Consider the following 112,666-nt stretch of genomic DNA (forward strand, 5'->3'; position numbering starts at 1 on the left):
CGGCTTTCGAAGCCCAGCAAATACTGGATTGAGAGCTCGCAGAAGAGGGTGAGCACTCCTGTTTGCTCTCATATATAACAGTGGAAATTTTAGTTCATCCTTAGCTCACATATCTGAAGTTTGCCTGCTTGGGAAGAATATAGGATCTCACTAGTCAGGACCACTATAGTGACTAACGAGAATGTTAATTGATTAAAATGCTCACTGTGTATAGTGTTATGCATGGGATGCTGCTTTATGCCTGTTTCATGTTGCACTAAAGGATAGTTATGTTGCTATTCCCACTATTTTATCATTGACACGGTATGGAAAATTGTCAGGTAAACAAAATATGTGTGGGCCATCCCGAGTAAATTTAAATTTGATGTTATGAGTTGCTGCTATGTGGACTGGGTTATGATTGCAATGATATTTCTCCCCTTTATACCTCCTCAATTGTAGAAATGGGAGATTTAACATAATTCTTGATTCACCCTCTTTGTATTATTGTGCTTCAGCACTAGCTCATTCACTAGTTTTTACTTTTATTCATTTGTAGAATGGGAGATTTCACATAGTTCTTGATCCACTCTCTTTGTATTGAAGCACAAGCTCATTCACTAGTTTTTACTTTTATTTCTTTGGCAGTATATACCTTCTGTAGAAGATACAGTTCTTGGCGTAGTGGTTGACACCAAACCAGATGTAAGTGTACATTTACATGTACTTATGTAAATTAATTCTTCTACATGGTATAATTTTTTGCATGTTTCTAATTATGTTGAGACAGCCACTGTTCTATATAATTTAAATATATCCAATGAATTGGACGAACTTCCACTAACTGTCTAAAATCTTGCTTCTAGTTTTATCATTAAATGCATGCACCTTATTTGATATATTATTTCTCCTTTTTGCTGAGGTGGTTTTGGTTATTACAGAACTTCTTGGTAGACATAAAAGGTCCTAATCTGGCCTTTTTACCTGTTCTTGCATTTGAAGGTGGTACCAGGAGAAACATTCCAAAGTTCGAGGTATGCCAATGACTAATGGTTCATCAGTCATCGATGGTTGATCTTTTCTTCCAGAGCTCATTCTTTCATATGTTTTTAGCATGAAGATCACTGTCATGCTTTTATTAGTTACCAGCTGAGTTTTTTTTTTCTAACTTTAGTTGTCTTAGATGGCTTTATGGTAGTATATAAACTTAGAAAACTACCATAGTTTGAATAGCTGTTGTTTTGGTTTCAGAAAATAATGGTGAACTCATGCTTTTCTGATATATCAGAGCAAACTGTTTATTTTATTGGATAGTTTTGTTCTTGTACGATGCAAATTTCAGCCCCCCCCCCTCGTCTTACACCGGCTGGAATTATATAGTTGATAGTTCTCATTTATGCAGCAATATAGGCTTAGATCCAAAACCTCAGCAAAGTGATACGTTGTTTTGTAAAGGACCTATTTTTCATTTTGATCTGTCAATTCACTAATTTATTGCTTTGCATCATTATACTAAATACTAAAAAGGATGTATACACCAGCAAGCCAAATTATTTAGTTTTCAACATTTATTTAGTGTATACAACTGTTCATTGAGGTAGTTTATGAAGAATGAGTCTAATGGTGTATCAGCTCAAGTAAAAAAGTGATGCACAAAGGTGTTGACAGGGTGGTAGGCACTACTATTATGTTTGCTACTCTTCACGTTGATGCACTGGCATTGTATCTTTTCCTTACCCCATGGCATTCTCTCCTGCAGATTGGTACACTAATATATGCACGAGTGGTGAAAGCAAATAGCATCATGAATCCAGAGCTCTCGTGCATGGATGGTAAAGCTATTAACTTACAATAATCATTAAGATTGTCTGTTGTAGACTAATCCATTAGAGTTACATCTTGTCTTAGAAATCTAAATGATAGAATTTCAAGCTATGCCTATGTCCAGAACTCCAGATTCATACTAGCATGTGTCACATCCAGTACTAGGTTTCTAAATTTTGGATCATTGATAGTAATTACTCTCTCCGTATTTTAATAGATGACATTATTGACTTTTTGGTATATGTTTGACTATTCGTCTTATTCAAAATTTCTGTGCAAATATGTAAAAATGTGAGTCATGGTTAAAATATATTTAGTAACAAATCCACTTATGACAAAATAAATGATAATTACAAAAGTTTTTTGAATAAGACATGGTCAAACGTATGCTAAAAGGTCAAAGTCATCATCTATTAAAATACGAGGGAGTATTATGTTTATTCTATTACTTCAATCTGAATATGTTACCGTGGCTTTTATTTTGCAGCTACTGGGAAAGCAGCTGAATTTGGTCAGCTAAAAGATGGCTATATGTTCGAAACGTCTACTGGCCTGTCACGAATGTGAGGACAATACATACCAGTATACTTCAGTAATGCAGTTGCCTTACTTTCACTTATATTTTGTAATATTGTTGCTTGTAGGTTGTTAAGTTCTCCAACATGCCCAGTCCTAGAGGCCCTTGGCAAAAAACTGTCCTTTGAGATTGCTGTCGGCCTGAATGGTCGAGTCTGGGTATGTCTGGATTAGACCACCAATTATGTATGCTGTTATCCTTTTTCTTTGTAAAATTAATCGCTAATGTTCTTGTAGGTTAATGCTCCTTCTCCAAGCAATGTCATTGTTGTATCAAATGCGATTATTAAATCGGAATCTTTGAGTGGCATAGGACAGCGAAGTATGGTGGAAAGTCTCTTGGAGAGACTGTCCTGAACTCCTGATGGTAAGCAAAAGCATTTATCTGTTTTGAGTAACAGCTTGAATTTGTGGCTCCCATTCTGTATTTAACATTAATAAGTATAACTCAGGATCTTACCATTCCTTGTTACTTCATGTTAAATATTTATCCCCATTTATGTTTCTATATGTGGGGTTTATTTCCTTATACAAAAACTTCAGCCGCAGTCAGTTTTACTTTGAGCTTTCTGCAGCTACTGTGAGGCCCCTAGCCCACCCTACTGGATGAATGAATTGTTTGTTCTGTTTTTTTTTAATTTCCCATTTATTTGATATATTATGCAGCCACCAACTATGCGGTTGATATGACAGCTTCCTTTGTCATACTATTTGCTAGATCTGGACTCCTAGGTCCCTTGTGTTATTGTCTCACTTGATTATTAGTCACAAATTACATGTTTCTTCCTTCACATCGTGATACAATAATATATTCTCCAGTATAATGCAGGGTTACTTCTAACTACATCTAAATGTTCATTTCTCCTTTCATTATTATTGTTTTAATGTAGATCAATCCTTTCATTATGATTCTTTTGCGGGTATACTGTTCTGAAGTGAGACTAACGAGAACCGATTGCCCTGTTCATGTACGATAACAGGGTATGCTCAGGCATTATTAATGGATCTTCAAGGAGTTACTGGTTAGACACCACTAACGATTCTGCACACCGGAGAGACTGACATGATTATCGTGTTGTCAACCGGCAGCGATGGATGGATGCTGCACATAAACAGTCACATCAAAGAAGCTGGTGCCTTTTGATGGATGAAGATAACCCGGTGATTGGTAAAGCTTATGATACTTGGGTGCGAGTTTCTCTTTGTTGCGCGCGTGGTATCTTGGTTTGTAAGATGTCGCCTTGAGATTTGCACAAGATTATTACTTGCGTATCCGTTCAAAGATGATTGGTGGATGACATTGCGCGTTTGCGAACGCGGACGCTAGTTTGGCTAATTACCGCACTCAAAATGAGAAGCGCATGATTATTTAATTATTAGCTAATGCAATTTAAAAATTGATTAATCTAATTTTTAATATATATATATACATACATAATTGCATATATACCCACTGTTTATCGGTTCGAAAAGTCCGAAAAGCATGCAAACGAAAAAAAAGAAAATTATCCCCATCGATGATTGCGAACGTGCCCATTGAATCTTATTCGGATATATGGCGTGTGAAATTCCCCATCTGTATAAATTAACATATCAGCTGAACTCACAAACTTCTCGATGAAGGCATGAAGCGACCGCTGAAATCGTGCTTAAGGCTCCGTTCCGTAGGAAGACATTGTATCAAATCTACTCTAGTTTCTATCATTAGCAAGCTTTCCAAACTGTGTTCTTTATAAAAATTTTCTATTTAAAAATTGTTTTTAAGAATTAGAATACAATAATCCAATTTTTAAGTTTGAAGTAGTTAATTATTAAACTTATCATGCACCGATGAGATACCTCTCATTTTGCATGATTTTTCCCCCTCGCCTTCAATCCCCCCCCCCCCCTCTCGGCTTGGAACTCAACCTGTGGAAACCAAAATTGGCTTTTTCCTGACTGATCCATAAATTTAAATTTTTGTGTGAACGTTGAGAGAATTTAGCCCCATGCCACGCCAATTCGCTGACTATCACCTTCCCTATGCGTGATGACAAGTGCAAAAGGTGTAGAAAAGGTTTGAGCTTAAACATCCGTATCTGGATTCAAAGAGAAAAAGAAACAAACAACTACTAGTAATATATTATTCATGCTGCAGCTTACCCTGGTGGAGTACAGAAAATTAATAAGAAAAAAAATAAGGGTTAGACACTTAGACCTTGCTTTCTTGTACGGCTAGGACGGCCGACATGCGTTTGCTTGCCCCCATTTTCGCATCTCTTCTTTCATCCGCCCCCTCGGCCATCCATCCGTCCATCCCGTGCTCCGCGCAACCGTGACGCCTCCCCCGAGACGAATCCAATCCGCCGCTCTTTCCGCCGCACACGGCAAAACCCCCCACCGCCCCGCGTCTCTCCCACGCACGCACCCCCACGCCGGCCGGCCCGCCTGACGGACGGCCGCCCGCCCGCTTTCTCGTGCTTTTCGTCCCCATCTTGAACTCCCCCGTCGCCTCGCCCACCCGGTCTGTCTGTCCGTGATGTGCCCCGGTGTCCGGCATGCACCAGCGTGACGCGTGGTGTGTGAGTGGTGGCGTTGCGAGGCGTAAAATTCTAAAACCGTCTGTGGATTCGGGTTCGCGTCCCTGCACTGCAGTTAACAACAGCGCCACGCTCGACTGCTCGACGCTCCGCCTTTCCCCTCTCTCTCCCTCGGTCTCTCCCGCCGCCCCCTTCGCCCGAGCGAATTCCAGCTGCTCGGATACTGCTCCTGCTCCGGATTTCTCAAGGTGAGCCCCCCCCCCCCTCTCTCCCTCTCGAAGCGCCTCGATCGCTGTAACTGGCCTTGAGAGTTTCTCAGGCGGGACTCGGGAGAGCTCCGGTGGTACTCCTCGCCGACTTGCTCATGTCGGGGGTAGGGAGTAGTCGTCGGGTATCCTCGCTCTATGTTGCTGCCGGCGCTGTGGTTTACTGCTGTTTTGGTGGTTAGGTGGTAAGGAGCAGTCGTATGGATGATTAGTCTAGTCCGGGATAGTTGTGTACTGCTTGAGTTTTAGTTTTGTTTTTAAGCATTGGGTCTATTTGCAAGGCTGGTGATGCTTGTAGTGGTATTATATGCCTTAGTTTGCATAGGTTGTGGCTGAAACTAAGTCGTTCTGGAGTTGTTGAGCAGCTCCTTTAATTCCCGCCATTGATGTTCCGCGTCAGCTTTCAGTTTATGGTCTCCATGGGTAGCATGCCTTTTGGCAATAAGTCCTGATTCAACGTTTTGGAAAGAAAGCCCTGTTGTGTTTATTTTTGTGGGTTTTAAATTTGTTTGAGATGTTACGTTTTGCAGGTCGAAGTCTGGTGCCCTGACCTAGCGCCATGGGCGGCAGGAGGTATGCAATACTGGCCTCATGTGCAATTTAACTGTGCGATCGCATTTGTATTGCACCGCCCTGATTTATTCAGCGCAAAATGACAGATTTGAAATAAATACAAATAAATGCGGGACACATCCAACGCCAAGTAAAGCGTATTATGTCGATACCACCAGTACCGATGCACATCAAGTTGTCCACTGTCAAGTTAATTGTAGACCAGCAAGAGATCGCAATATTGATTCCTACTCTGTGAAGCACCATTACCCATCTCCTATTGTTTCTTGGATAGAAGATCTTTCGAGCTTCGGCAATGTTCCTTTTTGCCCGGATCCTGAATACGCTGATGAGCAATCAAGATCTTCAGCGGGTCAGTCTTCAGCATCTGTCAATTTGCAGGACATGCAGATAGTACGTTCTGATTCCATTGTCATATCTTTTGTCTTGATAGATGATTGCACTAGGACTATATGAACTGTTAAGAGACTGGAGTTTAAGATGAAATAACTGGTTTATGCATTTCTTCAGTCGGTTAGATTGACAGATGAATTCATCGAACTTGCGAAGGAGAATACAAGCAACAACGTAGAGACTTGTGGAATTTTAGGTGCTTCATTTGTAAGTCCTTCTTAGATGAGTTTGTAGGTTCACTTCACAAAATGATCCGCCAATATGATAATCATACCTATTTTTGGATTTGCATTCTGATTTTCAATGCCTATTTGCAGAGGGATGGAACTTACTACGTGAATATGCTGATCATACCAAAGCAAGAGGCAACTCCTCATTCTGTATGTCAAAAATTGAACTGTTTTGAAACATAGATACGTTATTATTATATCACAGCCATTATTACATATTTTGCCCACGTTGATTGTCACACTCTGGACCATGGTTTATCTTCATGAATGCAGTGCCAGGCTGTCAATGAGGAAGAGATACATGCTATTTTATCGGAGCAATCACTTTACCCTGCAGGATGGATACATGTATACACTTGCAAACCATCGTTTACCCTTTTGTCTTGATACCCTTGGAACTTTCAGATTATCAGATCCAATTTAAAACTTAACCCATGCATGCCCTCCTTAGTATATTCACATATAATGGTTGTTTTGGCTAGCTATTCCTGAATATTTGATTTTTCATTGTCTTTTGCAGACGCACCCTTCGCAAACATGTTTCCTATCATCAATCGATCTGCACACTCAATACTCCTACCAGGTAATCAAATGGGCAGTGATAAGTTTTTCTGAAAATAAATGGTGTATAAATAGAAAATTCAGGTCTTATGAATTTATAAGAGATGGTATGATGTACCTCTGCATCAATCGTTGCCTATTATGGGTCTTGTGATTTTCCATTAAAAAAATTAGATCTGTGCATATTTCTCTTGTAGAATGGAAGCTGCAAACTCTAAATATAGTGCTGATGAATATGCCTTGTGTAAGAACATTCAAACAAATCTTTTGAAGTGCTCCTTTTATCAGTGTCGTGTGCCTCATATGGTCAAAGGATCTCTGTTGGTGTGACGTTAATTGGGCAAGCTATCATAAGTTCTCCAAGACTAGCTAGCTACTTAGAAAGACATCTGAATACATTATCTATGGTGCCATCCTAAGTTGAGCAGTTGTGGTTAAGCTTATAGAACAAATAGTTGAAGGCTATATGTGTTATCATTTCAAACTCTTAGATTACCTATTTGCATTTTCCCTTACAAATGAAAAACTTTGCCTGGAGTAGGACTCATAAACAAAGTTATTTCAGTTGGTGAAAGCATGGGTTGATCAAATCTTGTGTGCTTTGGCTGTATTCTAGTTTAGCTGTGGATTGCTAGCCGCTGCTGCAATTCTTAATCTAGCTCAGACACTTTATCAGCAAACTCTTTTACTTCCTTTGCAATTCCTCTATTTTTGGTAGTTATAAAGTGCTGGATTTCTGCAGGTTATGTTACCAGAGGCTGTTGCAATTGTGATTGCTCCCACTGATCCTAGTAGGCAAGTGTCTTGTGCACAAAATTTACCTACGCATACACATAAGCATAACCTTGGAAATTATACATTCGCAATTTATTATCCTGAATTGCTTTTTGTTGTATCCCCTACCTATCATCTTCTATAATGAAATGCATGTTGCCAAATCCTTTAGGAGCTGTGGAATATTCAGGCTGACAGACCCAGGAGGAATGGGTGTGCTTAGGGAGTGCAGGGAAAGTGGGTTCCACTCCCACCCGGAGACTACGGATGGCAGTCCAATATATGAAACCTGCTCCAAGGTTATATTCAATCCAAATTTGAGGTTTGAGATTGTTGATCTGCGTTCTGCTCCCTGAACAGTGTAATTCAGCCTGCAGCTCTCTATATACTGCCGTGTCTTGCCAAAATATGCAAGTAAAAATGCATATACCATAATAGATAGATCATCCAGGACACCAGGCAATACCTGCTAGCTGCGTACCTTATCATCTGGATGACTTGGGTAGAAAATGTTGGTATTACTAATCCATGATATCAACTAAGCTTTGATGATGTTACAGTAATGTGGGGGTATTTGTAAAAATGAAGTGTAACTTGGAAAAAAAATAGTGGTGAATTGTCTAAGAACTCTGCCTTTTGTATCGATACTTCTCCGAAGGCATTCGCAGTGCAGGCGAGTGAGGCGACTCATCTGAGTGGTCTCATGTAGGCTAAGTCCACACTAGCTTGGAAACTGTAGCTTCGAGTGCAGCCTCAAGTTTCCTTGTCAATCCTTAGATTGTTATAGTACAAGACCTTGCGTTTTATTACCTCTTGAGAAACTTTCTCAATAGAGGTCTTCTGGCTCTCTCCACGAGACGTGGGCTAGTTGGTCTGGGTTTGAAGCCTCACTTCTACCTATTTAATTGATATTAGGTCCTTTCCTAATATCTTATTTTTTTCGTTTTATTACCTCTTACATATTATAATTTTTTCTCCCTAAATATTAATATTAATGAATTTGAACCCATATATATAAAACATGGAAATTGATCTATGGGTGGAGTGAAACTCATCTCTCCTCACCAAATCTCTCTCCGCCACTACTCCCTCTGTGGTGAGGATATCAGGGCGACACGGGTCGAGGAGGCAGTACCAGCAAGCACAAGAGTGTCAAAGTCCATGGCTATCATATTAGGATAGCATAACTATAATCATTCCTTAACTCCTTATGTACCTTCGCTGTTAACATGCCAACATTTCTTCGTACCTACCAAAAGTCATAGTATTTCTCTCATCTACTTAGGCGTGGACAGAAAGCTCGAGGCTCGTTAGCTCGCTCGATTCGTGACAAACTCGGCTCGGCTCGTTTTATTTTTCTAACGAACCGAGCTAGCATTTTAGCTCGTTAGAGATAATGAGCCAGCTCGAGCTAGCTCGTGAGCCTAACGAGCTAGACCAAAGATACACGATTCGTCGGCATTCATTGATTCCACACCAGAAAGCATGTGTTCAATACTTTATAGGTTCACCATGTGATTTGTTGGTTCAAACTTTAATATTTAGATACAATTTCATATGATTTGCATGTTTGAACTGAAAATTTGCTTATATAATCTATTAAAAAATTATTTAAATTAACTTTTCATGCATGGCTCGCGAGCCTAATGAGCCAGCTCGAGCTTTGTAACGAGCCGAGCCGAGCTGGGTTTTTAGCTCGTTACGATAACGAGCCGAGCCGAGCTAGCTCGTTATCTTAACGAGCCAGACCGAGTCGAGCCGAGCTGGCTCGTTATCCACCCCTACATCTACTCACGTTTTCACCATTGTCGCCCCAGGGAGCGATCGTATCTCCAGGGGTACCATCGTTTTATTTCCTTTTTGTGTCGTTCTTCCTTGCCGAGATGGATCGATCTTCATCCACTCATGTGGCCCTCATTTGTCACCGTCCTTCGTCATGTCGGCAAGCAATTGCACTGCCGCCACTCCATCATCGTTAGGTGTTGCCACCTCATCCTTGTCGAGCACTGCCGCCTCCTCGCCCGCTCAACCACCCATGCTTTGTCCTCATGACATTCCACCTTCTAGATCCAGATCCAGGCCTCGACCCTGACTATTGTTGTTGTATCTTTTTCCTTTTTGGTGTTTTTCTAGATCAGAGGTTGGGTTTGCATCACCTACCGTCTCTTCGACATGTGTGCATCAATTGACATCGGCGTCGACTCTGGTTCCTTCTTCATCATCTTGCCCTGCACATCGACAGACTAATCGCTCATTCAAGCGCCCGACTATGGCGATTTGTAAGGCCGATTGTCTTCAACTACACGTCGACTAATCCATCAAGCTTCAAGCTGCTAGTGTCGCCCACCTTGGGTCGTTGTGCCGCTACCTGCAGTCCACACCTCCACTAGATATTGTAGTGCTAAGAGGCACCCTCCTTAGCATGACTTCTTCGCTGTTGCATCGACATCGAGCTGCACCCATGTTGCCCCTTTGGGTCACAGTTTTGCTCTTCTCATCGTCTTCACCGTTGTTTGCGCATTGACTACCTCGTTCTCCACACTGATCACATCATCCCTCAAGGTCTTCTTCGTCTACTTTGAGTATCATCACCTCTCCAAGCTGCCACCATTGCCTCTCTAGGCCTGTGGTTCAGCAGCCCCTACTCTATTTACCAATGTCACTATTCCAATTTGTTGGTCCTGCTATTTCACCTTCTTCATCCAACATGACTCATCGTCGGCGTTGGCGTATCTTTTTTGACTATAGTTGACTCTTCTCCCGGTATTGCATGATGCTCTAGCAATTCTTCGTCTGAGCTGTTCTTGTGCCACGACCGTCTTGGAGGTCTTATTTCCTAGTCTCCTCCGACATTGATGAAGTTTCATGGCGGTCTCCTACCTCGCCCGTGTGGTATTGGCAACACCGTTGCACGCATTTGTCCTGAGTTGTCCCTGAATTTGGCAAACTCTGTGGACATCTCGTCCTCCACGGTTCGACAACATCTACTCTTCGGCGACATCTTCCTCAATGATGTTTCATTGCATCACGATCATCGCTTTAGCATACCCTCGCGCACCTTGGTCTACTGCACCATCCCGCATGCCTACGACCGCTTTGTGGCTCAGCTATCTCGACATCAGCTTCCCGACTTTGGCTCCATCGATCGCTGCTACTTTACACACACCTTCGTCGACCATAAGTCCCTCGCATAAAGGGCTATCATCCGTGTTGAGCCCTCTTGCTGGTTACTTCCCCCGCCCAAGTATCTGCGCTGCTCATGCTTGGACTATAGGAGGATGTTAGTATATAGCAGTTAAAGAGTCATATTACAATAGGATTGATTTGTGTAGACTCCTTCCATATCTATAATACTTCCATATCTCTTTTTTATGTACTGCTGTATATACCGCCTCTAGGCTTGATACAACATGCCAATATTCGCAGTATTTCTCCCTCATCTACTATTCAACAAGGAGGCATTGCTAGGGTGGATTGTAGTGTCACAATGATGGGTAGCAAGGTATGGGAAAACATGTGAAGAGCAAGGATGAGGAGAGCTCACTGGCATCATCGTCCATGGTTGTAGGTCTTGTCGACGGGTGTGGTGGCAACACGTGCGCCCTAGAGCTCCCATTGTTGTCGGTCTCTCGAGCTCCCATCCTTGCTTGTTTTGAGCGATCTCGTGCTCCCAAAGTTGTTGGCGGGCTCGAGCTCTCCTCTTCACCAACTTCAACGATAGATCTAGTTGCAACGTGGGTCTCTGTGGCATATCTATTTGTTGATCAGTTGTTGTGGACTGTCGTTGGTGATGGAAACATTGATGAGCATTGAGCATCCTAGGAGGTGGTTAATTGTTGCAACGCGTGGCGATCCCAACATGTCTCCCCATGGAGTGCTGGCTGCCTTCGCAGGCTGAATTAATAATTTTGGCTTTTCCAAGAGAAAAAAAGTCAAACATCATATTTGCAAATAGAAAATAATTTGAATAAAACTTTTATATATGTATTTATAACGATCTAAAAGTCAATGTCATAAAATAAACAATGATGAAAAACTCAAAATCAACTTAAAATTTAAGGTTGAAAATTTAAATTTGACATATAAGCATAAACAAAACCAAAAGATAGGATGCATGTCTTCTACAAGACACCAGGTTCCTCCTAAAGTCAAGATGAGATCCTCTATTGTACTACCTATGTAGTAGGTGTCACTGACATGTGAATCATAGATGAGGCTTATATATCAATGACACATACTGCATGGAGCCCCCTAAAGTCACTTGCTCTATTCTCCATGATAGCAGACGTCTTATGTGAGTGAGTGCCTCGAAAGACCGGAAACAGTCTTTAGCACACGGGTGGACATCCACCCGTGTACTCGCATGCTATGTAAATAGTTATTAAAAATATAAAAAAAAATTGACAAGATAGATTAATATAAGTTATATTACTCCACGAACATGCAAGATTAAATTCAACTTCTACAAGTTATAGAAAAAACAAACAAAACTGAAACTAAGTATACGCATATTCATAATTGTTTTTGTTATTTTTGCTACAACTTATAGAAGCTGAATTTAAACTTGCATGTTTGTGGAATGATATAACTCATATTTATCTATCTTGTCAAAAATTTTTATATTTTTTATAACTATTTAGATGACATGCCAGCAACAGATAGAACATTCACCTATGTGCTAAAAAACTGCTCCCCGGAAGACCGAAAGAGAAGATTTGCACTCTCAATGGGTTAGAGCCACCGCGTCACCGCGTGCCGTCGGCGTCGGACACGACGTCGGCGCTTCCCCGGCTCCCCGCTTGTCGCCGCCTTGTTCCCCTGCTCGGCCGACGGAAAGACCGGACCAGCTCTGGGTAGTAGCTGGCGCGTGACGGCGTGAGCCCACCGCACTAGCGCGTCGATCTCTCTTGCCGCACCCACGCGTGCCGTGGTGGCACTTTCGCGCGCTCTAGCTAGCTAGACAGCAAGACGCTAATGGCTCACTCACTCACTGCACTCACTCACGCTAATGATAGGTGGACAACACTGCATTCGCCGACCTATATTAAGCTACAATGGCAAAAGCTGCCCCCCCCCCCCCCCCCCCCCCCCCCGCTCACGGCTGTGGCAAAACCTTTTAACCCAGAAACGCAAACTCAAAATTAACGATCGTGGGCTCGTGGCAACTGCTCTCGGCTGAAGAAAACAAAAGATCTGGAAAACAGAAAGCTACTGAACGGGTGAACTCACAATTAAACAGGCGAAAAGGAACATCCTAGTAGTAGCAGCAGTGTGTCAGCGTGTGCGTGGTTGGGTTGGGTTGGGTTTGGTAGTAGCCGGGCAGCAGCTGTCGCGTTCGGGGAGCCCTTTCCTCCTCGTCGCAATCTCTCGTCCCCCGCGGCCAACTTGACGGATGGTGCCACACCGTGGGGTGGTGGATGGTTGGATGGATGGGCGCTGGGTGCGAGCGACAACGAAACGGAGATAGACACCAAATCCACCGGTTCCACACAAAGCTTGGGGGGAAAAGCTGCGAGACCAATCGAGATTGGGTGCGTTAACACGTACGGATTAATACGAGGCTTTTGCTAGCTGTAGTTAACCTTCTAGCTAGTTCGCTGCACGATTTTGCACCGGTAAAGTTTCCACCCAAGAAGCCAAAGGGAGAGATACGAGTAGATAGGAAGTGGCAAGACGGGGGGAAAAAATAAAGATAAAGGCAGAGAGGCATGCGTCAGGGAGATGCTCGTGTTGGCAAGCAGATTCTTGCTTATCGAAATGGTACGGTTTCTCTAGCATGGAAAAGTTTAAAAGAAAAACGGTACAGTAATTTACTAGCAGTGGTAACTAGAAAAGAGAATGTGTCACCAACACGACGAACTATTCTCCCAGTATTTATCGTAGAATATTCCTGCAATAAAATATACTTTTTTTTCATAGCAAAGCTCAACTCAAGCATAGAGAGTTTTGGGGGGGGAGGCGGCATTGAAATGATCAATAGCGTCCACGTAGTAAACAGATAAGCAGAGAGATTTCGCTAAATTCACATGAAGCAAGCATTAATGCCACACGAAATCGCTCAATGCCCATTCGGGGAATCATTGTATTAAAATCACTTGTCACTGTCGATCTTCCTCGCACACAATCTCTTGATTAAAGAACAAAAGTTGACACGTTGACACTGAACCAAAATCTATTGCTAATTCAAGCAGCTACGAAACAAAATCTTTCTGAGAGAATAATTAACCGGGTCGGTTTAGTTATGTGTATAGAAATCCTGTCTGAGTTACAGATGAACGGAAAAGATTTATTAAGCAGCCACAGCCGACAGAACAGAACACCAAACTCTGAAATTTTCTTCTTTTTTTTTCAGATAGCACCAATTCTGAAGAACAAACGAATTACAACCCTGCTTCATCAATTGCTCTTCCTTTTATAGATACATTTCAATCTCTCCATTGTTGAGAGAGATGCATACTCACATAGGCCCATTCTTGTGTTTACTTTACACAAGCTAATTACAATTTACAATTTGGTATCAACACACCGATCAACTTATTCTATCGCTACGAAGCACTGGAGAGTATCTAGCTGCCACTATGCACAGAAGAGGACGAACAAGAGGGAGATTGAAGGACAGAGGAGATCGAATCAAAACGGGTGATAGCTCCGCCGCAACCCACTGACGTTGGCGAACAACCCGACGAGCTCTTGCTTGTAGGGGAGGTACGACTTCCTCCGGCCGCCGCTGCCGCCGCCGCCCTTGCGGTAGTAGCTCCAGCCGTGGCGGCCGTCGTTGTCTTTGCTGCCACCGCCGCCGCCGCCGCCTATATCCTCGCTGTCCTTGGGCGGGTGAGGCGATGGGCCGGCGTTGAGGAACACGAACTTCTCCTTGCCGTCGCTTTGGCTCCGCCGGACGAGGCGCTCGCTGATGCGGCGCCACCGGAGCACCGACCCCGTGGAGCCGCTCTTTCGGCACCGCCGCGGGGAACCGGGCGTCGACTGGCCGGGAGCCCAGAGGCAGTAGCTCTCCGGCGGTACCCCCTCCAGCTCGCCGTCCCCGCCGCCTTCGTCGTCCGGCCGTTGCTGCAGCTGCTGTGGCACCGGCGTCTGAGGGCGCTCCCGCTGCCTCGCCCGGAACTCCCGCTCTTCCAGCAGGAGCCGCCCCAGCGGCACTCGCACGGTGGCCGTCTCCGTCTCCTCCTCCTCCTCCACCACCGGCTCCCGCGGTGGCGGGGACATCGGCCGGCCAAACACGGGGTACACGGGCACGATGAACGCGTCCGCGGCGAGCGACGGGACGGGGAAGGAGAACCCCGCACCATCATCGCCCTCGTCCTCCCCGTCCACCGCGCCGGCGGCAGGTCCCGGGACGTTCTCCTCGGCGCCGTGGTCCCTACCCTCCATGGCCGACGTCTCCAGCTCCTCGCCTCGCTTACTCCGGGTTGGGTTGGGTTTCCTCGGATTTATTAACGGATTCCTTCCATTTTTTGCGAGGCTCGGGCTGTTTCCGCGCGAGAGGAGAGACACTACTGGCGGCGCGCGAAGCTAACCGATTAACCGAAGGCGGTTTTATGGCAGAGAGGCCGGAACGCGAGGCAGATAAGGGCGGCTTCATGTGTCCCTGACCAGCGTGAGCACGGCCGATAAGCGGGACACGTGTCGGGCCCGTGCAGACGGGGGGAGGTGGGAGGTGGTGCTTCTAGAACTCATCACAGGATTCGCGGGGAGCTCGCGGCGCGATCCCGTGTCCACCGTGTGGCACTGGCAGCAACGTGTACGTGCGTCCGTACCTGTCTCATCTGTACCTTCTTCCTCTCCTCCCTTTCGCTATATTTTGTCGGCTTTTTTTCTTCTTCCCGTTTTCTAACGCGCGACGATATGCAGCTTACCTACTCTTCTGTTCCGCTGCAGATTCGACGGGGTTCGTTCGTTAGAAGGGAGGTTGGCTAGCGCCTAGCGGTTGCGCGGGGGGCATTCGCGTCGGTGAAAGCCAAACAACCGAGAGAAAATTTGCTGCGAGCCCTTGGCGGCCGCGCCGTGGTTTCCATGTACCGTCGTATGGCTGGTGGCGGCAAGGCCGTTGGGAAGAGAACGCGACAGACACTGGTGGCTCTGTGCACTGGCTTTGTTTAGTTACTAAAATCATTTTTCAAAAACATTACATTGAATATTTAAATATTTAAATAGAGTGTTAAATATTGATGAAAATTAAAACTAATTACACAGTTATATGAAAAATTGTGAGACGATTCTTTTGAGCCTAATTAACACATGATTAGCCATAAGTACTACCGTAACCAATTTGTGCTAATGATAGATTAATTAGACTCAAAAGATTCGTCTCGCAGTTTCAAACAGAATCTAAAATTTATCTTATAATTAGACTACGTTTAATACTTCAAATATATAATCGAACGTGCCCGATACAACACTTCTTCTAATTTTTTTTTAACTAAACGCACCCTAATTATTGGCGAAATTTGAGGCAGAGGGTGTGGTTCAGTCTACCGGTCTACTAGAACCTAGCGAATCTCAGCACGACCGACCGATTTCAATGGACGGAGGAATTCCCTTGAAGAATCAGGACGGTTAGGTGAGCCGTGCCGATCGAGAGGAAAGGAATGGGTAGTACGGGACCAAACTACGCTTGGCTGCAGCAGTCCCGGCCGTCGTCATCCTTCCTTTTGAGTAGGCTTCCCAGGAAGCATTTTTTTCACCCAGGTGTAATGGCAACTAGGTAGATCCATATGCATGTTACTAAGATGGTTATGAATTTTTTTTTATAAAATTCTGCAATAGAATATGATGCTACATGGCACTATGCAAATATAGAAGTCTAAATTTAATTTACACATTAAAATAAAAAATAATTTACACTGAACAGGTGCTATTCGCTGTTTATTTTTATTATTTTGATTTCATTGCTTTAGATTAAATCTAGTCTTGCATGTTTGTGCTTACATCATAATCAATGCTACTCCTTTTTTAACTAAAATTGATACAATTGCACCTAGGTAGGGGAAAAAATATTTGTCCGCTCCCCGCCCTGGACCGATGAGGCAATGTGACACGACGATCATCATCATCATAAAGGTCTTGCTGGTCCTCAGGCCTCGCTCTACTTGCTGAACCAACGTGATAATTTACTCATTCTCATTTGTCATCATCATAGTGTTGTTTTTTAATGCACAAGAGACCTGGCAATATTGTGCGTTTTGCATGGCAATGTGTCTTTTTTGACTTTAAAACCTCCCCTCCATATAATGAACATATTTTTGGTAATTGGCTAGGGGGTGCCTAAATTTATCCAAAAAAAAAAGATTATGTTTGGTGCTAGCGCTTTGTGATGATCAATTTGGCTTGCAAAAATAACATAGTTTTTAACAATAAAATGTCTGACATTATGCGGGTTATTTATATGTGTTCCAATTCGCTCCACTCTTAGTGCATGATACTATCCCACGAACAACATGATACTATGCGCAATGGAGCTACATGCGCGGAATTGATAGACAAGGATCTGTTATCTCACTTTGTATGGCGTAGGAACTCCAGAGTTACATGATAGAATATATGTGATTTTATAAATACCATTTAGTATATTTTTATTGGAAGGAGCTGGATGTTTGTCCCATCAACTTATAGGGGTGGTCTTTTGGCTTTTTCAGGAAAAATTCAAACGATATATTTGCAACCAAAAATAATTTGTAAATAGAACTTCTATATACGTGTTTTTAGCAATCTAAAAGCTAAAGTTGAAAAATAAATTACGATGGAAAACTCAAATTTAATTTTAAATTAAGATTAAAAATTTAAATTTTGGCTTATAATCATAATCAGTGGCGAAAAAATGAGTATGCTTATTTACAATTTTAGCTCTGAATTTTATTGGTTGTGTGCCTAACAGGTAAAGGTAGCAAATATTATGCATTTCCATTATAAAAAAAAATCTTCAGAACGCAGGACATGCCATACTTCCGTTTTTGCAGATTAAAAACAAATCCGAATAATGTAAGTGTCCTTGCGTCGGCAAGCATGATACGCAGCCCCACGTAAATAAAATGTAGATTGGGCTTTCAAGATTAATATACAGGAGTTATTAGTTTTTCACAGGCCGCGGTAGTTCTGTACGGCCCGGCCCGTATGGTTTTCAGATTCAGGTCCAGTTTCTGTTTGGTCTTCCGTATTATGGGCCGTTATGGGCCTACTGTACAGTCAGGATCGGATTTAGCCATTCAGGAACGTTAACACCGAGTGGTAAACCCTGCTATTTTGAGACGAACGAGCTGTAAACTTACTACGATTTTTACAGAAAATTAATGAAACTGGAACCATATATGACTTTTTTCCAAATACTGCCTCCATTCCAACCAAAGTATAAACATTTATAGATTGTTTAGCATAAACTAATGAGATGTCAAAAAATTTTCTTTTAGTCACTTTAGTGATAAATTTTTAATTGATTACATCACTCTTATAAGTATCTAGTTGGTTCTGCAATCATTGTAATAATTGAAATCATAAAAATTAGTAGAGAAACATTTATATTTAAATCCTAGAATATATTTTGGAATGGAGAGGAAGTACATTCATATTCGATGGATGCGGTACTTCTACTAGTATTTGACATCTGCAAATACCTGCAATGCGCAGTGCAGGCGCAGACAGGAGCCGCAGGACGCAGGACGCGTCGGTGCCGAGCAGTGCAGGCGCTGACACGCAGAGCAAAACAACATACAGAACTGACATCCATTAGTTGGAGCACAATGCCATCACGCAGATAAATTTATCTAAGAAATGGTATGTACAGAGCGATCACCGAATACGACATTACGCTTTGCAGGAACTCGACGGCACAAAGTATGTACACTTGTGAGTACACTTCGAGCTCCCTGAATACCAAAATGGAATAAGGATTCCTTCAAAAAAAAGAAATGAAGAAGAAGGATCGAGAAGAGAGAAACAGTCTGACGAACGCCAGTTTTGCGATGAAACTGTTGTAGTTGAAGCCGAAGGAGAGAACGGCACATGAGTGTTTCTTCTTGAACGTGCCGTTCTCCCAAACGTCGCCGACCAATTTCCTCCTTGGAGGCTTGGACCATGGCACCGTGACATGGCATACAGACCACAGGTTGTACTTGTGTTGCCGCCGAGCGGCGACAAATCGCACGGGAAGATCGAGCAAATGCGTCGAATGGACGGTACGGCCCCGGCAATGGTGTCGACTCTGGACGGTCACGAGCCGTCAACGTCGGCGCTGTGGCCGGTGGCCACGTAGGCCAGCCTGACGGGCGGGTTCGCCGACGAGACCGACAGGCGGCCGAAGCCCCAGCGCCCCACCTGGTACAGCTCCAGCCACACCTTCTCAGCGTCGGCGTCGCTCTCCGACACGTCGCTGCCGGGGGACGCAGCGGCGGCGGCCACCACGTCGGCGTCGAGCTCGCCTTTCGACGTGGCCGCCGCGCCAGGGAGCTGTTCCTGGTGAACTCCACCCGCCGCCGCCGCCGCCGCTGCCGCGGCGCGCTTGGTGGCGCCCGGAGCGGGGTCCAGGTCACGCACCCGCTTCTTCTGCCGCAGCCTCCCCTGCCGCCGCCGCAGTCGGCGCACGCAGCGGCGGGCCACCGCCAGGGGGAGCTTGACGAACGCCAGACCCAGCAGGCTCACCACCGCGCAGGGGCAGCACCCGAGCGCGATGCAGTCCGCCAGCGACACCGCCACGCACGACCGGCACGACTGCGCCGTGCAGGCCGCCTGGTCCACCACCGCCGCGGCCGCCGGGCATTCCTCCTCGCTGCCGCCGGCGAGCCGGAACCGCCCGTCCCGCCGCGACGACATCCCTCCGCCACCACGCCGCCGCCCGGTCAGCGCCTCATGCCGCCGCTGCTGAAGCCTGTCCAATTGAGGGACAATAACAACAAGAGCCCTTGTTAACAATCCGGTCAAGAAGTGGTCATGGCATGCACCGGCGCCATCACTGCTTCCCGGTAAGGCGAAACGGAGAAAAGGTGACGTTTTTGGCCCAAGTGGCGAACTAGGACGCAGGTGGCCACATGTTGCAAAACCACAAAGGACTGGACATGGACACATGCAAGTAATATTGTACACGGACACCTTAAATAGAAGGTTTGGCGGATTTCGAGTCATCAAACAGTGACCTAAACCCTCCGAATAGACCAAGCACCACCATCGCGTCCATGACCAAACAACAGGCAACGTGAGCTACCATCACAGTTTTTACAGATGTAATTAAATCAAACGAAGCCAACTACACTGCACAGTAAAATAAAGAAAAGTTCACAGTGGCTTCTCTGTGCTACTGCTTTGCGTTGTGGTTCAGCTACTGTGCGGACACGTAGGACGGGTACGACCGGAAACTGTAGCAGCCATCACAGCCGGATGAGCCATGCATCGGTTGCCTGATCCGTGCCTGAGCCTGGCGCGGCGTCGGCCCCGCGCGGCCTGGCGTTGCTGCGGGGCGTTTTTGGCTCCGTTTACTTGGGAGCTTGGCAGAGATGCGTGTCGCTCGAAAGGCAAGAGGGCCCTGCCCCCGTGGTGTGTTGGATTAGATAGATTTTGGGAGTTATCGGTTGGCCAAACGAGAAAAATACTTCAAATGACGCATTAGCTGTGTTAGTAGAAAAAAAAAAGATGTGGTTCAGATTTTATATTTATGTTCTTGAGATTTTTTTCACCGTAGTTTAGTATTCTCGTAGTTTAGTGTTCACTTTAAAATTTAAATTTTGAAATCAACATACGCATTTTAGACCAACCGAAAAGGCCCCTGAGCTTCTTCACATGATTGCAAGTGGGAATAATGCACTAGGTTTCTTTTGCGTTCCTTTGTTCTATCTTATTCTCCTTTTGGTTTTGTTTCTGCTGGCTGATTCATTATTGGATAATGAATTAGCTTGAGGGTGTCAACATGTATATATAAATGGGGAGATATCTAGCAGTAGTATTTTCTTGTATTCTAATCAATCGATTGAATATTAAATGTTGAGGGGAAGATAGCTGGAGAAGGTGCTGAGTGGTGGTATGGATAGAACATGTCAGAGAAGGAGGAGCCTGAATATCTGATCGGTTGCGAGTTGTCTGGACTGTAGGCTCCACAAAAATGTAGAAGATTCATAGGGGACCAATCCAGAATAAAAACTTACCAGTCCCAATTCGTAACGCTGAAGTATTCCACATTATTTACGAATATCGAACTACTGACTGCACCTCCATCTAAAATCAAGGATTCCTGATTATATATGCACATCTAAACTTTAGTATATTTGTGGACTTTCCGAAAAGGAATTCTATGTTTCAAAGGAGGCATAATTTTCACCAGGTATATAGAGGTAGTGAAACCATTACGGTTTTGACATTGGAACAGGGGGCCAAGGCACGCGTGACCAAAGTACACCTAAGGCCTCGTTTAGTTTTCAAATTTTTTTTTCAAAAACATCACATCAAATTTTTGAACATATAAGTAAAGCATTAAATATAGATGAACCAAAAAACTAATTGCATGGTTACGGAAGAAATCTTGAGACGAATCTTTTGAGCCTAATTAGTCCATAATTAGTCATAAGTGCTACAGTAACTAACATGTGCTAATGACGGAGTAATTAGGCTTAAAAGATTCGTCTCGCGGTTTCCAGGCTAGCCGTGAAATTCGTTTTTTTCATTCGTGTCCGAAACCCCCTTCTAACATCCGGGCAAACATTTAACGTGACATTTCTCCTAAAAATTTTCTCAATCTAAACAGCCCTTAAGGTTAAACAAAATTGGGACTAAACAAACTGGGACGCCATCAATCCCACTCTGTTGCACATCGGACAAGAATTAAATACGCAGCAGCGCAAAAACCTGCCGAGCCCTTGTCCCCAAAATAATTGCAGGTATCTATAGATCCTAGCTTGGACGACATGGCGATGATTGAATAGTTGCACGCTTCATTGATGTTTAATGTGCATTCGGTGGTTAAGCAAAAGCGAACTAGGGCCTAGTTTCAATGGCATTAGTTAAGGGGAGATACTATTATTGGTTTGGTCCACACGGGTGATTGTTTGATGAACTCCTATTTTTAGTGGGAAATCAGTAGCTTTCCATGTGGAAAGAAGCCGTGCTAATCATCAAAATGCTACTAGAACAATTTTACTATACCGTTACATGAAGGGGGCAAAAGCCGCGATCTCGGCTTCTTGTGTTCTAATCAATGGACTGAAAATTAGTTTACACACGTAAATGAGCTAGTATTTGGAACTGCATGAACCGTAGACGGACAGGAATGACACTCCTTATAGTATAATACTCCTGTTTGGGGTTTTGATTGAAATTTATTAGTGCAAGTACGCAACTACACCTACTCGTAAACATTTCGAAGCCGTTTTTAACCTTTTTAATGTGTAGAAATGATGGCTTTTGTTGTGACGAAAGGGCCAGAGATAGAGCTACCAACTACTGGCGTAAACAAAGGGTAAGATTCCATTGGGCTCCGGAGGCATTAGAAAACAGACGAGATTACGCGAGCAAAGCTGACCATCGAGATTTCAACCAACCTTGCTGCTACCTAGATTTCATTAATGACAAGTAAACGCTGCTGATGCTCTTCGTGTCAGCAAGAAGGAGCCGGGATTCATATAGCAGTGCAGCTGCGCCGCTGCCCTGCCTTGCACTGCCCTGCCCTGCCGACGACCTGCCATTGTTCAGGGCAGTGGCTAGATCTCCTAGGATATCACACACGTCGAGGTACACTACGCCGGCGATAAGGCCAGCCGTCGCTGCTCGGCTACCGGCGTGCAATAATACGACGAGCACTGCTGCTACGCTTTAGTAGTTGGTACTGTGTATTTAAGAAGTTGCATGTGCCTATCGTCTTCCTCCCACTGTGAAAGTGAAACTGCGGCAGAGTTACATTGTCTTTCTTGTAGAGCTATGGTGGTGGTGGTGCATGGGGCCACGTTTCTCAAATCATCTGCTTTTATGGAAGCTAGCTATGTGTACAGTGTTCCAGGCCTAGTTCTGAACGTTTTGGAAATTTTGCTGTGGTCTCAATGAAAGTTGGATCGTTTCTTCGTCATTTGAGACAAAAACGTCGCAGTCGGAACCGTAAAAGAAATTTTTTCTAGGACTAAACGAAACATCGGCAGTAAGAATTCCACAAGGATCGGTACAGGTCGCAGACTAGAGAGTACAGAGCAGGCGAACAAATAAAAACATTCTGAATTTTAGCCGGAGCAGAAACATGCAGGAACAACGAGCGAGCGAGCTTACCTGCGGAGCTGCCGGTTGCCGACGTATGCAGGGATGCCGCCGAGTCGCCGACCGCGCGCTCGTCAGAAGCCGCGGCGCAACGCCTTGGTTGCCGCCGGCTCCGCGGGGAGCACGCGAGGCATGGAGTGGGCGGCGCGGCGGCGAGCTCCGCCGGCTTTGAGGCAGCCGGGGGAAGTCGGGATGGAGATTTTGAGCGGTGGAGACGGGGAAGGGCGAGGACGAGAACCCCTTGCCTCGGTAGCAGCTTCTGTTTTCTCGGGACTGGTTTATATAGGAAACGCACGGCTAGTAGTGTGGTGTTATTGTGCATCGAAAATGTGTGCGTTAGCATGCCGGGGTGACGGAGATGGACTTTCATTTCATTTTTGTTAAAACAAAAGAAAAAATATCATATTTTTGTTTCCTATAAAATGCTCGGTTTAGGCTTGAAGGGCCTATTCATTTTTGTAGAAATTTCACAAAAACTGATCAAAGAAATTCTTTTCTTTGGAAATCGTATATAAATTTTCTTTACTCCGATTGAGCTATGATTCTTTCACTTATTTGGTAATGGTAGTTTATCATCCCATTCTTTCGTGTGTGTTTTTGCCTCCGCAGGCCGAAAAATTTAGTAGGAATATGTAATTTAAAAACCTCCGGATTGTCCATTTAAACAATAAAAACATATACCCTAGCCACATATATATTTTTAATTTTAAATTAAAAGGTCTGAATGTATTGGTATGGATGGCGTCATTGGGAATCAGAGGTAGCGAATAAATGAAAATGGAGATAGCATTAAAGCATGATTCATGGTGTGTAAATTACAACAAACCATGTGTATCATAAATTGCGATAAATCATGGACAGTCTATCACAATAAGTAGTGCGAGGATCATATATTTCTTATAAATGTAAATTTTACGCCTTTGGAACAATTAATAGAGAACGGCAATATGAAATAAATGTATCCTAGTATTTTTTAAATGAATAAATATTATATAACAAGTACTCTTATTAATGAATGATGATCGAAAATTGAAATAAATATATGCTTTTAAATGGATAGATACTATATAACGAGTATTCTTAATGGAGAACGACGATCCAAAAAAAACTACAATAAATGTACGTATCCTAGCGTTTTGAAATGAGTAGATACAGTAGAATTAGTATTCTCTGCACTTATTGTGAAACAAAAGAAGTATTATGTTATTTAGATTCCAAGCTAAAAAGAAACCTTGGTTAAAATTCAAACCTCAAAATCACGTGAAGCACACATCGGGCTCAAAGTACTCCAACCATTGTGGTAAGAGAGTAGAAATAAGCGGTAGAGGGCTAGGGCACGAGCAACAGTAAAATAACACAAATTAATTTATGATTAATACATGTCGATTGAAAAATAAACCTTATACAATGCATTACAATAAAATTGACATAAAATCAACTCTAAAATTAATCTTTAAAATTTAAATATTACTACTATGTATTTAATCAACTCTAAAATTAATCTTTAAAATTTAAATATTACTACTATGTATTTTATAGATGAAGTCATTGACTTTTTAATACATATTTACTATTTCTCTTTTTATTTTGTTGTGATGAGATTTATTACAATGTATGTATATTTTAATTATAACGTTTTTCTTATTTGCATATATTATTTAAATAAATAAATAAATAAATAAATAATCAAATATATGTTGAAAGTTAACGTCATTATTTATTAAAATATGGAGGGATAACTTATAAACACAAGGGAAAGATTATAGATCCAATCTACGATCGTTGAACACACTTGTTCATTTGGTTAATTCAACATGAGCTAAGAAGAACTGTAAGTCAATGATACGTGAATACGTGATCGATGCAATGAAAATTTTCAGGTAAAAAATTTATACTTATACTCTTACAAACAAAAAAAAAATATGAACCACGAAATCGATGAAAATGACTCTAATTACTTTCCACATTAACACCTAAACTAAAAATCGCAGTCATGGCTTATCCTGTCGTGGAAACAAAAAAATTATCTCGTGTAGTCCCGTAGTCCAGGCTCGTCGATACAAACAAAATGCTCAGTCAGGGTGAGCCTACTGCGCGTAGTACAGTACTACCTCCGTTTCGAGGACTTAATATATGTTTAACTTTTTTAATGTTTATCATTTATCTTATTTAGAAAATTATAAAAATATTACTTATTTTGCTTGTGACTTAATTTATTATAAAAAATTTTAATCACGACTAATCATTTTATATTTATACTAAATTTTTAAATAAGACAAATAATCAAACACTCTTGAAAAATCAAACACTTAGGTTATAAAACGGTGGGATATTTCTTTTCCTTCTCCATTCGCGTCTGTGCAGTGCACAACTGCACATCTTACCAAAGATCGCAGCACGTTGGCTCGTTTGTCATACCAGTCTCTTGTCGCATGCATGTTCTCGACTTCCGGTATTGCATGTACACTCGTATCTTTTTCCTTCTCAACTTTCGGGTCTGTTTATATGAGATAAAATTTAACATTTAGTTAAATTTAAAGTTAATTTTAGAATTATTAAATTTTATTTTTTAGCCTTGTTGGTAGATCGTTAAGAATATATATGTTAATTTTTTACTCACAAGTTACTTTTTATTTCTAAATATGTTTTTAGTTTTTAAGAAAAAAAAGTCAATCAATCACCCTGCAGTGACGCCGTCATAAAACATAAAGCATAATTTCTTTTAGATTTTTTAGCAATATGAGTGGGAGCACAGTAAAGTTAAAATTGAAAGAGTTTTAAATAGATCACGATCAATTAAATAAATAGTACTACTCATTGTAATATAAAAATATTTACGTTTTGGGCTAATATTCAAATACGGAGCAGTAGTTGGCCACATGTGCCGATGTGCGATCGCCTGCACACGTGTAACTTGTGCGTACGTGTCCGCGATGACAAGAGATGACAACACTGACGGTTTTTTTTTTCTCCGTTGCGCCTTCCCAACAAACTTGACCGACCTCCCACTCCGAGCAAGTATAATAGCAGGTTATAAGCTGACTAAATACTTACGTGAAGAAGAAGAGAGAGAGTAAGTAGGCTGTAAGCTTATAGTCAGCTTGGGTATAAGAACCAAGAAACTATGTGAGAGTGACATGTAGGTCCTGCATTAATAATAAAGAGCTAACTAGTATATGGGTGTGCTAAGAGCTGACTATAAAAAACCTTATAGCAAGCTTGTTGGCTATTTTATTAGTCTTGCTCTCACAGCTCCATGGTTAACCTTTCACGTGGAATCTATACTTGGTTATAATTAGGACATTTATAACGTATGTCTTTAAGCCGTTTGTATGTATATTACGAAATTTGCAAAAAAATCTCTCTCCATCTAACAGACGATCCCAACGTATCTTTGCGAAAAGATGGCAGGGGTGTGTGCTCCAATGCCAAACCGACATCGCTAATATTGTTGTACGTTGCGTCTCGTCTATTCACTGGTACTATTGATTACCTTGATTTATTTGTCAAAAAATAAATTAAATATTTTGCAGATAAACAAATAGCAAGTCACTGTAGCTGCCTGTGTGTGTTAAATAGACAACAACCGTTCACACTGTTACACTGGTGTACTTACCCTTAAGAGCAAGTTTAATAAGACAGCTAACTACTAGCTCCAATTCATCTATAATTAATCTAATAGCTAACTTATCGATAGTTACCAATAAAACATCAATACATGGTTCTACATGTCATATACATATTTTGTCTTGGAGCTCATGTGTAGCTGGCTATAAATTAGTAGCACACCTCTCTTCTCTCTTTCTTATTATCTCTTTAAAATATGTTTATAGCTGGCTTATAGCTTGCTATTGTATCTGCTCTCAGAAGGCCACCAAAGTAGGTCATCTACTAGCTGGCACATTACATGACGGAAGGGTATGGTTTGCGTGTATTTCTTCTTTATATTTTTTGTTTTTTGGCGGTGAAATTTGAGGAGGGGCAGTTCATGTGCTAAGATCCAGATCCAGGTGCCGGTTTACGTTTGTGCCAGGTCGATGCGGCATCTGCAGAGACCGCAGTCATATGACTCACATCTGTTCATGTGCACAGTGGTGTTTAAGCTCCGGTCAAACGCTGCTGGGCTGGGCTGGGCTGGGCTACCCGGAAGCCGCACACGTACAGCACTGTGAACTACAGCGCAGCTGATGTGCACCGCGCTTCACACTAGCGCGCGGCTCTCCTGCATCGCCATGTGACTTCGGCTATCTAGGGGGGCTGGGTTGCCTGTGATTTTGTGAGCTGTGACGTGCATGCTGGTGCATTACTGCATAGTTAGTTTGTTAAGCGTGTGAGTTCGGCAGTGGGGGTTAAGCTAACACTTTTCCATGAGCATGTTTCTTAAACGGCTAAATTATATATTTTCTAAAAAGTTGATCTAAGAATTTCTTCAAAATCATATTAATTTATCTTTTAAAGTTTGCAATAGTCAATATTTAATTACTCATTCACTGGTGATGCATCCTGTGATGGGTGATTTTCCTTTTCATATCACTCGCCCTTAAACTCACCATACTCTATTTGTTCAGATTCTGCATTACTACCCTATGGTATATATAGCAGTATCGCCGATGCGACTGAGGGTCTGTTTAGGAGAGCTTCTTCTAGCTACAGCTTTTAAGGCTGCTTCTGTCAGAAGCTGCTCTCAAACGGTCCACAACTTTTAAGAATCTGTAGTTATAAATTTTAGAAAATAAACTAAGAAGCCAGAAGCTGAAGAAGCTAGGTTTTAGAGCTTTTTCAGGTTCTCAGAAGTTGCCTATCAAACAATTGCTTCTCATAATCTAAAGTTCCCTCAAACATGCCCCTAGTTATGTGCTCCTTTAGTTTCTGTTGGTTGTATTTGTAACCTGCAATATCTTTGTTTCATATGTAGTAGCAATGACATGTTTTATTTGGCTACATACACACCGTTACTGATTTACAATTTAATGCCCCTTTTAAAACAAAGGAAAACATAAAAAATAAAGGATTTATGCCTTATGGAAAATAATTTTATGAAAACATTTAAAACAAAGACTTTGCCCCCCCCCCCTCTTTTGAAATAGTGTTTCACTTATCACGATTGTTGTCACGATAAACATGATTATTGGTTAAGTTGCCGGGGTATGACAACCCTTTGTAATCCAAAAAAATTCATGGTGATATATCACGACATATCATGTGGCTTTCATACCAAAAGTGTGATGATGGATATTACGAAAACCGTCGTGATTATCATCCCATATACCGCAGTTATCGCCATTGCCAGTGAAGTTGTGATAATCGCACACTATCGTGCGGTTTGAGCACCCAGACAGCGACAATACCATTAATTTTTCTAATTCAAATTTGTCCAGTTTTCCCACGATCATCAGCGATAATCACCATACCTCTGGCCTGCGTTTTTGGTAGACAAAACGATAAGGGAAACCTACTCCATACTAATTTTAGAGCGAAATAGTTATGTTTTCTTCTTCCTGTATCTTGGTTTCCATTTTTTTAATAGTGTGCCGATAAATTTTGAAACTTTTATGTGTTTTGAAATCATATAAAAATTCAATGAGAATGACATTTTATTTTTATATTTTTTCTATTCTGTTATTTTTGTAATACTATACTTTATACTTTGAAAGGCTACTTTTAGGTAGGGATGAAAACGATCGGAAATGGACGGAAACCATCTTTACCGTTTCCGTTTCCATATCTTTTTCGGAATTGGAATCGAAATCGGAAACCTCAAATATGAAAACAGAATCGAATATTATCGAATACGAAACTAGGATGAATTCGAATCGGTGTGGATACGGTAACGGAAATTTATCGCAATATAAAACTCTCAAACCGAGGTTCCTTTTTTTCCTAAAAGAGTAGATCAAAATTTTTAAATATTAACAACTAACCATACCACTTTTTATCATTACAACTAAGTTCATAGGTCACTTTGTTAATGATGGTCTAAATACCAAATAAAGACTATAATTTACAGAATATTATAGTAAAGTGTAAATCATACGGATTATTATAAAAGTTCACTATCATATTATAAAATAAATTATACATCATATAAATTGTTACAAAGTAAAGTGTTTGTATATATGTTTTGATTAAGGATTTAAGGCTAACTTGTTGAAGTGGGCTGAGTCATTTGGGTTGATATTTTGAATTTAGGTCATATAGGCTTGCAGAAAAATTCTGAAAAAATTCTGGAATGTTTTTTCGAAAAATTCCAGAAAGTTTCTGACCGGTTCCGATCTCCGGCGGATATTACCCTTATCGTTTCCATTTCCGTTTCCGATAAATTCCGAAAAAATTCCGACCGACGATTTTCGTTTCCAAAAACTGGTCTGGAATCCGAAAAGATTCCGAACCATTTTCTGTTGGAATTATTAATTAGGCAAATGCCCATGTGTAGAATAATTCCTAGAAAAATCACAAAAACTCACCTCATAGAAGCATGCATGAGAACATTTAGTACCACCACCTTACTAGTTTACTAGTTCTATGAGAGTGAGACCTCCTTAAATAGGAGAGTGCTCTCTAGGCTCTCGAGCAAGAAGGAAATAGAGCAACACACGTGCGCGCTCGCTTGCCTCGCCTCGCCTGGCCTGGCCTGGCCCGAGCTCGGGCCAGGCCGGGTCAGGTGGCGCGCGCACGACATGCGCGTCAATGGTCCGCTAAAATTGGCTCCTCGTGCTTGCGCAGATGCGACTTTCTTTTGCAGTTTTGTTTTGCTGCGTGAAACGGAAATTCCGGTGATCAGTTTTTGAAAACTTATCGTATCGGATTCTTTCTTGCGCGAGATATCATAGAGTCCGGATAAGTTACGCGCGGCCTATCCGGTTCGGTTACGACGTGGTAGGCGTGCTGATCACACGTCCCCTTCGCCAACGTGCACCAGCGATCAGGAAAGCAGGTCTCCGGAACCGTCGTTCTCGTGAAGTCCTGCACCGGGAGAGGGCGAATAAAGTTTTTGGGAAGCGCTCTGCGCGACTGCTTGTTGTTCGTCAACGACGGCTCGTCTTCCCCGTCGATCGGTCGCGGCTCGCCGTCGTCAATATCCTACGCCGCGAGTCGTTCGTGCTGCTTCCAATCCTCTTCAAAACAACCTTCGGTACAGGTCAATTATGTTTAATCTAGTTCTGCGTCTATTTAATCTATTCGTGTGTAGCTATTTTCCATACATGTTTAGATTAGATCTGTACATGTTGGTTGATCTATGTGCTGCCATGCTTTCGCTTTACAATGTCATGATTTATTTACGCGATAGTTTAAATCATTATGTGCTTATATTTTCAACATTTTCATCCCTACTTCCAGGGCTTAATAGTACGTATCACGTTCTTTGAAGCTAGAATGAATCCGGTATTTCTCAGTTGTCTAGAGTTGAAAATTTCATGTTTCTATTTTATAATTGAACTATCTTGCTCACAATATTTTCTTTTTTGTTTGGAACAATCTTATCCTTTGTATTCCGTGGAGTAACTTAACCTTCATTTTTAAATTAAACGGCAAGCTGACATTTGTAGATTATTCTCCCACTAATATACTGAAGTAAACGATTACATGACAAATATATAGATGTCCATTGGGTAATCGTTTGCATTACTGCAGACGTGCGTTGTTGGGCAACGGTAAAAAAACGACGTAACAGTGCCGGGTTAATGTAGCTACAGTATGACTTAGGCGCTGTTTGCTCGTGTATTGGTTACTGTAGCAGCCAGAGTCTTTCGGTTTGATCCAATGGTAAAATAGTGCTACACTGTAATTCATGCAATAGCTATATGCTAGAGCAGAGGTTCCCAGTCCATGTCCAAAAATGAGTTGCGTTATATAATGTATTTTCAATTGTTATTTTCAATTGGAAGACATGAAGAGTTGCGTTATATAATGTATTTCATCCATGGATCCCCAAAAATGAGTTCATCTCTCTTTTCTGGTTGGTCTCACAAAGACTTAATTTTTTTTAACAATTACTGCGTTGCAGTTTGGTAAACTAGGACATAGGACATAGATGTATCGTGGTTATAAAAAGTAAGGGACAAATGTATATGTGAGGTAAAATAAAAATACTTTTTTAATGGAGAAAGTATTCGTTGCCTGAAAAATATTAAAGGAAACACATAGTTTTTTAAAGCATTTTTTTTCAGGTCCGTGTAGCATATTGCGTTCAATTGTAAAAAAAAAACAGGGTGCAAATAAACTATTCCGCTTGCGTGTTTCTAAAACCAGATAAGAATATCTATTGTAAGAATTAGTTCATTGCTCTTTCTCTCGCAAGTTATTTATTAGTTATTGGTCAGTTAGATCATCAATCAGCGTCGAGCTTATTATTCAGAACATAACAACATTACACGATAGACATACGTGGATGACGAAAAAAAAAAGAGGAAAATGACTCGACAAAGAGAATCAAAAGGATGACTTTCAATAATAGTTTCAGAGCGAAATATAGATTACAAGTGGGATATACCTTATCTAAATAGAAAGGACCAAAGGCAGGTAGCTAAACTATAAGGGCACTCACGATACAGATTCTACTTAATTTCTAAATCCATTTATTACTCATCTATTTGTTATATTTTACTGATGTGACAGTATAGTTGTTAAAGAGAGGGGAAAAGAAACCAAGAAATCGTTTCTTATCAAGAAACGAAGTCCATGTTCCATTCGAGACAGAAGAAATCACCACAGCCGCGTTGGAGAGGACAGCGTGGTTTCTATGCCACGACTAACCAGTTAGCTTGGTGCTACACTTTATCTATAGAAACTTATCAAAAACTTTGTATTGGGGAGGATGATTTCTTGATGTGAAGTCTTTGAGATACAGAATGGACAGAGGCTGCATTGGGACTGCTCCGATAGGCGGCGTAGTCCCCTCGTCCTTCATTAGCAACCAGCTAACCAACTGGCAGGCTAGACCTAGAATGAATAAACTGTGACTAATCCGTATCAGTGGCCATGATGATGAACGATGGTCATGCCAAAGTAAATGATGAGGAGACACCGGAAGTACAGAACAGAAGACAGTACGTGCACCGACTCCACTTGGATGGTGTTGTCCGTTTAGACTTTAGAGTGTACCGGCTGAACCAAATTGTGTAATGGTGGCCGGCGGATGGATCCGGTGCTTTCTGTCGCGTACGTGATTAATTTTGGCCCGAAAGCGACATCGCGGCGAGCTACTCCTCTTGAATGGAGCTGTATTTTTTTTTTCTTTCTTTCTCTCTCTTTGAGAGAGAACCTGCAACAGACCAACAGTTTGTAATCAATTAACACAGGATTGCGTTGGTGTGTAGCAGTAAATCCAGTAATACTCGTGCGCACCATGAACCCTCGTGGACACTGGCTTTGGGATTCGACTGCGAAAGACAGCCAGTTAATTTTCTTGTAGTAAAAATTCGCCGTTGCGGACTTGCCGTCCGCCTTCGTCGTACCGAGCGTGGAGGTTGCACCAGATGCCGACGTGCCGTGCTGGCCGTGCTGGCATTGCGCCGCGGATAGCCATCGTTCGCGTCACAGCGACATCTCTCGCTGGGATCGGACGGCAACGTAAACAGAAGCGCTCGTCCGCACCGCAGTGATCCCCCTCGCGATCCGCGGAGCGACGCCGAGACGCAAACGCAAACCACCGGAGCAAACCGAGGCCGCGGGATGCACGATCCAGCGCCCCACCCACGGGCCGAACACCGCACAATGGAGCCTCGATCTGGACCGCGCGCACCGCTCGCGTGCGGCCTCGTTGCCGCTCCCGTGCGGCTCGAGCAACTAACCGGGCCAGATCACGTCTGGCACGCAGCCGCGACCGCACAGGGCCGGCAGAGCTGTCGCCAACCCGCGGCCCACAGTCCGTAAGCTCTCGATTCGCCGAATCGATCATCCATCGGCAACAAATCTGCTTCACCCGGATCCTCGCTGCCCGCGCTTCACCCAGACGAGATGGAAGAGATCCGCAGGTTTTGTGACGGGATCGTATCGGTATCGCATGGGCAAGTAACTGCCCTGTATTGCACTCCCGGGCTCTCCCATAAGGAAAAAAAAATGCCTTTGCATTTGGAAAACGCTCTTGAGACGCCCCCATATATGAGGCAGAGTGGATACGCAAATTCCCTCCGATCCCTCGCGCAGCGCTCCAAGCCCCGCTCGTCTCTTCTCGTCTCTCCAGGTATACGACGAACTCTTTTCGAGTGTGTTTTTTTCGCAGCCAAATGCACGTCGTTTCAGTTCACTTCTCAAACTCGATGTTTTACTGATCGTGCCGTGCCTACCACATCATGATCTTTTTCCTTTTTCTATCTGTGTACTTACATACGTTAGTCAAACTCGCGCTCTAATATTCATTTTTATTTATGTTTATAAGTTATAGTTTAAATTTTAACATTAAATTTGAAATTTTATTTTTTTATAGTTTTAGCTTTTAGACCGCTGAAAATATGTTTCTAAAATTTCTATTCACGAATTATTTTTTTTTAAATACGTCGTTTGATTTTTTTTTTAAGGAAAAGACAAACAACGAGGGCTTGTATCACTTATACAATTGTTGTTATTGCAAATTTGCAACAGCCTCTTTATATACACGCAGCTGCTGGATCTGGAATTAAAGGGGGTAAAGGAAATGAGCCACGATCATGAGGTCATGCTGCTGATCACCCTGATGGCTGTGGGCCTATTAGTGATATGTTTGGTTCTTAATTGCAAGGGCCGCTTCAAGGACAAGGACAGTCAGGGAACTAGTGACGCTCACGATGACGGCCACATTTCCATTAGTAGCACTGACAGCTCTATGCTACATGCTCATGATGGCGGTCACATTTCCATTAGTAGCACCAACGTCTCTACGTTTCAAGAGGATAAGCACGATCACGATGGCGGCCACATTTCTATTAGCAGCACAGATGACTCTACACAGCAAGAGAATGATTTAGATCCGGTGCATCAGCCTGCTCGCATTCCTCCCGTATGAGCAGCATTGCGAATCTAGTTCTTGGGTTCTTGCATCTAGCGTACAATGCTTGTCGATGTGATTATTGTTTTACACTGAGTTCACTCATCATATCATATGAACTTTTTTAGAAACAATTTTTGATACATATACAAGCAGTTCCATCTATTACGTGATTAAGCACGTGTGCTAAAACCACAAAGCCGCGATTATTGCTCAATCTGCTAGGGCACACTGATGGCCACGGTAGAAAATTTCACAAGATTTTATATTTTTTGAAAAGATAAAAAAATCATGATGATGTATTGCAATATATTGCGATGTTTTCACATGTAAACCATGATTATTGATAATGCGAAAACCATGAGATTATTGGCAAAAAAAACTTCATGGTAATCGTGACATATCTCTGGTATTGCCTTCAAAACCATGACGAATCGGTTCAAATTTACCTAAATTTTACGCGATAATCAGCGGGTTTTGCCGTGGACACAGTTTCAACCTGCGAAGCAGTTTCGCAAAACCTGCTCGTCACACACAATTTTATTAGGCAAGCGTAGGTGTTAGCCACTCGCAGCGCACTATATAGCGCGGCGTCTTATCCCAACGCCGCCTCATCTTATCCCCCTCCTTGCCTTCGTCCTCCCGCCGCGCGGCTCAGCTCACACCGGAAGCGAGGTCTCTCCCAGAGCTCACCTCACTCCCCCTTCCCCAATGGCTTCCACCACGCTCTCCTCCGCCTTCTCCCTCCTCTCCCTCCCCTCCTCCTCCTCCGCCTCCCCCGCCGCCGCCGCCGTGCCCAGGTCCGTCTCCGTGCCCGGCCGCCGCCGCGGTCGCCGCGGCGTCGCCGTGGCGTCCACCGCCACCGAGTCCCCCAAAGTCCTGGAGCTCGGGGACGCCATCGCCGGTCTCACCCTCGAGGAGGCCCGCTCCCTCGTGGACCACCTCCAGGAGCGCCTCGGCGTCTCCGCCGCGGCCTTCGCGCCCGCCGCCGTCGTCGCGGCGCCCGGCGCGGGCGGTGCGGGCGCCGCCGCCGAGGAGGCCCCCGCCGAGAAGACGGAGTTCGACGTGGTCATCGAGGAGGTGCCCAGCAGCGCGCGTATCGCGACCATCAAGGTGGTGCGCGCGCTCACCAACCTGGCGCTCAAGGAGGCCAAGGACCTCATCGAGGGCCTCCCCAAGAAGGTCAAGGAGGCCGTCACCAAGGATGAGGCAGAGGATGCCAAGAAGCAGCTCGAGGAGGTCGGCGCCAAGGTGTCCATTGCGTGACACTAGGTATTTTAGGACTCCTTTTTTCACCCCTAATCTTTTTTACCACCTTTGATATTTACAATGGTTTGTTGTTTCATATGAGATTTCTGTATGTGGATCTGTTAGTTTATATTCCATCCTGTATTGATACCGATGTCGCACGCACTAAATTGCCAATGTAGATTTTGTATATTGGCACAATTATAATGGTGAAAATTGTGCAATGATGCGCCGAATTGAAATTATGCTGTATGTTAACTATAGGAATAGAGGAAGCTATTGCCAGGTCAATTACACTTAATTTGAAATGAAATTCTGAACATGCTAAGCCACAGCTCTGGATTGAACCCTCCCATATTGGAGACTCCTTCCTACCATTTTCTAGGCTAGCTTCAACTATTTGTTGTTTCCTCATGGCAAGTAGTATATCTCTATAATTTCTGAACATTGAAATTCATCCTACAAACGGTGCCAATACATTTAGAGTTTGATTTAGATCTCTTTCTGTGATGATGATGTCATCTCGTTGTGTGTAAGTGACAAACAGTTTTCCATAGTATCATTGGCCGCCCACGATGAGTGGATGAATGGTGTTAACTACCATATACGTACCGTAAATTATTGGTTCCTACAATGGTGTGACATTTCCATGTCTTGGAGTTGTACAATAATTTATTTGATCAATAGATGAGTTGATCTCATAAGTTCCTGCAGATCGTCTCTTTGTTCAGTTCGTATAGTTCTTCTCTACATTCTTCTTTTTCATGTCATAGATGTTCAAATGCTGATGTCACCTTCTTGCGAGCTTGCTTCAAGGACTGTTAAGATCACTGCCCACTGATTTCCAATTTATAATAATGTGTCATCCATTTTTGTTTGTTAACTTTTTTTTTGTTGGTGTGGTTATCGCCTTTATTCTTGAATTAACTCAGTTCATTTCCTAAGTTATCACGCCTTTTCAGCTTCCACATTTCTTTGTTGTTCATGACGAATTTTGTATGTTAGTGATTCCCTTCACCAGGAACCCATGCTATATCATATTGACAGTAACTATAACACTTAACAGTAATGTTATTCATTGGTCCTAGAAATAATTTCAGTGTTACGCTGCTACCAGTCTTCTCCGGTGTTCATATTCCATTGTGTTGAAAATAGTTGCTGCGATTAATGCGATTGCTTCCTTTGCATGCTTGTGTACATCACCCTGCTGATATTTCAAATTATCTTTTAGATGGCATTAGACATGTCAAGCAAATTGATGCATCATATGAAAACAATAAATATGAAAGTTTCAGAATGTGCACCACTGAGTGGTGAACAGTGAGTCACCGTGCAAGTTTACCAGAAAATTTTAAGCACTTATGCAGTGTTCCCTTGATTGCATTGAATTTACAGAAACAATCCTTTCTGGTTGTCATTTTGAACGCATGACTCTTTTCTCCCAGTTCATGATACCCGTGACATGTGAACGAGTGAAGAATACTCCTTTTTCAGATGCATGGAAATGAAGGTAGAAACTGTTGCAGGTTACCAAGGGGATGTTCTTTATATCTTTTCTTTTGGTGTAGTGGAAGTGTTTTTTAATTCTCTAGCATCTTTGTTCCAAGATGTAAATTGCTGCTGATGCTACCGGCATCCAGGTTTTTATATCCATCAAGGTTTTTATACCTTTGAGGGAGGGGTTACCATACTCCGATGGTAAAAGCTAGGTGTACCGCAGTGAACAATGGGAAAGCCTTACGATATTTACTAAAAAAAATAATATCAAGTCTATAATTTAATATTTTTAAGAGGAAATTCTGCTAGCGGTACACGAACTTACTTGCGAGGTGGGTGCAAAACTTGTGAAATATTTATTTCTTTAAAAAAAATTTGCAAGATGGGTGGAATTCAGTATATGAACTTAATAAATAATTATTTCAGTACACAAGCTTACGTAATACGTACGAACTAAGTCCGATGATACACTATGGTTAACCTTCCAAACTGGGGCACTGATTAGAACGTTACATAGACATGCATATGAGAAGACATGCGTACGAGGAGCTTGTATTGGTCCCGTGTTAAATATAAGCTTAACCAAATCTTGCATTAATAACCTAACGTCACCTCTTAAGTGCCAAATTGCTTTTCGCATTCGGGCCTATCAAATAACTCTTGTGCATTCCTATTGGATGGAGCCATGAAGAATTGGACAGTCAGTACTACCAAACAAAAACTTTTTAATTAGTTTGATGCAAATGACCAGACAAATGAAGCTCAGGAGCAACTACCAACTCAACCTCGAATGGTAAATTGAAAAGCAATGAGCCTTATCACGCGGCCGTACTTCCTTATCATATGTTCTTCCAGATAGGCCAGACAAGAGCAGAAAATTTCTTTCTTTTTTCGAGATGACAGCACATTTATTCAAAAATGTTTGCCTTCATCCTTATGATACATGCTGCAAGAGTTCGTTGTTACACACTATTTTGCAGCCTTCTTCATGACAAGATCATTACTACGAATATGCAGCGCACTTCAACATTCTTCACGACAGAAACTCTAGTGCTCATGCCTCTGCAGCTTTGTCTTCACCCTTTTGTCCCAGTTTCGCCTTCTTTGCTTCATAGTTTTTCACGGCAGCTTTAATTGCATCCTCAGCAAGCATGCTACAATGGAGCTTTACTGGTGGAAGTGACAAGTGCTTGGCAATCTCCCTGCAAAGCAGAGCAAAAAAACTCTCTGTTACTGCGTAACATAACTTGCTTGGAAGTGTTTGACACATCCTTAATACACAAACTTACTGATTACCAAAATACAGAAATAGCAAAATTAGAAGAAAGTATATTTATCTTCCATGGAAGCAAATGAACAGAAACTAAACTATATGCTACATGGTTGTCCTGATGGGATTACCACCTATATTCACAAGCAAGTATGAGCAGCCAAACAACTATATAGCAACAACCAAATCAGGTCTATGAATGGAAATGCATACTTTTGTCTGCATAAACAAGCTCATGAATCAATACAAACAAATCATAAGCTGACTACCAAGTAACTAAAGAAAAACAATCTGATCTATATCCAAAACAGTTTTGAAAACATAATGCTAATCAAAATCATATGAAACAACTTTTATCAAATGCGTTAACTGATGGTCATCATTACAACAAAGGACAGGATAAATCTCACAGATGGAATCCTCATTACTGGGATATTAGTAATACACCACAAATACACTGGTGGATGTACTGATGGACACGACGAGTGCTTCTTCTGGGGAGCCTTCCGTGAATCAGCCGGCGCCTGAATTCCATTGCTCGGTGAATGTGAAGAAGTAGGCCGTTGTCGCGGCAATAATGAGCCAAACTAGTATTTGCGGTGAATCCCCCGGTTAAGTAGTCATGCATTACAATAGGAACCCCTAACCCAATGACGCGTTGATCTAGTTTCCACCGGAGCCACAAGGGAGCCCACATATATAGAGTCAAAAGAGAGATTGAGTCCGAGGGAGAGGGGGGTTTTCTTGGGGCTCGAGAGATTGAATAGATAGGGCCCCACAAGTTGTTAATTCGCCGCTGGGGAATTCACACAAAAGGGAAGGACTTATTCTCAACGAAAAAAGTGCTCTCTGAACCGAACATGAAAGTTGTTTTCCATCAGACGGCTGTTCACAGAATTTTGCCAATTCGGCAGTTCGATCTATGATTTCACATTCATGGACGTTGATAAGATCCTTCCATTTAGTAGCACCTTAGGATGGCATAGCCTTAACGGGGAACGGATTCACCACCATATGGCTGACCGGCGATTACTAGCGATTCCTGCTTCATGCAGGCGAGTTGCCTAAAAATAAAAAACAGCCTTCAATGGAAGAGTATACGTTTTTTTTTTTTTTTTGCAAAATTTCTGTAAGTTCTAAATTGAACTTTATTGAACAAGTTAAGCAATTCTATTTGGTCACAAAAAATTTGTTCCCCGCCATATTTTCTTTCCCTCTGTTTGTCCACTACCTCGCCTGAACCTAAGCAAAAGAGGTTCAATTCAAGAGACAGACCCGAATAGGAAGAAAAAAGATTCTTATTCGATACTATTAGCATTTTTATGGCAAAGTATGATCTGAAAAGCAAACTGCACATACAGGTCAGAAGCTGTTTGTGTGCAAAATGAACAAGAGTATTTTGATGACATAAAAACGGTCATATAAGCATGTTAATGCAATCGCCAATAGTATTGCACTGTAAGCAACCAAAAGGGGGAATAGCTTACGTGTTTTTGATAGTCAGTACTTCATCCATTTGCTTGCCCTTTACCCACTCAGTAGCTGCAAGGACAAAGGTGGGATCAGGAATTGAATTTGTAGGACTTAGTAGTTACTACTTCTCACTGCAAATAATATACAGCAGTAAATTCTGTTGGCCCCCAAACTTTCTCAGCATAAACAATATTCCAGAGTAAAGGGATTCTAGAGAACCAACACGAGAGTTAATTTACCAGCTGGGCAACCGATGTTCATTTTATTTGTTGAGAAGAGGGGTGATCCCCGGGCATGTGAACATAATTAGTTTTCATATGGAAAATTTGCAAACTCATGAAAATAAAGTTAATATTAACTTCAAGCTGCAAGCTCTTCTAGCGTTTGGCATATAAACGCAAACATACTGCATTTATCATGTCATGGCGACGTTTACCATGCTATAACATGAGTTAAGTTACATACAGACATTTGTGTTACAACAGAACAATGCACAAGAACTGGCACGGCCCATTCGCATACTATCTATCAACAGCAATTCTTTGAAGACTATTCGGTTTTCTTGTTACAAATCAGAGCCATATCAAGAACAGTTAGAGCTGCTGACTATCAGAAGTATTTCACCAAGAATACTCCAACCTTTCTTAAATTGTTTGTTTAGTGGTGGGGCCAATCATTCAAATTTCGTTTATTGGGAAAACTAAAAATATCCATGCTACTAGATCAATCTCATATGTATAAGCTCACCAAAACAGAAAACAACAGGGCAAAAGAGTATCTCAAAGGCAAAAGTCACATATACCAAACACTCGGCACCAAATTAAACATAAAAGAACAATTTTTTTTCTAAGTGAAAAATACAAAAAAGGGGAAGCTATTGGTCACTAGAAACGAAAAATAACATCAATCAAGTCAGCTTTCCTAACAAGGAAGCATCTCATGTAGAGATATTTCACTCTCATAACTGCCCCCAGGAATTGGCCTATCATATTAGGCCAAAAAATGTAAGAAATCACAATCCATCCTCATACGTTCTGACAATTTCTCATCAATGGCAAATGCCCCCAAGCAATTCATACCATAGATACCTCAAAAAGAAAAATAGGAAATCTAAAGCCAGATGTAACCATATTCCACTCTCAGAATTGGCCCCTGGAATTGGCCTATCACACTGATACAAACAGTAACACTCCTCAGAATTGCCCCCCGGAATTGGTCTATCACACTAATAGAATTATACAAGGTAAGAAATCACAATCCATCCTTATATGTGGAAAAACCCCCTACCAATTGAAAACATGGATACCCCCACAAGAGAAGTAAGATAAAGTCCAATTGAAATCGTCCAACGCAAGGGTGAGGGGGAAGTTGAGGTAAGAAATCACAATCCATCCTCATATGTTCTGATCATTGGAAAATACCCCCACAATTCAAAACACGAGAAATAGGAAACCTAAACTCTAAGTCAAATCGTCGAACGGAAGGTGAGAAGGGAGAGGAGGAATCGGTAAGGGGGGGAGTAGTTGGGGGCTCACCGACGGAGGAGGACGCGATGGCGGATCCGCACCCAAAGGTCTTGAAGCAGGCATCGACGATCTTGCCGGAGCTCTCGTCGACGCGGATCTGCAGCTTCATGACGTCGCCGCAGGCCGGTGCCCCCACCAGCCCCGTCCCGACGCTGGGGTCGTCGTTCTCGAACGACCCCACGTTCCGCGGGTTCTCGTAGTGGTCCACCACCCGCTCGTGGTACGCCCTCGCCCCGCCCACGACGGCCGACGCCGCCGGAGCGTCCCCCACGCCGCCGCCGCCGAGCACGCGCCGGAGCACCGGCCCGGCCAGGAGCCGCCTCCCTCCCGCGCGCAGCATCCTCTCGCCCACAAACTGGGAGCCGCTTCTAGATTCCTCTGATATTTCCCCCCGATTAGGTTAAGTTTCCTCGTTGTTTAACCCGCAGAGGGAGGAGGCGGTGGTGGTGGAGGATTGTGGCTGTGCTTTCTGTTACTTTATTACTATTATCGTCTTATTATTTTATTTTATTATTATTAATTGTGCGGCGCGGGGGAGACGGAGATCTAATGCGCCACTGCCCGGTCGGTGCGTGGTGTGTGTGGGGTACGTGGCAAAGCACGGTGTGGCGCTCGGTTGAGGAGAGGCGAGGTGGGCGCTGGGTTGGCTGGCGCAGGGGATCCGGGCCGCGGAGAGGGAGAGATCGGGGACGCGACGTCAAACAAAGGGATAATAAATAAACGTCGGGAGGTGCTGGGCCTTTTGGTTTTCTCTACTGGGCCTCAGACGCAGTTAACGTCAGCTCGCGCCGCTATCGTTTTCATTTCCATGGGCTCATCTTATCCCAGAGTCCCAAGGGACACGAAGGAATCTTTGCATACTTGAATACTCTTATCCCTCAGCAAGACACGTCACATCCAAATTCTTAAAAGATGATAGTACTGCAATTTAGGTCCTCTTTCGTTACCAAAATTTTATTGTATGTATTAGACTGTTCCTATTTTACTTTGAACGGGATAGTTTGTCATTACTGTGGACCACCCTGAGCAGTATCTTCGATACACATGAATGACCTCATGAAGTTCATAAATTTGAATTCAATTTTTGGAATACGAATTTGCACAGGTAGAGTATATATACCCTGCAAACACATTGGCTCTGACACGTCGATAAACTTCCACCTCTACTTACCAGCGGAATCTTTGCTGTAGGGAAGGCCCATGGTTAGAAAGACACAGGTGGCAGTCAAAACTAAAATTGACAAAATTATCAAAGTGGAAAGATTGATTTGAGAGTGGTTCAACGTAAAACATTGATAATGAAAGTGCTCATAAAAACAATCAAGAGCCCAAAGGACAAATGGGAAAACCGGCGAATTGCAATAGGAGATGTATAAAAAGAAACTGATGCACCAGCCATTATTCGCAGAAGCAATATTATTTACACGTACGCAAGCATCGCATTTTATACCCCTGTAAAATGCCAACTGAAGATGACATGTACTCCAGGATAACGATCTTGCTGCCCCCAATGCCTCATCCGTCCACCAGGGCTGGCAATCATTGGGACGTGCAGCTAATGCTTCCGGCAGAGTTGACGACGAAACGATATTTGAGTAGCAGTTCTGTCCGCATCATGAAAGATTGAAAGTTGAGTATAGTTGACAGCACGTAGAGAAATCTACAACTCCGAAGTTAGCTTACCGCTAAGGTTTCCGAGGGAACTTTGAGAAATCAGGGCGCCGTCGCTCCATGTATGCATTCTTGCCTTCTTTTGCCTCTTCAGTGCCATAGAAGATCAGTGTCGCGTTACCACCGAGCTCCTGCAGAAGCGCCCATCGCATCAGTGATTACAGAAATCTTACCCAGGGGCAAGTATGTTTAGGAAGTAGCAATGCCCACTGGAGATCCTCGATTGTTTCTGAACTCCAGCTGTTATGAATAGACGAAGAAGAGAGGTGTATTTTTCTCCTATGGCTTTCGCTGAATGGTACCTGAAGGCCAGCATGACCGTCATCAGCTGCATTGAGTGCAGACTTCAGCACCCGGATGGCTGTTGGGCTGTTTCTTAAGATCTGTCGGCACCATTTCACCGTTTCTCGCTCCAAATCCGCGAGCTATATGCACAAGGAATATTTATGGTTAGTGCATAAACACACCTGGCGTGATTCGTCAAGACCGTCATTAGTTTAGATACGGGAAATGTAAACGTCTCATGCACTCACTGGCACTACTACATTGACGAGACCCATTCTGTCTGCCTCATCGGCCGTATAGAACCGTGACAGAAACCACATCTCGCGGGCTTTCTTTGGTCCTACCTGCCCACGACAGATAAAAAGAACATGAGACTGGAACATCAACAGCTCAGAGGGGTGTAATCAGGTTCGTGTTATCGCGGTAACCGTGCCCTCCGCCGAGGCATGGCTTCGGTAAGCCGCGGTAACCGAGTTTAAATTTAAGAAAAATTTAGAAAATTTGAGAAAATTTAATTAAAAAAATATATGTTGTATATGTTGATATATAGTGTAGTTTTGTCAAAAAAAATTAATGAAAAAAATGTATTCCCAGCGTAATTAAAAATCATAAACGAGTATTTCAGAAAACAAAATTAAAAAATAGCCTATTGCAAGTAATATTTTACAGGAAGATGATCAAGAATATATTGTGTCGAGTCATTATTAATTTACACTTGGATACATTATGTTGAAATACAAATATACAACGATGGATATATGAAAAATATATATAGAGAAAAATTATATGTGCATCTTAGTACATACATAATAGTTTTATTTGTAATAATGAGTAGTAGGTATAGTTGTGACGCAGTAATTAAAATGAAGTTGTCGTTACTTATTATTGGAGTGAATTATTTGGTAAAGAGTGATATGCTGGTGTATGTTTGTATGTTGCAATATTAAGAATTTAGAAAATATCATGTGAAATTTTTTTCCCTATAACATTTAAAGGTTTTTTTTGGATTTGACATCACATCCGCGGTCTTCTCGTGGTAACCGCGGTTTCCTTGCGGTAACCGCGGTTTTGGCTATAAAAACCGCGCGGTAAGTCGCGGTAACCGCTGTTCTCATGTGTTGTTCCAGCAAGTAGTTACCGCGGTTTTCGCGGCTTACCGTGCGGTAACCGCGGTAAGCCGTGAAAACCACACGAGTTTAAATTCAATTTTTTTGGATTCAAATTCATCACAGTTTTTGCGGGTTTTGCGGTTACCGTGCGGGATCCGCGGAAACGCGGTACCGCGATTTTGTCGACTTGCGCGGTAAGGAGAACCCTGGGTGTAATTGCTCTATAGGCGATGCACTACATTGACTTACCAACCGAGACATAATGGAAGAGCCATAGCCAGCATCAAAGCTTCCAACCTGAATAAATAACAGAGAGAAGCTTTGTGTTTCACCGATAAAATTTACTAGTAACAAAATGAAAACACAATTTTTCTTTCAGGGATAAAAAAGAATAGAAGTACAAAGAAAAACAAAGCAACTCAGATTTGAACATTCAGATAATAAAGGCCTAAAAAGTACTGTAGCACAAGTAATCAAACACTCAAACTACATAGAAACTAAATGTACCATATATCCTAAACACCAAGCTCTTCAACCTACTTTCACTAATATTTTATTGCACTAGTAGTTCAGTTATTAAAAAACCATTTATATGAATCCTGAATAACCAAATACTAGAAGTTTGGATCAAGAATTTTCAGATGTGCTATATATTGGGTGGCTTAGCTAAATTCATCAGTGCTACTGAAGTAGGGATGGCCATGAGTCGACCCGTAGATATTTTAGGATCGACTTTAGTTCAACTAAATAAACTAAATTTTATTTTGAGATAAAACTTAGTTCATTTTGTTGAACTAGAGTTGGTCCTAAATTATCCGCGGGTCGACCCATGCCCATCTTCAGTACCTGAGGACAAGAACAACTATACAAGGCCCTCGACATGCTAGAGCTAGTATGTCAAAACAAATTAGATTGTTGCAGCGGAGTTGCACTGGAACTTTTGAGTCATAGCAGTGGAGTAATGCTATTCATACACAGGAAGTAATAAGAATAGCCCAGAAAATCACCTTGGGACCTGTCTGCCCAAAAATTGCGTTGTCAGCTGCAACAGTTAGATCACACACCATGTGCAAAACATGGCCTCCTCCAACAGCATAACCAGCAACCTGATATAGTATGAGCAAGCAAAATCAACATCTAGAAATGTAGAATGGTGAAAGGAGATCAACAAAAAAAAAACAGTGATGATAATACCATTGCTATAACAGGCTTGGGAAGGCGCCGTATTTGTACCTGAAGAAACAAAATGTACATTGTGCTTAGAACAACAAAAATATTCTGTACGGGCTTCGGTGAGTGAACAGTAGAACATCAACAATGTGAACAGGTACTTTTTATGTAGGACTGATGTTAAAAAAACTCTTAGTACCAACAACATAAGAATAGTTTATGGAAGCTCATATAAGAATACCATGAGCTTACTCAATTGAATTTCAGTCATCTAAGAGTGAGTTCCTTTTAATCCTCAAAAGAGGCTATCTAAAATTAAGCACAGCTTCTGAAGATCAGAAAAACTAAAACGGCATTTGTACAGGATGCCTCAGTTACAAAATTGAACCTCAATACTGGGACGCAATGCTTTTGAAAAACAGCATGTAGCACAAGAAAGGTCACTGTGAGGCATCCGAAATGCATTTTCCCCCCATATATTCAATCAGTGTATGCAAATGTCAGAGTAATGCGTATGACCTGGAGGTCTAGCACGTTGAGCCGACCAAAGCTATCAAAATCAACATATCCATCAGAGTCCCTTAACGCTTGGTCACCGCCGCTACAGAAGGCCTTGGTCCCCTGTCCATCCAAAAATATCAAAGTGATTTTTCGTTCACATCGCCTACCAGCTGCAACCTGATGATTTCCTATAGCACAATTACCTTCCCCGTTAATATGATAACTCCGATTGAACTATCATCTCGAGCATCCTCGAAAGCGCGCATAAGCTCTTTCACGGTCAATGGTCGGAATGCGTTCCTTCTATCAGGCCGGTTTATGGTGATCTGCAGCAGGAATTGCGATCAGTCAATCGTGAAATGCAAGACGAACACGCTATAATACAGTCAACAAAAAGATTTTAGCTTTAGCAATTTCAACAGAAAATAGACTGTGCAGTGTTTAAATTTGCACAGCATCAGCATGGATTAGATTGTTAAAACAGTGAGAGACACAGCGTTTCGGTTTACCTTGGCGATGCCCTCGCCGACGGACTTCTCGTAGAGGATGTCGACGAAGCCCTTCCCGGACTCGTCCGTCGCTGCGCGCCACTCCGGCGGCTCAGACGGCACGTCACCGTGGACCCGTCGGTAGCTGTCTGACGCTGGCGACGACGACGGCGACGAAGACGCGGTGGGGGAAGGCGCGAGAGGAGGGGCGGAGGCGAGCGGGAGCGGGAGGGAGGGCAGGAGGTGGGCCGTGACGCGGGCGAGCCTCCTCTCCGCCGCGTCCATGGCGAGAGGCGGGTGCCGGAGTAGCGTGCGTGGGGGCGACGGAGCGTGGCGCGCGGGGTGTGGTTCGGTTGACGGTGGTTTGGATCAGATTTGAGATCATGGAGAAGGGGCCCGCCGTCCCGCATGTCACGTTGCCGTGTAGATGGTAAAATGGGTCGCACGGCCCGGCCCAAGAACACTTAGGCACACATCGGAAAGGCAAGGGCCATTAGGATTAGGAATAAGTCCACTTGAGGTTCCTCAACTTGTTGCTTAGTTTGATTTTCGTCCCTGCATCGCAAAACTAGATATAACATGTCCCTTAACTTGTAAAACCAGTACAAACAAGGTTACTCGGCAGTATTGTCGCTGGTTTTGGGTGACATGGCGTATACATGGCCTCTTTGACCATGTCGCATTGATGTGGCGCATCATTGGCTAGGCTAGGCTAGGCTAGGCTAGGGAGTGCCGGATGTACGAGACGCCGCTCCCAGAGGTGGAGACGGTGGTGATGATCCAGGTGAAGCACCTCACCGACCTGAGCGTCTACGTCTCGCAGCTCGAGTACAACAACATTGAGGGCATGATCCTCTACTCCGAGCTCTCCCGTCGTCGTATCTGCTCCATCCCCTCCCTTCTCAAGGTCGGCACAAGGCCTACGTCGACCTCTCCAAAAGCAAGGTCTCCCCGGTCGACACATGCGCCTACGAGGCCCGCTACAACAAGTCCAAGCTCGTCCACTCCATGCTCCACAACGCCACGTCGCCGACATGCTCCACACCAACCTCGAGCCCCTCTACCAGCGCATTGCCTGGCCGCTCTACCGCACCTTCAGCCACACCTTCAAGCTTATCATCGTCGACCCAGATGCTATCCTCAATGGCCTTACCTACCACCTCACGGAGCCTGGACCCGATGGCTAAGCTAGGGCATGCCGCTTCCGCCACCGCAACCAGCAGCAGCATTAGCACCAACAATGATGACCTGTCTCCGGCGCCACCACCCCTTTGCTGGCGAGCACCACCACCACGCTCACCACCTTCGCCGCCGCCACCACCCCTTGCCAAAGCTTTTGGTGGAGGGCGAAGCACGGCGGTAGCCAACGCGGGCAGGGGCGGTAGCGGCTGGGCCGGCGTGGCCGAAGACGACGTGCAACGACCGGTGCGAAGCACCTCAAGGCTGGCGTTGCCACCGCGGAGCACCTCAAAGCTGGCGTTGCCACCGCGGAACACCTCAAGGCTGGCCATCTGCCCGATGGATGCCGCGGAACACCTCGAGGCTAGCCATCTGCTCGTCGACCTGTTCTCCTAGGCCATCGCCATGGCGGTGCGTTAGCATGTCCTGTCCATCTCCATGTCTACCAAGAGGAGGGGAAAAGATAGAGGAGATAGTTTTTATCTTTTTTTTCTCTATTTAACTAATAAGTGATTCCCCACAAAGCTTACTAGGATGCCACGTAAGCAAAACCACCCTCCATACTGCCTAGGGGCCTCTATTAGACGGGATTCACGAGTTCGAGGTCCAATATTTCTGGTATTAGGGTTTAGAGATTTTAAAACTCAATGTCAATATAAAGGACATAGAGTGGACTTATTCCTTAGGATTATTATACCCCCAGGAACACGACCATAGCCGTTGGTTAGTAGGGTGCATGCTCATGCAGTCATGCTTAACGTTCTGAAATTGAAGGCTAGCACCCCTCCATACACTCGCAATTATTTTTGTCACCTCTTAGAGCAGGTACAATAGTAGACTATGGGCTCGTTCGCGATGCACTATTGACTTCAAATTCTCTCTTTTTTCGTGCGCACACTTCTCGAACTACTAAACGGTATATTTTTTGCTAAAAAAATTTATATGTAAGTTGTTTTAAAAAAATCATACTAATCCATTTTTTAAGTTTACAATAGCTAATACTTAATTAATCATATGCTAATGACTATTCTTGTTTTGCGTGCGCTGACTAGACCGCTTGGAACCCCATCTTGCGAACGAGCCCTATAAAACAACTATAAACATATTTTAAGGAGATAAGGGATCAGAGAGAGAAAAGCAGTGAGCTACAGATTTGTAGTCAATTGCAACATGCTCCAAGACACAATGTTATGACAGGTGAGACATGATAGTATATGTTTTGTAGGTAACTATTATATAAATTGGCTATTAGATGGATTATAGATGAATTGAAGCTAGTAGTTGACTATACTGTTGAACTTGCTCTTAGCATGATCTGATGGTCCACAAATCGAAAGCTTTCAAGCAAAAACATGTAAAGAGTGTTACTCACTCCATTTTACAATATGAGACTTTTTAGTTTTGTTTAGATTTATATGGATGCTAATGAATCTAGACATATATATAAATTATACATATTCATCAATTGATGAATTTACACCAGCCTAGAAACGGAGTTAGTATTTTATATATGACACATGTATAGAGTGGTATATCATGAATTTTCTCAGCAGTAAATGGGATAGAGGGAGCATACGCGTCAATAAAGTAAAACGAAATTGCTAAAAACCGTCGCAAGATTTTTTTTTCTAATTATTTCAGATGTGATCCCTCTATCCCTTCATCTTTAGTTCATATCAGTTGTCCCACTTAATTTTATTTTCCCTTTCTTACCTACCATCGGTCTGCAAATCAGGAATTTTTTTTTCCACTTCAATACATGTCACATGCCACTCCACGATACTACTTTCTATTAATCGGGGTACTTTAGTCTTTTAGCATCTCACTATTTTATCAACATTATTCTAAAAATGGAATTTTTTTAGAGCGGAGAGTGTAATTATAGTACTCCATTTTAACATATAAGACATATTTTTATTAGGACAATGATTTGATCATAGGTTAATTTATTAATATATCACTTATGTGATATAAAAGTATAATCATATACAAATATTTTTCAATATATCTATAATAACATCAATTTTTAAGTCATAATAATTATATTACAATACAGTAATTATTGATCACACATTTTTCCTAATAAAAATACATACTATATTTTTAAATAGATAGAGTATAATTTTAATATAATTATATATTGTAACTTTTTATTTTTTGGGTTGTTAGAGCGCATCGAGATCTATGTGAGGGAAGGAAAAAAAATCTAAATCACGTTGAGATTTGAGCAGGGAGAAATACAAAGGTTGTGCGCCACTCATTTTTCTTATACTTATATTATCGTTTATGTATATAAGTTACGACGTAGGTAAAATGGGTCCGAATTGCCTGCGGTAACATAGATGGTCACTGTTCATATGAGGAAACAATGAAAATAACACGACTCGGAATATAGCAATTACTTATAGTCCGATTGTAGCACTCGGGCTAAGCAGTTTGTTTTGATCCAATGGTACAAAAATATCACAAATGGCTGTACTAGATGCTACTGTAGAGTATCCTGATTCATGTAAAAATATACTTCTTTCGTTCCTCTGTATGCATTTGGTACAATATTACGTGTCACGGCAATCATTTCCATTCATAATTTTCTTATTTTATCCATACAAACCCTTGCACCTATCTATTTCTCATTTCTTAAGGAACAACATAATGTTTTCTTCTCAATCTTAATATATGCTAATCAACCTAGAACCGTTTATATTTAGGAACAAAGTTAGTGGTTGCTATGTAATTATACAATATATATAGTTATATTTAAAATTTAAAAGTTCTATATTCAAATATCTTGTAACAATTTTTTAGGTAATCGCAGAATAAAATTTATAGAGACCAAGTTGCATGTCTATAGATCCTTTATCATTTCCGGATGAGCATGGATGACCTTGGTTTCTTGAGCCGTCGCACTAGTATGCTAATGCAGTAATGCTGCGTTGTTTTGAGCGAGATATTAGTGTTGCCGTTGTCATTGGTTTTGGGCTGTACCGCTGTAGTTTGGGAGCTCCTACTCGTCAAGCAGAAGCTTAGACAGAATCACGCAATAGAAAGTAGAGCAGTCTCGCTAGCTATACGTATGATCTAATTATACTTCCTGCGTACGACTGAAACACTGCGACCATTGATTAGGTAAAGGAGATTAGGTAAGTAACACTGCAGCCATTGATCAATCAAGTCATACGTAAGTCGGATGGTTGAGTCGTACGCATAACAATTTCCAAAGTAGAGACAACTGTTACAACTATAGAAACTATGGAAAGGTGGGCCCGTACGTTGGCAGGTCCCAGAATATACTCCCTCCGGTTCTGGAATTCTAGTCGTTTAGGACATGGTTTAGCATATCAAGATGTGGTTAATTTGGGTCTAGTCTTCCATGTCTACCCGTATTAAATACTTCTCGAGGTTGTTTTCATTCATCAATTGTTCTTCATTGGACTGGCTAGCGTAGTGGGCCTAGTTTTTTGAGGTCACATGTTTGATTCTTGTGTTGTATATTTTTTTTTGTATGCTTAGGGAGCAAGCGTGTCAAGCCAGAAGCCAATGCATCCACCACTGCACTACACGTATGCAGGGATATAGAAGTCTAAAATGGACGTAAAATAACAGGAGAAATTTAGTTTTGAAATTCATGATTTCGCCAGGACGAGTAGAATTACGTAACCGGAGGGAGCATGAAGCTATCCATGATTGACCGTTGGGGGCAGCAGGCATCCTCCCATGCCCCCAGCAGAAAGGTGCAAATTTCCGGTGGAAGCCAATCATGATTACCAACAGGAACATGCACTGTTACCGCTAGTAATCCAGCATCATGCACATACCATTTGCTCTTGGACAGAAAGAGTACGTATGGCATGCATCCACTGTACTAGCTACTTCAAATCGTCGTGCAACAAAGAGACTGGGAAACATCGAAAGGAACTGGAGAGTTTAGCTGAGATGTTGCAACAAAACAACTAACACGCAATATTTTGGAGTACTACTATATATATAGAAAGCACTAGCAGGTTGGCTATGGCATAATGCGTGGCAAACTTGCCTTTAAAAATCTGTTACTCAAATGCTTAAAGAGTTAAAAGAACCTCTACGTTGGCAAGTTTGAATTTTAAGATAGTATCACAGATATTACAAATGACCATGGACGTTTATAACAAAATGCAACCTAGAAGAACTTGATGATCATATCAGCTTCAACTTTCATGCAGCCCGGTCGTTGGTCAAGTACAGCAACTCATGCCCTCAAAAAGAAGTACAGCATCTTGTATTCTTGTTCTTACTAAAAAGGGGAGAAAAGAGATAGAGAGAGAAGAGCACACATACGTTCCTCCAGAACGGCGTGGAGCCGTGGAGGTCGTGTCGCCGTTGGCGCACCGGCGAGGAGCCGACGCGGAGCCAGCGCTCATCTCCTGCCGCCGGTTGCAGCTGGGTTACAAAGACGGATCCCACGGCAGCCCGGCCACCGCGCGGCCTCGGCGCGCCTGGTCGACGGCGTGCAGTCCACCGAGCCGCCGCCGCCGTACGGCCCGTCCAAGGCCCCCATCGCCGCCGCAGTACTGCTTGTAGTAGTGGTGGTCCCCGGGCAGGTGCCCCCGCCGCGAACAGCAGCGAGCAGCCGCCACCGCAGCTGCCGTAGAGCAACCCGCACATGCAGGGCGCCGCAGTAGTGTATCCGGGACGATCGATGGATCACAACGATGTTACAGCACAATGCTACTCCTACGTATACTCTGTGCACTCTCAGATCGAACGACCCAAACAAAAGCAACCCCATTCCTCGGTCTAAAAGCAACCAACAGCTTAGCTAAGCTATCGGCCATAAGCATCACGTTTGGGCACATGATTAGTAGGCAAGGCAAAGCGCTACGAGCTTCCAAACGCGCAAAGGAGGCGAAGAAGAAAGGCCAAAGGAGCCGTAGCGAAAGAAGCAAGAACGAATGGAAGAAGAAGGATAAAAAAAACAAAAGAGAAGGGGGGAGACCAAATCAAAAGAATCAAAAGGGAAAGGGAGGCCAGGAAGACGAGAGGGGAGAGGAGACCGGGGGAAGAGCGGAGGAGGAGGAGGAAACACAGGAAAAGAAGGGCGGGGCAGGGGCGACGTCGTGATGAACCGATGATAATCGGGCGCGGCCATGATGGCTCCCCCAAGTTCCATAAAGTGCCCCGTCGAATCGAATCCGATCATCGGTCCAAGGAACAGTCGCGGTCAGGCATAGATGGCACCAACCTCCACGCATGCCAACCCAGGATAGCCAACACCATGGCGATCCGGCCTCGCACTGTAGCTGGTTAAATTCTCCGCCCTCCTAGGCCGGGTTCGGTTGGGGAGGAATAATGTTTAGTTATTCGGTATAGAAAAATGTACTCCCTCTGTTTCACAATATAAAATTTTCTATTCTGGTCTATATTCATATATATACTAATAAATTTAGATATATATAAAAATTGTATACATTCATCAATTGATGAATTTAGACGAGATTAGAAAGTCTTACAATATAAAACGGAGGCAGTAGTAGATTAGTATACGATAAATTAATTATTAATTGTAATATAATTGTAAAATAGATTAATATGATTCTTAAACCAACTTTTATATAGAAAATTTTTGCAAAAAATACACCATTTAGCCGTTCGGGAAGCGTGCGCATAAAAAACGAAGGGGTTTAGATAACTTGCCCGGGGTGCCGAACGCAGCCTTACTACTACTAGTAGTGGCAACGACATTAGGGCAAGCATAGTGCGAGGACATGGCGAGTGGTTCCACGCCGTCAAGTCAGATTCACTCCTCCAGCTCGCCTTGGTGCGTAGCTCCGTAGAACCATTCAGACCCTTTGCGAGATCTGGGAGCCTCGTCAGAGCGAGGAGCCCCGAGCATGGTCACATCCTTCCTTGCATAGAGTTTTTGGGAGTGGGCGATGGAGGAGCTCGTCGGCCCGAGGAAGTACCAGGAGAATCGGGATGACCCTACGGTCGTCGGCTGCTGCCACATCGTGTCGCACCGCCCCTACCGTCGCCGATCGCCGCCTCGTTGATTCGTGCCTCCGCGACCGGCACCTGCCTTGGCACAAACTGGCGCCGGCCGCTGCCTCTCGATCCGTGCCTCGCTGATCTGCTTTGCCCCGACCAGCACCGCCCACCGCCTCGTCGATCCGTGCCTCCCTGACCGTCGACGGTCGCCGCCTCGTTGCACCACATCATCGGCTGCTGGGAGGAGAGGGTGAGAGCACAGAGAGGGATAGGGGAAAGGGGGCACACAGAAGATGGGCTGAAAGATTAAAATAACGATGGCCACTTAGAGTAGCCTCCACCGTCTAGGTGATGTCTTTAGAGTAGTTTTTCTAGGTGGCATGCTGAAACCACTTGTTCGATTGGTCTCCATTGTACATGCCTTTAGGCTATTCACGGTGCTATAGCCTGTCAAGTAGGGGTGAAAACGAGGCGGATATTTCCCGACCGCCTGCCCGCCCATATTAATTCGGGACAAATTCGGCTTAGATATTCGGGTACCCGGTATTTTACATGGATCCGGATCCAAATCCAGGTATTTTTTGACGGATATGAGATCGGGTTCGGGAGGGCAATACCCGACGGATACGGATTATCCGGGATATATTACGAATACTATCCGGATAATACTTGGATTAATATCCGGTTAAATGGGTGACATTTGCTTTTGGCCCATCAAGTTGAAGGCCCAACATAGAAACACACACAGTTATACTTACACAACCACCAACTCACACACGCAGGAACGCGGGCCTCACGGGAATGGGACGCACGCACGCACCCAGCTCTCGCACTACCGCACCTCGCACACAACCCACCGGCTGCCGCCACCAGCCTCCGTCCGGCCTTCGCCTCCTGCCGGCCGCCTCAAGCCTCCGTCCTCCGGTCCGGCATCCGCGTCTCCCCGCCGAGGCAGCGTCCGGCGGCCGCGTCTTCCCGCCGAGGCGGCATCCGGTGGCTGCATCTCGCCAACGAGGCGCTGTCTGGCGTCCGCCTCCCCCGTCCAGGCAATGTCCGAGCCAGAGTCCGCCTCCTACCACCGAGGCGCCGTCCAGCGTGCACCTCCTGCCGTCCGATCTCTTCCCCCCGCCGGCCGCCTCGAACCTCCGCCCTTCGGTCCGGCGTCCGCATCTCCCCGTCTGATTCTCTGCCATGTCCTAGTGTGTACTACTAAAGGACCATTACTTTTGCTACTATTTTGGTACCATTAGACATTAATATGCTGCTAGCCCCCAATACCATCGCATTTTGGGTATATGCAAATATTCAATAGCTATTGTCTATGTGGTATATATGGTCATTGTTTTGACTTGATATCCACATAAATATTCGTACCCGTAAGTGTTTGTATCCGTTTTGGTACGTATTTGTACCTGGTATTATCCGTGATTGTATCCGTATTCGATAATATCCGTATTAGATCCGAACCCGATCGTAAAATGTGGGTTAGTATATGGGAAAGGTGAAATCCGACCGAACCCGATCCGTTTTCACCCCTACTGTCAAGTGGTTTCAACGCTCTATATCAGATTGAAGCAGAGTGGGAGGAGAGAGAGAGAGTAGAAGAAGTGGTTCTAGCATGGAGTCGTGCGTCTTCTGCAAGAACCGAATGGCTTTTTCAGATCTAGGGTGAAACTACACTGAGGCACTATGTTGGGATGGGAGGGGACATGACCGTTGCGTGCTCAACCAGCATGGCTGCGCTCGGGCCTAACTGTCATCGCTCGGCATGGCTACAACCTTCACCACCACTCAACGGTCATCGCATGACCGACACCCGTGGAGCTTGACCACTACCGCCATCATCTGCAGAGCCTGACCGACATCGCCTGAGCTGCATGCGAGCTTCGCAGCCGTGGCCCGAGTCCTGCCGGTCGCCACCGTCACATTTGCCTCAGTCACCGTTGCCTGAGTGCTAGGGTTTGCCGTCGTCATTGCCTCTGTTGCCCGCTGCCGCCAACCGTAGCATCCCTTCCTCCCCGTCGATGTCTCTCCCATCCTTCTCCGGTCTCCACCACCGCAAGAAACTGAAGAAAGGGGAAGTTTTTCTGTCTAGGATTGATTTTGTATTATTTTTTTGGATTTTTGATATTTAGTGTGAAAATTAGGACTATGTGCGAAAAATTTGTAATAGATGATACTGCACAGTACCCCGGTTCATATAAAATATACTTCATTCGTTCCACTATGTGTGCATTTTGGTACAATATTACATGTCACATCTATCATTTTCCATTCATAATTTTACCTATTTTACCCATACAAACCTTGGCACCCTATCTATTTCTCATTTATTAAGAGACAACATGATCTTTTCTTCCCAATCTTAATATCTGCTAATTAATATAGAAATATTTATATTTAGCAACAAAGTTAGTGGTTACTGTATAATTATACAATAACTGTAGTTATGTTTAAAATTTAAAAGCTATACATTCAAATATCTTGTAACATTTTTTTTAGGTAATCATAGAGTAAAATTTCTAGAGACCACGTTGCATATCTATATATCCTTTGTCATTTTCCGGATGAACATGGATGACCCTGTGTTCTTGAGTCATTATGCTAGTATGCTACATTGTTTCTAGCGAAGTGTTACCATTGTCATTGGTTATGGGCTGTACCATGCTGTATTACTGTAGTTTGGGTGCTCTTACTACAACTTTAGGCAGAAGCTTAGGCCTCTCATAATCGGCCTACGTGGCCCGTCCTTTGAGCCCACCACGTAGGAAAGAGAAGCCAAAAAACATTGTGAACCACACTGTCTGCGAGCTCACTCGAGTCTTGCAGGGGAGGTCAGTTTCTTCGTCAGTTTTGCACAGTGGAGAGAGACTTGATGAGTAGAACACTCTATTAAGAACACGGATGCATTGTAGGTCTAGTTACCCTACATGTTCTTAAGTCCACCTTTTCTTTCTAGGTCTATTAGACCTAGTTAGTTGGACCGTAAGAAGCATTCGAGAGAATCACTTAATAGAAATAAAAAGTAGAGACTACTGTTATAACCGTACAAACTATAGAAAGGCGGGCCGTACATTGGCGGGTCCCAGAATATATGAAGCTACCGATGATTGACCGTTGGGGGCAGCAGGCATCCTCCCATGCCCCCAGCAAAAAGGTGCAAATCTCTCTAGCTGTGATACCTGTGCACGGTGTTTCCAGTGGAAGCCAATCATGATTACCAACAGGAACAGGCACTGTTACTGCTAGTAATGCAGCATCATGCACATACCATTTGCTATTGGACAGAAAGAGTACGTCTGGCATGCATCCACTGTAATAGCTACTTTAGTAGCAGTAACCCCTTGGAATCGTCGTGCAACAAAGACACTGGGAAACATCGAAAGGAACTGGAGAGTTTAGCTGAGATGTTGCAACAAAACAACTAACACGCAATATTATGGAGTACTACTATATAAAAAGCACTAGCAGGTTGGCTATTGCATAATGTGTGGCAAACTTGCCTTTAGTAATCCTTGTTACTCAAATGCTTAAGAGAACCACTACGTGGGCAAGTTTGAATTTTAAGATAGTATCTCAGATATTACAATTAACCATGGACGTTTATAACAAAATGCAACCTAGAAAACTTGATGACCATATCAGCTTCAACTTTCATGCAGCTGGGTCGTTGGTCAAGTACAGCATCTCATGCCCTCAAAAAGAAGTACAGCATCTTGTTCTTACTAAAAAAGGGAGAAAAGAGATCTAGTGATAGCGAGTGTGAGTGAGTGAGTGAGAGAGAGACAGATGAGACTGGTGGCCTAGCTAGTAGTACTGGAACAGGCTGGGCACCTCCCGGACGGCGCTGAACGCCGGCGACGAGGGCATGACGCCGAGCCCCCAGGGCAGGCACGGTCCGTCCTCGCTCACCGCGTCGCCGAACGCGCCGAAGGACGCCGCCTTTGCCACTGCCGGTCCGTAGCATCCCCACTGCTGCTGCTGCCGCGGGTAGCCGTACGCGTAATCCACCCCGCTGTCCGATGCCAGCGCCGTCGGCGCCACCGCTGCAGCGGCAGCGCGCCTCTCCTCTTTCTTGTACCGGATGCCACACGCATTGCACAGCGACTGCGAGAAGAGCACACACACGTTTATTATCGATCTTTTTTTACAAGTTATAACTATTTAGTATCGATCGAATCGATCACATGCAACAGAGGATGTGCATTCATATATGCGAGTGCGCGAGCACATTGCATTCATACGTGTATGTAATTATGTATGTTATGATCAGTGTGCTACGTAGGCAACTGCGCAGTACCTTTGGTCCGCGTGGGCCGTTCCTCCAGAGCGGCGTGGAGGTCGTGTCGCAGTTGGCGCACCGGCGAGGAGCCGACGCGGCGCCACCGCTCATCTCCTGCCGCCCGTTGCAGCTGGGTTGCAAAGACGGATCCCACGGCAGCCCGGCCACCGCGGCCTCGGCGCGCCTGGTCGACGGCGTGCCGAGCGACAGCGTGCAGTCCACCGAGCCGCCGCCGCCGTACGGCCCCTCGAAGCCCCCCGCCGCGGCATGCTCCCCGTCGCCACCGCAGTACTGCCTGTAATAGTGGTGGTCGACCCCCGGAGCCCCCGCCGCGAACAGCAGCGAGCAGCCGCCGCCGCAGCTGCCGTAGAGCAACCCGCACGTGCAGGGCGCCGCTTCGTGCAGCATGCTGCTGGTTAAACAGCTCTACTCCTCCGATCTGTCGAGTTTGCGGTGGCGGAGGTGGTGGGGGTGGCAGCTGCAATGATCAACGCGCAGGGCCGGCCGGCTTCTCGACTCGGTCGACGCACGTACTATGCGCTAACTCAACCGCCGCGGTGGTTAGCCGAGCCGGTCGGCGAAACGTGGAGGTTTGCGGCCGGAGACTGATCGGTGGTGTAGCACACGCGGATGGATGCGTGGTGGATGTGGGTGGACGGGGTACGGGTGTTGGGGGGTTCTTTTTATAGCGACGACGTGTGAGTACGGTGGTGGCGGCTCCGCTTTTTACGTGGCCTGTGGCCCCGCGCGGCTAGATTTCGGATTCCGGCCGGGCACGAGACGCGATGCAGCGCCCGTCCGCCGCAGGGGAAAAGATAGAGTAGATGCGCCGGGCAGGGGGCCGAGGAGGAGGGATGTCTGCCTGCCGCAGCTGAGCTGAGCTAGCTGATCGATCGGCTGTGGTCAAAGACGGGTCAAAAGAGAGGCCACGTGAAACCGGGAACAGTCTCCGACGCGCATATGGGGACGTGGAGGGAGGCCCGGCTGGCTGGCTGGCTGGCTCGCTCACATCAAGGGAGGGAGCTGGCTCACTGGCTGCTAGCGCCTGTGGCTTCCGCGGCTCACCTCTGGTTGCCACTCGTACTCTTCCAGTCTCCATTGGGTTTCGCCGATCACGAGGGGCACAGTTCGATCTGTCCCTGAATCCTCCTACCCTCTCTGCTGGGCTTTGTGGGATCCCCAGGCCACCGGGGCAACAACGACGAGGTGTGGCATGCATCGCATGCATGCGCATGCGCCCGTCTCCGTCCGTCGGTCGTTTGGTGGGCAGGTCTCTGATTCCCGAAAGCCTGCGCTGCATCTGCACCTGCCTCTGCATGCATCCACTGCATCATGCTCTTATCTTTTGCGACGACGCGATGGATCGAGGGCCATTTACTACGTGCCATGTGATCGATCGTCTGGTCGATCGAGCCAGCTATAGCTAGCAGTGATTCCCCTCCGCGGGATGAACGGCCACGCAACGTGGGGGTGTACGTACGACTGAACCAGACCACGCCAGCTTTGACTGCAGTAGTGTATCCGGGCCGAACGATGGATCACAACGATGTTACAGCACAATGCTACTCCTACATACACTCTGTGCACTCTGATCAGATCGAACGACATAACCAAAAGCGATCCCATTCCTCGGTCCAAAAGCAGCCTACAACTTAGCTAAGCTATCGGCCATAAGCAGCACGTTTGGGCACATGATTAGTAGGCCAAGGCGAAGCGCTACGAGCTTCCAAACGCAAAGGAGGCGAAGAAGAAAGGCCAAAGGAGCCGTCGCGAAAGAAGCAAGAACGAATGGAAGAAGGAGAGAAAAAAAAAACAAAAGAGAAGGGGGGAAACCAAATCAAAAGAATCAAAAGGGAAAGGGAGGCCAGGAGAGGAGACCGGGGGGAAGAGCGGAGGAGGAGGAGGAAACACAGAAAAGACGGGCGGGGTGGAGGCGACGTCGTGATGATAATCGGGCACGGCCATGATGGCTCCCCCAAGTTCCATAAAGTCCCCCGTCGAATCGAATCCGATCGTCGGTCCAAGGAACAGTCGCGGTCAGGCACAGAAGATCCCGCCTTTTGGCACCAACCTCCACGCACGCCAACCCAGGATAGCGAACGCCACGGGGATCCGATACGGACCGGGACTGTAGCCTGATCATTTCGCGTATTGCCAACGCTTGTTCCAATAATTAATCGTCAATTTATACGATAGCTATTCATAAATATATACTACGTGATTAATATCTGGTCTCATCTGTTATACATATACATGTGTATTAAAGTGTGTGCTACAACTTACTATAGGTCTATAGCGTGTTACTTTTCTTTCTCAACTTATATTTTTAAAATATGTTTATAGTTGGTTTATGTTACGGCGTACCTACTCTACTACTAGCAGCAGCAGTGGTATTACATGTCACTGCCCATTGGACGAGGAGTCCGAGAGAGGCAGAGAGCCAGTTTTCTTTCGGTGATGTTTTCTGTTCTGTTTTTTCCTTTTCTGATGTTTAGAGCAATTATAATAGCAGACTATAAGATAGCTAAATATTTATGTGGAGTAGATAGGTGATGAGAAAGAATGTAAGTGGGTTGTAAGCTTGTACCCAGCTTAGACACAAGAACTAAGAAAATCTGTGAGAGTGACATGTGGATCCTGCATTAATGATGAAGACATGAATTTCCTGTATACCACTGAAATTATATCCAGTTCCTTCTATGCCATGCAAAAAATCGAACTTCCCTCTATACAAACCACTTAATTTTTTCTTTCTTACGTGTCATTACCGTTAACTTTTTCATCCATCTTCGTTAACTTATTTGGCTTACGTTCCTTCCATGCCACTACATGCCAAATGACCCGAAACATAACATTGAAAATTGATATTTTCGAATAAAATTTAAAATTAAGACAGCATAATTGAAAATTGATATTTTCAGATAAATTTGAAATGACTTGTAACATAGAATTGAAAATTTGAAAAATATCAATTTCCCTACTTTGAAGAGTACTAAAGAGCAATATTTGACCTCGGTCTTTGACTATCATAGCCTGAGTATCTTTTTTAAACCTTTTGAAAAATTTTAAAAACTAAAATGGTTTTAAATCTTTGAAAAAATTTAAACGAGTAAACAAAGTGACAGAAAATCTCTGAAAAATTCTAAGTAGGGAAATTGATATTTTTAAATTTTCAATTCTATGTTGCGGGTCATTTCAAATTTATCCAAAAATATCAATTTTCAAATTTCATTCGAAAGTATCAATTTTCAATTCTGCTGTCTTAATTTCAAATTTTATTCGAAAATACCAATTTTCAATTCTATGTTTCGGGTCATTTGGCATGTAGTGGCACAGAAGGAATGTAAGCAAAATAAGTTAACAGAGTTGGATGGAAAACTTAACCGCAGTGGCACGTAAGGAAGAAAAAATTAAGTGAATGACACAGAAGAAAATTCGATTTTTTGCATAGCGTAGAAGGAACGGGGTATAATTTTAGTGGCATACAGGAAATTCTCTCCTATATTATTAGCCTTGCTCTTATTCCTTAGAGCCATGTTGAGTTCCCTAATTTTTTTCTTGAAAACATCACATCAAATCTTTGGGAGTATTAGCCATAGATAAAAAACTAATTGCATAGTTAAGAGAAAAACCGTGAGACGAATTTATTCAGACTAATTAGTCCATGATCAGTCATAAGTGCTACAATAACCCATATGTCCTAATGGTGGATTAATTAGGCTAAAAATATTTGTCTCGCCATTTCCATATGAGCTATAAAATTCTTTTTCTTATTCATATCTTAAAAATTTTTCCGATATCCGATCAGACGTTCGATGTAATACTATTTTTTTTTCCAAAAAAACACTCCATGTAATCCTGCATCAATGCCCCCACCTCAATTCTGAGCCCACCCGTCCCTCCCCGTGGGTGACCTGCCGGCGTCGACTGTCGACATTGACCGGCCGCCGACGTCCTCGGCTCTCCCGCGGAGCGCGTGCTTTACATCGCGCTTGCGACGAGCAGCCGCCACAAAAGCTATGAGTGTGCGAATTTTTTGAATTTTATTTATTAAATAATTTACAAATTTAATTTTGTATTTCAAAAATCATAAAACTAACCTCCTATCGCTCTCTAGGAGGGCGGAAAGGTGACGTGACAAACGGCCGCTCGGCCGCGAGGGACGACCGACAACGGCGGCACGGCGAACTTTTCATTTAGGTCCTTTCCACCCTTACAGAGGGTGGCAAGCGGCAAACTGCAAAAGTGTCGCACATATTCAGAAATTTTTCAAATGAATCGGGAATTTTTTTGATTGAACCACGGTTTGATGCATATATGTATAACATATGTAATTGATTAATCATAGATGCTTCCGTGGCTTAGTGGTTGTTATCCTCCTCTTCTATTTAGGAGACTAGAGGTCGAATTTCTGTTGAATATGCTCCTATAGAATTCGACCTCTGGTCCCCTAGAAGGAAGAGGGGGACAATGACCACTGAGCTAAGATAGTAGTTGTGATTAAATAAGTACATACATTATGCATATATTATCAAACTGCGGTTCAATCGAAAAAAAAATTATCGGGCGCACACAACATTTTTGTACTTTGCCCCTTGTTGCCCCCTGTACGGCGGAAAGAACCAAAATGAAAGTTCGATGTGCTGTCATTGGCAGCCGTCCCTCATGGCTGAGTGTTCGTTTGCCACGTCACCTTTCCGCGCTTCTAGAGGGCGGAAGGAGGTTAGTTTTGTGATTTTTTAAAATACAAAATTAAATCTGTAAATTATTTAATAAATAAAATTAAAATTCAAAAAATTCATGTGTGCCCCCATGCAATTGCAAAGTCGCGGACGCCACGCTGTTTCAACGGGCCTTAGCTATGGAGAAAATCAGCTGGGCCTCGATGCGCAAAAGGCCGTTCGTAGAAGAGGCCCATTTGGTTGGGCCTTTCGGCTCATAATCGCTCGCGTTTCCGCACGACGGCACGAGCAGGGAGGAGCCCACCGAAAGGGGCGCACCGTCACCGCCACCGCCACCGCCGGTCGCCCGCGTCCCGCGACCTCGTCGTTCCCGAGTGAGGGAGCCTGGGCGCGCGGGGGGAGGTGATGCCTGATGGCGAGTAACGGCGCCGCGCGAGCTGTGGGCGGAGGTGGCGAGTGGGCAAGCGCCGGGCCGCCCCATGGAGAGGCGATCGGAGGGCAACGCCGCGAACCGGCCGGCAAAACTAGGTCAGTCCTAAGCTCGCATTATGTTTCGCACTTATGATATATGTTGTTATAATTCGAGTCGCTGCGCGTAGAGAGACGAGGGTGCGGTAAATAAATTGGTGATTGCTACATGCTAGCTTGTGTTCATTCTTCCACATATGAAGCTGAAATTCGTAATTAGGGCAAGATGTAGCGCAATTTTGATCCTACATATTACGATCAGACTACTCTCATGAAATGATTCGTAGTTTCGCACATGAGTTGCTTCTTATTGTGTGTTGCTGGGTCTCAAATCACAAGGATGAAGAGCCGCAGAGGTATCAGTAGTACTAGCCTACTAGAATAGCTGGGATATTTGCTTGATAGAAAAAATCCCCCTTAGAATCAGCTATGCATGCGAGTGTATTCTGTTCCTAGGTGTTGTTCCTGGTTACCGTCTCTACAAGGCTCAGAAGGTTTGGTACAGTGGTTAGATGATAGCATCTTTTTGGATGTAGAACTGTTTAAACTGTAGACATACTTCTGGAATTTTAGATTGTTTGCATCTCTTCGTATTCTTGAAAGTACTTACGTACGTATTTCTTCATTCCAACCCGCGTGAAGCTAGCCAGATGCTACTTACATCCTTAACAATAGCTTAAAATGTTTTATACTCCCTTCTTTTTTTTAATTTTACGCTGTTAAATTTTGGATCATCATTTGCCTTATCCAAAATCTGTGTACAAATATGCAAAATAAAGTCATGCTTAAAGTGTCTTTGGCAATACATGGAATTACAACAAAACAATTAATAATTATGTAAATTTTGTGAATAAGACGAATGGTCAAATACAACCAAGAGTCAAAGACGTCAAATAAAAAAAAGGTTGGAGTGAGTATTATTTAGCACAGGAACACATAGTGTTTCATTATACTCTAATTGATAATTATTTCCTCCATCCCAAAATATAAAGAGTTCTGAAGTTTTGCATATATGTACTAAGGTGGTAGGTGGAGTTAAATGGTGGATGACTGTGAATGGTTGAGATGAGAAAGTGGAGGGGAGTATATTTTGGTACAAATTTTGAATGCTAGTAGTTTTATTTTGGAATGGAGGGAGCAGCTAGTTCAAGATTTGAGAACTCAGCAAGCACTGAGCACATGCCATATCTAACTTGCATTTACATCTTGGTTGGAAGGGACATTTAAGCATTCATAGCAAAGAGACATCCCAAATTCAAAATTCAGAAACCAGTTAGTCGACTGAGGAAGTGAGATTCTGCCAAGCACACCTTTATAATTACCAGCACACGAGTACAGAAGTCTTACATTATTATTTGCCACATAGTTCAGCTCGAATATTTAACAGCTACACACAATAACAAATGCAGGCTAGTTTCTGCAAGATCGACACTTGATTTGCTTTACAACCTAGAAGTATATACAGACACGTACTTTCTTCTTTTATTTCTAACCAAGCAACCACAATCTTCTTAACAGAATAACAATATATCAATATGTAGTTTCCTTCAGTAACGTAGCCACTTCAAGGAATCTAGTTTATACTGGCGTTGTTTCGTGTCGTCAGGAACCTCAGATGCTTCATCCCTTGTAAAACAAATTGGAAAGATGTGCAATGAGTTTATCTTAGCAGTGATCAAATTTGAAAGATCTAATTCAGGGTAACGTGGAATTGCATTTGAATAAGAGAAACTCAGGCGCTGTTTATCTTAATTTGCGAGGCATGCTGTGTGTGTGGTATACCGTATATTGGGTCGCAGAGGTTACTACCCAAAATATTTTTTAAAAGAATGTCGTATGCACAGTTTCCTTTTGAAGGGCTTCACTGGCTAAGCTCCCTTACAAGAGAAAACAACATAACTTCGAATAAATTGCATCTTCCTATAGACACATCACTCTTGTGCCTCCTAAAAAGACAGCAACCACCTTTTAATTTTGGCAGAAAAACTGACATGAAAAGGAGATGTTTAAAGCACCTGTCGGTTGCTACTCTGGAACTGAATTAAGCACAACTGCTCAAGGGGTTGGACTGCAAGATTCAAACATTTTTTTGGGTACCAGAGATTATTCTTCTGGTGCTAGATCCCACGTGACTAATTGGCACTAGGGGACAAGTTGGGGCCAGCTCCTTGTGCTTGTGTGCAAACCAACAAATCACAAAATAGCATGCAGATTATGTGTGAATGATGGCTTGGCACGGACTCAAATTATGAGCTCTTGGTTTGTCCAGATTTCTCTGATAGTACAGACCAGTGCAGATACTCTGATCGAAGTTGCACTGCATCTGGAAAGTAGAGCAGCAAAGGAAACGACAACTGACTACCCCTAGCTTATATAAGTTATAAGTGGTGAACCATGCATCTAGGGCATGACTTTCATGGCTAACATCTAACGATCCCTGCATGTGGGTTCTTGTGAGATGTGGCAGTAGCTATCAGCTTACAAGTTACAACCTGCTAGAGTGGATTGCAGGCAGCTGCTGCTTGTACATGTTGCTAAGCAGCAGAATACCTGCTGCTTGTACATGTTGCTAAGCAGCAGAATACCTGCTTTGTTAGTTGGTTACCTCAGTTCCATGCTCCCTGCGTGTTGTACTTGGGGAACGGGAGCCTGCCGGACTCGATGAGGCCGACGTCGTGTTCGAGGACCTCGTAGTGGCGGCGCACCTCGTCGGCGGTCTTGCTGCCTCCCATGGCACGGGACACCTTGTGCCAGCGGTCGGGCGTGCCCTCGCCGTAGTAGGCAAGGGCCTCCTCGAACAGCTTGTTCTCCCTGGTGCTCCACGTCGACGCCATGTTGGCGCTGCTGCCGTTGCGGGAGGAGCTCCGGGACCCTGAAGACATGCTCGGATTGGACTAGTGTCAAATTTCGTCTTTTCTCTGGAAGTGTTAATTCTTTCTGAATTCCAGAGGAGATCTCTGTTGTTCTGATATGATCTCTGTTCTGCTCGCATGGCTGCTATTTATAGGCCGTCGGGGCGCCGGCGGCCGGCCGTCCTCGTCTTCGCAAGTGTGTGATTGTGTGAGCTGTAGCTCGTATGGGCTAATATAACAGTGTGGCACACTTGTCATTGGCTTGCAGATCGGAGGGTGAGTGAGAATGGGATTCTCCTTCTCTTTAGCAAGGACCCACAAGAAGAGAAGGATATATCGTATCTCTGTCGGTTCCAGTATACAACTGCTTTTTTTCAAATGTAGATTCCGGTGGTGCACAATCTAAAATAGATGCCCAGCGTGGACAAACATATGAAATGTATAATGCTGCATCTACAGGTATATGAAACCGGGACCTTTGGTTTCTTCCGTTGATGAATGATCGCAAGGTCGCAACATCTAAACATTTAGGGAGGGTATAAAACCTAGAATATCCGATAAATACGAGTATAGCAGTGGTGTCGGACAATATAATATTTATTACTTATGTTTCATATTGTAGTATGTTCTGGTTATCACTAGATTTATTTTGGATGCGCGTGTGTATGAGAAGTTTTACGTTCCTTGATAAAATACATTTGAGGTATCAAGGATGGTAAAAAACCTCAAAACATATTCATTGATCCATGTATAAATGTAAATATGGCTAAAATATTTTATAATATGGAATGGATACAGTAGGTACTTGCATATTACATAGTGCATAAGAGTGAAAATTACCTTTTTATAAAATAGGTGCTTGTTCTAATGAGATTTAGTCTTTTAGTTTTATTAACTACATTCCACCCCTTTCATTCAGTTGTATCAACATTTGTCTATGAGGTTATTCCCATTCTTAAGTTTTTTGCATATAGAGAAATTTTATGTCCCTTAAAATACATAGAAGTAAAAAAAAATTAGTTTAAAATTAAGGTACCTCTGGGGAAGGGTATAAGTAGGTCGGCCTGTGAACTGGTTTATTGGTTAATTAAGTGGCCCGGTTACCAACTTAACTGATTTATAAGAATATTCATGGACGTGCCCAGTTACACCTCTACTTCTTACGTATCTAAAGATACCGAAATTTTACACTACACAATATGATACTTTCTGATTTGTTTTTAAGAATGTTAAAAAGACTCTTATGTATAATGTCATTACATCGGAACCGCTCATAGACCACAAAGACTGATAGGATATATCGGGTGTATCATGATATTAAGGTATCAGATCCAACATCACAAATCTCCATCAATCTTTTATCCTCTGAAATCACAAGGTATATATGGTGGTGTCCATTACTTCTACAGGGTTCCCAGCAGTGCGTGATAGCTAGCTGGATGCTTGGATGTATGCTCCAATTTCCATATAGCTAGCTAACTATATTACTGATAGGCATCCATCAAAGTACTGCAGAAGATCTAATCGACAGAATGGTAAAACCAGCTGGCTTTACTCATAGATATATGCAAAGCTATTGGCGGCAATGGGGATGCTGCATGTCTGCGGCTTCTCCCTGCATATGATCAGGGAGACATTTGTTGGACCTGTATGCTTGTGCCCCACTAGGCATCGTGAATTATATTTTGTGTGGTGCTAGAAATGCCATGCGTGCAATTAATTGTCATCTGGGCTCAGCATGATGTTCCTCATTGTGTGGTAGTGAGTATATGCTTCCGGCTTCCCATCCCCAAGGATAGAGCTAGGTTCATGCATCTCTTGTCAACATAGTGTGTTAGGGTTCCAAAAAAAAACACACAGTGTTGTCAACATAGTGTGTTAGGGTTCCAAAAAAAAAAACACACAAACACACAGTGTGTTAGTACTGGTGGAGATAGAGTTGCAAAAATACTTCTCTTTGTTACTAACTCTAGTTTTTTTTTGCGGTCGCTAGCTGCATGCACTGCTAAGTTACTCAATCTAGATTTCTAGTTACTTATACATCTTAAAAGACTAATTAAACAAGCAGCCTTCTTACTTAATGAGTAGTTAAATATGTACAAATTATTATTATTATTATTATTATTATATGATTTCTGGTATTTAATTACTATTATATAATTTCTGTTCTAACATATAAACAATTTTATGTTGTTTAGCATAGATTAATATATGTTGAGCAGAAAGGACTTTGGTGCCGGGGAGTGATTGGAGTGGAATTAATGTTAGTTGGGGGTAACATTTGAAGAAAATTGAATAGAAGGTGGTTGATATAAATGCTCAGAGCAGGTACAATAGCAGGCCATAAGCCAGGCTTAAACATATTTTAAGGAGATAAGAGAGGAGAGAGAAGAGGAGTGAGCTACTAATTTGTAGCCAGCTGCAGCACGGACTCCAATACATAATGTGTTATGACATGTGGGGCATGGTGATATATGTTTTATAGGTAACTATTGTATGAGTTGGCTATTAGATTGGTTATAAATGAATTAGAGTTAGTAGTTGGCTATACTATTGAACTTGCTCTATGATGAAACAAAATTTCAATTTTTGAAACTCTTATATTTTGAAATAATGGAGTAATAAATATCCATTTGCTGTAAACCCGGTATATTTGTGTGTGCATTTAATTTGTTCTAGGCATTTGTAAGCCTTTCACCTGCTTCCAACTCCATATGACGTATATTGCCAATATTTAGAGCTCATTATGCACATAAACAGCTGTGATTGCCGGCTCTCTGAGAAAATGCAGCTTGCAACTGTTGATCTACGGTGAGATTACTTTAGCATTGGTAACTTTCGTCACAGATGCAGGTGGATAGCAACTAACTATGGTTGGAGGAGATGATTTTTTTTAAAAAAAGAAGAATAAGCAGATAACATAAACTGAGCACTGGTATAAATACAGGCTTTAGAGCATCCTCAATAGCTCATCTAAATTTGGTCATCCATATCTTCATTTAGATGATCATCTAAAACACTTTCATCCTTCATATCCCATTGTACTCTAGCAGATCATCTATATATGACATCCTCTATATCTATTTGAAGGATTATAGAGAGAACATGGATGACATCCAAAAATAGATAATGAGATAGATGTTCTGCTGAAGCTCAACTTTTACTCTTCATCCTCTATTTCTAGGATGGGATGGATGAGCTGTTGGGGATGCTCTTAAGGAACTTAGGCCCCGTTTGGCATTCGGCGCCCCAGGTAAGTTATCCAAATTTTCTCGTTTTTCACACGCACACTTCTTAAACTGTTAGAGGTATAGTTTTCGCAAAAAAATTCTATAGAAAATTTGCTTTAAAATATCATATTAATCTATTTTTTATTTTTTTCATAACTAATAATTAATTAAACATGTACTAATCTATTACTCGCTCCTAACTTTTTTGTTTGACATTTGGCTAGTTTAAAATAAATTAGCCAAGTCAAACATTTACGCATGGAGAGAGTACTGTGTTTTTTCACGCCGGGTAACATCCTCTCAACCGAATGCGGCCAGTCTTGATGCATGTAGACGCCAACCTATAGGAAATCTTCCGTGCTCTCCTCAAGTTCAATCGATCTGGGCTGCACCACATGAGATTGGTAGATCGAATATGTGCCAAAGCATGGGTTGAACAAGGTTTGGAGCCCTTTCTGGACCAAAGAATAAGTATCTCCGGTTGGCCGCCCGCCAGGACCTCGCAAGGAATTGGATTTTGTTCTTTGGTCCTTACCTCACTGTACGTTTGGGCCTTTGAATCTCAGGATTAAAAACTACATACCACTTAATGCTTGTTCTACAAGGCTGTGCAGTGTGTAACCCTTGTTAGTTAAGTTACTCAATTACTCTGCATTAGTGCATTTGTAGGCTGCTCAAGCTCAATGCTTGCCGTGCATGCAGTGAGAGGTTATGTATGTGTGTATTGGTCCTGCACTTCTGCCCTTTGAAAGACTGAAAGCTAGAAAATGCGTTTTGCTCCCTCAGTGCTGCCTTATCATAATAAGTATTTTTTCCATCCTTAAAGAGGTACAATGAGGTACCATTATGATTTATGTAAAATGTAGTACCTTCTAGTATTTTAAAATATCAAAAGGTATCAAATTTTATATAAAAAACATAGCACCTCCTCAAGGATGATAATATTGCTCTATCACAATAGGATCAACCCTCTCAGGGACACACTTTGTTCAAGGTATAGTAGGCATAACTTAAAGTGATTACTGTACTTAGCAACATGTGCAATTTCATGCAAAGTTACACCGAAGAAGTTGATGCAAACATTGGGCTGGCACCCTGTGCATTATTATCGTCCAGCAATGAACTCTCAAGGAAACCTTGCTCACTCACGCAAGAAAGAGAACCCACGTTGTGGGGACAACAGATAGATCCTCTGTAGAAGCGAGTGCAAACGAGAGTAGGATGTACTCTTGCAAAGGGTATAATGCAAGTGTCTACCTCAAATTCGACATAAGCATGCGGGGCATAATTGCCATGTAGCCGCACAATTCGGTTCTTAATTTGTGGAAGCTAGGCCGGGTTCTGACGAACTGAGCAGTGCCTAAACCGCTACATGATCTCATAGAATTATTTATCCCAGAGGATTAAGGCTGCGTTCGGTCATGAGATAAGAGCAAGGTCAATAGGATGCATGCTGCTTACTCCAATTTACTGTCCAACTCATCAAGAGCTAACTTATAGCTAACAAATACAACAAGTTGGCTATATGATGTCAGAGATTAAAACAGTGAACTATTTAATGTACGCATGCTAATAGCAGTTGTTGTGATCAACACTAACATGTCTATCCGTGGCGAACGCGGGGATGCGATCTGCCCGGGGGACGACAGGCTTTGGGGGCGCACGGGATCGATCTAATTTCTAGTGGGACCCATAAACCACGTTTTTTTATCATCCACCTTGATTGCAAGCGAAAGTGCGTTATAGCCCAACGATAAATTTGTCGCTTGTTCTCCTCTCTTTCCTTAATCATTGCTCCTCCATCTAGAAAAAAAAGGTGAGTTGGCAATTTTTGGAACTAGTGAGTCAGTCTTATTGTACCTACTCTAAGTAATCGATACGGAAAACGTAGTAATAGATTAATATATAATTTATTAATTATTAATTATAAAAAAATAGATTAATAGTATTTTTAAAACAATTCTATAGAAAATTTTCGCAAAAACACACCCTTTAGTAGTTTAGAAAGCGTGCACATGAAAAACAAAAGAATCTGGGTTACTTACCCAGCCAAACGAACACGGCCTAAGACCATGAGTGTAAATGTGCAATCTGCCCACTAGGTTTCAAGCCAAAAATTTTGCTCTAAGCGTAGGCGTGTATCTAGTGAATGTTAGTAGCACTCGAACCTCATTCTATCACCCTAGTTCATTTCGAAGATCGTTGTAGCCGACTAGAGGTGGAGCTAAAACGAAATAGAGAAGACGCTTCTTACTCATTTTACTCCGCATTGAACCAATCTTAAGCTAATACATATGTCTCAGTTGGTATTGAGAAGTACATATCTGGTGAAAATAAACAAACTGTAACTTAAAAATTTGCTAGACTGGATTCCTAGGCACCCGTAGCTTACGCAGTTTGTTTAGGCTCCAACTATAAGAGAGCCAGAACTGAAGTTGAGGTCATACGTAACAGGACTTTGTGTTAGCATAAGAGTAGTATGTACTTAAATGGAAGTTGCTGCCTCGCCCGATCCAACACCAATTGTAATCTACACCTTGACAACGATATTTCAATTAAGAAAGAACATTTTTGCGTGGTATACTGGTGTGTGCGTGCGCAATACTGTGTGCGCTTGTGCATCTTTTGTGTGATCGGGAGAAAAAGAGAAAAGGAATAGATTTCTCCATCTCCAACTCCCAAGTCCTTGGAGAGAGAATTTTTGGCTTTTGCGATGAAGTGATGCTGCTTTCCTTTATCCATGGTCCTGTCAACTTGTGTGTGATTTGTTCACGAAGGCCATGCTCCTAGGTTAGCATGCGAGCCGGGGGCCATGGTATTAGAGCAAGGCTAATAATATAGCTAGCAAGTTGGCTATAAGATTTTTTATAGTCTTGTCTTAGCCCGCCCATATAGTAGTTAGCGATTCATCATTAATGCATGACCCGCTTGATAGAATTTTTTAATCTTTATGTCCGAGCTGACTATAAGTTTACAGCTTCTTCTCTTTCCTCTCCTCTTTTCTCCACCTTAGCGTTTAGCTGGCTTACGAGAGATTTTCCAGCGCCATGGAAGATTTGCTCCATCGTCGAGGCTCCAAAGCAGCAGCATGGTCGATCTCTACAGGGAGACGACGACGTGGAGGCCTTGGTGTCCAGCTGATTGTCTTGTGTTGGCGTGGCGCAGCGCTTCGGTTGCTTGCACATACGGGGGGCCGGCCGGGGACCTCGAGCCTCCCGGGAGATCTCCCGTGGAATATAATCTGCATAAAGTGCCTCGCCTTCTCACAAAGATACCTGATTCCCTGCGATATTTCCAACAAGTTTTCCTGGTAGCTAGAATCCATGCTGTTGAAATTCATTTTTGCCAACATTTTTCTTTCTGCAAACAGAAGGTTTTTTTGCAGACCGACGGTGACAGGGTTTCAGTTCATGTTGTCTGAACTTCTTGCTAGCAATTAAAACATATATAGAAGTTGCAATTCGCTAAGTGGTTTCTTGTCGTGCTTCAAATATTGCCGAATCATGATCGTCCAGCGTTAGTGAATCATTCGTTAGCTGTGCCGCGATTTTTTCCGAGTTAACTCTGAAATCGTGAAACCTGAATCGTCGCTGGAGGTCGGTGTCTTGACTACACATTCAGTCTACGTCCACCGGATCCCAAATCTGCAAAAGGAGCAGCTCAGATTCCAGGCACCAACTTGCATCACAGGGATTGGAATCAAGGTGGTCTCTGCTCTCCACATCAACTCAGCCCGGGATTCAGAATATTTACCTCTAACCCTCGCCGAAAAGGCGCCCCCATCTTAATGTTCAGATTCGCTTCGGATCATATATACCCACCCTACGCTATATGTATCTTGCCATCGATGTATCTATCTATCTATCTATCTATCTATCTATCTATCTATCTATCTATCTATCTATCTCGACATAGAGCTAAACCATCTTATCTCTGATGACTGATGGATCATGGATCGACGCAGCCATCCAGCCCAGCCATTATCCTACACTACACGATCGATCGACTGGTAGTAGAGGGCTAGAGCACCACCGTGCATGTCGTTTGATCGCCTGGGCAAGCAAGCGGCAGCGTGGACTGGACCGGGGAACATTGTTCCTAGGCCAGAGGCAGTCAGGCACCAGATTCCAGCCTCTTTTTTCTCTCTCGCGGATGTACCTGTCGACCGTTAATCGCACCGAGCTTGGCGATGGGTGGTGCCGTCGTGGTGGTGACCGGTGAGGACGTCGCGCGGCGAGGATATCCTGTTGCCTGCTGATCGTCATCTCGATGCAGAAACCAAGGGATACTAATTCGATCGCTTTGTTACTGGCATAAAAAAAAACAAGAAGCTAGCTAACTGCATCTCCAAGAGGCAGCAAGGGAGTATCGATCTGAGAGTTGGTGTGGGCTGCCGTGGTCACCAGCTCAGCGACACATTTGCTGAGAGACCTGGAAGGCGCCACGTCGGTGGGTGATGAGGAGCTTGCCGACTGGTGTAGTGGGGCAGATCGAATGAGGCTAGCTACTGGTTCTTTTGAAGCTGGACCCCCAGCTAGCTAGTTGATGCCTGCATTACATGCACAGGTCGCGGCTGATCGGTACTGCTGCTGAGTTTTAGCTTACGTCGCGAGAGGAACCAATAATTGCTGTGCCTTCCGGGCTGAAGAGTGAGCCACGCGTGACGAATCAAACTGAAGAAATGCGCCACTAGTTGATCCTTTTTGGCATGCATGCACAATTGCACAGATCGGAGCTCCGGATCATCTTTGCCTACGAGGAGAGCTCCAGATATTTTCCTTCAACAATTAGCTGCGATTGATGGAAAGAAATTCTAGTTAAAATGTCTAATGGCCGGAAGCAACCAGTATCTATGTTCCCTTAGAGCATTCCCGACGGTTTATCTAAATTTGAGCATACATATTGTTATTTGGATAAACATCTACAATAGATTCTTTCTTCATATCAGTTATCATTTTAACAAGATATTTTTATACATCCTCTATATATAAATATTTTATAATCACACACTCTCATGTTTTTCTTGATCTCTTCTCTTGAGATTGTATGTTTAAATATTTAGAGTTTATTTTTCTAATATGAAGAATGCTCTATTTTTTAAGAATGAGATAGAGTATCTGCTAGAGCAACTTTTTTCTTTTCATACTTTATTTTCAGAATAAAAGATGGGATAGAGTATCTGTTGGAAATACTAATAGCATCCCTAACAGCTCATCTATCCCATCCTCTATCCCGAAATAGAGGATGAAGATTACAAATTGTGCTCCAACAGAACAGTCATCCTATCATCTATTTTTAGATGTCATCCATATTAGGAGAGAGAACATTCATATTTAGATGATCTCTTTCCATCCTCCAAAGAGATATAGAGGATGTCATATATGGATAATCTAGTGGAGTACAAAGAGATATAAATGATAAAATTAGTTTAGATGACCATCCAAATAAAGATATGGATAACCAAATTTAGATGACCTATTGAGGATGCTCTAAGACATGATCCATCAGAGACCCAATGGGCAATGGAAGCGATAACTTTAGCTCCTTAGCCTGTCCAAACCAAAAGACTGGCCTAATTGATGATGACCGGCCCAGGAAAAATGATTTAAGCTCTTAAATATATGTCACTTAATCTATTACATACCATCTAAGTAGTTATAAAAAATATAATTTCTTAAGATATATTAATACAAGAATAACACTTCAACAAATATACAAGTTCAAATGTGATTTCTACACGTCGTAACAAAAACAATAAATTAAATTCTAACTAGTATGTGTATACGCACAATCATACTTATTATTTTTGTTATAATTTACAGAAGTAACATTTGAATTTGTATACTTATATTTATATACCTCATATAGGTGAATATTCTGAGTCAAAATAGTCTAAACCAATTTGCTCACACAAAACAAGTAAATCAGTACCCATAATTATTTATGTATTAATCATTTCAAACTTGAAGAATGAGTTTATTTGTAGTTTCAAAGCAATTTTTCTATATAAATTTTTACAAAATATAATTAATTATGCGCTAATGGCATACCTTATTTTTCGTCAGCAAATTGATTTTGGTTGTTTCAACCCAAAAGAACTTGTCCTTAATTTATCTTAATATTTTGTGACTATCTAGATGATTTATAGTAGACGAGAGATCATCTTCTTGAGAGTTTAGAATCTACTCCTCCATCCCCGCTAATCAAGTTAGGCATCCCCTATCATCATTTTACAATGTCTGACTACACGCAACAACAACCTACATAAGTGTAGCCAATAAATCTTGTCAATTGTTTCTACAGAACAATTAAAGTTTATGTAATTTAATTGGTGGATATCATAAAACGTGCCATGACGGTAGCATACCTCAAAAATTGTTCAAGGACACCAGACCCATTCTCTTATTATTTCCAACTCAATTGAAGAGATAAACCGTATTGAAATGGTAAATTTGCGCGCATGGTTCTTATCTTAGTTTTGTCGAACCGCACCATCCCTCCCTCGAATCCCTCTAAAACCCTAGATAGACACCATGAGTAATTTCGCAACCTTTAAAAAATTATGATTTTCCCACTATTTTTTCTTTCTTAAGAAAATCTCTAAATTTTCGAATTACACCTTACACAGCTCTCAATTTGCCATCACCCTAAGTACATGGATGCCACACATCATATTCTGATATTCAAATCTTCGCTCGCCCAAGGTACATTGATGCCCGCTCCAACGTTGTCCTCCTACTGTGGCAGCCTGCAGGCCTCGAGGGCCGCTTGTGCATGCGGTATGCAGCCTGTCTTTTGGGCTGGATTTATTGTGGACTGCTTTTGGGCTGGAATGCTGGTTTCGGCCGTGTAGCGTTTTTCTTCCTTCAGATATTATGTTTGGTGGGCCCTTGAACCCGATGGCAATCCTTCAGCTTGCTTTGGCTGATCAGTGCACGCAAGTGAGAAAAGTCATTAGCATATTTCATAATATAAGATGTTTGATTTTTTTAGTTGTAATATTTGATCATTCGTCTTATTTAAAAATTTAGTACAAATTTAGAAAATGATAAGTCGTGGTTAAAGTTCTTTTGATAATAAAGTAAGTCACAAGCAAAATAAATGATATTTCTATAATTTTTAAATAAAACAAATGGTCAAACGTTGCAAACAAAAAAGTTAAATATTATAAAACGGAGGGAGTAATTAATTAAGTATTAGCTATTATAAAGTTAAAATATTGATTGATTTAATTTTTTAAAGCAACTTTTATATAGAAATTTTTTAAGCAAGTTTGAAAAACATGTGCATGGAAAAAAAAATTAGCCACAGCCAAAGTGCAGTCGTCAAGCTACTGTACCTGTTTTTTTTTTAACCGGTGGTGAGCTACTGTCGTTTTTTTCCATAGAGAATCATGCCTTGTACAGAAAGAACTGTACTTGTTCTTCAAGTGCACTTTAAATGCCAGGCGCAGGATGAAGATAGGCGTGATTTGCTCCCCAAAATCAGTCAATCCCGTCGATAGCGCCGGAGATGCGCCTTTCTAACCTCAACTTGTTCCATGCAATCAGGTAGCACAACGCACTAGCCAGTATGCCTTTTTTGAACGTCCTTGAGGTAAGAAAGTGATGCCGTTGTACTACCTGTGTGTTTAGCAGTTACTCCGTTTCCCGGTCTGATCAAGTGCCGGCCTGATCATTTCCCGGTCTGAGACCATGATCCGGGCGCCGGTACGGGGCCTAATAAAGTTCTACAATCTGGCAATTTTGCCCATGGTCTGATCAATGCACGGCAGAACGTCCCGTTTCTAACTTTTCTCCATGCGTTATGGCCGTGGTCTGATCAGTGGTGAACTGGTCATCAGTGCCGGTGAAGTGACCGTGATCGTAGCCAGCCGCGCTCGATCCATGCCTGCCGGTGCCGACGATCGATCCAACAGGCAGCAGCCTGCGCCGTGCACCGGGACACACGGAAAAAGGGGGAGAGATCATGAGCGAGCGAGACGACGACGCTCGCGCCTGCCCTCGCGCTGCCGCGACAAACACGGGGTTGAAGAGACGCGTCGCACTGGCGCAGCACTGTGGTCGCGGATCGAGGTGGGGCGCATCCGTGCATGAAACGGCCACGCCGCGAGAGATGGAAGGCGTGTTGGTGGAGAAATGGAGCGGATCGGGCGCACGGCCGGACGGCACGGGCACGCACGCGCAGGCTTCGCCGCATCATGGGGGGGTGAGGGCGTACGGGATCGAAGCTTTGCCATGTGGGTAGGTGACTTCTTGTCTGTCCCCGAACGGGGGCTGTAACTGCCTCGCGTAACGTCTCGGTCGTCCACGTCGCGCCAGCGACACAGAGATCGACCTCTCCATCCCTCGTATCTAGTACGGGGGAAGAGCCGACGCGGGAGAAGACAACGGATACTAGCAATGATTGTGGAAAAGAAAATGTTCCATGGATTAGGTTGGGCGAGGGCAACTCGAGTCTGAGTGAGTTTATTTAGCAAATGTTAACGTAAAGATTAAACACGCGAACATACTGTTTAAGCAACACGTATAAACTTTAGGCATAAAAATTTAAGCTGTGACGAGGGCAACTCGAGCCTGGGTACGTCATTAAGCGTGCGAATATCCTGTTTAAGCAACATGTATAAACTTAAGACATGTAAATTCTACAGAAGTTTCTTTCAAGAATTAAATAAATCCTTTTTAACTTTAACTTTTAAATATTTATTCTTAATTAATCATAAGCTAACTATATTTCTTGTTTTGCAGGAGCCTAATGGGCTAATTCTAACCACACCAAACAACATGTCTTTTTATATTTGTAAATAAAAAAATAATATATAAATAAAAGTTTTATATACGTGTTCTCAGCGAAATAAAAGTAAAAGTTGAAAAATAAACTATTATAAAAACCTCATAAAAATAAATTTAGTGTTACAAATTTAAATTTTAAGTTATTGGCAGAAACGAAATGACTAGGCAGATAAAGCATAATGAGCTGGTAACACTGCCGTTTCATTCGTGTACTGGCTTGCCGCTTGCCCGTGAGCGTACTACGATACTACTACTCCATTGCTTTTGCATAGAGCGGCGCAGCCACCGCGGACGGGATGGGGGCCCCAGGGAATGAATACGCCGGAGAGATCGATGGATCGGTTGCCGCGCGCGCACGACCGCGACAGCCAGCGTACGGTGCGCCGTCGCGAGGTCGGCACGTCGGTCGATCCACCCGGTGCATCTGCGGATTTGCCTGTCCCTCCCTTGCGGATTCCGGTAGCCCACCCGCCCCCATGTGCCTCCACATGCGCACGGTGGGATACTCGGATTCACCGGCGATTCTCACCTCTGTGTTACTCGTACGATCGAGCGGATGGCCACTTGAAGGTACATGCCACCTGTCCGCTTCTAGCTACCAATGCTAGCGCTACAGTTAAGAGCATTTGGTGGCAACCCGGTACAGTTAGACAAAGTAATCCCCTCCCCTCCTTGCCTTCCCTGAGAGGCAAGGAACAAACCACTCTCGACATGAATGGTAGGTAGCTAACAGAAGGGAACACGGGAAGCACCGCAATAATGCATTGCTACATGGAGTAGGGGAAGATCATTAGAGGGGTTGCATAATCATCACATCACACATGGGATGCAGAGGCAAAAAAAAATTCCATCTCTTTCTGTTTGTCTATTCTTACCGGTGAAGAGCTTGACAAATCAGTTTAGTGACGAACTAAACTAAACTATGTGATCGGGTAGGCGGGCACTGACTAATTTACCGGCCAACTGAGAGAGAATTGGTACTGCATGGATCAGCCGTGGGTCTTTAAAAGCCTACACACGAAGAGTAGTTAATCCTCAGCTGAACTTGTTACTCTGGAGTTTGTCGTGTTCTTATGTAAAACTATGTAATCTCGTAGGAATAGTAGATAAATAAACATGTTTGTACTCGATGTGTATTAGTCATTGGGGCTTTGGGGTGATTGGAAAAAACAAACAAAAAATAATTTATAAATAATTTTTAACGATTTAAAAATTAATGCTGAAAAATAAATTTTAATAAAAGTTTCAAAATTAACACTAAATTAAAAATTAAAAATTAAAATATTAGATTATAAATATAAGCGAAAACGAAAAGATAGATATAATTCTCAACGTATGGTCACCAACAGTGCCCTATGGTCCAATTCAATTAATATTGTACGCACAACTAGAACCACGGGGATCCCGCATTGCATTGAACTAGCTAGGACAGTAGCAGTAGTTTCAACTGAAACCGCAAACGTACCCTCCATTTACTGGTGATGGCGATCGAGATAGATTTGGTAAACTGTTTCGATAAAAAAAATATCACGAGGTATCAGTCTTTGAGATACTAAATCATTTCTGATCGTTGATTTAACAGCGTACAATCTATTTACTTAAATCTAATCATAAAAAATAATTTAGTATTTTGAGATTTTTTTTTTGGTTAGAACGAAATAAATCTCACTGACGAGACCGTACCATGATCACCGTCAGTCCAACACCGTCCTCTAACTTCCACCCCATGTGGGATGCCGAAATATTATGGCCATCCATGGCGCCGGTACCGACAAAGTTAATGCCACCCCACTAGCTCCTCCACGCTCCACCACCCGCAGAGCTAAAGCTAGCCGTAGCCAAATAGCCATGGGCAGTGGAGTGTTCTACACATCCAGTGGCCCACTGACAAGTGAGCCCAGCTTAGCTTCTCTTTGCATTGCCGCACAGAAGCTAGGAGTGAGTGCGAAATGGCCGGAGGGAGCCTCGTGAGTTGCATCTATTTATCTCATCCCTTTCCCTCCTTGCAAGTTCCGTACGTTCATCATCTCGCTTCGCCTCTGCGCGCCATTGCCACCCGTCCAAGTAAAGAAGAGAACGCAGTATTACGCTCACGCAGGACGCAAGGATGAGGCTTACACTCGCAGCTCATCGTGTTGCTCTGCTGGTGCTCGTGTGCGTCGTCCATGGCCTAGGAGCTGGCGTCCGGGAGGCGGAGGCCGTGGGCGGAGACGGCTTCGTGAGGGCGCAGGGCACTCGCTTCGTGCTCAACGGCAGCCCGTACTACGCCAACGGGTTCAACGCCTACTGGCTGATGTCGATGGCCGCCGACCCGTCGCAGAGGGGCAAGGTCACCGCCGCGCTCAGCGAGGCCGCCGGCCACGGCCTCACCGTCGCCAGGACGTGGGCTTTCAGCGACGGCGGCGGCACCAACGCGCTGCAGTACTCCCCCGGCAACTACAACGAGAACACCTTCAAGGTGCCACCCTTTCTCTCTGAAACAGAGCATAGTTGATGTGATGGTGGTGGCTCTGTTTCTTGGGGGTGTTTGAGAGTGTGGCTTGCCGAAATGCTGAATGCTAAATTTGGTTTCTTGCTGTGTATCTGTGCAGGGGTTGGATTTTGTGCTGTCTGAGGCCAGGAAGTATGGCATCAAGGTGATACTGAGCCTTGTGAACAGCTACGACTCTTTTGGCGGGAGGAAGCAGTACGTGAACTGGGCAAGAGCGCAGGGGCAGGGCATTGGATCTGACGACGAGTTCTTCACCAACCCTGTTGTCAAGGGCTTCTACAAGAACCACATCAAGGTACACCAGCGCTACATCCTGCGAAAACATCTACGGAGTAGTACCGTTTACTACGTGAAGTAAACACCGTCTCTAGTTTTGTACGACCACATCAAGTTTCTTTGTTTCCGTTCAGTTTCAAAATATGTCTCTTTTTGTTTCACCTTTTGTGTTGCTTCTTTTGAGGATCTAGTCAAAAAGAAAAAAAAAAGCTCTTGAGGTTAGTTTCACCCAGAAGAACGTTTCCATCATCGTCTTGATATACACGCAAATGCTACGGTAAAATTTATATCCTTGATAAGAGCAAGGGATGACATACAGTTAGGCCGCGTTTAGGGGCGGGCTGTGTGGGACAAGGGGCTCCCATCGAATGTTTAGGAGAAGGGGCTCCCATCGAATGTTGTAGACACTTATTATAAATAAGAAATATAGACTATTAATTAAACCCATTCATAATCTTGGACTAATTTACGAGACGAATCTATTCAGTCTAATTAATCAATGATTAGCCTATGTGATGCTACAGTAAATTTGATCTAATTATGGATTAATTATGCTTAAAAAATTCGTCTCGTAGATTAGCACTCATTTATGAAATTAGTTCTTTTATTAGTCTATATTTAATACTTAAAATTAGTGTACAAAGACATGGGGCTAAAAAGTTTAGCCCCCAAAAAGTTTTAGGAGAGGAGTCACGTCGATGCGCATGGTTATACATTTAAAGTATTAAATGTAGTATAATTACAAAACAAATTTCAGACTTCGCCTGGAAACCACGATACGAATCTTTTTAAGTCTAATTAATCTGTCATTAATACATGCTGGTCACTGTAGTACTTATGATTAATCATGCACTAATTAGACTTAAAAGATTCGTCAAACGATTTCTTCATAACTATGTAATTAATTTTAATTTTTATCTATATTTAATGTCTCGTTTAGGTGTCTAAAAATTTAATGTAATATTTGTCAAAAAAAAATTTTTGAAACTAAACTGGGCCGTATGGAGGCAATATCGAATACTAGAACGGTTCGTTGAAATGCACACTCCAATGCGGCAACTGTCGCTTGACGTTTTCCTTTTCGGAAGGAAGTCTGAATACTGTGACATGTGACTGTCGGTGGAGACTGGAGGAAAGATCACTGCTTGTACTGTATCTCTCCGCACTGATGAGCAGTGAGCACTAGTACTAGCAAACTTTTTTCTTTTGTTTGCGATGTCGCGGATGTCTCTGCAATTTCGTTGCTCTGCTGCGTCAGACAGTTAGTCAAACATGGCAGGGCCCACGCCATGTCCCCTGTTACTTTTGCTGTGAAAAATAGTTGTCCCAAATCTCTAGAGCTTCTGTTGCTGCTCAAGTCATGGCACGCTTCTGACGATCGGCTTTGCTTGTGTTGCACCATGTAAAGACGGTGCTGACGAGGAAGAACACGATCACCGGGGCGGCGTACAGGGACGACCCGACCATCCTGGCGTGGGAGCTGATGAACGAGCCGAGATGCCAGTCCGACCTGTCCGGCCGCACCATCCAGTCGTGGATCACCGAGATGGCGGCGCACGTCAAGTCCATCGACGGCAACCACATGCTGGAGGTCGGCCTCGAGGGCTTCTACGGCGCCTCCACGCCGTCCCGCGTCGCCGCCGTCAATCCCTCCGGCTACCAGCTCGGCACCGACTTCATCGCCAACAACCAGGTCCCCGGCGTCGACTTCGCCACCGTCCACTCCTACCCCGACCAGTGGTACGTCAATAACTGATCGCTCCGTCGCGGCGTCGCCTCATCGATCGATGGACGCGACGACGGCGATGCATGCATTGGGTGGGCTGAGACTAAAAAATCGACGACCCGGGCGGTGCGTGGCGTGGCGTGCAGGCTGTCGAGCAAGGACGAACAGGCGCAGCTGACGTTCATGGGGAGCTGGCTGGACGCGCACATCGCGGACGCGCAGGCGGTGCTGAGGAAGCCGCTGCTGATCGCCGAGTTCGGCAAGTCGTGGAAGGACCCCGGGTACAGCAGCGGGCAGCGCGACGCGCTCTACGGCGTGGTGTACGCCAAGATCTACGAGTCGGCGCGCCGGGGCGGCGCCACGGTGGGGGGCCTCTTCTGGCAGCTCATGGTGGCCGGCATGGACTCGTACCGCGACGGCTACGAGGTCGTCTTCGGCGAGACGCCGTCCACCACCGGCGTCATCACCACCAACAGCCGGAGGCTGCGCTTCCTCAGCAAGGCGTTCGCGCGGGCCAGGCAGGTGCGGGGGAAGGGCCGCCACAACGGCGGGAACTAGAGATTGGCAAGAAGACGGTGTGGTTTGATACTTTGATTTTTGTGTGTGTGTGTTGATGGCTCCTCGAGATGATTTAAGATTCATCCGGGAGGGAAGGATTAGTATTTGGCATCCTTCTTGGTGACTTAAGAGGTGTGTTTTAGGTGTTCTTTATAATTATATGTGGATTACGAAGTAGCCACTCTGTGGTGAAGTTATGATGCAAGTCTGGCTCCGGAAGAAGCAGCCAGTCAGTGATTACAAGTACTCTCTATGTGAAGGGACGTTTTGCTGTCAGTCATGTATGTTTTTATCTACTACTTGTTCATCCTACTTAAACCCTATTTGAGATATACTTTTAGACGGATTATTGACGCGATGTGTTTACTTGATTTACGCTATAAATTTATATTTTAAGGATTAGACTGTCTAAATAAAACAGTAAAAGGATTTTTTTTCCTTCTGAGAAACCGTACTTTTAGAAACGTGGAACACATAATCGGTGGAAAAAATCTAGGAAACAAAAGGCTGAAAGAACCATGAAGTAGTTATATCATTATCAAATGGTTCTTTACTGATTGATTTTTTTTCTCATTACCAATTTGTTTGAATTCCTATGGTAAACTGTTGTCTGAATTCTGCCTAGTTAATATTTAGCTTAACGAATTAAAACAGACAAGTCTTCATAGTTCAGATCACAGAAGCATTATTATTGGGCATGTAAAATACATACATGCATATATGCTTACCGGAGTTAAACCCAAGCTGAATAGCTAAGGTCGCTCCGGCTCGTCCTGATCACCATGGGGGTATTATGCCGCCTCTGCAAAGCCAACCTTCAGTTTGCCATAGTCAAACACGGTATGGTAGGCTCCCATAAAGACATCTCCCAAGATCCTGCAGTAGCAAGCTCCCACAGTCAGATTGAAGGACATGTCTGTGGGAATTTGCTTTCAGTAATGCGTGAAGCACAACGGCGATTGGAAAGAAATCTCATAAATGAAGAAAACTCGGACATGTCTATAAAATCTGAAATTGCTGAGTTCACTTCTTCTGTTGGTTAACAAGTATTTAAAACACAATAGGATAGACTACCACTGTTGGGTTGTTCTGTCTGAGTGGTACATGCCACACAGAAAGGGGGTTTTTAACTTTTTGCCACTCTTACGGATTTTCATAACAGATTTGTCACTGGACCCACCTGTCATATACTCATGAGGGCCCACATGTCATAGACAGCGAGTGGCAACTCTATTTTGACCGCTCGTAAGAGTGGCAAAAAATTAAATTTCTCCACAGAAAGGGTCATTGATGATGAAAATGCAAAAATGCTCCAAGCGGTGGATAATTTACCACAATGGACCACGAGGAGGAGGAATGTCCATAGCTGTGAATCCACTGATGCACTGGGTAGCATCTCCCTCGCTAACCTTCAGGATGTACTGAATAGGAAAAATAAAATTACTACTTGTTACCAGGATGTACTGGATAGAGAATAAAATTGCTTGTTATAGAGTAAAAGAAGGAGGTCAACAGAATATATGAATTTTGAATGTATGATAGCCATTTGGACATAATATTGTCTACCATTCCTCAAGCTATAGGAAGTTCCAAATGCATTACTTTGCCACCATTTCTTCTTTTGGACTATATCTAGTTGTAGATACTTTTCAACGTTGTTATTTTTATTGTCATGCAACAATTTGAAGGTAGAAAATGAGCACCAAGAACTATTGTATTGGAAAAATATTCTAAAATAGAAGCATAAGCCTTATTGGCTCTTCACTAATATATGACTGCATCACTTTAACTCTAAGATATGGCTGCATAACTTTAACCCATAAATATATTCTGCGTTTAGGGAATGAATCTTAGAAAGTTCCTAAGAAAAAACATCTGGAATATTAAAATATGCAAACAATGGTTGCAGAGCCTAATATGGATGCAATTTCTATAAAGGCAGCATAAGAGTCTGAGAGAAGAACCCGTACTTGTTCTGGTTTGAGCACAAACTTCTTGCCACCAATGGTGAAGGCAATGTCAGGCATGGATGCAAGGCTGCTGCAGTCAACAGATGATTCTCCCATAGGGCTAGGAAGACGATCACATAGCTGTGGAGTGTGGAAGTTGGAAAAGTTTCACACCGTTTGTAAAATAATGCCTGCAAAGTTGCTCTTACAAACCAGGAAACTAACCTGATTAATGTACTGCAATATGAGATCCTGAGTTTGATTCTGTGCAAGTTGGGTATGCATCCATACAACAGCTGTTTCACAAGCATTGCACATCGCACTGCTAAAGGGACTACTTGATTTTCCATTTTCATCATCCACCACACTCCGAATACCAGCACTGACATTACAATATTACATAACACGCAAGCCATCATAAGTAACAAAGACAGTTATCAAGACATAATAAAAATAATAGTACTTTGAGGCAATTCATCACTTATAATAATCTAGCACATTTAGTAATCTCTAGTAATTGCAGCACTCGTGTTCAATCAAACATCATTAAGAAATTGTAAAGTAGCATGCTCTGTATCCAATTATCTGTCCACAGTAAATCCAAAACTGTAGAAGCTGGACTAATTTCCAATATCTAAAAGAAAAACGAAAATCCACAAATCTTACCTAACGCCATGGATACCATCAAAAGTACATAAACCGACTGAAGAGCATACTTGTGCTGGCTTTGACTGCATCATAAGCCCAGATAATTCAGTTACTACTTACTAGCGACAAATTTCAGAACTTCATGCTTTTGAATGTAGAAAATTGCAAACCTCTGCCAGCAGCTGATCTAGGATCTGTTGCCCATATTGAGAAACAACAGTCTTGCACTCTTGGCTGACTACCCCAGTAGCACCAATTTTTTCATTTATCTGAGTAATTATGGCCTGCATAGTTTCAAATTGATTCATCAAGACCCTCAAAGTCCATGATATTTTCTGTAAGGTTTTAATGGAGTAGTTCTAGCAGGGTCGAGCCTTTCCTTCGTGGATAGGTGTTTTCTTCTTTCTCTTTTTTTGTAAATATTTTTTTCTCTCGTAATAATGAAATGAAACGGTTCTGGCGGTTTCAAGAAAACAAAGGCACTCCAAGTTAAACTTTTAAAAAGGAATGTACCCAGCAGAGAAGAAAGTTTCGACGGTAGATAATACATGTTATGTACTTTAAATGGTCATCCAGGACCTACCTAATTCATTAGGCAAAGTACACAACGGATAGAAAGTAAGACATTCTTTTGGGAAGTTCGTGATTCCTTAAGGCTTTGCTGGCCAGTTTGGTTCTTGTAATTTAATTGTAGGATTACCTTAATAAAAAAGAGACCTTCGAAATTACAAAATCATACATCCTTTCTTAACCCAAACGCACAACACAATTTCTGACAAAACTACAAAAAATGTTCAAAGCCTCTGTGTACTCAAAAAATGCAAAAGTTCCATGCTAATGGTAAAACTAATCCAATAACCAGCACCCTGTATCAGATGCAGCAGACCACTTTTCCTTGCTTATGGACTTCTTTTCTTTTTATAAAAAAAACAGAGTTCACAGCATACCGTGGGACCAGTAAGCAGTGAAGTTCCAGAATCTGCTATTGCTGCACACCCAGCTGCACAGAATCCTGATTACACATAGCGGGAAGAACCAAAACGATTAGACCATGAACCATTTAAATAAAGGTATAGTGAGCATGAAAAATTTGATAATTGAGCACCTGTGGACTTTCCACCAATCAGGACGTCGCCCATATCGAACTTCAGAAAGTAAATGGTAATTTCATCAGCAGTGGCCATTGCAAAATACAATCGAAATTTAAAGCGTACTCAACCAACTTCAAAATGAGATCAACCTGCCAGTATCCCTTCCTAGTGACAGGGACAAATGTATGATTTCCCTTGTAGTGATTAGGATCAATTCCTCCAAACACAATTTCGCCTCCCTGCCCTTCATCAGCATGCCGATTGAACCAGAATGAGAAAACAGGATCAACAACAAGACCTTGTCTCACCATGTTGTACCTAAGAGTTTGCTTTGCAAAGTCAGTGATAATAAATGTGCTTCACGTTTAAAGGATGAGAGAAATATGCAGGTACATAATGGTTTTCATTTTGCAATATAATAAATTAAGATAGTTTGTCAGTCTAACACAACTGATCTGCATAGGGTGCTGGTTTACCGATGCCCTAAAACTGTATCAGTGGGGAGTCTTTCCTTCGTTCCAATAAAGTGTTGAGATTTGAAGGTATACACACACACAGTGAAATGACCATTTTTATTGTTGATGTTACTATTACCATACAAGTGCAATGTATTTATTTTTTTCAAGATGCTAGCAAGACTTGCTTACCAGATAGGCACTGCGTTTCCTACTGAGATTTCCTTAAATCCAAGCCCAAGAATGCCATCAAATTTGGCAACCATGAATGTAATACTTGGCTCCCTCGTAGCTTCAATAAAATCCTGACAATGTTACCCGATAAAATCAGGATACTCTCAAATAGGATGCACATTATGATATAAGATAAAAACAAGTAACAGTTGATGATTAACCTGATTTTTCACAACTACACCACCAACTTTCACACTGTCCTGGCTAAAATAGCCAGAAATTGCACCAGTCCCATAATGAATTGAAGCAGATTTTCCTGCCAAGAGAAGAACTGATAAATTATGGTTATGAACTTAACAGGTCATTGCACTTTAAATACAAGGACACATCAGACTAGAGCCTAATATAAAGCACATAATGAACAATATCTCGTAAGTATGGCATGTTATGTTGCTACTTAATTGATTGTTTCCTAAAGATCTAAATTGGGTTCTTGTTTCTGCTACAACACAGTGGAGAAAGTAATTGTAATCTGTGGAGTCTAGACTCTAGACTAGTAGAAGGATAGTGTCAACATCACAATCTAAGATGACTACAAATCTACCGAACCAAAACTATCAACCATTGACAACTACATAGATGCAGAAACATACATGATGTTTTCAGAAACTTTAGCTATTGATATCTCTATTCACATTATATTGGATATACAAAAATGGCATGCATAAATTTGTCTTGAAAAATAATTTCATTATCATTTTTATAAGCAACCTAACAAAACTAAGTACACCTTCCTTTTCAGGTTACAAGATGTTTTGGCTTTCCTTAAATTCATTTATAAACCAATGTATAAGTTATATGTATATATATGTCAAGATTCATTAGTATCCATATGAATTTAGGGGAAGCCAAAACATCTTGTAACCTAAGGTAATATCATTTTGGGCATCAACACATAAATTTGACTAGTGCTTTGATAATTTTATATATATATATATATATATATATATATATATATAAAATATAGGCTGGGTAGTAGTCTGATATAAGTGTTGATGCCAAAAATGCTATTTATTTGTGGTTGGAGGAAATAATATATGTATATTGATGTTATTTTATTGTTCAGGCAAACATACAGCAGACATAAAAGTATGGGCTAGTTGAATATTTGCAGAAGACAAGGTGTAATTTTGCAGAAGAAAAGGTGTAATTTAATAAATTGCAGACATAGTTTGATATATGCTTCAAATCAGTTTTCATGTTCATGCATACAACCTGAAGTTCTAAATCTAATTAGTCATGCAGCAATGCCAATTCAATTACTAACTTGGAGCCATCAGAATTAAATAAGGTCAGACAATAGGTATTGAAAGAGTATTGATCGATCGGATTTCAAAATAACAGGAGAGATAACACTAGTTATCAAAATACATTGCAACGTTAACATTATAAGGCTGAGCAGATATTGCTAGAAAGCACAAACCATTCTTCTTATACGTGCTCGACTGGCCAGCCTTGTACCTCGAGTGGAAGTAGCAAGCAATCTGCAGCAAACATCAGAAAGGGACACTCCAATTTAGCATCACACGTTACCAAACTACTAATAAAACCCAAACCAACCAAACCGGCCGCGCACCGAGAGATGGCACTTGGAGGAGGGCACCCAGAGGTTGGAGCTTCCGGTGTCGAAGATGACGGTGAACATCTGCGGCGGCGTGCCGATGGCGATCTCCCCGTAGTACTGCGCGTTGAGGTAGTTCTTCAGCGCCACGATGTCGCCCTCAGCCACAGCCGCCGCCTTCGACTTCGAGGAGGCCCTGGCGGCGGCCTCGTTGCTGAGGAAGCCGTGGCGCCGCGCGAGGAGCCGCTGGGTGTCGTCCCCGGCTAGGTGGCCAGCGACGCGGCCGCTCTCGTCGACGGGTCGCCTCTTCAGCGTGATGCGGACCACGCCCTCCGCGAGGAGGCCCTGGAGCAGTACGGCGGCGAGGACGAGGAGGGGCGCCGCTACGCGTCCGGCTCCCATGGCGGCGCGGCGAGCTGCACATCGGAGAGAGAAGGTTCACGAGGAGGCGGCATGCCGAGACCGATCGGAATTGCATACCAACAGTGGTGGCGTGAACTGCTTAATTAATCGCCACTTCAGGTGAGGTTTAGGACGCATTGTTTTCTCAGTTTCTTCTCAATTTGTTTTTTCTTCTTACGCACATTTTATAAAAACTTATGTATAAAAATTTATCATACTAACTTTTAGAAAGGTAGTTATTAATTTTATAGTGCATCGTTTATATCATTAAATATTTTTTAAAAATTTAAAAAATATTTTTTAAAATAACACAGTACTACCAATGGCTAATCTAAAAAAAACAGAAAACGAATTTAAAAAATCGGAAAGCGGTTGCTAGTTGCTACAGGAAAAACCACACAAGCAGATTAAAAAAAAATCACCAGAAAGCGAGAATGGTTTTGGATCAGATTGATCACCATCAAGTGAAAAACAGACCAAAATTGTGTCGCGAATACACCAAGGAAATCAAAACTTAATACATAGTACTAAAAAAAATCTTAGAACTCTTCGATTCTAGATTTCCAGTGGTGATTTAGCCAAGCAAAAGCGAGGAACTCACCACTCTCCGGACGAGACTGGCTACTCGGCAGACTGTAGTGTGGAGCCCCTACTTGGGTCAATTTATAATCCGGCGGCGGAAGCAGCGGACTCTTCGGCCACGTTTCACCGTCAGATCCCACACCGGCGTCACACGAGCCGTCGGATCGGCGGTGGGTGATGGGTCCCACGAGATATTTCTGCTAAGTTCACGCGGGAGTGCACCTAGGAAAATGTCACGCCGAACCGAAGTGCATGTCTGATCAGTTCGGCTTGGACATTGTATAGTTTGCAAAATCTTTTTGTAAAACATCACATTAAACTTTTAAACACATATTAAACATAGTATAATTACAAAACAAATTTCAGATTCCGCCTGAAAACCGTGAGACGAATCTTTTGAGTCTAATTAATTCGTCATTAGCACATGTTGGTTACTGTAGCATTTATGGCTAATCACGTTCTAATTAGACTCAAAAGATTCGTCTCGTAATTTTCTCCATAACTACGTAATTAGTTTTAATGTTCATAAATATTTAATACTTTATTTAGATGTTCAAAGATTTGATGTGATGTTTTTAGGAAAAAAATTTGGTAACTAAGCAGGGCCTTGGTTTGCTTTTGTCTCACTTTTGTGACAGCACAGCGCTGGAAAGTGAATGCAAAACAAATCGTGGACACTAATGACAAAACGATTAGATAGATTGTTAAGTCTTTTACTTGTGTGTACCATACGGCTCTTGCAGGTCGCAAAGGCATGACACGGGGAAAAAAAACACTGGGGGGTAGCCGTTTCCCTTGTTAATGGCAGAAAAAAAGCACAAAATTCCAGTAACATTTTCGTCATCGCTTCATCCTTTTTAGTGGTGTTTTGAAGAAAGTAATAGTGACCTCGTGGAGTCTTGATCTTCTCGAGTTATCGTGTCGACGGAGATGGAGGAAGAAACTGTGCTGAGCTCCATCCACATTTTCAGTTTTTTGCTGAGAAGGTGTGGCCGTTCTTTGCCGCTTGGTGTTTGCATAAGAAAAAAGTGCGATAGTGCGGTGTGATCTCAGGGATGGTTGTCAGCTTGCTGCTACGATTAGACAGATTCCAAAAGTTAGAAAGGCTGATTAGTTTTGGTTCATGACTTCATGTTCATCCTTAATCTCTGGTTGGCAATTCGCCTATTAATCAATCCCTAATCTACTGATAATGATTTTTCACGTGTTTAGATAATAATATTTGACCGTACATACTATAGCCTGTCATCTTTTTTTAAATAAAGGTAGTGTTTCTTAGGCCTTAGAATTATTATAATGTAGCTTATTATAATCCAACTCATAGTAATCTAGCTTAATAATTTAGCTTATAGTAATCTAGCTTAATAATATATAGTTTATAATAATCCTAATTGAAAACAAAGAGAGCCTTAATAACACGAAAACAATATGCAGAGGCTATAAAGTATGTACAGGATATAAAAAGGTTGTGAGAAAATCAGAAAATAATATTTCTCTAGTTTTCTTATTGATACCATTGATTTTTGAATTTATCATTTGATTATTCATCTTATTAAACAAACTTATATAATCATTAATTTTTTATAATTTAATTTATTACTAAATAAACTTCAAAATAACATAATTTTACATATTTATAATAAAATAAATAGTCAAACATAAATAAAAGTCAGCTGTAATAGCTCACATGTTGACCAGCTGATCCGATCGCCCGAGGGAACTTTGGGACCACTTGCCAGTGACCCGTCGAAGGTCTAGTACTGTCTACTAGCAAGTCCTAAACAAGAGATCCCTAAGAGCAAGGCTGACGGCTGCTGGCTCAATACTACTACCACGTCATCTATAGCCATCACTATAGCTGTCTCATATAATAGATAGACTGATGGTTAGGTTGGTTGTTTGTTTACTTTTGTGCAGATTTAAGTATTTAATATGTATTTCTATTTTAGATCTGTTGTAGCTATATCTCTGTGGTTTTTTCATCAATCAATACATGGATATGCATATATGGTCGTGTATGCACACAAAAAACAACGAAACAGCACTAGTACTTCAAATTCATATCATGCTGATTGTTGCAAAAAGAAAACATATTGCTCAGAAACATAAAACTTTCAAAGATCATATCACATAATAACTTCAAGCAACAATGTTTATCTCAATAACCATAGATATTTTTCAGGCAGCAATATTCATCTCCATGATCAGATGACAAATAATTTTCAAACAACATTACACGCATGATATGATGAGACAAAGCACCATGACACCAGCGTTTAAAATATTACAGGAGTCTTTCTAAAAACTTTAACCAAAAGTAATGCTAAATAAGGTCTCTGGCAAACAAACTATTAGTTATTAATCTAAACAATGATAAAGGCACAAAGCCTTAGTTGGAACTTCAGTAGTAAGAAACAGCAAGCCATAGTTCAAACTTCAGTAGAAAGCAACATCCAACCCATTTGCCTCAAAAGCCTTCATTCACTGTATGGAAAATAGAAATTAAAATCAATGGTAAATATTTAGCCAATGCAAATAAATGGTATGTACTATCAAGCAAGAGCATACTATGAATATCCTACTCACTATATGGGCTACATCGTTACTGCAGGGAACAAGGCACTGGGTCTGTAGGTGGAAGCAAACGAGGGCGGAACGACGAACTGAGGTGGCAATGGCGGCGTGACGGGCTGATTCCCCGGCGACGGGATCTCCGTAGGCGTCGGCGCACATGCCCTTTTGGACTGCCGCCCCATCTTGCTGCAGGTTGGTGACGAATTTGGCATCTAGGGTTTGGGACGAGACAATTTGGGGGAAAACTCGGTTGCTTTGGAGTGGATTGAGGATTTATACATCGATTTGGCGGGAGGTGAGGCGATTTGGCGCGCGGGTGAAGGAATCTGGCATCGGGGAGGAGGAACGGCGAAGGGGAAGAGAGACGCACGGGATCAGGATGAGGAATGAAGCGCCGGCAGATCCACTCGTATCGGGCTGCAAGAAGGCTTTTTTTCTCGTAATGTGCGCTTTAGCCGGACGATAGATGGAGCGCCCGCTGCGCCTTTTTTCGTTTCTTCTCACTCCTCCACCTAAGATTTTGATGATGTGAAACATGTTACCGCCGGCTGATTAGGACCTACTAAACTTGCTCTAAACAACGGCTACACGCACAAATATCCCTTTCTCCACGCAGGCAGCGCGCGCGACGCACCTTTCCCGCCTCGGCGCCGCCTCCGTTCTGCCCCCAGCCGCGTCGCGAGGCCACGGCGCGAGCCGCCGCACCGTCGCTGATGATCCGCGCCGCCGCCTTGACGCACTCGAGGCTCCTCCTGGCGCGCTCCTATGTACGCCAAACGTGGGGACGATGAACTCCCCCGCAAGGCCGTGTAAGCATTCCATCGAACACCTCCCGTGCGCTACTGACCCGCCTCCTCTCTGTTGCCTGTGCAGGCAATGGCTGCCTCCAGTCGGCCTAGCTTCTGCAGGAACCTTCCATTGCTGGGCCATGTACGGTGCGGGTAACCTCCTTTCCAGATTCTTGCTCGAATTTCTGTATTGTGGTTTGTCGGGTCTGGGGCTATTGTAGTACGTGGTATTGTTTTGTTCAAGGGACTGAAGGGATGGTTATGCATGTAGGTATGTAACGAAATCATTGTTTCAGATCGGTTAGGGGCACAGGTGATGAATAATTATTAGTTGCATAACTGGTTAATTTGTTGCATGACTGGTTAATATTCTGCGATTCGATTTCATTTAGCTTGTGTCCCAGATCACCAGTGTTGTAGTTTCTCAGAATCAGAGTATTTCTGCACATCCTTGCAAACACATATATCAGAAGAAACACCAATAGATGAAAAAAGAAATTGAAAAATGCCAATGGGGGAAGGATCAGGCATTGTTATTTAACATGAATAAGAGGTTTGTAGTCTTGTAGGTGTACAGCGATTTCTATTGTTCTTGTAGAGGTCATGCACAGTTTGTTTGGAATTATTACAACATTATTTATATGCTTTTTGGAAATGTTTCTTTTCTTATCAAAGAAAATTTGATAAATCGTCATAGCATCTTGGCAAAATGCAAGCACATTTAATTGATACAGAACTTGCAAACCTTTTGTCCTAGTGAGTTCTTCTGACTTCATGTTAGGAACAAAGTCAAGAGGACCCAATGCCAGCTCCATTTATTCAACCAAATCAATTTTGTTTTGGCCAGGTAGGCCGAAGGCCCACCGAATACATTAAGATTACAACTCAGCTCAAAACGGCTGAGTTCGGCGAGCAGCCGAAAGGAGTAAAAAAACAAAACACAGAAGAAAGAAAGACAGTCAGACAGACAGAAAAAACCCAAATCAAATTACTTGTGCAAAAGACGATACCATGTCTAATGGCCTAAGGACCAAAGCGCATTTGACTCTGTTCAATTCAAGTTCCATAGACAAATACTGGCCTTTCTGTTAATCTAGCTTTGGCATCATGCATAACTGAGTGGAGAAACATCATTATCTATGGTGCAGTTCCCATTATCTGGCATGTGCAAGGCAAGATGCTGATGAGATTAAAATGTCGAGGAGAAGATGGTGCCATGGTTCGTCCGACAATCAAGGTAATCTTCCGAGACTCAAATCATCTTGAAAGTTGCTTACAGCTCGTCTGGTTGATGCATCAATGCATCCAGCCATCCACCACAGAGAAAATGGATATTGTGCCACATTCAAATAGTGGTTTCACTAGAATGCCATCCCGAAAACGTGTTTTTTTAAAATGTCATACCGAGTAAGTGCTTCCATCTACTTTGCCATTTTTTCTGGTTTTTCGAGTTTTTCAATTTTTTTTGGTTCATTAGCCGGGCGACGGGACGAAAATGCCCCTGGTGACGAACAGGGGCATTGCCTTCATCGAGCACTCCTGTTCAACAACACATCTCGGTTCACCACGGCCTCAAGAAATATCGACGTCAATATCATTGTTGCTAAGCTGCGCAAGTCCGGCAAGCAAGCAGAGCCATGGCCAGAGGAGCCGAAGCAGCAGCAGCAGCAGTCGCCGCCGCCTGCAGAGAGCCAAAGCCAAGAAACCAAGAACCAAAACGACGAATCCAGCAAGGCGAGTGATCAACCAGCCGAAAAGCCCGGTCCCGACAGCGCTGAGGGCGGCGGCGCTGAGCCAGGAAATCCTCAGCCGTCGCCGGAGCCGAAGAAGAGCGCCAACAAGACCCCATAGCCAGCTCAAGAAATCCAGGAGACGTGCAGTGGCAATGGCGACGAAAGCGATGAGGCCAAGGCAGCAGAAACAGCGCGGCAACCCAGTGATCCAAAAGGGAAAGCAAAGCAACACCAGGAGCTGCGACCGATCGAAGCGAGGGTGACAATGGAGTACGGCGGAGGTGGCAGGTACGTGAACCACACGCCGCAGCCGGCCTCAACAACACCACGTTCCATTTTCGTCACCAGGGGCATTTTTGTCCCGTCGCTGGCTGATGAGTCAAAAAATTTGAAAAACTCCAAAAATCAGAAAAAATGGTAAAGTAGTTAGAAACACTCACTCGGTATGACATTATAAAGAAACGCGTTTTCGGATGACATTTTAGCGAAACCACTATTTAATCGTGGCACAATATCCATTTTCTCTCCACCACCACACCCGATTTTTTCTCAACTTTAAATTAGCACTTTTTTTCTTAAAAAAAAGAAATTGCTGCTTGTTTGGGACATGGAGTGGTAAGGCAGCTAAGTTGCACGACGGAAAGTACGACTAACAAAATCAAGGTCATTTTTTGAAAATTGCGTCTGCGTTACATTTCTACCCTCACTTTTTCTTCTTTTCTTTGCCTTCTTATAAGTTCGGTCCCACCTGTCATCCTCCCAATATACATCCGTAAAGCACCAACCCTTCTCCACTAGCCTTTGGCATCGTGCGGTCAAACTCGGGGATCGCGGGGTTAAGGAGCTTGATTAGTAGGTAGGCGGCGCCGGCGGGCAACAACGACAACGCGGTGAATCACGCCGTGGCGGAGTGAGCCGAGCCCTCGAGCGCGGCGGCACCAGGAAGAAGGAGCACGGCGTGGTTGCATCTCTACTCATCTCGCTTGCCACCGGATCATCTGGGCGGCGCCGTCGTCAGGATGTCGTGTTCCGCAGCCGCAGTCGCCGACACAGGTCATCTTCCGACCGCCTTTACTTTGCCCCCCGCCCGCTAATCTCTTCCCTTCCCTCCCTGCGCACGTGTCGTCGTCGTCGCGTACCAGTCTACCAGACCGCGGCCATGTCCATGGCGCGCGGAGTTGCCGACCGCCCGACCCTAAACTTGTGTCTTTCTCTAGTGGCTTGCCTGATGCCGTGGGTGTGGGTGCTCTGTTAACACCATCGTGTGCTGCGATCGTATGAAACAATGAATAGATCTGCCCATACCCGGAGTAGGCAACTGGTCCAGAACTTTTGCATTCACGGTAATGCTTTACATTCAACCTCTCTGTGCTGATACTTTGCAATCTGCTACAGGTGCAATGGCATGGAGAAAATCTGCAAACTTTAGCTGGGCACTAAAATACATGAATATGCCGTTCTCATTGTTTTTTATAATGTAAAAAGATGGGACGGCGATAAATAGAAAGAAAGCAATCCACCCATGTAAGATGGATACAAGTACTAGAAAAAATGCCCTGCAAAAAAAAAGAAGAGAAAAACTTTAAAAAAAATGGATAAGGGTATCTTAACCATATAGTCTGGAACCCTTTGGTTTGCTCCTCTAGTTTTTTGAATAACACGCAGAATACTTTTCTTATCTGAAGGAATAGTGATGTCCTGATAATACAGGAGCTGTGATACTCCCAGCGTCATACTGTTATTCTCCAGTAGTAATATGCATGTTCGATCCCATTCTTCCAATCTTGACCAACTCTTGCCTTGCTAATCCATTTACTAAATAATCTAACATATATTGTTCTTGTATTATTTCAGAGTTGGCAAGGAGGAGCTGTGTTCCATGCAATTCTAAGGATATACATGCCATGTCAGAAGATTCTGCTAAGAAGCTGTTAGAACAGGTTTTCTTGTGTGATTTTGTAGTCAAAATTCTGAGCAAGGTTATTGGCACTAAATCAATTGATTCTTGCAAACAGGTGGGTGGTTGGGAATTAGCAGCCGATGGTGACATTCTAAAATTGCACAGAGCATGGAAGGTGAAGAATTTTGTAAAAGGGCTCGAATTCCTTCAACTTGTTGCTGCTATTGCTGAGGAAGAAGGTTTCCTGTTCCTCTATTTTCTTTCTGTACATGCTGGCATAATCTATATGGTCCATTGCCAATAGATGTTTCCTTAGTTGCTTATTGAAATCAAGTTAGCATGGTCAGCTAGCTTCTTCTCTTAATACTAGTTGACTTGGAATCGCCAACCTTTTTTCTTGTAATACTCCGTCCCATAATAAGTGCAGCCCTGTAGTTCAAATTTTTCATAGTTTACTATATATTTGCGACCTCTTTTGAGACACAAACATGCCAGAAGATTGTTAAACAATATGACGCAGTGTTCCTAGTGGAGCTACCGCAAATTATTTCGTAGAAAGGAGAACTAGTAAGCTAGCTCCTGTTGAACTTGGGAAGGTTTCTTACACGAGTAATTGTTATAGCTACTATGAAGAATAGAATTATTGGTTTTTCACAATTTCTACCTGCACATTATGTTTGTTGTAATATCATATTGCGATTGTAGTTAGCATGGTGAGATTTTATTTACATGTTGCATGGAAGACGCTTCTAAAACTCTTCGTATTTCTTAGATCATATTTTTGTTTTAATAACAGTGCTATTGAAGCATGTTTGATATGTTTTGTCAGGTCACCACCCTGATCTTCATCTTGTCAGCTGGAATAATGTGAAAATTGATGTTTGGACTCACTCTGTCAGTAAGTGATTCACATATCATAATGGCTTATTTTGTGTTTAATATTTTAACAAAGCCAAAATTCAGATGTTTATTGAAAAATTACTACCCTCTGTTGGATGTTTATTTTTTGTTGGCGATTTTGCCTTTGCCATGAAAAATATGTATGCTTCAAAAGAGATGAGTTAAAACAAATAGGGACCGCAGAAATAGCAAAACTAAGAACACTAACAAATAGAAAATGCTGGTTTATAATGATATTATTCCACTGTTGTGGTTGCAGAAGGCTTAACAGATAATGATTTCATCCTTGCTGCGAAGATCAATAACCTCAATCTAGAAGGCCTCTTAAGCAAGAAAGCTAATGTCCAGAATTAGTTCACGCAGATGAGCCGACGGGAAGCAGTCCCAAATGTTTTACATGCTACGCTTGATTTCTAACGAGAAAATTGTACTGGGCTTGCTTTAGATTAAAATGCGTCTGAGGTTTTCGTTAATTTTATGAACTCTTCTTAAATTTGCGACATGAATTTATCTCTTATATTTCTATTTTGGTGCTCATGCATTATTGGACCGTGTACTACTAAGATTTTACTTGCTTCCGTTACGGAACGTAGAGACCCAGCATAATCTGCATTTTTGTGTTCGTGCCAATAATCACGCCATAAATACATTTTGTTAGTGATAACATGTTTCTGTTACATGTGGGGCCAAGAGAAGTAGGGCCACAAACACTTAGAGTCCACACCTATTCCGTTCATCTCATATCCCGTTCATCTGTGCGGCGCTTCCCTAACAATATATTCTGTTATAATAGCGTGTTGTATGCAGTAATATAGTTGTCAATGCACCACGCACTAATCCATTCCCTGGCTGCTGATGGATACGCCGGGCTCCTGCGGACGACGAAATTACCGGCAATAGCGCTTTGCTCTTGCCAAACATGGCGGAGTCGATCCACGCCATGCCACTGGCAGCTGTGGCGCCACCCGTCGTTGGCAAGCGTTGTTGCTTCCTTGCCCAGCCGGCAGGAAGAGTGGCACCGGCGTGGATACGCGAGGTTATGCTCCCGTCGCTGGCGCTCCCGAGCCGCGTGCCTCTTCACTTCATCGGCGAGAAGATGCTGACAGCCTCCGACGTCGCGCCGCAGCAGAACCGGATCTCCATCCCGATTGGCATGCGGCGCCACCTCCTCCCGCTACTTTCCCCCGATGAGTGTGCGGCCGCTAACCTGGTCGAAGTAGGTAAGCAGCGTTCCCGGAAACAACAGCAGTACGTCGAGTGTCACCGCCATTGAAGGGAAGGCCGATCAGCTGGTGCAACCCGTCGGCACCGGGCTACGGGTGAGCAGCATGGCGCCGGCTTTCTCTCGACAGAGCTGAAGCTGGCGCGGTGGAGTGGCTCCAACGGCGTGATCATCAAGGGAGAAGGTTTCTCGGCGTTCTTCCGCGACTGTGCCTTGAAGTCGGACGACACCGTCGAGATCTGGGTTTTCCGGCGGAGCCCATGCGTGCACCTCTTTGGAGTGGACATGCAGCCGGCCAATGGCCCTATGCATATCGTCATCGCCAAGACACACGTTGGCAACATACTGCTGCCGCCAGCGCTACCACTGCCGGCTCCGGTAGTTGACGAAGTAATAGTAATGCATGAGCGTTAGGGTTTATAACATGAGCTTTTTTTACCGTCATTAAAAAAATATCTTAAAGTATTATATTTTTAAGTATAAAAAATTTATACTAAAATTCTTGGTATCTTGAGATACTTTTTAAGAATGATAAAAAAACCATTATAATATTATATATTATGTCCTCGCTAACACCGGCCCTTGTTTCTTTTGCTACCAAATGTTCTCGTAAAATATCGAAGACATTAGATTACATAGATTATGGTGATTCATAGCTCTTTAAAAGCACAGAGAATTAAATTCGATCTACATGCAAAAATATCTTATAACACATTCAACTAAAAAAAGTGATGGCATGTGCATGTGTGGTACGATTTGTTATTTTTTTATTCCATGTTCTTACATATTTATGTGGAGTAATATCTCTACTGCTTACTTACTAGTCATCCACTTTTCCCACCGTATACGCAACATGAATCACCATTGCTACACAAAAAAGCATATTACTAGTATGATATAAATAAAATGTCCATCTATCATCTCCATTTTTTCGCTTATGCTTATAAGCCAAAATTTGAATTTTGAACCTTAAATTTGGAGTTTATTTTAGATTTTTTTCATCGTAGTTTATTTTTCAACCTTGACTTTTAGATTGCTAAGAATCCGTATATAAAATTTTTATTCATAAATTATTTTTTATTTACAAATATGTCGTTTAGATTTTTCATAAAAAACCAAACAATCACTCACCGCCTCTCATCCCTCCCCACCATGCGACCAAGCCCTAAATTAACCCACCAAAAAACAAGAAAAAAATTACACACACCCAAAAATATAGAAAGCATTGAACATAAAGGAATCATTATCAAGCAAGCATAATACCCAAAAAAAACTAAACCATGCCCTAACCAAGACTGAAAATTGAACCACGACCAGGCAAGCATAGAGTGAAAAATGATGGCCCACACTTCCTAATACTTCCATCATATAAGACACAACTACCACTAACATAAAGATTAAAAAATAGTTATAACCACCTCCTCTTTTAGATTATCTATATACGTGTATACATGCTGGTTGGACGTTTTAATGATGAAGATATGTGTTATTTAATGCATGCATGTTTTATATTATGAGATTTAGAAAAAAATAGTTATGCATTATATTATGATACAGAGGGTGTATGCAACATAGATATAGATATAAGGGAATGCCATTTTAGACAATCTTTTGCTATCCAAGTTTCACTTTAGATCAACACTAAACCATTTTTAATATCACTTTTTTTAGAATAAATTAATCATCGATTGGTTTGGATCATCCTAGATAACTTTTCGTCTCTAGCCTTCATTTGAGCTAACATATTGACTAGATAAGATCTAGTTCGTTGAGATCGTATTCTAACAGCTTAAGATGTGTGAAAATAATGAAACAATAATTATCAACGCTGGTCACTGACAAACCAATTGAAATCGGAGTATTTAGGATTAAGCCATAGAGGATCAGAGGCTCAACCAAATCATGCCACACCATCATGTGTGAGAAATTCAGTGAGGTGAATTAATTAACTACTCCCACTAGTAAAGACGAGGTAAGAGTGTGCCACAAATAACTTTCAATTAAGGCATATTGCTGTGACATACTCGTATATCGCTGTACAAAGTTTGTAACATGAACAGCACAGTATCAATATTGTCAAAATTTTAAATTATTATAATTAGCTTGTAAATAACGTCTGACGGGTAGGAACTGAGGACACATCTGCACATGGCCACGTGCATTTCCTATTTCAATATTTTAAAATCCAATTCCGGGATCATATATATAGAGATATTGCACATTAATAGAACATGATTAACCGCTCATCTCTTCATAAAAGAAACTTCCTCGCAAGAAAAAAAAAAGAATGAGACTCGCAGAATATTATCTCATCGTTAAAATCCATTATAATTTACATTATGGGTCATCACTGGCTTCTTTAAGAAAAGGCAAAACAATAATTTATAGAGAAAAAATAATTTATAAATAAAATTTTTATATACAATATTCTTAACAATCTTAAAACAAAGACGAAAAAATAAAATACGATAAAAAAATCTCAAAATCAATTTAAAATCTAATGTTAAAAAAATCAAATTTTGGCTTGTAAGTATAAACAAAGGCGAAAGATAGACCCATTGGCATCAAACATCGTCCAAATCTGCAGACTGCCTTACGGTAAAAATTTGCAAAATTGGCTGCCAGAAACAAGCTCTCCAGTGAAATGATGTACCAGGCTAAAATAAAAAGGCCACTTCAACTTCTAGCCAATAATTCTTTACACATGCACAAGGAAGCCACTGGTCAATGAGTAATTAGATGGCCTTTGGTCCGTGCAGATGCTGAATGCTCCTGGATGGGGTCTGAAGTCTGAACTCTGATGAAGCCCTCAAGGTGGATCCCAAGGCAACCTGCAAAATTTGTAGCGATACCTGCATGCTGCAGCTCCTTCTCAGCAGCTACTTTATGCCTTTATGGGAGCATATGCTAGATATGCAGCGACCAGCATGTTTAATAGGGCATCAAGAACATAGAAGGTGAATCACGCAAGGTATAGAAGCAGCTCTTGTTAGATGAAATTAGGACTTACCGTTACAACATAGCAACTCACTATTGAGTAAACTCGCGATAGCTGAAATTAATCCCAAGACACGCAACAAGTGAAGAAAAGAAAAGAAAAAAACTGCAGCATACTTCGAATCTGTAGAACGCATTGTCCCCTCTTCTCCTTGCGCAAGACGGCAGCCCAGCTAGACTGCTCATTTCATGGCGCATGAAATGTCATCAGATCATATAGCAGCGTAGAGGGGCCTCTCCCACGAGAGTGCAGATCATTTAGTAGATGTGTTGCCAGAGCTGGTGCGATGGCTGAGACGGAGCGGTCTGGGAGCTGTTCAAGGTTCCCTCGGGAAGGTTCTGAGGGTGCTCCTGTGGCAGACCAGCCTGCGACTGGTAAAAGCTTGGGTACCCGAGGCCACCATATTGAGAGGGCTGCTGTCCCTGGCGGAAGCCACCCGGCTGATTCTGGCCCTGGAAACCATAGAAGTTGCCAGGTGGTACTGCTGAAACAGCCCTTGAACCAGCAGCTCCTTGAAGCCACATTGCAGAGTTGTCGCTCTGAAAGCAATCACAAATGAAGTCACTTAAACAATGAAGTGAAACTCCAAATGGATAAATAAAATGGGACTACAAGCACCCTCATCTTTTTCGCTTATGCTTATTAGTCAATATTTAAATTTTCAATCTTAAATTTAAAGTTGACTATGGGTTTCTTCATCATAGTTTATTTTTCAGTTTTTGCTTTTGTATCGCTAAGAACATGTATATAAATTTTTTATTTATAAACTATTTTTCGTTTGTAAATATGTCATCTATCTATTTCCCTGAAAACGCCAAACAATCACCCCCAATAGTTTTTTGTAGTATATCCTCGGGACAGTACAAAACACTGATGGCGTAGGTATTTTGGAACATAGTCAAAGCATGTGAAACTTACCTGCTGTAAGGCAATGTAGTGACTGTTATCTTTGAATTGTGCGCTTAAAGCTTCATCAAACCCCATGGATGTGGCTGCAGAGGGTACATTTTGATTTAATCCAAAATTTCCAGGAATACTAGTTGAGCTACCAAAACCGCCAAATCCTGAGACCACTGATGAAGGCTGTGGTGGGCTTGTAGCAGGAAGGCTGCTCTTGTATTGTGGCACTGAATATTTCATATTGACTCCAGGCACCGCGTTGGTAGCAGCAGATTGATGGAAAGGTCCATTACTTGAGTAAGGTTGCTGAAAGGCTGCTGATGGTAGATAGTAGTTTTGAGGCAAATACGGATAGCCAACCAGATTGGAAAAAGGCCCAAGGGGCAGAGTTGGCTGAGAGTATGGATGTACAGACAATTGTTGTGGGAGAGGAGGCCCAGACAGAATGCTTGTGCTGGGAAGATTTTGTGTAGATTGTGTGTTTGAGAACCCCCCTGGCTTCAAAGTCTGGAAAATATAAAAAGCAAAGTGAAGCTACAACTTTTACATTTCAACATACTTCAGAATAAGTACGCTGAAAACAAAGTAAAAAGGGATTTTAGGAATTACCTCCTGCATGGAGATCGCTGGTAAGCTGGCAGTCGGTACACCTGGGTTATATTTTGTAGCTAGCAATGATGAAAAGTCAAAGTCCCGAAGGGGGGAAAGATTTGATCCCAGCAAATTGTTGTGTAGAGTATTTGCTTGCTACAATAAAAAATTAGAGTGCCATAAGGATAACAAAAAAGGGAAAACCAAAAAAAAACTCCAATATGCCAAAAATACATAAAGAATAAATGATACCAAGTTGAGGACTGATTTAGTTTTAGTAACCTTATATGTCAAACTGTCACATTACCAAGGAGACTCGGTGCTAAAGAGGTAAACAGGAAAAATTTCATCATCAAAGCAGAAAGAGTATAAAAAAATATTTTGCCAAACTCAGAACTGAATAAAACATCCTCTGAACATCACGTCTTAATTTTAAAGCTTACACCTACTCTACCTAGCTCCTCAATAGCAAAGCTAAATAAAAAATTTTATAACTTATTCAAAACACAAATTCATGAAAGATTCACATCAAGTGGTCAGTCCAAGTTGGTACATATGCTATGTTAACATTGAGATGGTGACAAATAACAGGACAAATGGGAATCATTAATTATGTGAAATGACGATATTCTGTGCTCCAATCTCAGGAAAGAAGAGCCATACCAGTAAACTTGAATACTGAGGAAGATGTTGCACTTGTGCATCTACCTGCGGGCTCTCCATCGTACTTGGTTGTGTTGTGTTTAAATATACATGATCTGAAACTGACGGCAAATTATATTGAAGACTTGACACATCTACAGCACCCTGCGTCAGTATGTCAGGCTGTGAAACTGAGGGTACATCAGTATTCTCCATGTTAGTGTCAATTCTGGCTTCAATATCCCCATCTGTTGAAGAATTTACAGCAACATTATGGTCTTGATTCCTGCAAAGAAAGCAAAGGCCTCATCAGAAAAGGCTCGTTTTTGTCATGAATACAGAAAAAGGCAGAGAAATGTTTTCACCTGACATCTTCTTGATCAACTGATGGAGATTCATCTGGAGTAGGCATGTCCTCCACACTGTTTTTATGGACCTTTGGTTGAAGCAACCCAGAGAAGGCACCAGATCCAAAACTACCAAAGCTCAGATGTCCACAGTCTGCATTTGCATGTTGTAGATGATCAGGGATTATAACAGCGGGATTATCTTCGGTAGATTTAGTTGCAACTAGATCTTCAGTCTGTAGGCTTAGGTGCTGAATGTTTGCCGCAGCAGATTCTACATCAACATTAGAAGCTTCAGCTGCAATATGTTACATTGTAAGAGTTCACATTAATAATTACATGTTTAAGACAAAACAGTACCAGCATTTAGGTCCATGGCATATATAGCTTAGTACATCTGTACATGTGAATGAAAATGTATTAAAAAAAGGACCAATCAACGTGCTACATGTGCATATTTCACTCCCTTGGAATTGGGATTAGTAGCACACTCAGATATGTACAGAAAAATCATAAACCAACAAGGCAATAAATATGCTTCAATAAATTTGAAAACCAGAACCATCAGTTTCATTAATAAGCACCATTAGTTCATTGATGGCTCTTCCTGCTACAGATTGGACAACATAAAGAACATTTATCTATATAATAACAAGATCTTAAACAAATTAGATGTTTAAATTGTATATGTGCAACTGTACATCAGACTGTAGCATTGGCATCAGAAATTAAAAATTCACTGAAAACATTAAGTTTTGAAAAATCATATTTTCTTGATCCAATTGAAAGTTTGATGGCATTGAACAATTACACAATCAATTAGTTCATAATTTAAAGGATAGTAAATACAGATTGACCTAGGGATGTACATTTTTGTTTGAGTAAATTTCAGACGACTTCAATTATTTTTTTCAAAACTATCGGTTTGCTGCAACTTAGCGGGCCATCCCAAAGAGTGGGTGGCCAAATCTCATTAAGATTTAAAAAATATACATTTACAGGAGGCATCAACAAGAATATACATTTTCTTTGCTGCAACTTTAGCTAGCCATTTCAGATAACTGCAATAATAGTGCAGGATTTGGGGTCACCCACCATACACATACACAATACTCACACTCTTGCATGTTGGGCCCACATGTCACACACATATAAGGATAAAGTTGCAGATTTTTGATAAAATCAATAGCTATTGTTCCAGCTCTCTGAACTACCTAGCTAAAGTTGTAGCAAGTTGATAGTTTTGACAAAACAGTTGCAGTTATCTGAAATTTACTTGTTTTGTTTTAGACTCGGTAAATGAACTGAATACATGATACACACTTGATAATAAGATTATGGTTTTGGATAGAGCTGAAAATGGTGATTATCAGAGTACACATATTCTATTTAAAACTACAAAAGAAAACAAGGACCCTTCTTTGCAACTCTAGATGTTAGCTAATTAGCTTACAATCTTCAAAAATTAAGATCAACAACCGTTATCTTGATGAGAGATAAATTGCTAAGAGAATTTATTAATACAACAGCCCCATTCTTTTCAGCTTAATAGGCTTAGATACTCCTCGATTTCTGTTAGCATATTTTCAAACTGCTAAATGGTGTGTTTGTGCCAACACTTTCTACATAGAACTTGCTTTAAAAAAAAAATAAATCCATTTTTCAAGTTCTCAATGACTTAATTAATTAATCATATGCTAATTACATTTCTCATTTTTCATACAGCTAATTAGCCAAAGCCATCCGCTGAAAAGAACGAGGCCACATAATGTTTTTTCATTGAATAAAAAATTTGAAACATATCTTCTACCATAGTTTTTCAGTGACGCTAGCAGTCTACCACTTCAACTTCAACATATTACAAGGCACAAAGGCTAAAAGATGAAACACTGAATGAATGGTTTTGGTTTTGTCATGTAAAGTCAAAGCCGTTAAAAAAATGACTGATGACCTTGATAAACACTAGAAAGTATGCCTAATCCATGTCAGAGTGTCATATAAGAGAAATTTGCACTTGGTTTCCAAAGAGCATAGTGTGGCTAAGGGTGAAAACAAAATATCATGTTAGCCAGTTGGAGGAATTTTGTATCGTTTCAATGGACACTGACTCAGACAATACAAGAATCACTGTCTTATAAAGAGGTGAACCATCTATTTTGTGAACCAAGAAAAGAAACTAACACATTATCTGACCTTAGAGACACATAACCTGAAAAGGAACTACTGAGGATTTTTCTTTTAATTTCAACTGTATACAAACCTTGATCATCGTCGTCGTCGTCATAGCTATTTCCTTGAGACTGGTATGTACTTGAGTTGTGCAATAAATCATCATTAAAATAGTTGTTGCCCTCAAGAATTTCCAGGTGTCTATCAGAAGGTATAACTGAGCTGTTCTCTCCTACATGAGAATTATTGTGCGAGTTTACATCATCAGGAACCAATGTTGTCGATTCCAATGATGCCAAAGGTAAAGATATGTCGCGAGATGTCTCAGGGACCGTTAACTGACTCCCTGATAATGTCCCATCCTGTTGAAACCAATCACTCTCTTGTGTTTCATGGTTATCAGCAGAAGCATGTTTGGAATTCATAACTTGAGGAATAGGATCTTGAAGAACAGGGAATCTCTGCTCGAATGTTGTTGGTGGGGAAGTGCTTGCAGATTGGTTTGGGTTCTGGCTTACAACACTTGAGAAAGATGAGGATTGGATAGCATATGCTCTGTCTGTTGTAGCAACAGGCTTGCTAGAAGACCTTACTTGAGGTCTGCCCATTTTGACAATATCAGCCATTGACATCTGACCTGGCACCCCACACCAACTGTTCTGAAATCCAGATGATGGTTGCATTGCTCCAAAAGATCCATTAGGAAGAACATCCTTGTTTACAGAAGAACTACAACAGAAAATTAAGCAAATTAGTTAACCATACTGTAAATAGAAACAATTGTTTCAACATCAATTTTAATATGTTGAAATTTTCTTTACCTTGGAACAGTTTGCTTCTGTGTAGAATTAGTTACTGGCATGCCAGGTCCCAATATCGATGACCTTGAGTACATGTTATCTGGTTGGATTGAAAGTGCGAAATTGATTATAGCGGCCAAACATAGAAACCAATGGATACAGGCAGTTGTTAAACTTACCAGCACCACTTGATCCAGACTGAACAGAACTGCTTCGTGCACTACGATCTGCACCACCTCTAATGCCTCGACTGTTGGAGTTAACTGATCCTCTAGGTTTTGGCTCAAGCATATCCTTATTAACCTGTGTGATTCAGCATGTACTGACATGAGTTCTCAAAGTACACTAAGTAAATACTCAAGAAAATGATGTGGATATGTAAGCTTTTAACACTAAAAGGTTAATAATCAGTCGACAAATTAAACTGATGTGTTGAACAATTGCCACTAGTTAGCTACACAAGTTGTGCACAAAGTTCAATACCAGGCGAACTGAAACTACATGAAACTTGTCAAACTGGAAGTAAAACTAGTCCTGACCTCCTTTTTCTTGTCACGCTTGCTCTTTACCTCTTGAAATGTATCTAGAGAACGATAGACAAAATGTCAGATATTGCATATAGCTTCACTACTGGAACCATGAAGAAAATCAATCTTAGCATGCCATTCACAGGGGGGAAATGCACTAAAATGAACAATTGGACATGTTTTTTTGAAATGCAGACCGGCATCCAAAAATAATACCATCCAAAGCATGCCATGTACGAAGATATTAATATAATTCAAACGTTTTTCAGATGATGCCTAAGTCTCTCAATTCATTTTCAAGTTTTAACTTCCCTCAGAATATTGCTATTAGGAAGCAATTGGAGGTTATTTACTCAAATTACGGAAAGAGATTATAGGTTTTTTTTTGGCTTTATTTTGTTGCAACAAAGACTACAAGATATGAACGTCTTGATTGTCCATGATCGGTTGACTCCTACTTTGAATGAACCATAGGAAAGGTGTGCAGCAGATAAATGTTCAGACAAAGGTTAATCTAAAGAAAGCAGCAACCCAACAGGGAAAACTAGATGTCATATCCAAGCTGAATAAACTGAAAACACTGTCCAAACAGACTACAGTAAGCCTCGTTCGAAGAGAAATCCAATGTTCACAAGGCTAATCTAAATTGTGCCTCACATGTTACCATCAGTTAAATGGAGAATACTAAAAATAAAGACTAGGAACAGTAAAATTTAAACCGGACAGTCACAATACAGCCCAAGCCTAAGCGAAATAACACATCAGACGAACAAATCTATGCAAGATCAAACCAAACAGAAAAGAAAACACCAGCTTTTCTTGCCAGCATATTGCTATACATTTATTGAAAAAAACTGCCATCACGGTAAAAAAAAATCAAAGTAAATCCCCGGAGCAAACCCGCCAAAGCACGTCTGCTAATATCCCAAAGCGCAACCAGAACTCCTCAACACACATCCAATCCAGTCGCACGAACAACCGAACCCCTACACAGAGCAACCAAAACAGCTACAGAAACTGAAACGGCGGGATGCGAGACCTTGTGAGAGGAGGCGGCTGACCGCCTCGTCGGGGTCCATGCCGCAGTCGCGCAGCGCCGCGTAGATCTCCGCGTCGGGGCGGTTCACGATCTCCTTCAGCCCCTGCACCAGCTTCCTCGTGGACACCGGCACTGGCCCCGCCGCCCCCCTACCTCCTCCTCCTCCTCCTCCCCCTCCGCCGCCGCCGCCACTCATCCTCCTCGCCGGAGCGGGCCCCTCGCCCACCGCCACCTGCTCAGGAACCCCTCGGCCCCCGTCCTCCAGAACAGCCACCCGGCGAGGCGGTCGCGCGAGCGACGCCGAGCCGCCGCGTCCCCTGCTTCGGCTCCGCCCGTCCGCCCCACCCGGCTGCTGCTCCCGCTAGCTCTTCCCCCAACCACGCAACGATGGCCAAAAAATTCCAAAACCCTCTGCCTCCGCCTCGCCTACCTTTATATAGCTCGATGCGCTGCGGTTGCAAAGCGAGAATAATATGGTAGGATTATTTATTTACTCCTAAAAATTAATATTTTTTTAAAAATTTTGTCCGCGCTCAGACTATAAGTCAGCTATAAACATATTTTAAAAGGAGAAAATAAGAGATAATCATATTTTAAAAAGATAAAATAAAAGAGAAGAGATGTAGGCTACTAATTTATAGCCAGCTACACATGGACTCCAAAACACAGTGTGTATGACATGTGAAACCATGTACTAATGTTTTATAGGTAACTATTGTATGAGTTGACTATTAAATTAGCTATAAATTAACTATTGAACTTGCTCTTAAGCTCCTCTCCTCCTCTCTATCCCATCCCGTGTACACTTGTCGCGGCAGTGTGGAACCTCGAACACGCACAGGAACATCTGACGCCGACATGGTAGGGACACATCCTCCCGGGTCCACCTGCAGTGGGGGCTCCCTAGAGGGTAGGCTCCTCCCCAGTAACTATAGGCGCGCACGGGATTCTCTGCGTGGAGAGGCGAGGGGGAGTGGGGCACTCGAGGGCAGAGACCTCCGCCCCGAGGGCGAGCTAGCTAGCATGTGGGGACAATTATTCGATGGCCCCCACGTGTCAGTGAACCGTGTGGCTAACGTGGACTCGGAGTTATCCTGATGATCGAGCTGACGCGTGGGCCAGGGTTGGTGGTACGAAAGTGACGAAGCGTTTTGGGCTTTTCTTTGGTCAGTGCGTGATTCCTCCGCTTTTTTGCGTCTGGCTGAGTTGAGTTTTCAAAAATAACTGGGAGAGAGATCGCACGGTTATATATTTAAAAATATTAAACATAGTCTAATATAAAATAAATTTTAGATTTCGTATGAAAACCATAAAACAAATCTTTTAAGCATAATTAATCTATCACGGTTACTATAGTATTTATGGCTAACCATATACTAATTAGGTTTAAAAGATTTATCTCATGATTTTATTTTATAATTGTGTAATTAGTTTTAATATTTATATATATTTAATGTTTTATTTAGATATTTATTTTGGAAACTAAACGGTACTCTGTTCGGACGATCGTAAGGAAAGAATTTAGGCGGGCTGTAAAACTTAGATCTGCACGCTCCCGTAGTGGCAAGTTTGTTGGGGTTTTCCTGATTTGGTTAGATTCCTCCCCCTCTTTTGAGCACTTTATTCCTCCCCATCCCAGGTTAAAGTTTGTTGCTAAAAATCCCGGGAAAATTCGCTAATTTGTTGGGAGATTTTTTTTTGTGCTCTCATTGTCTCTTTTTTTTCTTCTACTATCCTTATAAGCCAAACTTTAAATTTTTAAACTTAAATTTAAAGTTATTTTTTGGATTTTTAATGTGTTTATTTTTCAATTTAGCTTTTTAGAACACTAAGACATATATAAAAGTTATATTCATAAATTATTTTTAGTTTACAGATATCTTTTTCATAAAAAACCAAACATCAAACCTTATGTTTACCATTTGTTGTGCTAGATGCTACAGTGAGAAGGACATGGTACTATCGTACTTTTGGAATCAATTAGTAAGAGTTTTTATTTCACATGTTTTATCTACAGATAGCGTGATGAATCTACTGTAGTACTTTCACTGTTTTATTGCAGCACTATGGACTTGTTTAGAGGCATTTGGAATGACAATTGGCAAGTGGTAAAAGTTTTGGTGCAAAAAATTTTGATATTGTATTTTTGAAAGTTGGTGTTCAGAGACATGCAAAAGTTATCATTTTGTTACAAAAGTGAGAGGTGTTCCTCGTCCCTATGCACTTTTTGGAAAAATTTGTTAGTACAGACTACCAAATGCCAAATGCAAAGTTGTTATTTTCTTACTCTAGTGTTTAGATCAATTTTGAAAAAGGTGCTTTAAAACGACAAAACTTTTATCATTTTGAATGACCTAAACAGGACCTATGCTATCGTATTTTGGGAATGATGAGAGATTTTCAAAGCCTTATTTTATAAGAATTGTTTATAGAGATAGTTCGGGTTTGTCACGTCATATCATGACTTATCTTTTTATTACAACGGTAAAATGTTCGTTACATGTAAGTATGTAACAGATCATACAAGTAGTGTTGGGTTATAAGGCTCCATAAAATTGACAATGGGCCCATACGAGTATATGACTTGGAAATAGATCGTGCCTGTTCTTTGGATGAAAGGTGTTTATAGCGCGACATGAGGAGGAGAACATATGACTTTTTCTTAATAAAAGTAAAGAAAACTCGGTAGTATTAAATAAGGAATCAGACATGTAAACCAATATTATTATTGAAAAATGTTTTGTACTTTTCTTTGTTATATGGAGATAATTTTTTTCTCCTTTTATTTTGCAACTTTGAAGCTGATGGATCGTGGAATTAATTAATATATTTGTGTTTTTGTTTTTTCTACTAAATTAATCAGTGCAATCTGAAAATGTATTTTCTTTAACGTGTAATTAACCAAAGTAATAGCATGTCTAAACTGAAAAACAAAATCTTTAAAAAGGCTCCGTAAAGCACTACAACGAATCAGCTGTCGCATATGGAATCTCATGTAACTTTAGTTGTCGGTTGCTTAGATTCTTTGGGATAAAGTTAAGGGTTTATTTGGTTCGAATGAAAAAACAAACTATATGATTTTAATAGGAATCATTATGAATGAACTGTAGAAAGAAAACAAAGAAAAAAAAACTTCTTTCAAATTATGGAGGAAAAATACAAAAACTTCCCCATAACTCAAACATCTTGAAAAAATCATCATAAGGGGTTAATGTGCATGTATTTTTATTACTTTATTTTTTATATTCCTTTGAGTTAAAATTTCTCTAAACCGAATGAATATTTCCTGATAAGGTTTTGAAAGATGTGCTTGGTGTCATGTAAAATCATGAATTGATACCACGGGGAAGAAAACACGAGGGTTAGGCACACCGTGATTGTTTTTTCTTCACTTATCTTGGAGTTACACTTCTAGTTGGAATTAGAAAGGCAAGCCTTGGATGATAGTAATAGTCTATTGTGCCAAACAAGTTAGCACTATAAATAACTCTACCATACTATAACAATATTAATTAACACGTATCATGTAACATATGCGATCATCTTATCTCAAACATCCTAGACCATCCTATTTATATGTAATATCGATTGGGATGCAACTGCTAATTCCAGTTAGAAATATTTGGTGTATAGGATAAATTCGGATATACTTCTAAGATGTTAATAATTAACAAAATTTCAAATGATTAACTTATGAAATATACTATCATGATATTATAAAATTATTCTATATAATATTGATGCTTAAAAAGCTTCAAAGAGTTTAATCAAATCTTACCATAAATATTAAACAATTATGACTGACTTTAAGTAGTCATGTTAAAGAGACATAAATTGATGATTAGCTACGTAAGACTACACACATTTTGTTCTGAATCTATATAACTTTGCGAGATGATTTTGAGGCTATAAAAGCCCATACCCTTTCATGTAAGGGGAAAATTAATTAGATAATGCACTATTAGAATATTTGAGTATTTATATGTTTAG

The 112,666-nt window shown here is 42.4% G+C and overlaps 12 protein-coding genes and 1 long non-coding RNA gene across 17 annotated transcripts in view; 5 read left to right on the forward strand and 8 right to left on the reverse strand.

Annotated features, from left to right (window-relative positions):
- The window catches only part of LOC102716822 (putative exosome complex component rrp40), a 4,232-nt gene extending 456 nt beyond the window's left edge, over positions 1–3,776 (forward strand). The window contains exons 3-10 of the mRNA XM_015839544.2: positions 1–48; positions 628–684; positions 921–1,013; positions 1,739–1,811; positions 2,291–2,366; positions 2,448–2,538; positions 2,617–2,746; positions 3,360–3,776. The exon at positions 1–48 is cut by the window's left edge and continues 39 nt beyond it. Coding sequence (XP_015695030.1) covers positions 1–48; positions 628–684; positions 921–1,013; positions 1,739–1,811; positions 2,291–2,366; positions 2,448–2,538; positions 2,617–2,736 — 558 coding nt within the window. The 3' untranslated portion in view covers positions 2,737–2,746; positions 3,360–3,776. The remainder of the gene's footprint in view (positions 49–627; positions 685–920; positions 1,014–1,738; positions 1,812–2,290; positions 2,367–2,447; positions 2,539–2,616; positions 2,747–3,359) is intronic.
- Positions 3,777–4,826: 1,050 nt separating this feature from the next.
- On the forward strand, positions 4,827–8,356 carry LOC102717105 (AMSH-like ubiquitin thioesterase 2). Of its 2 annotated transcripts, none has more exons than XM_006644408.3 (9): positions 4,827–5,146; positions 5,695–5,737; positions 5,824–6,130; positions 6,248–6,337; positions 6,448–6,510; positions 6,634–6,708; positions 6,881–6,943; positions 7,664–7,716; positions 7,868–8,356. In XM_006644408.3, the coding sequence occupies exons 2-9, from the start codon at positions 5,724–5,726 to the stop codon at positions 8,049–8,051; spliced, it is 849 nt and encodes a 282-aa protein (XP_006644471.1). In that variant the 5' UTR covers positions 4,827–5,146; positions 5,695–5,723; the 3' UTR covers positions 8,052–8,356. The 2 variants fall into 2 exon arrangements, with proteins under 2 accessions (XP_006644471.1, XP_015691837.1); XM_015836351.2 differs by lacking the exon at positions 4,827–5,146 and adding an exon at positions 5,395–5,587.
- Positions 8,357–13,949: 5,593 nt separating this feature from the next.
- LOC102710750 lies at positions 13,950–15,260 on the reverse strand. Its single transcript, XM_006646110.3, has one exon. The coding sequence runs from the start codon at positions 15,079–15,081 to the stop codon at positions 14,326–14,328; it is 756 nt and encodes a 251-aa protein (XP_006646173.2). The 5' UTR covers positions 15,082–15,260; the 3' UTR covers positions 13,950–14,325.
- Positions 15,261–18,255: 2,995 nt separating this feature from the next.
- On the reverse strand, positions 18,256–19,764 carry LOC121054974. The gene has a single exon (XM_040526266.1). The coding sequence runs from the start codon at positions 19,762–19,764 to the stop codon at positions 18,913–18,915; it is 852 nt and encodes a 283-aa protein (XP_040382200.1). The 3' UTR covers positions 18,256–18,912.
- A 14,744-nt stretch (positions 19,765–34,508) lies between these two features.
- Positions 34,509–35,362, forward strand: LOC102711034 (50S ribosomal protein L12, chloroplastic). The gene has a single exon (XM_040525668.1). It carries the CDS (start codon positions 34,601–34,603, stop codon positions 35,153–35,155), a length of 555 nt encoding a protein of 184 aa, XP_040381602.1. The 5' UTR covers positions 34,509–34,600; the 3' UTR covers positions 35,156–35,362.
- Positions 35,363–37,432: 2,070 nt separating this feature from the next.
- Positions 37,433–41,366, reverse strand: LOC102711312 (iron-sulfur cluster assembly protein 1). The gene is made up of 3 exons (XM_040520827.1): positions 40,913–41,366; positions 39,392–39,446; positions 37,433–37,836 (listed from the first exon to the last, which is right to left on the reverse strand). Exons 1-3 carry the CDS (start codon positions 41,241–41,243, stop codon positions 37,689–37,691), a joined length of 534 nt encoding a protein of 177 aa, XP_040376761.1. The 5' UTR covers positions 41,244–41,366; the 3' UTR covers positions 37,433–37,688.
- A 785-nt stretch (positions 41,367–42,151) lies between these two features.
- LOC102717384 (1,4-dihydroxy-2-naphthoyl-CoA synthase, peroxisomal) lies at positions 42,152–46,489 on the reverse strand. Its single transcript, XM_006644409.3, has 10 exons — positions 46,149–46,489; positions 45,843–45,965; positions 45,658–45,759; positions 45,163–45,201; positions 44,976–45,074; positions 44,218–44,265; positions 43,108–43,203; positions 42,877–42,999; positions 42,587–42,705; positions 42,152–42,507 (listed from the first exon to the last, which is right to left on the reverse strand). The coding sequence occupies exons 1-9, from the start codon at positions 46,410–46,412 to the stop codon at positions 42,589–42,591; spliced, it is 1,011 nt and encodes a 336-aa protein (XP_006644472.1). The 5' UTR covers positions 46,413–46,489; the 3' UTR covers positions 42,152–42,507; positions 42,587–42,588.
- Positions 46,490–56,828: 10,339 nt separating this feature from the next.
- On the reverse strand, positions 56,829–57,957 carry LOC102711584 (GATA transcription factor 15-like). Its single transcript, XM_006646113.3, has 2 exons — positions 57,568–57,957; positions 56,829–57,374 (listed from the first exon to the last, which is right to left on the reverse strand). The coding sequence occupies exons 1-2, from the start codon at positions 57,955–57,957 to the stop codon at positions 57,075–57,077; spliced, it is 690 nt and encodes a 229-aa protein (XP_006646176.3). The 3' UTR covers positions 56,829–57,074.
- Positions 57,958–63,989: 6,032 nt separating this feature from the next.
- Positions 63,990–65,684, reverse strand: LOC102711854. The gene is made up of 2 exons (XR_001550327.2): positions 65,305–65,684; positions 63,990–64,325 (listed from the first exon to the last, which is right to left on the reverse strand). It is a non-coding gene; the product is annotated as an uncharacterized LOC102711854 (long non-coding RNA).
- Positions 65,685–79,499: 13,815 nt separating this feature from the next.
- Positions 79,500–82,947, forward strand: LOC102717660 (mannan endo-1,4-beta-mannosidase 1). The gene is made up of 4 exons (XM_040520203.1): positions 79,500–80,031; positions 80,165–80,359; positions 81,749–82,080; positions 82,213–82,947. The coding sequence occupies exons 1-4, from the start codon at positions 79,681–79,683 to the stop codon at positions 82,622–82,624; spliced, it is 1,290 nt and encodes a 429-aa protein (XP_040376137.1). The 5' UTR covers positions 79,500–79,680; the 3' UTR covers positions 82,625–82,947.
- Positions 82,948–83,220: 273 nt separating this feature from the next.
- Positions 83,221–89,062, reverse strand: LOC102717940 (aspartic proteinase oryzasin-1-like). 2 transcript variants are annotated; one of them, XM_040522277.1, is made up of 14 exons: positions 89,043–89,062; positions 88,578–88,978; positions 88,425–88,485; positions 87,163–87,272; positions 86,960–87,072; positions 86,462–86,630; positions 86,327–86,366; positions 86,169–86,233; positions 85,392–85,505; positions 85,240–85,304; positions 84,799–84,955; positions 84,595–84,714; positions 83,957–84,045; positions 83,221–83,500 (listed from the first exon to the last, which is right to left on the reverse strand). In XM_040522277.1, exons 2-14 carry the CDS (start codon positions 88,962–88,964, stop codon positions 83,416–83,418), a joined length of 1,575 nt encoding a protein of 524 aa, XP_040378211.1. In that variant the 5' UTR covers positions 88,965–88,978; positions 89,043–89,062; the 3' UTR covers positions 83,221–83,415. The 2 variants fall into 2 exon arrangements, with proteins under 2 accessions (XP_040378211.1, XP_040378215.1); XM_040522281.1 differs by lacking the exon at positions 89,043–89,062 and having other exon boundaries at positions 87,163–87,257; positions 88,578–89,027.
- A 3,162-nt stretch (positions 89,063–92,224) lies between these two features.
- Positions 92,225–97,943, forward strand: LOC102718219 (pterin-4-alpha-carbinolamine dehydratase 2, mitochondrial). Of its 2 annotated transcripts, none has more exons than XM_015832711.2 (8): positions 92,225–92,312; positions 92,737–92,887; positions 92,994–93,061; positions 94,057–94,145; positions 96,496–96,581; positions 96,657–96,780; positions 97,371–97,439; positions 97,701–97,943. In XM_015832711.2, exons 1-8 carry the CDS (start codon positions 92,278–92,280, stop codon positions 97,793–97,795), a joined length of 717 nt encoding a protein of 238 aa, XP_015688197.1. In that variant the 5' UTR covers positions 92,225–92,277; the 3' UTR covers positions 97,796–97,943. The 2 variants fall into 2 exon arrangements, with proteins under 2 accessions (XP_015688197.1, XP_006644475.2); XM_006644412.3 differs by having other exon boundaries at positions 92,994–93,055.
- Positions 97,944–101,638: 3,695 nt separating this feature from the next.
- LOC102712134 (putative uncharacterized protein DDB_G0277255) lies at positions 101,639–109,086 on the reverse strand. Of its 2 annotated transcripts, none has more exons than XM_040521958.1 (10): positions 108,677–109,086; positions 107,650–107,693; positions 107,290–107,413; positions 107,132–107,210; positions 106,402–107,039; positions 104,160–104,439; positions 103,816–104,080; positions 103,171–103,308; positions 102,580–103,068; positions 101,639–102,200 (listed from the first exon to the last, which is right to left on the reverse strand). In XM_040521958.1, exons 1-10 carry the CDS (start codon positions 108,870–108,872, stop codon positions 101,919–101,921), a joined length of 2,535 nt encoding a protein of 844 aa, XP_040377892.1. In that variant the 5' UTR covers positions 108,873–109,086; the 3' UTR covers positions 101,639–101,918. The 2 variants fall into 2 exon arrangements, with proteins under 2 accessions (XP_040377892.1, XP_040377895.1); XM_040521961.1 differs by having other exon boundaries at positions 104,160–104,415; positions 108,677–109,080.
- Between the last annotated feature and the right edge of the window lie 3,580 nt (positions 109,087–112,666).

Source organism: Oryza brachyantha, chromosome 1, assembly GCF_000231095.2.
Source record: "Oryza brachyantha chromosome 1, ObraRS2, whole genome shotgun sequence".
Classification (NCBI taxonomy): Eukaryota; Viridiplantae; Streptophyta; class Magnoliopsida; order Poales; family Poaceae; genus Oryza; species Oryza brachyantha.

Bases quoted from the DNA above. Each gene is read 5' to 3' on its own strand.
- LOC102711034 (XM_040525668.1), top strand. From the start codon at position 34,601: ATGGCTTCCACCACGCTCTCCTCCGCCTTCTCCCTCCTCTCCCTCCCC.
- LOC102711312 (XM_040520827.1), bottom strand. From the start codon at position 41,243: ATGCTGCGCGCGGGAGGGAGGCGGCTCCTGGCCGGGCCGGTGCTCCGG. The intron at 39,447-40,912 runs GTGAGCCCCCAA...TTGTCCTTGCAG, and splicing joins CATCGCGTCCTCCTCCGTCG to CTACTGAGTGGGTAAAGGGC. The intron at 37,837-39,391 runs GTAAGCTATTCC...TCTGCTTTGCAG, and splicing joins GTACTGACTATCAAAAACAC to GGAGATTGCCAAGCACTTGT.
- LOC102717660 (XM_040520203.1), top strand. From the start codon at position 79,681: ATGAGGCTTACACTCGCAGCTCATCGTGTTGCTCTGCTGGTGCTCGTG. The intron at 80,032-80,164 runs GTGCCACCCTTT...GTATCTGTGCAG, and splicing joins ACAACGAGAACACCTTCAAG to GGGTTGGATTTTGTGCTGTC. The intron at 82,081-82,212 runs GTACGTCAATAA...CGTGGCGTGCAG, and splicing joins CACTCCTACCCCGACCAGTG to GCTGTCGAGCAAGGACGAAC.
- LOC102717940 (XM_040522277.1), bottom strand. From the start codon at position 88,964: ATGGGAGCCGGACGCGTAGCGGCGCCCCTCCTCGTCCTCGCCGCCGTA. The intron at 86,367-86,461 runs GTTGATCTCATT...TACTTTCTGAAG, and splicing joins CTAGGAAGGGATACTGGCAG to TTCGATATGGGCGACGTCCT. The intron at 83,501-83,956 runs GTAAATTATCCA...TTGCTACTGCAG, and splicing joins CCTCCTCGTGGTCCATTGTG to GATCTTGGGAGATGTCTTTA.
- LOC121054974 (XM_040526266.1), bottom strand. From the start codon at position 19,764: ATGTGTCCATGTCCAGTCCTTTGTGGTTTTGCAACATGTGGCCACCTG.
- LOC102711584 (XM_006646113.3), bottom strand. From the start codon at position 57,957: ATGCTGCACGAAGCGGCGCCCTGCACGTGCGGGTTGCTCTACGGCAGC. The intron at 57,375-57,567 runs GTACTGCGCAGT...CTCTTCTCGCAG, and splicing joins ACGGCCCACGCGGACCAAAG to TCGCTGTGCAATGCGTGTGG.
- LOC102717105 (XM_006644408.3), top strand. The intron at 6,131-6,247 runs GTACGTTCTGAT...GCATTTCTTCAG, and splicing joins ATTTGCAGGACATGCAGATA to TCGGTTAGATTGACAGATGA. The intron at 6,944-7,663 runs GTAATCAAATGG...GGATTTCTGCAG, and splicing joins ACACTCAATACTCCTACCAG to GTTATGTTACCAGAGGCTGT.
- LOC102710750 (XM_006646110.3), bottom strand. From the start codon at position 15,081: ATGGAGGGTAGGGACCACGGCGCCGAGGAGAACGTCCCGGGACCTGCC.
- LOC102718219 (XM_015832711.2), top strand. From the start codon at position 92,278: ATGCCCTTTTGGACTGCCGCCCCATCTTGCTGCAG. The intron at 96,781-97,370 runs GTTTCCTGTTCC...ATGTTTTGTCAG, and splicing joins TGCTATTGCTGAGGAAGAAG to GTCACCACCCTGATCTTCAT. The intron at 97,440-97,700 runs GTAAGTGATTCA...TTGTGGTTGCAG, and splicing joins TGTTTGGACTCACTCTGTCA to AAGGCTTAACAGATAATGAT.
- LOC102712134 (XM_040521958.1), bottom strand. From the start codon at position 108,872: ATGAGTGGCGGCGGCGGCGGAGGGGGAGGAGGAGGAGGAGGAGGTAGG. The intron at 107,211-107,289 runs GTAAGTTTAACA...CAATCCAACCAG, and splicing joins GTCTGGATCAAGTGGTGCTG to ATAACATGTACTCAAGGTCA. The intron at 107,040-107,131 runs GTAAAGAAAATT...TTTCTGTTGTAG, and splicing joins CAGAAGCAAACTGTTCCAAG to TTCTTCTGTAAACAAGGATG.
- LOC102717384 (XM_006644409.3), bottom strand. From the start codon at position 46,412: ATGGACGCGGCGGAGAGGAGGCTCGCCCGCGTCACGGCCCACCTCCTG. The intron at 45,202-45,657 runs GTCATACGCATT...TTGTTTCTTCAG, and splicing joins TCAACGTGCTAGACCTCCAG to GTACAAATACGGCGCCTTCC. The intron at 43,000-43,107 runs GTGAGTGCATGA...TTGTGCATATAG, and splicing joins TCGTCAATGTAGTAGTGCCA to CTCGCGGATTTGGAGCGAGA.